Here is a 144,179-nt window from a genome sequence, read left to right as displayed (position 1 = left end):
GCATTTTCAAAGAAACAAAAGAAGACATGAAAATATAAAATTATATAAAATATAAAATCAGAACAAAAATCTGATTCATATTTAAAATAAATAAAATGTAAGCACGTTCAACCACTTCTAGCTACAGTCTTCCTAACACGTTAAGAAAATAATTGACAATCTGACTTTTTCTCCATGGGTTTAGATTTTTGCAAGGTTTGTTTTCCTCAGGCTGGCTCAGCTCTTGACTCTACTCAAGGGGACATTCCCATTTCCTATCCAGAAAGGAAGTCATAAGAGCCTTCAGCAATGTTTTAATTTATTTCCATGAGATCCCAACACCTACTAATAGAGAGGCTCAAACAAAGAATGCACAGTACATTGCTCTGAAGGATAAGCAGTGCTGGCACAGAGAGATCCAAACTAGTATTGTATATTTAAGTAATTATAGAGAACAAGATCAGTGTTCAGATCATGGGATGATCTTGAAATCTTGTTGGTTTTATCCACTATTAGAAAAGCCTTTGATTGTCTTTGGAAGGAAAAAACATCAGTGATTCTGAAAAACTCCTTTTGTTATTGTAAGTCTAAAGCAGCAATTTTTTCACTAGTGGATGGAGACAGCCTAGTGTCCTGAGGCTGTCCATGGTATGTAGAGACTCTTCCAGTGTTGGTAATTCCATTTCCGTGATGGTCAATAGGCCTGTGAACAGACACAAATCACAGCTCATATTTCCTAGAAAACTTTTTATTTACCTGGCCATTCTTGGAGCCAAGTCATCGATACTAATAGCAGACAGCTCACCACAGATCACGTTCACCTACTGTCTCCTGTAGTTGTCAATCACACACATCCACACTTGCACACACTCGTTTGTGCTGGGCTGAAGCTGGGAGACCAGTACCAGCTGCATACAGTGATGGATTTTACAGTTTTTAGGTATGTGTTTGGAAAGCCCCTCTGATGCTCCCTTATCTCACCAGGTGCCCATACAGCCCTGCCTCAGGCCTCGTGGGAACCCAAAAAGACTGCTGGTCTCCTGAGTCTAGCAGTTCTTGGGAGACTTTCCCATGCTGCTCCTCAGTATGTACTTTTCCTGTTTCTCCTGCTGTTTTCTGCTGAATGTTTCCCAACCATCGTTATTGGCACCTGCAAAACCCATTCAAATAAACTCACACAGAGACATCCTTTATGGCATTAGGACTTTTCATTTCTATTAAAGGACCAGTACATGCCTACAGAAGCCTGAAAATCTGCTGCTTTCAACTGAGTTATGTCCTTTGGAAAATATAAATTGGATGATTCCTTCAAAATGTGTCTGTAGTGGTGGTGGTGAATAATTGCTATTAACTTTCCTTAGCCTTTCTATTTTTCCTCATTTGGCATTGATAAAGATACAAGTAGGGCTTTTAAAGATTAAAAATAATCAAACCATGACAGCATTTGCCCAAGAAACATCTTTGTTGAGTGCCAGAGTGGGGAAAGCTGTCTTCCCTTTACTGGGCATCTTACAACCAGACACTTCCACCTTAGCATTTTCTTTCTTGTGGGTAGACATACTTCCTCTCTTCTGGAGCTCTAGGGTGCTCAAGAAGGCAGGATACTTCCAGGGATGTGGAGAGCTCCATAGTTAAACCAGAGAGTCTTGGCAAAGAGGATCCAGCAGCAGCCAGAGCAGCTTCACTGAAAGTAAAAAAGAAGGCTGACACAGAGACCAACTGGCAGTGTTCTTCCAACACCCTTCCTTTTTCTCCCATCAGAAGCCCCTGCTAGTCTTCCAGGCCTAGCACAGCACATTCTCAGGACAGGTAGAAAACAGAGGCTGACAGGTGTCACCTGGGGGTGGACAAGCTGGCTAGAGACTCAGTTACCAGGCTGATGACATTCAGGAACAAAAATAATGCTAACCTATTGGTTGTAATCCACTAGCAAAGCAGACACAACAAAACAGTTAAGTGAAAACTGCTGTTTTTAAAAGCCCACAACAGTCAAATTGAGAGGCAAAAATGATGGTTTAACTTGAAAAAATGAATAATGGTATAATTTCAGTATGTCCAAAGAACTGATGCAGCTGGTGTATGTGCTTGTGAGCAGGAGATAGCCAGGCAGCCAGCGATGCAGATGCCCAAAACTGAAGTGTTCAATGGTACATTCTAAACTAGCCTGAGAAAATTATTCATTTGCATTATTTCCATTGAAATAATTCATGTGCAATAAAGAATCCAAAACACAATAAATCAAAATGCTACACTTCTAACATTCTTTTAAAATTATTTTTTAAAAAAGCTTATGAATTCCAGTAGTAACTTTGTTCAAGTCTAAAAGAACTTTCCACAAAGGAAAATCATTATTCAAAGGTGGAGGTGGAGTTACACTTGCCATTTAAAAAAAAAAAAATTGTGATATAAGAATTGTGTGTCTGACACAAGTGTTCTTTATTCACTTAATGCTCTGTTTCATGAGGATGGCAGCCCTATATGTTCAGTACAGTATAATACTCTATCAATCTCATTTGTGGATTGCATTTCATCCCTATGAGCCATGTGAGAATAATAGAAATTTTAATTGTATCCCCTGAGAATCAGTGCTAAGAGACCCTGGTAATAAATGGACGTCATTATGCTGCCTGTTCACAATCTCCTTAGAAGAAAGGATGGATTCTTTTCACCTTGTCTTTGAAGATGGGGGCCTACTGATAGGCTTTATCAGATACACTGCACTTTTGTAACTGGACGTGGAACAAGCACTTTGCTTACAGCCCATCTCCAGTTTGGTGACTGCCAAAACAGCTTTATCTGCCAGGACCAAAACACCTGAGTGGTGCAGTGGAGTGGACAATGCAGAGGACTCTAGGGAAATCGGTGCCCTTACCCCAGACTTCACTGCAAATCTGGGCAAAAGCAAAAAAATAAACCCACAAATCTGATTGCTCCCCTTTCCTAGGGCACAGTAAGCAATAAATGTTTGGCAACCAAACCCATCCCCCAGCAGCAACTCCTTGCCATTTCACTGCATAGCTGTCTCTTTTGCACAACTGCCCCTAAAGATTCTAGTGTCACAATGTGCCCTCAAAGCCATGTCAAGGTGGGCAGGGGTAATGGGAATACTGCTGGCCCCTCAAAGCCAGCACCTGCCTCTGGAGCAAGTGTGCCACTTATGCTGTTGAGAAACCATGTATGCCACACATATATCAGTTGACACAACTGCTGCTCTTCTCTTAACTAGCTCTGTCCCATTTCTTGTACAGCTCTCAATTTCTGATCAGTTCTTGATTTCTCCAGGCTAACTCAGTTTATTACTGGACATATTAAATGCTGTAACAAAGTCTAGATATATTTCTTCTATTTAATAAACCTTGGAAACCAAATATCTTTAAAAAAATGTAGGTTGGTATATTTCTTCTTGCCTTGACACATCTCTACTGTATTTTAGTTCCATTTTGCATTCATTTCCACAACTTTAATTGTTGCTGATATATCTTTCTATGTTTAGTTTTAAATGTCTGGGAAGTCTATCTTCAGGACAGTCTGTCTTCAAGACCTTCGGTGCCTTGTCTTCCCTTTTAACTCAGGTGTTCCCTTTGCTTGTAACCAGCCAGAATTGGAAACCTTTTGCTCCCAGTTTGACAGAGTTAAGATCTTTACTACAGATTTTGCAGTTCTGTATGATCTTGCATGTTTGCTGGTTTGTGTGGTGATGCCTAAAAGAAAATTCAGGGAGAAAAAGCTCAGAGGCAAATTAGTTTTGGAGGTGAGACAATGAAAGTGTTTTAATTTTGTGCCTAGGCATAAGATTACAAGACCCGCGCAACCCCTCTGTACAGATGTTACAATTTATAATATTGTCTGTCCAATCCCACATGTTTCCACCCTGTGGCTTTTGCCCTGATCCACCCTCGATCACATCCCCTGGGAATTGAGGCTAGAGGGTCTTTGGGGCCCTCTCTTCATCAGTCATCATCTTCTTCAGAGCACAAAGGGTACACGGTCACCCAGAATTTGACTGTACTCTGCTGTTTAGGCCAAAGTACAAGCGTTCTCTAAAAAAAATAGGCCTACCTTGACAAGAGACTAAACATTTTCTAATGGAATTCAGGGGTAGAATTGATATGGGGAGCATGGAATGGGGTAATAGGGTTGGGGAATGTGGGTAGTTACTATGCTAAGGGTAAGGGAACAAAGGTTGCTGCTTCTAAATCTACTTCTACCATATAACTACTTGTAAAGCTTATAAAAATTAGGAAAATAAAAAAACTAGATGGACCTTAAGGCATCAGTGGCAAGGCTCTGGTAGCAGGGTGGCTTCTCTGACAAGCTACTAGAAGCATCCTCCATGTCCAACAGAGCTAATGCCAACCAGCTCCAAGATGGATCCACCACTGGCCAAGGCTGAGCCAATCAGAAATTGTAGCAACACTTCTGTGATAACATATTTAAAATAAAAAAAATTTGTGCAGAAGTACTTGCAATCAGAGAAGAGAGAAGTGAGAGGAACACCCCTACAGACACCAAGGTCAGTACAGAAGGGGGAGAGGAAATGCTCCAGGCACCAGAGCTGAGATTCCCCTGCAGCCTGTGGTGAAGAACATGGATAGGCAGGCTGTCCCCCTGCAGCCCATGGAGGTTCATGGTGGAGCAGATACCCACCTTCAGCCCATGGAAGAGCCCCAAGCAGGAGCAGGTGGATGCTCAAAAGATGGTTGTGATCCCACAGGAAGCCTGCTTTGTGCAGGATCTCTGGCTCTGTGGAGAGAGGAGCCCATGCTAGAGAAGATTTGCTGTCATGACCTGTTACCCTGTGGGGGCCCATGCTGGGGCACACTGTTCCTGAAGGATTCCTGTGGACCCCTGAGCTGGATAGGACTCATGGTGGGCAAGTTCATGGAGGACTGACGCCTGTGGGAGAGACCCCACCCTAGAGCAGGGGAAGGGCTCCTCTCCCTGAAGAGGAAGCAGCGGCAGGACCACCATGTGAGGAACTGACCATAACCCCCCTTCCCCATCTCCCTGCACTGCTGGTGGGGAGAAGGTATAAAATCAGCAATAAAATTAAGCCTGAGAAGGAGGGAGGAGTGGGGGGAAGGTGGCTTCGGGATTTGTTTTACTTGTCACTATCCTGCTCTGATTGTTAATAAGTTCAACTGATTTCCCCAAGTTGGGTCTGTTTTGCCCGTGACAGTAATTGTGAGTGATCTCTCCCTGTTCTTCTCTCAGGAGGCTTTTGTTATATTTTCTTTCTCCTGCCCAGGGCTTCTGAGGCCATTCTGCCCAAAGCAAGCAGGCCTGACCCTGAATCTGTAGTCACTACATATGTTGAGTAGTCTGCTTTTCTTCTATCAGCTGGTTAGGTGTGAGGACTACCTACTCTTGGGTAAGAAGACATGGGAGTTGATTCAGGACTAGCAATTATTGCTCCTTAGCTAAAGACTGTCTTGGCAGACCATACTTGGGATGGAAAGAAAGTGATGGATGACTGGCTAAGGGACAGGGATTTTCCCATGTGATTGAAGACCAGTTCCAGGCCCTGACAGTAAATTCTTTGAGGGCAGAAGGACCGGGCATGGCAAATGCCTTGTTTTGAGTGCAGGTCAAAACAAGGCACAGCAGGAGCAGCACAGCTGGAGCAGAAAATATGGCCTCCACTGGTTTTACTTGATGAAACAAAAATCCTGAGGAAACATAAGGCAAAGAAAAGGGAAGACACTGTTCCAGCTGGTTTCTTCAAAAAAAAATTGTAATTAGTTTATGTATTTCATTTCAATGTTTTTGTTGGAATGACATAAAAGAGGTTTGTTATGAGACATGAGGCACAGATAATGGAGTCTCCTTGGTTTTGGGGGCATCATGTGTCTGTGTTGGTGAGAATAAGCCAGGGGTATCAGTGTAGCTACTGGCTTATCTCTGAGTAAGACGTGTGGTTATCTTCACTCCACATGGCTGCTCGGGTAGTAATGGTTAATGATTTCCCCATGATGAGCATTTTCATGGTCTTTCAAATCCTCCTGCAGTTTACAGTCTAAAAGCCCATTTTCCTTGTAAAAAGAAAACTACAGAGGCAGGGAGGAGCTGTATGTAATGTTTGGCATTGTGGCAAAATTAATTTGACCTTGTTGCATTACACAAGAGAAGTGAGAAAAGGTGGATAATAGGCCAGGATTAGAAGAAAATTTTATTTCCTTTTAACTCCCCAAGACTGATCAATTTTTTTTGACAACATTCTTCCAGCAAAAGGGATCCTCCTTATTTTGTGTTGACAATAATCATAATCCCCTCCAGACACTAGGAAACACTTCTGACTTCACGCAGCACCAGGATGAGTCAGGCCCAGCATCAATCTGTGAGAAATGCTAAAGCACTAGCTGGATGAGTTCTGAGCTGTAAGAAGGCAGGAAGCACAGGAGGCTTTTAAACATTGTTCAGCAGTATGTTCAGTACTGTGAGTCACAGAGGTTGTGCTCGTCAGGAACTGATCATATGCCTTCCTTGGCATAAGGTTGATTTCTCTTTGGTCCTCCAATGGATCACCACTCTGAGTCTCGCACAGGGGGTAAAGAAGTAATCTCTGTAGATTAAAGATGTTGACATAAGACCTGTAATTTCTTAGCAGGTCTTCTTCTGCTGGAGGGTCTGTCCAATTGTTAGAAGGACTGCACCTACCATGATCTTCTATTTAACATTCCCTCCTGCTCAGTTCTGGAAGGTTGGTGCTGTCCTAACAGAGAGAACTTCAGGTTACTGCTCAGGTGGTAGCCCATGGTAGGCAAGCCAGATGGACAGGGGTCAATGCAGACGTATTTTGCCCAGAGTTTTGGTGCCACATCATTGGACCTCAAACAGATACCTGTCTCATGCCAGAGGGGAGGGTTGACTTCTCCCAACAAAAGCACTAGTTGGATTGAGCAGTTATCAGTAACCCTGTAAGTACAGGCATGTGATTTAGGTACCCATCTGTCACATGAGAAGGGGAAGATTTCCTTGACCCTTAGCGTGGGGAGATTTCCTTGACTCTTAGTGTTTGATTTGTCTGTTAGTGTCTCAGGAAAGCCTTGTGCCCAACCAGTTGGTCAGTGTCATGTTATGGGAACCCCTCACTGAACAGTCCTGCCCGATCAGAGGGTGATTTGACTGACTGACTCAGGGAAATGCAGCAGCATTAGAGAGACCCCTCAGCATGACTTCTCAGTGGGTCTTCCACTTTGTTAGAGTTACCCATTGCCAGTGACTGCCAGAACCCATGAAGGACTCACATAACAGTTTACAGAATAACACTCTTTATTAATATAAAATTGTGACAGGTTAAGGTTTGAGGGTTGCCAGTGATAGTATCTGACTGCAAAAACATATTCAAAGCAATACACAGACAAGCTTTAATCCCCAGTAAAGGTATTCAGTGTGCACAGAGTATGGTTCTTACCCAATAGGTGTCCCTATGGGGAAGAAGTTCAGCCCATCGACTGATCCCAGCAGTTACAATGGAGTCTTCCCTAACTTTCCCCACATTCTCAACTTACTTTTATGCTATTTCTTTATATTTAGATGGAGCTTGAGTGACTTGAGTTATAAATACCTTTGTTACTGATTGGCGTAAAATTCTCTTGCTTCATTTTTAAAGATAAAGTCAAAAAAATACAGGGCACGTGCCCAGTGTGGGGTGGTCATACCTTGAAGGCAGGTAACTTTGGGATAGAGGTGTGTGCTAATATTATAATTAAGCTTTAATGAAGTTGATCTGAGGAGACAGATTTCACCACAGTTGTTGGCTCAGCAGCAGGACAACTTCTCCCATTTCCCTTGGGTGACTGCTATGCAGTTCATCATACTGAGTATGATAAGTACCACTGAGTCCCCCACCCTGCAAGGATTTCTAGAGCCTGGCCACAGTGTTTCCACTGTGCTCCACCCCCTGTTCCATTCCCCTTTGCAGGTGTTTACTGTTGTAAGGGAAGTCACTGCAGAGCTGCCAACTGCATTTCATCCACGGAGTAGCAGCTGCATTTTATCCTATAATTTCTGTACCATTATAATTTATGTTAGGATGTGAATATAACGTCTGAGTTTCCTCTAATTTTACCCCAGACATCTTTCCATACCATCCATATATGCTGAATGCCTGGTACTATTTTGACTTGATAGGAGTTTTGGCCTGCTTTGTTGTTTGGGTTTTTTTTCATATTCATGTGTTTCTGCATCTTCGTTTTGTCCAGTTTTAACAGATAAAGTTTAGCATTGTGGGCAGACCATGAAGTCCAACAAACTGACAAATCCTCTGCTGCCACACGAGATACCCCACACCTACAGGAAAGAGCAAATATGGTGAATTAGAAGTCCAAAGGGAGTTCAGTGGTGCAGCACTAGAAGAAGCTAGCCCAATTTCTTTCAGTTCATCATCCTTCCATACCCCAGTAAGTACAAAACAGCAAACTATAACAGAGAACAGCAAGCCCTGCGTAAATGGAAAGAAGTGTAAAACTTAGCTGAGTTCATATCTGGGAAAATTATTATCTTTCTGAAAATGGTTCAGAGTCTCAGGAGTGTCAATTTTTTAAAGCTTGTTCCCAAAAGAACTTCATATAATAATGTAGCTCAATTTTAAGCAACTTAAAATTCTAAGGATGTAATAGACATATTGAGTTAATCAATTCCAACCACCTAGCCAGCCCCTCTGGCTGATAATAATCAAAACATATTTAGTTCATGGTATAGATTCTCACCTTCAAATGCCCACTGGCCTCTGTGAAATAACTGCACAAGATGTTTGGATAGATACAGCATATACAGCAAAGAGCTCACTAAACAAGTAGACCCACAGTTGCTGTCCTCCTCACAAGCTAATTTTACAGTGCTTATTTGCCATCCATTTTACATGATAAATAAATACAGCTCATGTTACATAACACTGGTTTTGTACACAACTACCAACTGTAATACAGTATAGATCTTCATATTCATAAACTTTAGGAATTATAACCAAAAGTCATTTAAGGTACATTTGCCAAAACCTTTTCTAGACCTAACACTGATAAGGAACCTCATCAGTACTCTCCTAGATGCAGACATAATACTTTTCTCTCCACCCCCTTTAAGAAATACATTGCTGTTTACTGCCTATCTTTTATGAGAAAACAAATTGCTCTTCCATCCATTGACATAACTTTTTTCCTAATTCCTTTATCAGAATCAACCACAAATTGCTATCAGAAAATTTGCCATTGTTGACTTTCTCAAACTAAAGAGATGCAGTTGAGATAACTGTTTCAACTAAATACTATTCTGTATTATCTGCTTTTCAGATAATGAGACCAAATAAGAGACTTTTTTTCACCAAAAATGCTAGTATATAGTGACAAAAACATCACTGCTTTTACCTATAGATAGCTTTCATATATAAACAGTTTCAATGTCTTTCATTGTGGCCTTCTGTTAACATCACAAACCTACACTGCTGCACTAAGAATTGACTTTCATGCCCCACACAACACCACCAGGAACAAACTAATAGGGAGTATTAGTGATGCTGAAGATAAAGGCTTACTGAAACAACACAAGCATGGTTTCAGACCTTTTGAAAATAATTGCTTTTGGCAACTCGAGGTCTGTGGGCTGGCAAAATGTCATTTTAGTACCACTATGCCAACAGCAGAGCTTGTGTGCCTAAACTGAGATTTCAAAAAACACTGAACAGAAAGTCACTTTGAGTGAGAGAATGAAGATAAATGGCATTGACTCAAAACTATGAAAACCACTCTGTTGAAAAGTTCTTCAAAACCAAACACTTTCTTGTAAAAAAGCCCAATTTAAGCTGACATTTTCTAATGAAATAGTTCAATTGTATATACTTCAAAACCTGAGCTGATCAGGACAAAATGTGATGTTCGCAAGTATACTGATTTCACTGAACAGTCATAAATCAGGTCCTGAAAAATTACTTACTCAATTCAGCGGGTGCATCTCCTCCTATTCATTTACTGAGGTCTAGTCATACATTTACCCCAGAGAACTGAAAGTAAAGCTGTGTTTATGCAGCAGGTACTCAGACATGATGCTGCTGAGATGCCTGATTAGTTTTCAGTTCTCACTGAAAAGGTGTAAGATGCTCACACACAATCCTTCCCTTTATCTTTTTCTGAGAAGCTAGAGGTTGTTAAGTTGATCCTGTAGGAATTCTGCATTTAGGTGCTCAGTAGAACATCAGCAAAAATGTGTTAGGATTTTATAGTTTAGACTTTATGTGAATCTTTCCACAAAGCAGGTCTTTTAGCAGGGATTGTACAATCCTTCAGTTATCAATTCTTGCTTGTCTTTTGGTATGGGCCAAGCCACTGTTTAACTGGAAGATGACAAAAAGTGGAGTGCTTGAGTTCCACCTGACATCAAGCATTTGTTTCAAGTGACAACACTTGAGGCCTTTGACTTGAAAGCAGCTTACAGTTTGTCAGAGAAAGCAGAAACTCGTGTTCAGGTATCTCACCTGGGGAAGCAGGCCAGTGCCCAAGCTTCCTACAGGTAAAATAATTTCTAACTGCTTCCTCTGTTTTGGTATCAAAAATTTTATTTCCCTGACTTTACAAGGCCCTCCTCTCCCATTCACAAGGAGATGCCTCTGAGGCATGGAGGATGGTGCTAGATCTCTCTGTTCATACAAAAAGCAAGCAAGAAAGAAGGGTCGCAGAGACACAGCAGCCCCACCTCTGTCTGGTATGCTGTGGCTGCAGTGCTGTAACTTCGTCTACCTGAAAACTACACTGGGTTAAAAATCCATGCTTTATTCCTCAAACAAAGTTCCTGACTCTTCAACATGCAGGAAAAGAAAAAAACAAACAAAAAACCCCAAACAAAGCAAACAACAAAAACCAAAAAACACCCAAACAAAACAGGAAAAAAAAGCCCCAAACCAAAAACTAATCCAATGCCAAAAACCCCCCAAACCAATACACTTGGACCAATGGAAAAGGCATTTGCCTCTCTCAGAATACTGAGTTATAAGGATATGAGATTATTTGACTAGTCTAAGAAAAAATAAACACTTGGCTGATTTGTTCTGTGAGTATTAAAGCAGAAGAACAAGGAAACCATATCCTGATTTTTCAGCACCAGGATTAAGAACACTTGACATAAAGCTGAACAGCTGATGATGCTGAAGATGTTGTACTACTGGTGAGTGAAGAAACTTACAATTAAAAATTCCTGTCCTGGATGTTAGTAACAAATAACCGGAATTTTTCCCCATCCATACACATGCTGCATGTATGGAGTTTTCTAGAAATATGCCCTGAATGTGCAACCATGTAGAAAAGAGCCAAATTGGATGCAGAAAAGTATTTTCAATTTCCCTACAAGTAGTTTCTTTAATAAAGGCATATGCATAAAACTTCAACATTTGAAACCAAAATAAATTTATTTCAACGTGATCACCTAAGGCATACTCATCTGTTATCCTTTAATCCAAGTTCAAAGGTAGAAAACTAAATGAAGTTTCTTATATGATCTTTCTCCTTGGTCACTGGTGTATCCAAAAAGTTTACCAGGATAAGCTGAAAAATGTACTTCAAATTCTAATCGCCTATGCACTGCTGGATGTTAGGAAGCCCAAATTCCTTATCTGACCTGTGGGATATGGCTGTTTCTTCTGAAGTGGATTATTCAGGTTTCTGTGACCTGGATAATACACCTTTGGCCCTGCAGATTTACACAACTCCCACTTCAGAAACCCAGGTGTCTTTGCCAAAACAACCAGAGGTCACACAGAGAACTAAAGGCAGATCTTCTGGGTCCCAGACCTGCAGTCTAACCCAGTGAGTTAGCATCCATTAGCTGTCAAAAAAAATTATCAAATTCCACCTTTATAGGGCTCAAATTACTGCATTGTCTGTACTTACCCTTCTTACACTTTATATTTACAAAAAAAGAGGAGCCCATCACCCACATGGCAGCCAACAGACTGCAGATTTTGGGGGATTTTGGCCACAGCTACAGAAAAATCCCAGCTTCATCGTATAAAACTGAGGTTGTGAAGCATATCCTAACCAGCAAGATCATGTTGTATTTGGGAATAGATGGCTACTCAGGCTTGATAGCGTTGTTATTCCTCAGCAATTCTGAATTCTATTCCCATCCAGTTAATTTTATGTTCATCTCTGTGCCACTGAAATGCAGTTTTATGGCTTACTGCATACAAAGCTGCATGTGCTATTAGTTCTTAAACTAATCCTTCAGCAAAGAGAATGTTTTTGAAATGGGAAGTCTAATGAGAAAAATATTGTGAAACTAGAGGACATACAAAGAGTGTGCTGTAACTGATACAAATTCTGACCTGTTTTTTTTTATCAGTTTAGCTTAGCTGTATTTTACTCAGACTAACATGTCTGCCATCCTTCCTCAAGCCTGCTTACTCAGCTGGATGTCTACAGGGTCCAAGTTTCCCTCCAACTGCCCTTCCACACTAGTATAATTGCAGCTCATATGGGTAATTGGTGTGCCTACAGGAGTGTCTGCATGCATTTGTTCATCTGTACTACCTGGCTGCCTCTTAAAATGTATTTGTAGACTCAAAGTGCTGTTTCATTCAGTTTATATAATGATAAAACACATCAAGAAACACTTCCAGGAGCTTTAGGCACTAAAAATACTGGAGCGTACATATTAAAATTACTTTCATGAGCAAGTGGGAATAGATCTCTGTTTCCACACAACAGAAAGATGGCATGCACTCTCACAAGTCAGTTGTATCTAATTACTAAGTATCAAAATATTAAACTAAATAAATGTCATAGCAGAGATAACCAGATTTGAAATTATTATATGGGGAAAAGAGGCCCATTGAAATTTCAGACATGAGAAACTGAAGTCATTGCAGAAGGTAAGAACAGCTTTTCCTGGAATACACACAGAAAAAAGAATTTTAAAGGCTGGTTTTATGCTATTGTGGAAGGTTCAGTATGGAAGTGATTTTTATTACTGTTATTTGAAGAATCTGGTCCTTGGGTTGGAACAGAAGATGCATGGTCTGTGGCCACAAACCATCATTACTTAGTTTTTGTGCCCTTACTCATGAAGTGACACAGTTCAGGTATTTTAATCATTTCCTTGCAGGCATAATCACAGTTTTTTTCTTTGGTTCACTAGTCTTGCAGTGAATCTTCCCAGGTGTTTAGGATCTTCCCCTTAGTTCTTCTAAAGCTGAGATTACTGCTCACACCATACTGAGCAGCTTTTATTTCTCTCTAATACTTTTTTCTGTGGTCACTATTTCACTTCTTTTTGCATGTTTAAAGCCAGTATCTCATTTGAAATACACAAAATGCTTGAAACTTCTCTGCATCAAAATCTGACATAAATTCACATGTACACAAACAGAAGACCTGCTGGTTCGTGAATTACCTGGATTTACTTAGCTCTCTCAAAAACTGTTCCAAGGATGAATTATCTAATACATTGTATAAAAAATTTTAAAAAAAGGCAAAGATTAAAAAACCCAAACAACTCTGCTTTTATAATTTGAAAAATGGCAATTTATAAAACTTTTAGTTTATACCTATATCAGAGGTTCCTACTCTGGTTGGAGTTACAGACAACTGTGATTAGGTAAACTGTAACAGTAACCAATACTATAACTAGTGTTGTTACACCAACACTGTTTGGTATACTAATCCCAGTGGAGAAAGTTTCCAATGCTTCCACCAACATTCAGCTCTTCTCTTAAAAGCAAACAACGGAGCTCAGATAATAAGTACATCATTAACTATTCAGTAATTTTTCCCAGTTCAGTTTTTCAAAACAATCATTTGGGATTATAGCCTATTCTCCTGTAACAATAACAAATATTCAGCAATGACAGTAATTTATAACAGAATTAGGAAAATGTAAAAACAGACTGGAAAAATATTAGCCAACTATTTATACAACTTTAAACCAATATAAATGAAATCCAGAGGAGAAAAAGAAACTTTTATTTTTTTTATTTAAAAATAAGATTTCCAAAAAAATATGAAAGAATTCTCAATAGGAATGAAAAAATAATCTATAACTTAAATCAATTTTAAAAACCCCACAGAAATATTACATGAATGAAATAAACAAAGATCAATAAAAAACAATACACTGCTTATCAGCTGGATATACTATTACACTTTCAGATTTAATGAAAAGAATACCAGAGTAAGCTTCCCTGTTTTGATATTATTCAACCATTCATCTCATACATTACCCATTCAGATATAACCAGTGCTAGATCTTGTAATTTTCAACAACTCCAGTATGAACATTATTCAGCATTATTTGAAAACAGTCAAGATCAAACTAACAACAAATTAGTAAAACTCAAGCACATGCCCATGTGAGAGCTACAAAATTCAGAATGCTAGTTTACAAAAATCAGTATTATTTTGCTATTTGTTAAGTAGATAGAGTGATAATTTTCTGTCTATAGGCTACACTGTGATCTACAGATATCAGTCTTGGGAATGTGCATAGAAATACTTACCCAGAAATGCACATAAATTATAAGTTTCCTATTTTCTAACTTGAAAAGCACATGTTCTACTGTAAATATAAGCTATTCTTACAGTTATACAGGTGATACTTAGATGGCCCTTGCTGCAACAACTGGCTTTAATTGCTCCACACCATAGTCTGGACAAGACACAAGATGCAACTGCACAATTTCAGCAAAACTAAGTTCCTAGGCCTAATGCAGCCCACAGATACAATTATTTCAATGCCTCTTGAAATTTAAAAGCTCAATGGCTGAGAAAGTGGTACAAAAATCTTTTGAAGAACACTTTCTGAAGTATCCAGTTATGCAGCATGTCACCTAAGTATGGACACTGTATTTAGGGGTACCTACTCTTCCCAAAAGCAATTCCTAGCATCATTCACCATCACACAGACACTTTTGAGGTCCTAAGACTTTGCCTAATTTAGAATTAGATTCAAATCATTAGCAGGGTAAAATCACCTCCCTCAGCCTGTTGGCCACACTTCTTTTGATGCAGCCCAGGATAAAGCTGGCTACAAGTGCACGTTATCAGGTCATTTTGAGCTTCTCATCAACCAAACATGATAATATGAATCTTGAATTATCCTGAATTCTTCTGAATGTGAATGACAATGTGGTTTGTCATTATGTGCTGGTTTTGGCCAGGGTAGAGTTAATGGTCTTCAGAGTAGCTAATAGGGGGCTATGTTTTGGATTTGTGCTGAAAACAGTGTTGATAACACAGGGATGTTTTCCTTACTGCTAAGCAGCACTTAGCATCAAGGCCTCTTCTGCTCCTTACACAACCTCACCACTGAGGAGGCTGGGGGGACACAAGGAGTTGGGAGGGGACATGGCTGGGACAGCTGACCCCAACTGACCCCAGGGATATTCCATACCACACGGTGTCATGCTCAGCATACAGAGTTGGGGCAAGGAGGAAGGCGTTTGCCTTCCCAAGTCACTGTCATGAGTGCTGGAGCCCTGCTTTCCTGGGGATGGCTGAACACCTGCCTGCCCATGGAAAGTGGTGAATTAATTCCTTGTTTTGCTTTGCTTGTATGCACAGCTTTTGCTTTATCCATCAAACCTTCTGACTGTCCTTACCTCAATCCATGAGTTTTCTCACTTTTCCAATTCTCTCCCTCATCCTATTTGGGGGGAAGTGAGTGAGCAGCTAAACAGTGCTTAGCTGCTGGGTTGGATTAAGCCATGACACAGACATCCCACTTAGTGTTTTATAAACCATGTGTTCATACAATAATGAATCAAAATAAATTAACAGGAATATCTGAAGAACAGCTGAGAACATATTTTAAAGCAGTTATGTAAATTAATAAAGACTGAGGCATAGAAGATTCGATTTATTCTTAAAATTCCAAGTATATGAATTCAAGACACAACTGGACCAGCTTTAAAAAGCTGGTTTTTGGCACAAGAGCCATGCACCTCCTGCTGCTAAATGTACCTGTGGCAGCACTAGAACTCTGCATGTATTGGCTTAGGTTAGGAGATACTGACTCAGGCAATAAAAAGATAAAAACAACTTGAATTTTACACAAAATAATGCTGAAGGTTACCAAAAGCTCAAGCTGTGCTTTATTACAGAAAAAAAAAGGTGCAGTACTTCTTCAAAACCAATTAAAAGGTGTGACAACTTCCTTCTGCATATTTTAGTGTAAACAATCCATAAAAATTTTCAGATGTCTTAGCAACTGATGATTTGCTCTCAACCCAAACCCAAATGGAACCAGGGATTTGGAATATAATTTTTTTTTTTTTATTAAATCAAACCAATACTCCATATCTCAACACCTTCCTAGGCTACTTTATCTCACTGTCAATTCTGGCCAAGATGATATGAACATAACTGCAGGTAGGACTGTGCTGCTGTGTGCTCAGTGAAAAGAGAGAAAAAGAGCCATCAGAATTGGAAGTAAGCAGAGAAATGAAAAAAAAGCCATTTTAGATAGTAACTTTAAGGTAGAAAATGAATAACAACAGGAGTGATTTTGTCTGGGTAAATGAGACTCAAATACAACCAAGAAAGCTCTGATCTCTTACAGAAATCGTAACTGTAAATTGCTCAAAAGTAGAATTTCTTTCCAGGACAAAGAAATGCTTATTGAAAACATTCTCATTTGCACTGTCTTGAACCTTCCTACCACATATACATGTTATGGAAACACTGAGTGTCAAATAGCAAATACTTTGGACAAAGGGTCTGGAACTGAATGAGAAGTGACTATCACCTGATTTGTTGTGAGACTCTACCAACAGGTTCAGCCTCTGAGCCACTGACAGAAGTTATTTTTAAACCTAACTCCTTCCCTGTGAAACACAAAAATGCATCATGTCATTAATGCCAAGCATCAACTACTGAGCAGGAAAATTAAGCCAAACTTGAGGCTTAAGTCATCTGCTTAAAATAAAGTGCAAAATTTCTGGAGATCTGGGACCTTTAATTTCAAAGGCCCTTCAAGGATTCACACTAGTTAGCACAGCAGAAAATCTAAGCACAAGATCTAAGGGCCATCAAGGAATAATCTCAAGTAAGTATCTACCTCTTACCTGACGACTAACCTGATGCAGTTGTAAGGCAGTAAGCTGAGGTCTACCAGGACTTCAAGAAGCACACCAGCACACCATGTGCCCACTACTCATTCAGCCTAGGTAAGAGCTAACAGACAGCTACACAATGGCTATCAGGCATGACTAACAGTGATTTATACTGGGGGCAATAAAGAAAAATCTTTTCAGAGGGAAATGGTCTGACTGAGAAGGGACAGGCCCTGAGAAACGTGTACACTGGGCTTGCACTATGTATATACAAACTTGTTTAAGATGATTTTTATCAGCAGTGGTGAGCAGGTAAAACGCTCAGTCGGATCACTTAATTAGATTCAAATCTTTCTCTAGAGACTTTAATGCCAGATATGAGATTTTCCAGTTAAACTAAAGCTAGCAGTTTCCTGAAGTGCAAAAACCAGAACAGTACCCTTGTCTTCTGACAGTTAACTTTCAATCAGTTACAAGACTATGAATAAAAGTGAATTTTTATACACAATGCTAAAAAAAATAATTTTTGTGCTTGTACTTTAGAAGTACAAGAGAGAATGAGAAGTACTAGGTGGCACTAATTAAGATCTGCATTGTTTTATGCAGCTCTTATTCAGAAAGGGCACTTAGATTTTATTTTAGGAATAGTTTAGAAGTGCTAATCCAGTATTATTGATGGGAATATATGTAGAATAAGCACCAATCTTTGTCCAGAAAGATCAAGACCACACCCTACAAATAAAACAAAAAAAACATTAAAAAAATAAGGAATGCAGTGATATTTCCAGTTGGGATATTGAGAAAATTGCCAACAGTCAACTCTATTTGTGTTGCTCCAATGAAGCTACGTTGGCCTCCTACCAGTGAACTGCAGTGAAATTGAGTGCATACTGAACACAAAAGTGGAAATAGCCAAGTTAAGTAATCCATATAATTGATAGCATCCTCAAATGTATGACAGAAACTCCTGCTCTTTGCAATGACTTCAACTGGTAAACTTTGATATCAAATCAAAACAACACTTTTGGCCCATCTCCATTTTCTCTGTGCTTTTATGAATCTTCTGGTCATGTCTGCCCCCTCTAGATGCATAACAAGGAGTAAGCTGCCTAGTTTAAACTCCATCCTAAAAATTGGTTCTTAGTTCCTTCTCCTCAAGATTGAAAACGACTGTGTATCTGAATTACCCTAGTAGCTGTGAGATGGAACCTCTACTTCAAAGCAGTACATCTGAGGACAGGTTCATAGACATTCTTTAATGCATTATCTTTTATTATAGACATGGGGATTTTTCAAATGGAATCTCCAATCCCTGATATTACGAGAAGATAGGTAGGTAGCATTTTTTGGTCCTACCAGGAGCTACCCCACACAGCAAATAAACTAGCTGCTCTCAAATGTTTCCAGGGGCTTTTTAATTCGTTCTTTAACTTCTCTTTGTGCCTCTCAGGAAATCAAACATTGCCAAGTCAGAAGCTAATATCCATTGTGCTCAATGAAGCATGTGTCGTTCTGATATTATATTAGGATGAAATTCAGTAACACTGTCCATAAGTTTTTTAAAATGCCTAACAATGACAAACATTAATCAATACGACGAATGCAGTTTCTACTAAAACAAAAAATCATAAAGGAGACCTGGAGGGAAAGAAGTGGGATTTCAAAGGAAAGGTTCAATGGATTCAAGAATTTCAAATTAAATCATAAAAGTCCACCTGATCTTCTTCTGATGGAACAACTCTTTCTGAGAATCAGTTTCAGAAACATTACTCTGATAAACTAATAACCTGATATGGTCATTAAGTTAATGTAAAAAAAAAAAATTAAATTTATTCATTTTACCCTCTTAGAGGACTCTCATTCAAAGAATACAGTTCAGTACCTCCTAAAATATGAAGATCCTCCGAATTCTCTCTTCTGTTCTCTAAATACCGAGAAAAGGGGCAGAAAAGACCTAGCAGCCTTAATCGTATTACATATTGATTCCTAATGTTGTGATGGATGGGAGGCTAAGAAAAAGCAGATTTAAAAAAAAAAAAAAAAAAAAGAAAAAAAAAGAAAAATCCAATACAGGAACATTTGAGGCGTCGCGAATCTGCGAAAACAACACTTTCGTTCCAGAATTTCGTTTGGAGAATCGGGCAAGGTTTTCACGGCCAGGGCTCTCTGCTCGGCTCCCGGGGAGCGGTCCCTCGCCCCTCTCGGGCCGCGCATCGCCGCTGTCGCGACGGGCAACTGGCGACAGGGGGCGCGTGCCCACGCCGCGTGCTCGTGCCCGGCCCCCGGGACACGGGATGCTCCCGGATCCTCCATCCCCCCGGAGCCCGCGGAACTGCAGCGCCCCGCTGTTCGGCTGCGCACCGGGCGCACGAACCAAGCGCTCTGTTCGCCACCGAGGCTCCCGCCGTCGGGCGCGCTCTGTGCGGCAGGTTTGGTGCTCCAGGCACTGTTTCGGTAATACGGTAACGCCGGGAAACAATTATATGTCCCCACGGTAAATGTAAAAAAAAAAATAGTTAAATTCGTGATCCTCTTTCAGAATAAGGTTCAGAACAGTAAAATCTGCTAACTACGATAACTGATTAGCATGAAAAATCTTCTAAAAAGCTTCTGTGTTTCACTCATTTAAATACTGGCATGGGAAATGAAACTGCTATTATTCCCCCTGTATATACCAGAGACTATAATAGTGGTATTCCTTAAAAAAAGAGAAGGGGGGAGGGGAGAGAATACAGCCATTACTTTATTATGTGTATCCACATTCTTTTTGATTTCCAGCACTGTCCCAGTCTTTTGTTTAAATATTGCTGCCAATACCACCTTAAAGAAAGTCTAGGCTCACTAAAACTGGGATGAAAAAAATGGTTGAACATTAGGCTTGAAATTTAAAACAATAAAACAATCCATCTATTTTTAAAAAGAGAGGAAAAGTAAAGTTGGATCAAATGTTAGAAGTTTACAAAAGTTTAAAATTCAAGTGATTTTTAAGATGCACCCTTTGGAACTGCCAGTGAGTGGATCATCAAAATCTGTTAATTCAATAAAGGGACCTCTAACATTGGCAGAAACTGCATTACAAATGAGTCTTTTAAAATTTGTTACAAACACCACTCATGACAAGTCTTGCCCTTCATTTTTTGATGAACTGTTCATAAATAAAGTATTACTTCCTACACAACCTACATATATTAAATCCTGATTTTGTATATTTTATTGTGTCCAGTTGCATGGCTGCCATTTAAGGTGGATCCTAGTCCTGTTAGACTATGCAACAAACATCATAAGCAGCATAACTAAAACCACTGAATTTCTAGAAGAAATTCACAGTACTTTCCACAATCATCTCATGTTGATATTTGTACAGATACAGACGGCTAAAATAAGTACATAATTTTTCCAGATACAGAAAGGCCGAACCAGTACTTTGGCAATTGTTGTCATTTTACCAGATATGAAGGATGCTTTCTTTGGTTAACTACTTCCATACTTAAAGGAACAACAAGTTATCTACATCAACGCAATACCCTATTAAATGAGTTAGTATATTTCACTGAACACGTTAGTAACAAATCTATATTTATGTGTAAATATTTTAAATATTTGTATTTCCAATATACAAACACTCAGACTTCCAGCTAATCATTACTAAAGAAAATATAAAATTTATAACTTTATTGACAATATACTCTTTTTTTATGGTACATTATGCTAACTAACTACATCTGCATTTTTAAAAAGTAAGCATTCCAGTATTTGCACCATGCAACTTCTTTGTTGAATTATTGCAAATAAAGCCTTGGGATATAGGGAAAACACACTTCCTATCTGGACAGTTTACCCTGGAATATTTAATCCCACTTGTTGACATAGAGACATGAATAATTTTCACTAAAATCATATCTAGGCCAAAAGATAACTGTAAGATGTAAGACTTCTCTATATAAACATACACATTTATGTGTATTTATAAAAACCTCTCTGAGAAAGGTTTAGGAAGTAGTCTGCCTCAGTTTTAAATGCTGCCTTTTATAGTACGGTGCTGCAGGATTACTATTGCATATCATAAATAACTGGCAGTATCAGTTCAACACATGCAGAAAAAAAAAGACATTATCTAGACAGACCTGCTGATAAAAACACTAAAAAAAATTCAAGGCAAAATAAGACACTTGGAGAGAAATCTAACCATGAATGTAAACTTCAGTGCTTCCTACAAAAAAAAAAAAAAAAGGTAAAAAAAAGAAAAAGAGCCAGTATCAAACAAATAGAGGAAGAGTGCATTTCAGTCATTTGCTTTTGGTATTAATCTCAAAACCAAAAGAAATTTCTTTGGAAAGCTAATCTGAAATTAAATATGCATAAAGTTAAACAATCAATTTGCATTAATCTCAGAACAGAATCAACACCACAACTAAAATAATGCCTGGGGCACATTGTGATGCCTACAACTGGATTTTAATTGACTTTAAGACTGTCATAGTCCTATTATCATAAAACCTGTAACGCACTTCCAGCATGGAGGACCCATCTGTGCCCACCATCCATCTGTTTAGACATGATTGGCAAAGTGGTAGGGAACTCGCAGTGGTTGCCTCTGCCTGAAAGGAATAAACCACAGGATCTTCCAGTGAGTGCCAAAAACTTCTGAGAAGGTCTGCTGCCATGGCTTTCGGGTCCTCGACCTACAGAAGACAGCATTATTAGTGAAAGACAGCATGCCCACGGTGCACTTCAGTCAGCTAGAACAATGTAGGTTGGCTGGGGATCCATTTCTGGACTCTGATGAATTGTGTCTCAGCGTCACAAATACAACTTTTCTTTCATTACGGCATGCAGCTGAGACTTAACTTTGGAGAACAGAAACTATCTGGGTCATCAATGAAACAAAAGCAACGTTTGAAGCAGAGGAGACCTCAGAATCAATGAAATGTATGCCAAAACACAGCAGAAAGTATATTTTGATCTGTACTTTTGAAAGAAAATATAGTTCCACTGGGTTTGCGTAGGGAGGTTACTTTGTGTACAACCAATACTAAAAGATTAGTGAGCTGCTGCTAAAGATAGGAAGTACAAGGCACACTACCATGCAGAATCACGTTAACAAAGTGCCTTCAGTTCCTTTACTCTCTCACCCAGTTTCAAATAACAGCAACTCCTTTAGCATTTCATCAATGTAAAAATTTTACAGAACTTACATGTCTTCACAACAGTTTGACATTTTTTCTATACTTGTAGTATCCTGTTGAAGAAAAGAAAACACAATGAAGAAGTATTTATTTACATTTCTAACTGTTAAAATGTCGATACAAAAGCAACTAAATAAAGCTGGGGATCAATTATTAGTGTACACTGCTTTGACATTAGTTCAGTAGATTGCATATTACTTAAATGGCATATTAATTTTAAATGAATCTGAGATTACTCAGTTTGTTACGTGATTTTTACACACATGACGTGAAATTATATTGTGTAGTTTGATTACAATACCAAAGAATGTCAACAAAAACTTATAGCACTACTACAGCTAAAATTAATTCAGATACTACAATTAATTCATGGGACATTTAGAAGCAATGTGTATAAGGTACAGTCGTGCCATACCTTTCACAAGCACCCATTCCAGACTTGAAGTAGTCCACTCAGATAACCAAAGGAAAATTTAGTAAAATACAACTATTAACACAGATGGAGTATTTTGAAAAGCAGGAACTAGTAAGAGGTTTTAAAATCATTATCTTCATGAGTATTATAATGCAAACAGTACCACTGGAAATATACCATGACTTTCATAGTTGCTACAGTTAAATAACAAATATACAAATTATTCCCTTAATATGTAGCAGAGGCTAAATAACGTGCAGAGTGAAGGTAACCCTACAGCTAAGAGCAACTTAAATTCATATTTGTCTTTATTTAACATGATTTATTATGTCACCAAGTTTTATAATTAACAAATCAATTTCAGCTTAGATCATCCCCAAATAAAACTTTTAAAACTACCAAATTTTTTTCCCTCACTTTTCACTCTATATTTCACAAAAAAAATTATTTTGGAAATGAGTATTATTTAGGGTTTCAATACATATTCATAGTTCTTTATGTCCCAAAATCGCTCAAGAAGTCCAAAATACAATAATTGAAATATTTCTTGTGGTTTCAACTCCTGTTCATTGGTAGTTTGATATTTTCCTTTACTATTCTTTGATTCGGGCATGGACATAATGCACCTGTCAGATTATACTAGCATTTGAATAGCACCAAGAGCTAGTCTCAATTGTCCCAATCACATAGAGACACAAGGACTGTGGTTTAATTAGGCTGCAACTTCACTGTCACCTGGAAACACAACCTAGCAATAGAAACCATACTGTGTTCCTTGATTGTTCCTGCCATCAGTGGATGCAATTCAGTGCAGTCCCTGCTGGGATTCTGCCCCTCTTTGAAGTTTTAAGGGGGAAGGATGAATGAGAGTGGGAAATAACGTACAGGAAGCTGCTTCCCTGCTCACCAGAGTTGGGTGACCTCAACTCCCCTTGCCAAATTCTGTCCTTCTAAATTCACTTCCCAGCTCAGATGAGTTTCGGAACACGAACCCTTACAACACGCCAAATGGCAAAAATCTTAATTTTGCCCACAGCCTACCTAGCTGAATTCCAGACACATTATGGCAAAGGAGAGAAGTCCCCACTTCTCACTCCAACCCACCAGGATGCAGAAGATCTTCTCTGTTTGCGGAGAAGGTATGCCCACAGCAAACTACATAAATCATTCTCACCCCATCATTAGATGGGTTTTAACTCCCACTTAACAGTGAGGGAGGAAAGACTGGAGCCAGCAGACAGTAAACACTGTCTATTGTTTTGATTTCCACAGATAAACTGCTGCTCCTCTCACCTTATGGGCCTGTCCAGCATATCTCCCCTCACCTGCCACAAGCAGCAGGAAAGCATCACAAGATACAATGCATTCTCCTTGTTAGGGCAGGACCTGGCTGCACAGCACAGAGATATTCTGCTTTCCTGGGCTGCCTTTTTGTCCAGCTTTTGTCAGAACAAACACCACCTTTGATGACCACAGAAATTCACACACAGCCTTCCGAATAAAAAGGACTAAGTAAACACAGAGATTACTTCCATGGCACTTCAGCAAGGTAGTAACAGCATTTTCGTGAGATTCTATAGCTCCTTCTGTAACTGCAAAAATATCTCAGCTCTAGGAATTATTCTCTCGTCAACTCAAAGCTGTCTACCCAATAGTACAAAATAATATTGGTATGTTTGAAAGCAACAATGAAAAATATTTTTTTTTTATAAAACAGTAGCATCCTAGTCCAGACTCTAAATTGATTTGTAGCTATGAAAGATTTACGCTATCATTTCACAAAAGGAGTCCTAAACCAGTTTTGTGTGCAGAAGTAATATGACCAAATACCTTAAATAGGGCTTTTTGATACGTTTCTGCATATTGCTTATTCATCAATACACTTATACTCTTCCCCAAAATACTGTGTTTGAGATTTTTGGAGGAATTTCCTGGTTGGGAACTGAAAGGTGTATTTTGTTTTAATTGTTGTCATGGCATGTTATCAAGACCTGAAAGATTCTCATTAGGTAACTGCAGAAAATGACTGTAAGAAAAGACTGTCAAGATTTCACACCTTTAAAAGATATTAAGGATTTCCCTTCCCTTCCTCCCTCCCCATCTTCCTTTCTTTACTTCTCTTCCTTCCTTTCCACCTCCCTCCCTCCCTTCCTTCCCTTCCCTTCCCTCATTCCCTGCCTCATTCCTTCCCCCCCTTCCTTAAAATGCCAACACATACTTCAGTTTACTTTTGCTTTACTGGGCAGTGAGTCCTTTGCTTCTGAGATACTTTTTCCAAATTAAAAAAACTTTACAGCCACATTTTAAAAGCTGCAGACTAGGGCTGGAGGGAATAGGAAGAAACATCGCTCTGAAGCTTAGCCACTCCACAAATGCTGGTGACTGAACTTAAGACACAAAATGCCCCTCATAGCTTCCCTCCCCCAACACTGCTGCCAAACAGGCTCATTTGAAATGTACTTTCATTTGAGAGTGAACCAAATTACCTTTTCACATGAAAGTGAAACTTCACAGCACCCCAGGAAAGTCAGTAGCCCCTCTGGAGATAGGAGATGAAGGAAAAGGAGAGGACCACAGTTGAGTTTTGACCTGTTATTTAAGGCTTTCTTCTCAGACATGAATTTTTCTTCTTTTGGCAACAGAGATCAGAATAACCACTATTCTTCTGAATGACAAGGTGTTCTGCTCATTAATACATTTCACAAATGGCTTTCAACCAGAATATCATCTCTCTTAATTATGCACTCGATGTATACCAAGGTTTTGCTACAACATCAGAATTACTGTGTCCAGCCTAAGAGGCTTTAGCTGTCTGCATCTACTATCAGCTTGGATTACTATTAATACAAATAGAACTCTGCTAAGACTTTTTTTTTCCAGACTCACAGCTAATGCTAATGTTAAAACCTTTTGGAGAATTGGCACTCATCCAAAAGTTGAAAATAACTTAATATGAGCAAACATGGCATATCTACTGAGTCCTAGTAATCTCTAACTCTAAAAATCCCTTTAAATTTTTAGATAAAATTAAGATGAAATTGACAAACACACAACTAATTAATTTCACATGATGGATCATCAGGACCCCCAAAGTCATAATCCAGATTAGAAACAACTATTGTTTCTGCACTTGGTTCTTCAGAAATACATACTCTCTGATAAGCATCTTAAAGCATCTAGAGAAAAAATATTATACCTTAGTGAGAAAGGCAAAAGAAATTAGAGGAAATAAACATAGGAATAATTAACAATATATCAGTTTAGAATATCAGGAAAAGTGCAAAGTGTTCCTTCTGAGGGGAGGAGGAATGGGGTTTTTTTCACTTTGAGGACACACTACAAGTAAGAGCAGCTGGTTTACTCTAAGTAAGCTACTGCCATGGCCAAGACTGCTATAAAAGGAAGCAGAGGAATGGAGAGACATATGTAAGAGCACCGAGTTCTGCAGACCAACTTCAGATTCGCTTGCAAATGAATGCACCCACGTCAGCTCCTAAGAGAAATGTATCTTTCACATCTATGTTTCTAATCAGCATAACTAACTGCCTGAAAAAAAAATTTAAAAGATCACATGCACTGTGTAACAAACTGTGCTACAGGATGGGTTTCATCATGAACTAATTTATCATGAAAAAAAGCACACACAAAGAATATTTTTCTCTTACTGATTCATGTTTTCCAAAGGGGAAGTTGTAATTCGTAACTTACAGGACTAACTCCAAAGCATGCAGCCACAATCCCTGGTTCAGTTTTTCTTCTGTGTTTGCTTGAAGTGACATGAAATCAATACAGCTCTACTAAATACTTGCAGCAGAAGAATGTAAGCATTATATTATGCTTTTAGTATTTTCAAAGGCTCAGTACAGAGATGAATCAGCAGAAAAGTATGATGAAGAAAAAAAAAAACACAAAACCTTCAAGCCTTCCTGGACTTGCAGCCACTGCTTTTATCTGAAAGTTCAAGACTTACCCTCTACATGAACAATACATTTTTTCATTCCTTCTACCTAACATCCTTTCACTTTATGTATGCAAATAACAAGTGAGCAGTTGAAGAATATAAAATACTGAACATAGAAAAAATATTTCATCTTTCAGAAATTTTCTTTTTTGGAATTTAATACATTTTTGGCTTGCATTTGGTCACTTCTTAGCATTTCTTTCTTAATCTAGTCTTCTCATCATAAAAGGTAATATGATTAATTTTATCAATTACAATTATGTTCAGCCTGAAAATCACTAGTTCTGTTTTAACTTTAAATCTGTGCTACATGAAAAATGAAGTTACACTATGCAATATCTAGGGAATGGTCATGCTCTCTTCTATGCTCTGATTAATTCAGATAAATAAATTTCCAACGTATGTATCAGAAAATGATTCAGTGAAAAGAAAACCTCTGGTAAAAAATAAGGGACATATCTACAAAGGAGGCAATACAAACAGATCTCTTAACTTCAGCCTAGTTCAAATCCATGGTGTGTTTGGTACAACATGACAAGATATGTGACAAAACATTATTTTTCTTGATACTTACAAATGTAAGTACAAAATGTACTTACAAAACCAGCAGGGGAAAAAAACACTTAAGAAGGCTAGTTGTTGATCTTCACACGGAAGTAATTTTAATGGTCTGATGTCTAAATCTGACAGGCAATATTTAAACAAAATGTATTCAGCCTCCAGAACACTCAAACATAATTTTTATAGTTACTTATTTTCAACTGGTTAAAGGTACTTCCTTTACTATTAGAAAAATAATTGAGCTGTAAAAGAAATTCCTCCTTGAGTGATGAACAGGGGATACTTTTGATATTCTATGATATTTTATACTCCTTGAACAGTATAAAATCTCTTTTAATAAAATTTTCTAACTTACACTTTTTCTTTATAATATTGTAAACAATTAACTTCAATAAAAGTATTCACATTTACCTAAGACCATGTAGTGACCTAAATGAAACAGATGAGATCTTTTGCCACTTAGACTGTCTTCACTTGACTTTAACATTTTAAATAGCTTATAAAAGAGTTTTTATAAAATAAACTAATAGTTTATTTTTATGGTAAATATGTGTTTAAGACTGTCAGGATACATTCATAAAAATGTTAAACAAATTGCTAGTCTATTTGAGAAAAATAAGGTAAAGATATAAAAGAATTTATACAGTTAACAGAATTGTATTCAAAGACCAGGACATTACTAATTCCTGACTATTTAATTTATAGTACCTTATGCAGTCTTCTAATAGGAGATCTACCTATAGGTGGATTAAAGGTAGAGACCGGAAAAGGGGAAGGTTTAAGAACAATGGGGAAGAGGAAGACAGACAATGTTAACATGAACTTATTTTCTGTTGCATCTCTAATTTCCAATTACCATTTGGGTTTATAGTTTATATACCCTTTGCTCTCCCTCTACAGTTGCTTTATATCTTACACTTTATTATAGACAGGTAAAGAATGTGCTTGCCTGGAAATCCTAATTTCCCCAACCAATCCTAATTTTTAATATGCTAAACTTAATTATGAGGATTAATAGTTCCTTGATTACACTTCTGCCATGTTTGAAAAAACAGGAAAAGCCCTCAGTAGTCACTAATCAAAATAGTATTTAATAGATTATCTGATTAAAGATATGATTACAAATATTTTAATCATGAAATACTTATTTTTAAAGATAAAAAGCATTTCAGCACAACTAGATCACTTGTGCACTCTGCATATTAAATCAGCAATGGATCAGTGCTATAAAACATGCAAAGAATTAAAAAGCCTTTGATTTTATTAATAGAATAACTGCAGCTACATTGCCTCTATTTTGCAATTCAACCTTTGGAAAAAGGTTGAAAAAATAAGTAGTAAAATATATTTGCTACTTTAAGGTGAAAAGGAGAAACACTGCAACAATAAAAAATAAAAAACAACATTTTAAAATGCTTCTAAGGGGAAAAAATTATGTGGTAGGCATCATATTGTGCACCAGACAGGCTGCTGAACAGCATTTTCCCTTCCATCCTCCCCAAAGCAAATAAAGAGAAATTTCTCTTTTCCACATCCACACAGTACTGATGCAACAGGATATTGGCATATCACTGTACACCATTCAAACAGTTAATTAACAGGAAACCCCGGTAGCATTAATTTAATTAATAAAGTCACTGTCCACTTAGTTTATGATAACACATCCACTACCTTGCACAAAGACCACATGGTATCTATTGAATTTTTAAAAGCCCATCATTAAATAGTTCTGCCCCAAAGAAAAAAGTTCATTACTAAATAATTTCAATGAAAAGTTTTTCTTTGCAATACTAGCATAAACCACATTAAATCATATTTAGTGGACCATAGTGTAAAAATGAAGAAAATTTCTTCCACAGAAATAGTTTGTCAGAACATATGGAAAAATGAAAACACTGTTTAGTGTTTAAAATAAAAACAATCAGAGGTAATCCTCTAAAATTAGGGTTCAGATTAGTCTCTGCAAAGGATGCTGTTTAACTGAAACATCTGGTAGTGTTACGTTGAGAGACAGGCCTTTTTTAACTTTGGAAATGAGATTAGTAGATCAGTTATTTGTAAGTGTCCAAGTAATTTCTAATTATTTTATCTGGGTCACAGATAATCCGCTTTTACAGGGCTCCCACAATGACATCAGAGGATCACTGTTGAACTGATTATCCTGTTACCTTCCACCATACATGGGAAGACCGGATTTTCCTTTTGTACAGAGAAGGAGAAAGAAGTGGCTGATTGCTTCAGACAGGTGGCAGCCAACAAAATAAAGAACACCACAGATCTTGAGAGGAAGAAAACCTCACATATGCAAAAGGTACCAGCTTTAAAAAACTAGATATGAACAACTATGAAAATAATCAGAGAGGCCATTGTTTAAAAACCAGCATGCCATATTATTATATTGTTACAGTAATACACTGTAGATCAAACATAAACAATATCAGAATCTTATAGTATAAATAGAAAAACTGGTTTTAATCATCATTTAACTGTTGAAGTGATGTGAAAGACATAGAGAAGTACTTTCTTAAGGCAACAATGGAATACGAGTGAAAGAAATGCAAATGCTAGGGGCTAATCTGCTGATCTATACACATGAGCATCCTGATAGTTCCACCTTCTCTAAAAATCCTGAAAAAAAAGCCCTTTTTAAAAGAGTTCTTTACCTCCAACAATTATACATCAGAAACAATCTGAGGTTGATAATAGAAACTTTTTTCCTAGGTGAATTTTCTATGCCTTTTCCTATAAATAAATAGGTTAGTCATGCTTTTTTAAAGGAAAACAGACATCTGTTTCATCTAAAAATGAGAGAGGAATTATTAAAAGACATGTTGAAAATGTGTCTGGAGAAAGCAAGCAAGTTTCTGGGTACTATTTGATTTAGCTTCCCGATAAATTTTATTATTACATATACCTTCATAAAAAAATTGGAATTAAAAATGAGTAACACAGATACATCCTTCTCAATACTTTCTTGTAGCTTAAGTACAAAATACTGTTTTCTAGATAAGCTTTGCACTTACCATTGCAATACAATGTCATTAACTGGTGTAGGCAGTAGTTGCACAAGACAGAGAGTTTGGATTTTTTTTGTGGAAAATTTTAAAACTTTCTGAAATAGACAAAATTATAATTTACCTACAAATTGTACTTTTAATACTTATGACCAACCACCAACAAAAAAGCACCTCTCTACCTTCATGGAGTTTTAAAGTGTCTATACTAGAGCTATCTCTGTAGTGATTGAGGCAAAAGATGAATAATTGCTTGCGGAGTACAAGCAGCTAGAAGAGGCCTGAAGTAAAGGGTAACAATAATTTTTACAGCTGTTACTCTCAGTAAGAGACCATCTAGTTTTTCTAGGGTGCAACTGCCAAAATTCTTCGTCATATGTTTTTGAGTTTTTGTTTGTTTTACTTAAGTTTTATGCTAAGTTTGCTTCTACATCATTTCAAACAAAATCATTACAAAATATCATGCTGCCTGAGAATGTAAAAATACAGGCTCATTTCCAGTTAAGGAATATAAAATTCAACAAGTAATGACAGGAAATAGAGGACTGGTAAAGCAACTAACAAGCACAGAAGGCAAGCAGGCCTTTAACATATATGCATGATCATTTTGGAAATTACATCAGATAGTGTTTTCTTCACAGGTAAAACAGATTCTTCTATCCAGTTCTCTAGAAACTTGAAACTTATAAGTAAGAAGACTAATTGTTATACAGAGATTTTAAGAAAAGTATCATCTTAGGATACTAGACTTCCTAAAGCAGAATTTTAAATTTCTCCCTATTTCAGAGGCTTATGAATTAGAGGAACTTATATACTTCTATTTTCAAAGTATCCAAATGTCAGACAGATACTGGAAGAAGTGTTAAAATTCAGGATGATGACAAAATCAGAGGCACAGAGAGCTTGGGGAAAGCAACTGGAGAAGGAGGATGAAAAGAACCATGTGCCGCTTCTGCTAGAAGTGTGTTTCACATATGCTAGTTTCTAGGGAGAAAGCACTAATCCCGTATACAGAGGCCACCTCAGCTGCTCCCCTCTTCATCGGAACAATTCATGTCAAAAGTTCCTCTAAGGACAGTTTTTGCCAACCAGCTGTTCTTCTCTCATTGTAGGAAGTCACCTCCTTTGCTCTTTGGCTTCCTGGACCTCCAAATGAGTTATGAATAGCCTTAAGCTAATGATACCCTAACAGTGATACCACAATAAGAGAGGTGGTAAAAGTATGCTGAGAAATTACTGTCTGGTAGGTTACTTGGCCTATTCATCCCCTTCTCAAGCAGCACAGCTTTAAGAACATTCTCTCTGTAAGAGTCAATTTTAGTACACAAGTTACAAAGTTTTCACTTTTACCAGAGAGTGTTTTTTCCAAGCACCCGAATATCTGCTGAACACACATGAAACAGGATAAGAGCAGAATACATGTGTATTTTTCTTAAAGAACGTTTGAATAATTAATCTACTGTTATAACCAATGACAGCTATGCAATGATAGGCACAGAAGATCAGGCAACTGCACAATCACCTCAATTTTGCAAAGTGCCAGCACACACAGCTGAATAACTTCACCTGCACTTGGTAATATGCTGCTTTGCTTTTTTGTTTTAGCTACTGTCCTACTCCAGAAAAACGTGCTGCAGGATTATGCATTTTCATTATGCATTCAGCTGGACATTTCTTGACTTCAGAAAAAATGTATCCAAGAGGTGAAAATGCCTATTAAAGGAACTATGCAAACCTTCTGCTACTTCTTACACCTTGTCAATCTACCACTTAGCATGATTCTAGTAAGGAGTAACTCTGTTTCCAAAAATGCTGTACACAAAAGTCACATAATGCAAATTTACTCTACACATTAAACTGTATGTATCTTCTTGAAGTGGCAAAAGGATAAACTTCTGTAAATACAAAGATCAAGGATTTGGGATTTTTTTAAATATGCATGTCCTATACTCCTGGAAGAAGTCAGCCTTTATATTACTAAGATGAAACAAAAACTATTGGCTTGATTTCTTGAAAATTATATAATGATGGTCATGCAAGTTTATCTTACGGAGAATTTTTGTTACAAACGGGTTAAAGTTTGATAAATCTTAGGGGTTTTTTCCCAAAAATACGATTTTTGCAGCATTTGAAATACAAGTAAATAGTAATATTAAAATCCAACAAACCTGAACTTGCTGGACTTATTTAGCAACCATTTGTATTCACCAAATTTTAGATCACAGAGCTGCAACGTTGATTGTTGCTCCTATTAAAAAATACCTTTTATCCAGGAGCTGTGGAATTAATCTTGGTTTATGCTGAACTGCAAACACAGGCATAGAGGATGAACCAGGAAAATGTGTATTACTTGTTCTCCTGTACAAGCACAAGTAAAAGTTGCTTAGCATTTTTCAAAAGGCCCATGCTCTTGTCCAGCTCTCTTGCACACGCCTCTGGGCAGCTTCAGCAACTAATGAAATTAATGCTCTCAAGAGCAGCAATGGAGTAATGAATACTTTAACAAACATTAATACTTTAACTGTGCATATACATGCCTTCAAGCATTTTGAGTCTCTTTCAAATTAACCTCAACTGCACTATTACACTTCAATTACTGTGTTCTGTTAAATTTTGATCTGCACCTTATACTAAGTTTAATTTCATAATTAATTTAGTATTTTAAATAGACCTCATTTCAGACACAGGAATTTATACAGGAAGGTTACATGCTGAACAGTAACTTCAGCACAGTACACAGTAGAAACATCACTGCTTCTTAGTGACCATGGTTCACTGCTTCTACAGGACTTGTATGTCTTCCACACAGCGAGCTCAGCACTGTGGGTGGGTATATACCCAGACTCTTTGTTTCCCTATTTTATGCATCACAGGCATGTCTTTCGGGAGCCTGCAAAGAAACTACTCACTCACCTGCTGCCCTCTCCTCTGCCTTTTCCACTGGCTAGCCAAAGCTGTTACTGCTTATGGAGGAAGCAAGTCCCCATACTACAATGCTGGCAATCAAAAGCCATTTGTACAGAAAGATTTTCTGACACTACTTGCAGACTAAGCATAACCTCAACAAACAGACTTGCTTTGTTCGTTTGAAGTCTGGCTAGTTCTTGCCAAGCAGATTTCCTCAAAGTGACTGTATTGTTTATTCCTGCCAATTCTAGAATCATGAGGAAAGGAATGAAAAGGGAAAAGACGACTGCGTTGCTGGTATGGAAACACTTTAAGTAGGGGATGGACTACACAACCTACATTCTTCAATGAATCAAGGCAACGCCATCCACATGGTGTGAATGAATTAGTATTTGGAGATCCCAGTACTGGATTTCTACTTCCCCAGCAATCCCAACAAGCCTAAAAACTTGTCCATATGAGGCAAGCACAATAGTCCTTCTGCTACTGGGGGCAGGTAGAGTGCAGTGAGAGGTCTTAATGCAGTTCTGTACTTTCCAGCATCTGTCTCTCATAGACCATCCATATCCACAATTACTGCAGTATGTTTGTTTCACATTGGCAAAGACAACAAAAGAGACTATCCAGGCATACTGCAGCTCAGCAATCCTAACAATTATGATTTGTGCACAAAAAAAAAAGGGAGCTGGACTTGAAAATGCTGTTAGCCCACACCTGTTCCAGTGTAGCTGTCAGCTCTGTAAGTGAATAGGATGTACCTCACAGTATATGAGACCACTAACATAGAAAGAAAGGGCAGTTTATAAGCATGCAGTGGTGGCAATAGCCTGATGGTGTTAAGGCTCAGGACGGTGAGGTAACAACTGGGTTCTTATTGGTATTCATGCCTGTTGCAGAGGCAGTACAGTTGGTATCCTGTGTCAGAACAGAAACGTTCCAGGTTTCAGGTATATCTATAGAAACAGCTTCAGTCTAAGATGTTTTTATTTCATGCATAGTAATAGTACCTGAAAGGATGCCGATGGTCACTGCAAAAATTAAGTCTAGCTTCTGGCAGCCCACAGAGCAGAATGACAGACTTAGGGTTTGTTCCTTGTTTTCTTCTGTATCATTTTTGTGATTTAGTGTAGTAGTGATCACATGCGCTTTTTGTTTCTCCTCATATATATCCATTTAACAGAAATCAAAAAGACATCCATATTTCAGTATCAGAACAATCAGGCTTCCTGAGCTTCCATCTCTCCCATTACCGGGAGTGACAGTGAGCAGAATTCAGAGGTCTGTACCACTTCAGCTAGATAACCAACAAGGCATAGCAGTAATTCAGAAGCACATCCCAACTCTAGAGGATGCAGACACAAAGGTGGTATGTCTGCATTTAAACAAGGAGGATAGAACCTGTCAGCAAGACCCTGGAACAGAAATCAGGCACAGAGTAAAGGTGCAGAAATGTAAATCTGTTGACCTGGGGGTTGAGAGAAGGTGCAGAAATCGATCTGGTAGAGCAGCTGGAGAATGGCAAAAATAATACACAGCATAGCTACAGTCACAGAAAGAGCAAAAGCCAGTAAACTTATGCAAAGGTAATACGATAAAACAAAAAAAGCAATATTATTGTCTTACCTAACAGAAGGAAAAACTAAACTAATTTTTGTCCTTTATTCTATACAAATGAATTACACAATACAGTTGGAAGGTTTTCCATTTTGTACAAAGGTTAATACTGTGCAAACCTTCATAATTTCAAATGAAATCTCAGGCAGATCTCCATCAGTTGTAGTCAGAAAGATGCTGTCATCTTGTACTTTACTGTCTTCAAAAAAAAAGTTCAGCAGGCAAGACCATACACCTTTTCAGACAGGTATGGATCCAACTAATGTCCTCTTTCTGTTCAACACTGCTGTATTTTAAACATTTATATGGCTTCACAAGACAACTTTAAAACATTTGCTGGAAGTTATTAACTTCTAATGTACAGAACAGGATGTTACACCAAAAAAAGCCAATTTCTTGTACATATTTATTACATTACCAAATTCATCTATCTGGAAAATTTTTCCATGCAAAAGATTTTTTTTTTGGTACCTTTAAATATAGAGTATGCATTTGGACCGTAAATCACACATGGTTATATTCCCAAGTTAAACAATTAAAGAGATATGAGCATAAGCATATTTATTAAAATACTTAACAAGAATTCTGTATTCTCAGAATGTATGACTTATTAGTGGGCCTCACTGTCACATAATTCGGACCAGATACATGAGAGTTTAAAATAAAACCAAAAATCAAAACCCGCAAATACATACCTTGTACACTGTAAAATTCCATGACAATGTATGGGTTTACTTTACTAATACAAATCAGGAAATTTACTTGATAGACTTATTAGACACTTGTTTGTTAGAAAGCTTCTTAAGACTTCTTGGTGTCAAGAGTCTTGACAGACCACATATCAAACAGGTACCTCACAGTGCAAGTGTTTTTCTATTCTTCCCTTAGATGCAATCTGTTTTTCTGTTTTTATTAACTGTACTGAAAATAAAATTAATATATACTTCTAAAATTAGATACTTACAGTGAAAATACCAATTAGCTGAGTGTAAAAGAGTCGACTTATTCCACCTAATATTATTAGACCCATGAAGACAGATATTCTTAGGAGAGCAAGTTCATGTCTAAATACAAAAATATCCTAGAACAAGACACAAAGAAGAGAGAGTTTAGCAGTTACAAATTAATTAAAGTCTTTGAACCAAGTGGAAATACAAGATAAGAGAAGTGTGTTCTCAAAGACTTACAGCTGAAGGTAAATACTGGATTTTGAGCTACACTGCAAATCATTGATATATTTATGTATTAAAAGTAGAAAACAATAATTTTTTGTTTATACATGTAAGCAGTTGGGTTTAATTTTGCCAGATTGTTAAAAAGAAACTTCTTCAAGTATTTAAGGTTTTGCGAATAGATCAAACTCAAGTGGGCTATTCCTGAATCTTCCATTTCAAACTGTGCCAGATTGCTACACACAAGCTACATAACCCAGGAAAACCATTCTGTTAAACAGACTCCTATGCCTCAGCTACCAGCCACAGCACATTTCATTTTTACATCACCTCTTTTGTAATTAAAAAAACAGCATTCTGAGCTTTACTCTTGAAGATGGTAGCTACAAAATCCAAGTATCTGTACTGAATTGTTCTCACTGCAATGCTGCCTATTATCCAACATAAACTTATCTTCACCTTTTAAATTTTGGCCTTGAGTGCATTACTGTACTTCTGGATAAGAGTGCACAATAAAGATGCTTGAGGGTACAGGAAAACAGGGATATATTTGATCAGCTGCACTGGAAAGGATAAAACACCTTATTTTTATTACAGGAAAACATTTGCACGTGGCAGTTACATTAGGTGTACCGTGAGCTCACACCCTATCTTACCCTTGGATAACGGGTTCATACACCCATTCTCTTATTTGTAAGTTACAATTACATTTTCAAGGCTGTCTTTTGAATATACACATCTGTTTTTCCACTCAGAAAAAGCGCGATCACAGCAGGAAACTATTAAAACCTTTCAAGTAAACTTTAAATTACAAGCAGAACATAAAAGTAAACTGAATGGAAAAAAAAAACAAAACAACCCACAACACTGCTTTTGAACTTTCCTTACTTATGTTCAACCAGTAGGAATTGAGGAGGAGCAATTCTTAGACACTGGGTTTTTTAAAATGGAAAATTGTTAAAGCAAATTATGTTTAGCAAAAAAAAATCTGATTTTTCATTTAAATTATTTCCATTAAGGTTCAAAATATAAACCCAGGGAAAACAGTTATACTGCCTACTAAAGCTGTGAAGAAAGTAAAAATTTGATGAACACATAGAAATCACTAGTTAACCAGCTAAAACAAAAGGCAATCCCCGACAGTCTCTTCTGAACTACTGCAACAGTGCCTCCCCTCTCCCCCTCCCTTGTTAATATTGGCTTTTCTTGCTGTTGTAGAAAATATAGTCTTCACTTTCATATTTTTAGCCCTTCTTACTCAGTTAATGAGCTAATTTAAACTTAAATCAACTTAAAATAAAAGCAGTCATACTAGTCTGATTTCTCTTTCCCTTAGCCCATAAAAGCTTTAAAGAAAAGCAAGGTAATACACAGCTTCTACTAGTAGTTCATACCTTCATAGCTAAGCTGTTTTATCATAGCAGATATGTTTTGAAATATTCAAGCTCAACTTCACAAAAAACATTGAAATGTAAGAGAAGAGTGCCAAGAGCAGTTACATTCTGGATCTGGCATCACACTCCCACATTAGCACCCCCTGCAACTCTGATTTCAAAGAGTTCCTTCTCTTGAGCATCACCTCCAGGTACATCACCCAACACATGACAACAGAAAATCCTAGTGTAAAGAAGAGAGGTTGCATTCTCATCTGACCCTTCTAACGCACGTTAAACCTAGAGGCACAGAAAAGGAAAGACCTTTCATGCTGAGGATCACAAAATTATAGATTCACAGAATGGCCTGTGTTGGAAGGGATCTTAAAGATCAGCTAGTCCCAACACCCCTGCTGTGAGCAGAACACCTTTCACTAGAGCAGGTTGCTCAGAACTCCATCAAATCTGGCTTTAAACAGTGCCAGGGATGGGCATCCACAAATTCCCTTGGCAAGCTGCTCCAGTGCATCCTTATCCTCTGAGTAAAGAATTTCCCCCTAATACCCAATCTCAATCTACTCTCAGTTTGAACCTATTCCCTCTTGTCGTGCCACTCCACCTCTTGTACACAGTCCCTCTCCATCTTTCTTGTAGGTTCCATTCAGGTAATGGAAGGCTCCAAGTACATCACCCCAAAGCCTTTTCCAGGCTGAACAAACCCAGTTCACAGAATCACAGGATTGCTATGATTGGAAGAGACCTCTGGAGTTGCACAGGAACACATCTAGAGACAGGTTTTGAACACTCTGGAGAGGAAAACTCCACAACCATCCTCTTGACACCTGCCCCTGAGATATTTACCCCTTTCAGTCTTCTCTAAACAGGCCCAGTTCCCACAGTCTCTTCTCATAAGAGAGAGGATGTCATGGGAGACAGTGTCAAAAGGTAGACAAGTCAAGGTAGACAATATCCACTGCTCTTGCCTCGTCATCCATCCTGCCATGCCATCACAGAAATCAAGCATGATTTCTCCTTGGTGTATCCCTGCTGACTACTCCCGATAACCTTTTCTTTTACATGCTTGGTGATGACCTCCAGAATGATCTGTTCCATCACCTTTCCAGGGACCGAGGTTAGCCTGACTGGCTGCTAGTTTCCCAAATTATTCTTCTTGCCTTTTTGAAGATGGGAGTAACACTGGCTTTTCTTCAGTCATCATGTACCTCTCCTTTCTCCATGACTTTTCAAAGATGATGCAGAGTGACTTAGAAACAACATCTGCCAGCTCCCTCAGCACCCATGGGTGCATCCCATCAGGGCCCATGGATTTATGGGTGTTAAGTCTCCCTAGCTGATCTCTAACCCAACCTTTTACAACCAAAGGGGAGTATTCCTTTCTCTAGCCTTTCTCTCTTACAACCAAGGTCTGGGATTCCTAAGGGATGGCCTCAGCAGTAAAGACTGAAGCAAAGAAGGCATTCAGTAATTCCACCTTCTCTGGGTCTTCCATCACCAGGACATCCATCTGATTCAGCAGCGGCTCCATACTTTCCTTAATCTTCTTAATCTTCTTTTTGCTGTTGACATACTTGTACAAGCCCTTCTTTCTGTCCTTGATATCCCTTGACAGACTCAATTCCAAGGGGCCTTGGCTTTCCTCGTCACAACCCTGCATAAACTGCTGATATTCCATATAGTCCTCCCATATGGTTTTTTTTTCCACATCCCATAAATTTCTTTCTTCTGTTTTGAGATTTGCTAGAAGCTCTCTGCTCATCCATGCAGGTCTCCTGCCATCTTGCTTTATTTCTTGATCATAGGTATACATTGGTCTTGAGTTTGGAGGAAGTGATGCTGAATATTGACCAGCTTTTTTGAATCCCTTTTTTTTTAGAGCCCTATCCTGTGGGATTCCTCTAAGCAGGTCTTTGAAGAGGTTGAAGATAGCTCTCTGGAAGCTCAGGGTTCTAGTCCTGCCTACTGCTTTGCTTCCTTCACGCAGGACCCTGAGTTCCACCATCTGCCTCCAAGGCTGCCTCCAACCTTCCCATCTTCAACCAGTCCCTCCTGGTTTGTTAGTGCAACGTTCAGCAACACACCTCTTTTCATTGGCTCTTCCACCACTTTCATCAAGAAGTTATCTTCAATGATCTGTGGGAACTTCCTGGACTGTGTGTGCTGAGCCGTGTTGTCTCTCCAGCAAATACCAGGGTGGTTGAAGTCCCCCAGGAGACCAAAGGCTTGTGACCATGAAGCTATCTCCAGCTGCCCATAGAAAGTCTCATCAACTTCCTCCTCCTGAGCAGGTGGCCTGCAGTAAACACCAACAACAGTGTCACCAATATTAGCCTGTCCCTTAATTCTTACCCATAAGCTCTCAACTCATTTGTCTCTCCCTGGGCAGAGCTCAGTACATTCCAGTTGCTCTCTCACATGAAGAGCAACTCTACCACTTCACCTCACTGACCTGTCATTTTCTTTTGATGCAGCCCAGCACACATGTGACTTTCTGGGCTACAAGTGCACATTACCAGCTCATGTACAGCCTCTCATCCAACAGCACCCGCAAGACCTTCTCAATAAAGCTGCTCTCAGTCTATTCATCCCCCAGCCTGGCACCCCAAAACAGGTGCAGCACCTTGCACTTGGTCTTATTAAACCTCGTGATATTCCTACAGGCCCACTTCTTGCCCACATCCCTCTGGATGGCATCCCATCCATCAGGTGTGTCAACAGCACCACTCAGCTTGGTGTCATCTGCAAATCAGCTGAGAGTGCACTCAACCCTTTCATCTATGTCATCAGTGAAGATATTAACACTGTTCCACTACAGCCCCCGGAGGGACAGCACTTGTCACCGATGCCCATCAGGACTCTTGAGTCACTGAACCATTACCCTCTGGATGCGACTGTCCAATCAATTTCTTACCCATCTAACGGTCCACTCATCAAATCCATCTCTCTCCGATTCAGAGCAAAGGATATTGTGGGAGACTGTGGCAAAGGCTTTACAGAAGCTCAAATAAATGACATCTGTAGCCCTTCTCTTGTCCACTGATGTAGTCACTCCATCACAGAAGGCCACTAGGGTCAGGCAGGGCTTGCCTTTAGTGAAGCCATGCTGGCTGTCCCAAATCATTCCCTGTCCTCCATGTGCCTTAGATGAAAGATCTCTAATTCCCTTCTTTCCCTTCTCCCTTTCTTCCCTCTTTTCTCCTCGATGAAAGCATCTACTGCAAAAGACGGGGGGTTGCTGAACTCCTAGAGAGAAGAGGTGACATGACCAATGTTTTTTCCAACCATTATACAACCCTAGCAAATCAAAGTCCCTGAGGCAATGATGACCTGAAAGTCAATGTCTGGCCCTCACTTAGTTCCTTCTTAGAACTGACAAAAACATTTTTTTCCATCTAAGAAAACCAATCAAACTATAACTGATCAATCTGCAAGACTAGTCAATAATTTACTAATCCCCCTTTCAATGTATTTTGAACAGGTCCTCTTGTTCAAACACCATTTAGGATTCATCAGTCTCAGTGCAGTGTGAGTACCGAGTGTGATTTTGGAGTCTGAGGTGTAGGCTATCTGCACTAACAGGAAGAACTACTCAGACTGAGCCACGAAGCATATGCACAGATTAGCTAACATCACCAATGCACAAACTATCAGCTCTCGTGGCAAAACAGTAGCTTTTTTCTACGTTGGGCCAGGTTGACATATGTGGCTTTGGCACAGATATTAAATGCCCAGTTTTAAAAACATGAGAGCTGCCCTTCAGGAAGCCCCTTTCTCCTCTCCTTTATGCCAACTCCACAGCCTAACTGCTCTGTCAAAACTTCAGTTCCCATGGGTTGCTGCCACTGCCTTTCTACTTAGCATTTGCTACGTCACTCAGACCTCCACTCCTCTTAGGCTGCTGCCTGTTCTCCAGGTTTTTAAGTTCCATTTAGCTGCTACTTCTATCCATCCAGTCAAACTGCAAAGATTCTTAGCTACCCATAAAAATGGATCAAAATGTGTATGATAGAAACTTGTCACAAAATACATGTGGGTCTATAAGATTATGTTGAGGAATGGACTACAAACCATGAGGTCTGGCATCTTTATCTTAACAGGTAATACCAAAACACCTACAGAAACCAAGTGTTTGTGACAGACTAACACAAGCCTTCCTCAACCCCATAGTAGAACACATGCCAAGTCTTCATTTGTGAGCGTCAACCATTATGGATGATCCCTATGACAAACGCTACCACTGACTAGAACAACAGCTACTACAGCCTTATGCTATCATACAGGAGAGAGGTCAAAAACAATGATGGGTCCAGCACAAGATCATACTCAACTATATGATCACTGCTTCCAAATTCAGCTTTCTTCTTTATCCTGCTAACAATTGCAGCAACAACAAAAAAGCACAAAAGTGTGTAACAGGTCCCTGCCATTTGCAGTATTGCATTGTTATTTTCAAGCATTTATAGTATTCCTTTAGAAAAAGCACACTGTACTGAGGACAGAGCTTTCAGCAGGAAACACAAGACTATTGTATCTGTTCCAGAAGGGACAAAGTGAAAAAACACCTTCATAATTTTTCAGTTACAATGGAAGATTCATTTATTCAATCTCTCTTCTTTAATGAAAAATGTATCACACAAAAATTAATATACCAACAAATATATTAAGATACCTCTTGAGGAACAATACTTCATGCAATACTTCATGCTTGTCTATTCTCAGTTACAAATGCCTGGCATGTCTGGTGATGAAGTCAGTCTATCAACTTAGCTATCATAAAAAGAGCACAGAATATAGAACAAAGCCAGGTTGTCAGATTCCAGAAAGCAAACTAAAAAATACAGACTGCAGGTTTTGTAGGAAGAAAGAGGAAGGAGAGGTCCAAGGGGGAAAATTCACTTATGTCAATTAAAAAGAAAAGAAAATTAATTCACAGAACATGAGCTGCATCCTAATAAGCCCTTTTTATTATTAATAATGACCGATATTTATGTAAAGTACTTTTTGATTCTACACTATTTCAGGTCTACTAGATGAGTAATTTTCCAGTCTGATTCATGACAGATTTGGTTTAAAGTAAAAATGGGAATAGCGCTCTGATTCCAAAAATTATTGTCTACATAGAGTTCAATATTACTGAATTATTTCAGTAATTCTGAAAGAGTTTCAGACTAGAACAGAAGGTCATAAAATCTTCACATAAAAATTATAGTACTAATATATTAAGTTTTAACAAAATGTTATCCTCTCAGTCTTTCCTATCTTTTCTCTACAGATTATGTATTTACTTTCTAGACTTAATTCAATATTGTTATACTGTCCTTATATTCATATACTGTAGGAGAGCACGGTTGGGTTGGTTGTGCAGAACAATGAGAAAGAAAATGTTGATGTTTTCCTTTTTTTAAAAACCTCTCAAATCCTGTATGCTCTTTCATGATTCTAAGACAAAAAGTTTTCTGTTAGATTCTCTTGACAACATACGTGGACTTTGGATGATACATATTTCCACATTTTAATTAATATTAGTTAATGCATAATATTGAAATAAATATTACTGCAAGAAATCTTTTCACAAAGTCTAATGAATAATTCCTAGCACTTATTATTTGGAATTGGGAAAGCTGAGTCCCAGACACAGTAGGCTGATATTGCCAGAATGCATCCTCCATGTTCTTTCCTTTGCCCTCTACCAATAACACTCAGAACAGTGTGATTAGGTGATTAAAGATTAGGTGACAATATTTTCAGAATATATGGTGGATAACTGAAGAAATGGGAAAAAAATAAAAGAGCAAAAGGGTTTAGTTTTTTGTATGTCAAGGGTTTTTACTATGACAATCATTCTAGCAACATTTCTAGCAAATAGAATGCATCAGCAGAATTTCTTTCACTTAAAAGACTAAAAGCCTTCTATAAACCAGGTAAAATATACTGCCAAAGCATTTACTTTTGCTTCTATTTGACCAGCTGTGTCTAGAATCTGTGCCAGCGCAGCCATTGAGAAAGCAACTATTTAGTTATGAGAAGACTAGTTATTTATTTTTATCTGGCTATTGATTGAGTACTTCCTAAAAGATAAGGTCAGGCTTCCTGACTTCGATATTTTATAATGATGATACAAAATTAAAAATGTTCCAATGTCAGCCTCTGAAAACCACCAAGGCCTGCAGAGGAACTAATATGCTATTTTATTTGAATTATATATTTTCCTTCAGCTATGATCCCACATAGACAATTTAACTACCATCTCCTTCATTTCTAGCAGTAATTGCACTCCTCCTGCTGGACAAATAGAGGCAACAATCCATCTTTCTGGCAGTGTATCAATTACAAGAGCAAAGAATATTATGAAACAATTTTCTGCAGTAAGAGGTGAAGCTAAAAGATTGAATCTCTACAGAAATGGCTTCCTCCATTACCTTTAAACCTATCACCCTTTCCTCAGTATACTTAATTAAAAATGTTTTTCTTTCTTGACCCTTTAAAAATAATACACAAGATTTAATTCAGAGGAAGTACTAATATGGTGATCACATTTTCATAATGCATTAATCGGTACTGTAATAAAATTATTATTTCACAAGAGCACTAAAAGCAATTTTAATTCTCCAGCTTCTGTGTTATGTACTATTTTATATCCAAAGAATAAAAAATAAGATGAGGGCACACTGCCAAAAAACTCTCAAGTATTTTTAATGAGCAAGAATAAGCTTATTCCAGATGGCTGTTTAGAAAAAAAATTATTCAGTTCTTTGAATCTGCACTAAACACTAGCCCCTGTCAATTCAGAAAACGTAAGCTCTTCGTTACAGCCAAAATTTCAACAAAGAACAGCACTTCTGTGAAACACTCTCTGGAATGCTGTGCTACTTCAGCTTTAATTGATACATACAGATGAAAAGAATCTTGCAGGATGCTTGCCTAAAAACTTAACTAATAGTATGCCAATTTTATCACTGGTCCCATTCATTCAATGTCAAAATGACACAGTTCTGACAAATTATTTTGTAGCATGAAGTTATATGGTACCACATCCTCAGCAATACTTTAAAAAATCAGCTCCTTAGGGCTCTGAAGTCATCTTCCAGGCAGATATATTGACTAGGCACAACAACAAACTATCCTTAATTTTCTGTACTTCAGTGTATACCCCGCCCTCCAATCCTGCAGTTGAAAAACTGAGAAAGCTAAATACTATTCAGTGTAACACTGTACTTCACAAAGGTCTGAACAGATCAGATCTGGTTTGTCTACTGTTCTTCTATGTTGTGTAAATATATTTATCTCTCTGGGGCACAGAATAGTGCATACTATAACACAGACCAAGTTTTTAAAAGGAAGAGTGTAATTTGAAGTGTCATATGCAAATTGATAAAGCCAAAAACCCCACAGCTAAAAGTAAGCAAAAATAAACAGAACAGAGTGAGTACTCAATTTCTTTCATGACTCTGTAAACTTAGGCAGCCAAACACGGGAACCTGATCCACTCTTCAGGCAAGCATATTGAAATGGACTAAAATAATTGCTGCATATGTACTCTACCTCCTAACCTGTCACCTGTCAAAGGGTACATATTAAAAGTAGGCTTCTCTCCAAGAGAGAGTACAAGTATCAGTGAGAAGAAGTTTTATACATACTCATTTTTTGAACTGTCATCATTAAGAACTACTTATTATTACCTCTTTAGGGGTTGTAAAACGTCTGAAGTAAACATGATTTCCCTTTCCCTCTCTTGCACAGACCATCTCCAAGCAAATAATTAGGTTACCTTTCATACTACTTTCAAAAAGCACAGCTAACAGACAGACCTTGGGTTCATCATCTAAACACTGTGTAATTGCTAAAGTAAGTCAGCGCATTCAGGGAACTCTCACAATAAAAAGAAAATACTCTATCACGATATCACACTATTAGAAGCGTACAGGTCTGTCTCGGCATCTATGGAAAGATGCTCCAAGCAGACAGCGAGTTTTTCTCTGCTCCATATTTCTAGCGTCACTTAAGTGATTCAAATGGAAACACTGATATAGATTAAAAAAAAATTAACTTCCTTTATAAGTCCAAGAAGTACAGTCTTCCTACATTTTCAACTCTCCTTTGAAACATCATCTTCACACACACTTTCATGGGAACATCACATCCACTTCAGACTGATACAGGGGCAAATAAGAAGCTTGGAAGGCTACGTCCCATTCTTTTTCAGGAGCAGAATTTTTCATGAAGTTTAATATTATTTTATATCATTTAGGATACAAAATCATATAATACACTTTAGTTGTTCAACAAAATGGAAAATGGGACTTGCCTTACCCACAAGGAAAGGCCAGTCTCCAGCAGCCTTGAAAGATGAGTGTGACATCACCAGCGAGAGTATGCTGGGGTGTCACATCCACATGGAGTTAAAAAATCTGCTGCACCTCAGTACTTGGAAAAAATCTCAACAAAATTTAGAGCACACTACCAATATCTGAGATGATCTTAGTCTCTTCACTCACAACATCTGGAATGTTACTTGTTTTCTAGGTCTTTTTCTTTAGTGTATGTTAGACATTGGATTATTATATTGGGTCAGAATAATGCATGTCAGGGTGGGGGAGGAGGGACAAGTCGAATCTCATGGAGGTGAGGTCATGTCCTGTCCCACACGACAGCCCCTCAAGACTCACCAGGCAACCCCGGAGCAGCAGTCAGTCAAGGGCAGGCTGGGAGCACGGCCTATACCACACCCTGGAGGCCTCTATCCCAGCCTCAGACTAGATGACACAGTGGGAGCAATGCCTCTTACCCCGCCCCAGAGCCCCAGTGGGCCAGAAATCCCACCTAGGAGGGGCAACCACAGGGGGCTAGAGCAGATAAAACCAAAGACATGTGCTCTCCACATGTTCAAACCCACCATTTCTAGCCTCCTGTAGTGGACCTACACTGGATCTAGGAATGCCCTATATCTCTCCTTTTATCTCTCTTTCTTTTCCTCCTCTTCTAATTTCCTTTCTTAATATTTGGGATAGCTGGATACTGGATGGGTTGGCTTTCACTATGTTGTATGTGTTAGCATATGCTAAGTCAATGCTTCATGGAATGCTTGCTTTTGGTTGAATGCTACCCTTTAAACTTTTGCCAAGTACTCTTATTTTTTTCTTAAGTCTACCAGTAAAAGTATCCCCTGAGAAAATGTGTGCAGCTTTTCTCTTTTGCGCTCTCTCTTAAGGTGTTGAAAGAACTGAGGGTTCTTCTAATAATCCAGAGATATTGTTGGAGCCTTGTATATTTTTTTAAAACTCCCTTGGTGAGCTCGTAGCTCTGATGCTGGGGTCTTACAGTGTACTTATATTTGTTACAGTTCCATACAAATAAAAAGTCCATTTCAGATTGTAGGTAGAAGTTTTTATGCTTCTTTATAAGGAAGATCTTGTAACATTTTCTTCAAAGGAAAGAGTACTAGCTTTGCTGTTCTGGCACTTTCAAGCACTGAGCAACTTTCAAGCAAACCTCTTAAGTATTCTGAAAATTACAGGTAATAAACATAAATGAGCACCAGAGACAGAGACTTTACAACTTGAGTTTCAAAATGGAAGAAATTCCATAATTTTTTACTCTATTCCAATCTTAAGTCCATTTTCTCTGTTTGTGTGTTCAACTGCCATTTACTGATGACAAGATATGAAAATATATCTGTTTATATATAGTTCAAGTAAAACAAATCAAACTTAATTCTCTCTTAACCCACATAACTTTTTCAAAGCAACACAAAATATTGCTTCAAAACCAATGTATATTTTTTTTCCTTGCAGAATGATCGTATGTTTTTCTCATTTTTTGCTGGCAATATCAGCATTTTTAAATAGGGTATTAGGATAGATATATACTCCGCATAAATTTACTCTGGAGACAGTAAAAGAAAATTTTAATACCTTGTTTCTTCTCAGTACTCCTTATCACTTCTAAAGAAACCTAACTTGTTCTGTCCTCCTTTCCTAGATTTCTGAGAAAACTAACATTGTGTTTTTAACACACAGAAATCATATACATTTCAGAAAAATGTTTTATTACTTACCATAAATCAGTCTGCTTACTTGATAACATATATCTAGTTGAACTCTCTTCATTCTCAACAACTGAGCCAGCAGAAATGTGTAGTAACTAGATACCAAAACAAATGCACTGCAATACTAGCTATTTATTCTCATTGTAGAGAAAGCAGATTCTTACCCAGTTTTCTTTTTTCAGAGGCAAAAAGTAGTAGTAATGGCAGAAATCAAGTATCAGCGTATAGGAACTAAGGATCTGAGTGTAGAAACACAGCTGTAAAAACAGCCAATGATTGTCTTCACCAACACAGTTATTAATCCTGCAGAGAAAGAAAGTGTGTATATATAAAGAAGAAATACAAATACTCTCACACTGAAGTTATGATACTGTGAATAAGAGACTTTATGATTACTTTTGGAGCAAACGTTACGAACTACTGGATCCATTGCAGTGCCACTTAAAGTGTAAGTTGCACTACTGAGATCACTGTTTAGAACAGGAAACACATTTATCTTTCATACAGCAGAGATACTCCTGCAATTTTAAGGAACACTGAAGTCATAAAACTGTTTTTTTAAAGTCTGCAAAATTTCACAGTAATACATATATTATCTTCTGCTACTCAACACATTTCACTGGTTGTGAACTATGTAGAGTCCCAAATCTGGAAATGCAAACAAGTGGTTTGAAATAAATGTGATCACAGGTTACCCTGATGAGACTTAGGAATGAGCCAAAGGAACAGAAGACAAAACAGGCATCCCTATTCAGAAACTCCTTCTGCATATTCCAACATGAAGAAGTAAAGGAATCACAAGGATTCTAGCTATATTAAGTATAAGATTAGAAACCTTTGACACCTAGATATAGTCTGCATCACAGAAGTTACATGGACGCAATTTTATACAAGAATTAGCATGGACATCATTACCAAGCTAAGCCAGAATGACAGAAGCACTATACTGGCACTATTTTCTGAAATAGTGATTGACAAAAAAGGTAGTTTGAAACATGGTTAAATTAACACAGGGGGATCCTGATGTCAATGCTGTCCTCTGCAGTTTGTCATTGCTGCCTTACTGGAAATTGTACCTCAGAATTACTTCCAGAAATGTTTCTTTTCACTTTCAATTTTACTGGTAGACATAATAAAGCTCAGAGCTCTTATTTCCCTGCTCTAAATGCTTAAACAATTAAGCAATACAGGGAAAGAAATATGACAAATGAGGAGCAGTCAAGACCACAAACTTCAAAATTAATCACTAAAACAACAGCAGATTATTAGAACAAATGTCCTGGTTTTACCATGGACAGTGGTGATCCATCCTCCTCACGCAATGTCCACAACGACTGCAATGGTGTGAACGCTTTGGTCTCATCATGTTGCATTTGTTACAAAGCTCCCAATATTCTCGTTCTAGGTGAAAATGTAAGACATATTGGAGAGATTTAAACTCAATACTGTGTGCTCATAATAAATCGGTATGCTTCTCACTTTAAAAAAAATTCTTACTATTATCTGAGAAGGATAAGCATCACACAAAAAACTTTTTCCCACTGTGACCTTAATTAAACTGGAAGATATTACTGCTACTCTGTGTCAGTCTGCCTCTCCAAAGTCCTCTCTTTTCCAGTATATTTCAACGGAGCAATTATTACAGCACAAAAGCTGTGACTCACACAAGGAGGACTGGAACACAATTATTTTCTTACACTTCTACTGTGAAAAAAACCTATCTGCTAGACAGAACTATGATACAATAGCCCTTCAAAACCTCCTGAGGAAATACTGCTACTGTCTGCTAGCTAAAATACAGTCCACAACAAACGCTTCAGGAGCATCTTCAATCCCAAAGCATTTTAATACATGCATCTCACCACATGCAGTTTTACACATAAGGCAAACAAAAAACAGGTAGAGGATAGGCTTGTATTTACAAATATACACTATTATTAAAGACCCAATGTGAGATTCTTTAAAAGCTAATCTGTGGAGATACTGAGTAGCTGAAAGTACTAGGACCTACTGTTGCTCAGCTTATATTTATCTCAAATTGCACCATCCAAATTAGAGGAATTCTTTGAAAATTAAAATTTAAATCGTATGTTCAGAAATTTCATCTTCACATGGGAAACAAGTCATATCAACACTGTAATAGTTCCAGTCACAAAAACATATATTTTCTGTCTTTAGGGAAAATAGGTGGATGGTTGAGAAATTTAAATACTTTGACTGGTTATTTCTGCCTAAATAATTTTTTTTTGATGTACAGAAATTCCTTAAACCCAGGGGTAAAAGAAAAAAAAAAAAGAAAAAAGCTTATTTTTACAGTGGGGCATTCTGAAATTCTATACTATAAAACACTGTTCCTATATAAACAAAATAAAGTTAAATATAGCACTTCTGTGCCACCTGCAAGCAGCACTAATCTGGTCTTTCTTGCTGCAAAATAACATTTGAATACTGGAAGTAAAGAAGCCCAATATCTGAGATCATTAAACTAGTAATAATGACAGATGGAAACTGATTTACAATCTGTTCCCATAAATACCGTGTCACAAAGGTGTCACTCACTAATAGGGTAGCTACCAGCAGAGTTCAGAAACACCCCAACTCATTTTTAATACAATTTATACTGTGCAAAAATGTATCCTCCTGTCAACCTAGAGAATACCGGAGAATCAAAGTGCTACTTTCAAAAGTACAAAATCCCTGGTATAACACCCACAAAATCAAAATATCAAAGTCACAGTCTAGCCTCAACGTTCCATCTTCAGAAGTATCTATAAAGTACCAGTGCTGTATGGAATGAATGGAGCATGCAAAGGTTGGAGAGCTATTCAAAGGGATACCTTATATCAGAAAGAAACATTTTTGCACAAAATACACAATACGTTTGAAAGAACACAAAAAGAATTCTTCCCGTGGAAAAATTTCCTAGCAGAAAGTCCTACATAACTCAACTTCTGGTGCAATACAAGTTTGGAAAAAAAAAGCTTTGAGTCTACATAAAGTGCTAGAAATTTACAAGTTTAAAATAGTGACATACTAACTTTAATCAGCAGAGACAGCTCATGGTTTCCATCAAATTTCACAAAGTCAAATTGATTCCTAATTATTTTGAGGAGATTAAAATAACTTTTATTCAATTATATAGAAATAACTTAATGTACCTGTAATTGGTATCTTTGGATTTTCAGGTAGCTTTCCGGGATCCGCTACTGAAGCTCTAAGTAATGAACCTATACAAAACAATGAGCAGAAGTAATAACCTAAAAAAAATAAATAAGCATTTGTTAGTCTTTTTCAGGTGTACAAAGTATCTACTATACACTACATCAAAAATATAGATGCTTCAGCACTGAGTGGGAAATTACTCAGCCTTCTCATTCAATTCCAGACATATTTTTGGTACTATACAGTCTACAACATTAAGTACTCCCCAGTCTTAAAAAGGGAGAGGAAAAGGTAGCAGTAAACAGATCTGATGGCACCAGCAGGATGCCACTATGATCATACTACCTTTTTTAAAAAGTTCCTCCATTGTCTATCAAACAAGCACCAATCACTCTACACCGCAAAGCCTCCACGTGGAAGGATATTCCCAATAGTGCATCCTCATTTTTAAGTTGGTTCCAGACATAATACAAGCCTTTTCCCCAGCAATACTTAAGAGCATTACTCATATGAGCTGACCCATCCGGGGATGTATGACAACACTAACAAAACTCAGTTTGTTACCATTCAGCAGCAGCACTACCACCCCAAATTCTGACAAGCACTAAGAGACGTGGACCTGAAATCCTGTCAACAACTTCTAGGTACGGGACGTGAAAGCTGTATTAATGCTTTTCACCACACAAAGACGTTCTACTATAACACCTCCGAAATGAAATGTCTCAGCTTCTTAGAAAACAAAAATGAGAATCCCTCCCAGCCATCCCAGTACACTTATCCTTTATCTTACTGTCTTTATCTTTCACCTTATTTTTTATTTTCTGACATTTCTCATATATGTTAAATAGTGCCCAGAGATAGTATTTTGACTAGTACAAAAAACAGCTAAGTTAAAATTACTTACACAAAACTGCCACAACTGAAATATTTCCCTCTTCATAGTGAGGAAAAAGGATGACCTTTGGAATGAAGACTGTATTGTACAGCCAGACAAAGATAATTAGGCCCATGCAGCACCAACCCTGAGGGTCAACCACAAAGTGAATTCGTTGCCCCATTGAACACAAACAGGTGTCACGACCCAGGAAGAAAAGATACTCCTAAAGAGATAAAGAAAAAAATTTTTTTTTTTTTAAGGAGTAAATTAAGTAGTATAATGCAACCTACAGGATTCCATATACATTCCAATAAGGAAAAAAAAACATGTCAGGTATTGATTAAAGGAATTAAATAAAAACTTACAGACATTTCACAAACATGTTTCAAGTACCAGGTAGCAAAACATTTTATGATTTCACTAACTAGTTATATCTCACTAAAAAGTAACATTTATCATAAAGATGCAAGTAAAACAACTACCTGGGAAAGCTACTAAGTAATAGGTAAAGCAAGCAACTGCCAGTCAGGTGGCAGCAGCATAGGATATAAATATTAAAGAAAAGTCTTCCATCAAAATTAAATGGTTGCAAAGCAAACAAGAAATACAGGCAATGGTTTATGTCATACAAAGATTCATCCCACCTATTTATTATAGCCTCACACCTATATTTCAGACTTGTTTTTTAAAAACTTTTAAGGTAAAATAGTCAAAAACTTCACTAGGAATTTGTTTTTTCCTTGCTTAAAAAAAATATCTCTCATGACATTTATAGCAAACCCAGAGAGAAAGGAATCACTACCCTAATGTCTTTCACAAAGAGCCTTCAAAGGAAGGATTACTAGTGTTACTTTTTTGTCAGGCTACCTTCATAGTCCTATCTTAATATTGCAACAGACACATAAATCCCAATCTACTCTCCTAGTCATTAGTTACCCTGATTTCTGCATTTCAGGAACTTGTCCATTTCAGATGGATTTCTTTCCATTCCTTTCAGCTTCTACTTGTTGCATTGAAATTTTGTTTATCAGTCAGATATCTCTGTTTCCAGGGGTTTTGCTCACTTGTTTCATGTTTGACTGCCCTCAATTCTATTCACAATTTCCCTGCTTAATATTATTTATAAGTTTCATTAATGTGTTTTTTCTTTTTCTAGATCTCTGATCAAAATCAGACCTAAACAAGCTGTCATTTTCCCACAATTCTCCTTTGTACTATATATTAAAACCCTTTGTTTGCTATCCTCTAGTGCAACAGTGTTCCCATTCAGGTATAGCAGAGTGATGTGTTTCTCTTTATCCTAAAAATCCACCAAATTTCCTAAAACTTGCTTTTAAAACCATGTTGTATACTAAATACAGCTATTGTAGTATTAAAATTGTTTCCAAGTTCATGACAATCAGGCTGTTACATACACGGTATTAATACACTACACACATATGTACAGTCTCTAAACATAAAATGATGGAGTGCTATATTCCTGAATCTGCCAGTTCTTGAAGTGTCTTTGTTGTAAGCTGGCTTTGGTAACCAACAGGTTTAGAACAAAAAACCATTTTATATTCTTCTAAGCGTGTACTGATGGAGGATCTGTCTCCACAAGCAGACAAGCTGTGGGAGAAGGTGAGCAGACTGTACAACATCAGGGATGCTGAAAAGGAGATGGACTGAAAAGGAGATAGACCACATCCCCTCCAAGTTCCTGCAGCTACAGGAACCCCCACTGCACCAAGGAGAAGCAGACAGAGCCTCAGCTTGTCAGGCTGAACGTGGAGACACAGAGCGTGGCGAAGTCTGGGAGCCTGTGAGCTTGAGTGCCAGCAGGAGGGTTCCTGCTCCGCCTGATCCACAGAGCAGGTTGTGAGCCCTGGCAGCAGACATAGACAGGAAGCTCTGTCCAAGGAAGCCTCTGTGTCTGAGTCCTGTGGCAGTATGGGAAGAATGGGATAAGGAACAGTGGTGGGAAACTCCTGCTTCAGAGACAAACACACCTCTGCCAGCCCAACCTGTCACCTGGCAAGGTCTGCTGCTTGCCAGGGGCCTGGGTCCTGGATACCATGGAGAGGCTATTACGGAGGCTGGTAGCAGTCTGGCTCTCAGGCTGTTACCCCCAGCTGCCCTTCATAGGGGCACCATGGATATAGCCAGGGGAGACCAGAAGTGTACCAGACATGGACTAAAAGGCTCACAGGGTGTTGGCCACTGCCTGGTAGCCAAGTGGTGTCTCGTTCATCCTGCTGGTGAAGGGGGAGAACTTGAGGAGGAGCACGCAGATCCTGCAGACGAATGAGTGGTTGTGCAGAGTGTGTCAAAAGCTAGTCAGCTTTTATATCCATAGGATCTTCTATGAGGATCAAGAACTGAGGGGAAAGAGGTGCAGGATCCATCTGAAATTATGTGGGGTAAAACCACCTTTGCCAAGAAGCTGGTCAATCTGCTAAAGGAAGGCTTAAACTAGGAATGATGAGAGAGAAAGCTAGTGACCTCTGAATAAGCAAGGAAGTGGTGGTCAGGGTTTGCAAGCAAAGGATGCAGGATATTGTGTACAACAGAGATCTTACAATCAACCAAACAGAGGTGAAGTGGAGCTACATCAAGTGTGTGTACACACCTGATACAGGAACACCACTTGGGTGCACTAGGATGGGGTTAGGAAAGCCAAAGTCCACCTGGAATTGAATCTGGTGAGGGACAGGAAGGTCACAGAGGAAGTCATGTACAGGTACATGAGCAGCATCAGGCAGGCTAGGGGAAACACAGGCCTGCTGAAAGTGGCAAACTGATACAAAAAGATCAAAGTGCCTTCTTCGCACCTTGCTCTTAACGGGTGAGGTCTGCTTCCGGGAATCCCAGGTGCCTGAGACCACTGGGAAAGACTTACTCTTGGGTAAGGGAGGATCAGATAAAGAAATCCTTAGGAAGAGGGACTGAACGCTTTCACGGGTCCTGATGAGATGCCATCCTGAGCGCTGAGAGAGCTGGCTCTGTCATTGTGAGGTCACTCTCAATTATGTTTGAAAGTTTTAAGCTGACAGGTGAGGTTCCAGAGGACTGAAGAACAAGTGTCAACCCTGTTTTTAAGGACAAGGAGGAGGATCCAGGCAACTACAGGCCTGTTAGTCTCACCCTTTTCCCTGGGAAGTGAAGGAAACAATCCTGGAAACTACTTTCAAATACATGAAGGACAAGAAGGTGATTGGGAGTAGTCACTGTGGATTTACAATGGGAAAATGATGCAGATTGACAGAAACACTAGAAGCACTGTTGACCACTGAGGAACCCATCTATTTTCCATCTTACGAGAGCAGCAGAGATTCTATGACTTCACAGTGCTTCCTCAGAATGGGAGATAACAGCTCAACAAACAAACCAGAGAGATATAATTACCGAAATACTTGCTTCCAAGTGACCTACTAAGTATAATGTGTGAGCAATAGCAGTGAGAGAAATTCCGGAAAAAACAGTAAGAGTGCCTGTAACAGAAATATACCCCAACTTTTTATCACTCGGTGACTAACTTTTGCCTGCATGACATTATTCTTTTATAATTAAAAAAACCTCAACAAACACCACCCACCCTCAAACCCATACTTTTGATGGGAACTTCCACAATTAAGTTGGAACTATGCAAATAAAGTCTCCATTCTCAAGAAAGCAATTTTTCATCATCGCCTTCTGTATCTTTTCTGAGACAGAAAACAGTGTAATACTCAACCAACCATCAACACTTGTTTGATAAGCAGCATATAATAGGCTACCTTTTATTCTGTTTTGCACACTTCACCTGATTGAGTAGAGCTTCCTCTGAACTGACATGCTGCTTCTAACTAGCGTGCCTCAAATCTAGGTTCTAGGTCCTTTCACAATTATAATATAGATTTAAAAGGATATGTGTGTTCAGACAAAGGTCTATATAAAACTGCACTACTGACAATGTATTTCAGTTACATACAATAACATACATTTACTTCCTGTGTGCCTATTATAATGTTACATTAAGTTTTATGTTTGTCATTATACTTTTGTCAGCAATATTGAATAAACAATGTTACTATATTGACTTAGTCCAGCAAAGTGAAATTTTTCTCCTCTCTCTTGGTTTACGTACCATGTATAAATATAAAAGGTGGGGGGAATGAAGAAAACCTAATAAGCACAATCTGATGGCTAGGTAGGAAGTACTAGATTAAAATTTAACTCACAGACAAAGTGAATTTATATCCTTTTGTTTTTTAAACATACTTCAAATTAATTATATTTATTTTTTTCAAATATAATGTCAAGAGTAAAGATGACTGATCTCAACTAATTTTGATCTTTAGGATGCATAATTTCTGATCAGAAAAACTACAATATGTAGCGGAAAAAGTCTATGAGCAGGTTTAGAACAAATCAATTGAAAGAAACAATTCAGTGAATTATATCCGTATACAATCAGTATTCATACAAGCAATGCCTAAAGTTTTTCCAATTAAACAATTTATGAGAAAATACACAATACTAATGTTAGAGGTTTAGTGGTTTTCTTGCCTCATACCCTAATTTATAGCCATTTTTTCTAAATATCCCAAACAAACATCTCAAACACAAAGCATTTGAAGGCAAACAGAAGTTGTGCCTCTGGAAAGTTTTGGATTTACCAACCATGACTGAATCTTTCCTACATGATCAAGAATTGTTCTTGCCTTTCCAAAAAAATACTTTTATTACAGGATGCCTGGACAACATTCTTTTCCTAACCCTTTTCTTTCCACCCAATTCAATTAACTGTAACATAAACTCAGTTTTTTGTTCACTACAATCACCTGCCATACGACTGCTCATGTGACATCCACTGAATAATGAGACCACAGAATGCAGGCAGAAACTCAATTCCAAGAAATAAGAAAGCTTTGCTCTAACCAGAAATGTTACCATGATATATAAGTAGCTTTAACAGACTCATTTAAATGCAAACTTAAAAAAAAAAGTATACAATTTTGCATCACGATTGTCCCAAATCATACTTAGAAAATTGTGTTTCATAAATAAACTTAACAGGAGCAGTACTCAATTTCTCACCCTAAGAAGCATGACAGCCAGCTCCTTGCAGATTCATGGGTGCTGCACTGATCCATAACTAGAAACCATGTCTCACTTCAGCTTTCTCAGTAAGAAAAGTAAGACTTCTGAAATCTGACTTGCAGAACTTTTTTCACAAATCCTTAAATAAGTCCAGAACGACACAATCAGTAATTTATTGTATGCTCACTGTGAAACACAGTTTTAAGACCCCATGCAAACTGAACAATACTATGCTCTATAAAACACACTTCTAGAGTGGAAAAAAACACCACTTTCTAAAAAGGCTGTACCCTAAGCAAGTCAGAGAGAAAAAGGAACAGAGAGTAGAAACACAAGAGACACACCTGTCATAATACTTGTGTTAGCCAAGGCAAGGCCATATCAATCAAGAGCCTCCCTTAATTTGTGGATCCAGCTGCAGTTTTAGACGACTTTCTCGAAATCTTAAGAATTACTGCCAAAAATTACTGATATAAAACTAAAAATACACTTCAACAGGGGAAAAAAAAGTGAACTTGAACTAATCAACAAAATTACTTTCAACTAGATTTTAAAGAAGTCATGCTATTATCAAGTGTGAGAATGGAATTACTATTACGTCTTTTGCAGCTCTTGCGTTTAAAAAAAACTGCGTAACCAGCTAACACAAGCCAGAGAACATTTTTGCCCTGACAAAACCCCATGCACCTGGCCTTGCCCATGGTTATGCAATGGATGGTTCTTAGTACACACGTCAGCACTACACAGTTAGGTGGCTGTTCACAGGTTGGTTAAGGTAGGCAAGACATTCCCACCCAGTTATTTTTCATTGATGGGATCTACCAAAGTGTACCTGTAAACAAACACTGCATTCACAAAAGATGTTACACGGGCTTGGACACCGACGTGGCTTGCCATTCACGTATACCCACTGTATTCTCATGATCACAAGTCCCATGAAAACCACGTTTGCCTACCGCCGACCAAACACCCACTTGTGGACAGGTAATGCGTGTTACTTGAGCACAGCACTGTTTGGATCACCAGTGTAACGGGAACGAAGACCCGACTAACTACTGGAGCTGGGAAATGAAAGTGTGAAACCAAGGCAGGCGGGGGCCGCTGCCCTTCCTTGTGCCCTGCTGAAGCACACGGCCAGCCGCTCCCACGCGCCTCGGCCATGGCACAAATGCCCTCCTCGACACTCACAGCACAGCCAGCACGCCGGAGCTGCCTGAAAGCGGCAGCAGCACTTCCCTATTTCATACCTGGGGAGAGACTCAAGCCTGCCAAAGGTTTCTCTCCCCAGCTCTCTGCACACCCAGCAGCACTCCTGGAGCTGAGGTCCAAAGGATGGCGACACGGGACGCTCCAAGGTGCCCAGGAAGCAACCCAGCACCGGGCGGCCGCGCCCCGAGGGGCAGCCGCCGCTCTCCATCCCCCTCGGACCTCACCCTCCCAACCCCCCCCCCCAGGGCTGCCCCTCCCGGCCGGGCCGGGGCCGGCGCCTCCCGCCCACCGCCGCCCCCCGCCGGCCCCGCTGCAGGGCACGAGGCGGAACCAACCGTAGGCTTCCGCCGCTCCAGCCGCGCGTGCGCGCCCGGACACACCCGGCGGGGCGGGACCCGCGCCCGGCAGGGACGGGGCGGTGGAGCCTTGTCGGCCGGGCACGGCCGCCCTTCACGGCTCGAGAGCAGGGGCGTCCCTCCGCGCACTGCGAGAGGCACCAAGGGTGGGGTGCCGTACCTCGCCTCCTGCGCGGGCGGGACGGTGTCCCCTGCCCGCTGGAAAACCCCTGTGCCCGGTGCCCTGGGGCCGACCAGCCGCCTTTCCCCAGGGTTGGAGCTCGCTGTCGCAGGCCAATTCACGAGCACAGACTTTAGTCAGAATGAGCCCTTCTCTCTATTCCACCTCTGCAGTGTCCCTTTGCAGGCCCTGCCAAAACACTACCACTGCAGGCAAGGCCTGTGCCTTGGGCTCCAGGCTGCTGCCGGGAGAATCCCTGAGAGCTGCAACAGCGAGGCTTCGTAGTATGAAGCTGTAGGAACTTAATAGTATAAATTTATACTAACTTTCTAAAGAGATACTTATTCTAACTTGTATACTGCATAATCATGGTTAAGACTGTAACTGGAGAGCCCCAGCTCACCGCAAGGAGAACAGCCCCCACCTTGCAGATAAGGACCTTTTGTTTCTCAGAATTTTAAAGCCATCCATGAAAAAGAAGGGTGCCCCTGGACTACTAAGATAATAGGATCCTCTGAAAAAATCCCCTCCTATTATCTATGACATCATAGCAAGACCAACTCCAGGGACACCTAAATCAAGAAAGAATCAGATGGACAATGGCACCTTAGATTTATAGTTGTTTTTCAACATAGTAGCATTAGTGTGTGATGTAATGAATAGTCAAATCATGTAGTTTCTGAGTGCATGAAAGGTATAAGGACCATTCGTAAAACACATTCAGTGTGCCCTGATTGGAATAGGACACTTCATGTCCATGAATTATATATATTAATATATACATAGATTCATATATTTTGCTTCCTAGCCTTTCTCCTCCATCAGCACAGACCAGTTGCAACATTTTCATGGCATTTAAGTCCCCTGCTGCACTGTGCCCCTTGCTCACACAAGATCCTTACATGGCCATAGAAGGCAATCTTTGTTTTAAAAAGATAATTCAGACCCATGAGGGATTAGCTGTGGCTAAGAGCAACAGACAGCTTGTGATGGACAGAATTTTCAGCGTTCCCAGCTGGGAATCATGCCTTGAGCACCCATTGCTGATGCACATATATGATCTTTTGGCTACCTAAAGGTATCCCCATCTGTCTGAGTGGCATAGTTCCCATTGTAAATTGATGGGCTCTTGCCCTGGAGCATTCTTCCTTCACAATGGTAGATGAAATGATGCAGAGTAATATGGTGAACACCACCAATGCAGAAAATTCTTCTGTTCTACTGATCATATTCTTTCTAAAACTTAATCACAATATGATTATTCTGAAAAGGCAGAACCCAAAAAATCAGGTTAGTGTTTAGGTACTTTTCAAGCTTTTGCCAAGACTTTTGGACCTTGTCCTGATTTCAGTGTCCACAGTCTTCTGTTATACAGGGCAATTGTTAACACTTCAACGTAAGGTTTCTCTGACCTGAAAATAGACATTCGTAGCAGAAACTGGACACTGTCTGGAAGGAGAAGGAAGTGTGTTCCATCTAAACCAGAGGAGAGCACTTTCTCCAGAACAACCTGCATATATGTCCTTCGGAGCAGGTAACACTGATAATAATAGACATATTAATTGGACTATTAAAAAAACAAAGCAAAAAGAATAACTGGAAAAGTTGTTGTAATGAAAAACAGCCTCTAGCTCTGTTCCCTGACAAATTTCATGTATCAATTTATGTCTATATGTAAAAGGCATAATAAGCTGTGAAAAATTTTCACTGATTTGAAGAATAAATGTTGGTGGCAAAAAAACCAAAAACCAAAACAAAACAATCAAGCAGTCTAAAGGAAACAATGGACTTGGGAAATAAAATGGAAATATAAGCAAAGAAGGATAGTACAGTCAGTGAAGGTTTCATGTAGAATAAAAAGAAACAGTCAGTAATGTCAACTTTTATTTGAATACCAGGTGTTTGCATTTTTGTAGTAGTATGCTGATAATGGCCAGTCATTAGACCTGTAGTCTTGTCAGACTGATTGTATTTTTCTCTTTTCTACTCATGGTTGCGCAGAGGAAACACAGGTTGTGGAACAAGGGCAGTGGTCTATTCTGGCTCAGTCATCAGCACAGCAGTCCCCATTTATTAATGCTTCTTTTGAGGAAGCACAATGCAGGAAGAAAAGCAAGCAGTTGTGTGCTGGACTTCCCAATGGAAAAATATGGACTATAGATATTACCTGATACTTTTGCCAGAATATCAAATCCAGACAGATAGATAATGAGTCTTTGTAGTGAATTCCTATCTGAGTGAGGAAATACTAACTTTACATAGTATGAACTTTACATAAAATCTAATATGGATGTATTACCCAAGATTATTAAAAGTCTGAAAAATCATTCACATTCTTCAGTGCTGAATATTGCACAATAGCATAGAATTCCTCTTGGAGTTTCTGATGTCTGTGTTGTGTTGTTGCTGCTGTTTATAAATTACCACAGGAGCCACCAGCTGTCATCATACAATTTTTATTGGCACTCTGTAAATATTAAATCAGCATGCTAAAATCAAGCCATGTGCAGTAACAGCTGATGCTCTGTTATAGAGAGCACATGCAAGAGAGAGGTGTGCACTGTGACTCCCATGATTCTTACGGCTTATAAGCCCCTTGCTTCTTGACATTGTTTGTCAGGATTCATTTTGAGCCCAGTTGGGCCCCTTGTTGCATGTGCATTGTCTGTACACAAATATCTCCTGAGCTGAGAGATCAGTCTTCTCAGCAGTACTCAGCTGCCTGGGTCCTTCTAAATTGTGCGGTTTGTTACTACCACTTCTTTTCTGCAGCACCATGGTGTTGGTCATCTCCTTGCAAACCTTGATAAAATACATAGGAGACACTTGTTAACTCTTGAATGGGAGCAAAATCCTTCATGTCGTGAAGGCAGAACTCTGTGTCAATGACAAAGCATGCAGAAACAAAACCTGTCCTGGCCCAGAAGTTTTGTCAGTTGCAGTGTGACATATTGAGAATGAGGTGGTAGATGTTAAACGAAAATGTGTCTCAGGCTCCATTTTGTCTCTCTAGCCTACTGTCCAGAAAAATCAAAGGCAAGGTATGTTTTCCAATCTATCTGCCTCAGTAGTAGACATGGTGAGATCTACTGATCCCGCAGCCCAGATAGATTACATGGGACAAGGTAGACCAGGCAGTAGGCTAACTTACGCAGTTAATAGTGGTTTGAGGAGCTCTGTTCAGATGAAGGTGTTCTAATATTACCTCTTCTAATGCCTCTTTATCTCCAGGAGTTGCTGTCTGAAGGGCAGGGCAACAAACGGCTTGAATGCTTCCATATCTATTGTAGTGTAAGCTTGAACAAGCTTCAGCAGATATCCCTTGTTCAGAAGGAAGCTTAGGTACATGTCTGCTCTGTTTGAACTCCCTGACTGCTGGCTGCAGCCACGAGCAGAACATCAGACTAAATGACTGGTAATAGCAATATACGTTAAACCAGGAAACTGAAAATGCATCAGAATGGCCCTGACTTTATTATTATTATTATTATTCGGGTTTTTGATAATAATTTTAGCTCCCGGTACATTTTTTGCTTTTCAACTTGAAGTGCATTTTGGTGGTGCCATGGAGGCCAAGGTGCTGTAAACAGATGATTTTATTCTCAGTGTGGACCATTAACATTTTATCAATATTCTTTCAACAGGGCCAACTACAGAGTCTTTTAATCTGCATTCTTTCTCACCTGAGGTGAGGAAGTGTGCACAGCTGTCAGGAAAGCTAAAGTTGGTGGCTACATGCCAGATATTCCCAGATTTAGGTTTAGCACAACATCAAATAATATTTAGAGTTCACTATCAGTGTTTCCTGTTTCTACTGGCAAACTGTCTGGTGGAGGATCCGATCTAACCCCAACTCCACACCTCTTCACATGCACCATCCTGCACGGCACGCACTCCCTGGTGCATCCCAGACGTGATGTGATTATGCAGCTGTGTAGGCTGGCAGAGAGCTTCTATCTGAATAGGGAATCTTGTTGTTTTGCTATTGCAGCAAGGAGCTGGTACATTTAGGACAAAGCACTGCAAGAGATTTCACTACCTGTCAGTAAAAGCTAGTCTGCTGAGAGCCATGACCTTAGCTGTGAATATTTCAGAGGCAGTGAACAAAGTACCAAACAAGCATGAAGTACCAAGTGCAGTTTCAGAGACTTTTCCCTGGAATATATGGTTGTGCAGAATTCAGTAAGAGTTTGATGTAACTCTGGTGTTTGATGTATTTGTAGGCATTAAAGCTGCTTGCATTAAATCCACATTTAAGAGAATAGCCTGTACTGAAAATTTATTTTGCTTAAGCAGTAGGAAAAAACCAGCACTTCTTTTCAATTATTTTCTAGATAAAGCATGCCCCTTTGGAAAAGAGACAATAGGTCAAATAAAAGGTCAGAAGTGTAGAAAGTTGACTTGGAATTGATTTGAATTTTCAGAGAGCTGTGCAACTATGGCTTAGTCTTGTTCTGTAAGGTAGGTTTGCACAGGTAGTGCTCTGAAATAGATTACAAAAACAACAGTTGCATTGTAAGCATAGTTACATTGCAAAATTGGAAAAGCTTTCATTACAGAAAGCATGCAACCTCTGAGCAGACACAGCTAAAGTCATGCAGGTTTGTTGCTATAATGGTGTTACTACAGGAAGCGTCCATGTAGGGATATGGATCACACCCTGCACCTTTCTGATCCACAGTATCCTACTCAGAGAGGCCATTGCTGTGCTGAGAGAGCAAAATCCTGTTACCCCCTGGGTACAACATATTCCTAATATGGAATTTTTGAAGGCTGAGAAATCTGATCTAATTAACACATTGATTGATTTTGCAGAACACTGTGCTAATTACATGCAACCAGTCATTGCTGGGTTAATTAAACATGCATCCAAAAAACCTACAGCACTAATCTAATTAGCAATTACTACAGCTGTCATTACCTCTTTTCACCTACTTTTAAGCTGTGCAAATTCACACTAAGAATCTCGTCCTGCAAACACCTTACATGAATAGCTTTCTTTGGCTGCAGTAAGGCTTCAGCACACAGAAGGAGCTTAAAAAATAAGGGTGAATACTTTACAGTCCACAGTATAGTTTCAGTTCTGCCATCCTCATGTGTAAAGCTCTCAGTTTATCAGTCAGTTGTGTCAAAACTATAAGACTGGAAGATTTTTCTTTATAATTGTCTTGTGATCTTATTGGGAGTGTATGTAGGTCCTACCTTCAGGCGGTTCTCTGCAAGTATCAAGCCTTGCAAAAAAACATACAAATCAAAAACATACTTGCATTTCAGGAAAAAAAAATGCAGACAAACATTCTTCAAATATTCTTATATATCTACACAGCTTTAAAACATGGGTCAAACATTCTGAGTAAAACATCTCAGAATATTTAGCTTTTTCAGATTAAAAAAAGGGATGGTAAAAAAGACAAAAAAAGTTAAGAACTTTAATGCTTTGTATGCTTTTCTTACCTTGTCTTGATTAAAAATGAACACTAATAATCACACACAATACAGGGATCACAGAATCACAGAGTATGACGAGTTGAAGGGAATCCACAAGGCTCATTGAGTCCAACCCTTAGGCCTGCATAGGACCATCCCCAAGACTCACACCTTGTGCCTCAGAGTGTTGTCCAAACGCTTCTTGAACTCTGTCAGGTTTGGTGCTGTGACCACTTCCCACTTTGTTCCAGTACCCAGCCACCCTCTGGGGGAAGAACCTTTTCCTAATATCCAACCTAAACCTTCCCTGACACCACTTCAGGCCATTCTTTTGGGTTCTGTCACTGGTCACAGAGATCAGTACTTTCCCTTCCTCTTCCCCTCACAAGGAAGTTGTGACTGCAGTGAGGTCTGCCTTCAGTCTCCTCTGGGCTGAACAGAACAAGTGACCTCATCCAGCTTCCTCTCAAGGCCCTTCACTGTCTTCATTGCCCTCCTTTGGATGCTGTCTAATAGCTTAATATCTTTCTTGTATTGTGGTGACCAAAACTGCAGATCTTGTCAGCTAGTTACTTGGAATGACATCTTATATCATGACATAACATATAAACAGCTGTATATAGGTTGCACATCAGTCCTTTGTGTAAAAGGATAGAGAGAAGACTTTCTTCAGTTTTAGTATGCAATTTTTATTATTTAAAAACAGGTTTATGTGTAGTGAAAGGTGACTACATACAGTTCATTCTCTGCAAGTGACCTGCAGAAGCAAACAGCTTCAGATCCAGTATCAGAATATCATTCAGGTGCAATTTTTAATAAATATTCAACATAGGACTCGCACTCCAAATCGATGCTGCACATATTTTTTGACAGAATATTAAGGCATTTCTGATCCCATGGCATTTCAAATACAGGGAATCATTTACCCAACCCTTGAATTGACCAGCTAAATCAATAGTGATTTCCAATACCCAAAAAAAGAGTTGTGACAGTTCGGAGAGTTTGGCAATAGCAATGGAACAGATTCTCAGAGGACTGAAAGAACTGGCTTAGAAATAGACTGAACTCTAGTTGCTGGAAGCTGATCTCTGCCTGGTGTGCCAGATCTGCAAGAGAAATCCAGGGAGAAGCAGCTGGAGTGAGCAGGAAAGCCAGCAGTTCAGCTAGCAGCCGCTGGTGCTGTGTTGCTTAGCAGTAGACTCAGACCCTTCCTAGCAAAGTTCTCTCAGTTGTCCCTGTAAAGCTATTCAGGTATTGCCATGATGATAAAGTCCTTGTGCAGATCTTCTGTCACACAAGTGCCTTTTCTGCTTTAGTTTTAGTGTTGAGAACTTGAACAATATCTTGGATTCACTGACAATGTTAAAACTTATTAGATTGGAAAATATGCATTGTCTTTCCACAAATTTAAATAATGATAATAACATTTAAATTTAAATGTGAATTTAAATAATAATAACAACAAAAAAATCCATCTATGATGTTTTCTTTGAGATTATAGCATTTCTTATATTGTACAGTGTAACACTTTAAGTAAAAAAAATGTACAGAGCAAATGCAGGCATATAGGAAGAGAACAAATGGTTTCTATGGCAAAACATCCTTTGCAACTACTATCAATTGGTGTAAATTTTGAGGACTATTAGTTTACAATGGGAACTGAACTCCAGGTGGGAGCAATCAGAATCACGTTAACTAATCACAGTTTTCTATGTGCCTTGTGTCCATTTATATTTAATGCTTTCCAGCCATTATCTTCATGTAAAAGTAAACCTGTTTTTGCAGGGAGGAGACTACTTCCCTGCAAAATATACTGGCAGTCTCTGCAAGCAAAGGCAATGTAAACCAGTCAGTACATTTAGTTTTTGCACAGTTAAATAATGTTAATTCTTCAGCCATTGTTTACTAGCATCCCGGAAACAGTGATGGGAAGGGTGGAAAAATATTTAAGGTTTTTCCTTGTCAAAGTGAGACCTTTACACATAAGCCTAGTAATCTCATCTCCATTTCTTTAACAGCTGCAAGGAAACATCTGTTACATTTTAGCTAAAGTTATTGTTGGAACAGAGAAGTTCATCTAGAAAATCTGTATTTTTAATATTTTTATATACTAGAGTGATGACAGCTTTACTTTTTTGGGGGTTTTTCATTGGCAAATTCTTATGATTGTGTTGAGGTACTTTGCACTGGTTAATTGTGCTCATGTACATTTGCATGTAAGTTTGACAGTTGAGATCCAATCACAGCATCTTTAATCTTCCGAGTCTCACATTTACACTCTTCTACAATCATGATTTCTTTGACCACTGGGACAGAACCAGTGCAGTTGAGATTCAGGCGCTTCATGGAGAACTTGCTGGGCAAGCAATGAGAACAAAAGGTATAAAGATGATCTTCTGGACCAGGAACATGAAAGGAACTACATTTTCCAAAACACAGATTATTCTGTACTGTCACCTTCTCACAGCTGTTATGAGTAACACCCTGAAACAGAAAGCAATTTCAGGTTTCTGGTAAGAAATGGCCCACAGACTTTGCTAGAAGATATGAACAGAAAACCCCAACAACAACAAAACAACCCTCAAGAGAACAACACTGCATTTTTTTTGTTCTCAGAAAAAATGGTACAGGTTTCTAGGCCACATCTATATTTAAATATGTCTGTGTGAAATAAATTTAGTTCTGGATATGAAAAAACGTAGTCCTTGACAGACTGTGACTACAAATACACTGAGAATAGATGTTGACTTACAAGGAATGCAGGACTTCTGTCTATGCTATTTACTTGTCTTGATATTACTGTATGACAGAAGGGCTCCATCCGTGCATGGGAAAATTTACCAGTTCTCCAGCATTCTTAGCACAGAATCAGATTTAAGCATCAGTCTTCTAATTATTACAGCAGAAAAGAATCCTTGCTTAGCTTTAAGAAAACAACCAGCTTCTCCTTATAACAGTTGTCCTGGGACTCTGTAAATATGCACGTGTGACTGTGTGTATATACACATACATACATATAAATATATATATATATGTATCATAATTCAGATATACAAACTGTTGAGGTGTATATTAATTGAATGGATAATTACTCCCCAATGCCCTACTTGCTTAGGCTATGTCAGAACATCTTTGCATAAAAAGAATAAATAGCTCTATGAAAATCAAGTGTGCAGCTTTCCAGTGCTGCAATTTAGTAGTTTGCCTTATCAAACTGAAGTTTTTTCAACAGTGTTTTTCAGCGCTCATCATGAAGCCGTGTGACTTAGCCACTGAAATAACCCATGTATCTTTAGTTGCTGATTACAAAAGGCATGTTTGTTGATTTCAGACACCTGTTCTTACCTGGGCAAAAGGCAGGGTTCTGCAGTTTTCTTGATGCATTTCATTGGTCTTGATTGGCAGGACAACCTCTTCAGATGCTGAATTTTTCTTTAAGATGAAGTGGTCCCAAAATTTCTTGGCGTCTTTTCTGTAGGGAGACTCAGACTCCCTCTTGCTGGAATAATGGGGTGGAGAGAAGTTTTCCACAGGAGAGATCTCTCTGGGTGCTGCCCAGGTTCTCAGGCCTTGGTCTGCATAAAGTTCTGCATTGGGAAGGATGAATCGTGACATTTTTTTCTCCTCTTTCTTCTCACTTTCAGATGCTGTCTGTGGAATTGCTACAAAAAAGCTTGGTACTCCCAGCTTGTCCTCAACAGCTACTGGGTTCTCACCTACCAGCTCATGAAAACTCTGACTTCTAAGATTTTTGTCCGGATAGAAAAAGTGCTGAAATGGCTTTCTGCTTTTCCTTTGCTGTGAATTTCCCTGTGGCTCTGTGGATCCAAGACATGAGAGCACTAACAGCTGAAGGAGAAGCACTGACATGATCCTGGAAAGTGCAACCCTGTTGACCTGCTGCTATTGCAGTGAATGTAGTGTGCTAGCTTTATACAAGAGCCTGGTGTCAGCTTATGGCTGCTGTCTGTGTGCAGAGGAGGGGAGGGCTCAGGGGAGACCCTGGTGTGTCTAATTGCATTCATTTACTGTAGATTACAATTATGATAGGGGAGTTTGTGCTAATGAAACTCTGCTCTTAATGTGGATTATGTGTATTAGAAGTTCCTATCTAAAATCTAGTAACCCAGGATGTTGTGGGGGACAGAAGGAGTCAGCAGGAGGAAATGTTTGGATAAGCTGTCTAGTTTAGGCCTAGGAATTAAGGAAACATTTGAGTTTGTGTATTAGAATGTTCAATGTCTTCATTGTTTATTTTGCCTTTCATTCCATAGAGCCAGAGACTGTCAAAATAGGGAGTGTTATTTCATTACAGTAGGAAAAGGTAAGCGATTAAAGTTTTCTAAAAAAGGAAGCTGGATTTTGAGATTTCAAATCAGACCAGATTTTCAAAAATTAAGTCTGACTTTGGTCTTTCAGGTTTGGGATATGACCACTGCCAGCTGACCAAACTGGTGCTCAGACACTCAGAAGAATCTGGCAGGGAGCACTAGCCCTTCCTTCACCTTCCTCACAGTAGGTTTGCAGCTGCTGGAATGCAGACATGTCACTAGCACAAAGTAAAAGGTCTCAGGGTGAAGAAACTCTGCTTCCAAGATTCTGAAAGATTAACTGACAGTGCCACATCCTGTACATGCACCAAAGCCACTACAGGCATCCTATGAAGCTGGTAAACAAAATGAGCATTTAAACAAAGCATGTTAGAACAGACATATTTTATGATTCTAGCCATCAATGTCTCAATAGAAATACCTAAAGACTACTAGATCGTAAAATGGAGGCATCTTTTGCAAAATTACCATGCTATGCAATATGCAAAAAAAAATAAAAGTCTGCTAGATCATCATATAGAGAATAGTTTTGTGAGAAGGAAAACTTCTTTTCAGTAAACACTGCAAACATTGATCCTAATATGAAAATATGAAAAAGGAATTCTGCTTCAGATAATTTGCCATTTACGTACTCTAATCTCTCTACACATGCCTGTTTCTACTAGAGTCTAGGAATAGATTCTTAAGTTTGTATTATTCTTGAATATGTAGGTAGCGTGTACTAGATGTATGAAGTTATTTGACTTTTAATTTCCAGGGAATTAATTTATTGCCTGATAATTGAAGTAAAGTGATTGCCTAGTAATGCCCTTGTCAGGCACTGACTTAAGACTTCAGCACAAAGTTAGTGGAGGTCTAGAGCTTTTCCATACTGCAAAATTCACTTGAGTTAAAATTTGTTCTCATCTCGTGATCCATCCTGAGAGAGAAGTGCATGTAGCTCCATCAAGAATGGGTTTCACACACCAGCACTAGAATGTATTTGCGCCTTCACCTCAGTGGGATGATTTCATTAAAGGAAGCACAGCCATCAAACACAAGCTTTATTGCTCTGTACTTTCTGCCAAAAGCAATTTAAACTGCCACTGGTTTGGTGCCTTCCTTAAGTCTCAAGTTTGCCCTGGGAGGGCAGATTCTCCCACAATTATCGGAGTGAAATAATAGAAATTACTGATATCTGCAATAAGATCAGCTGTGAGGCGCGCACACTAGAAGCCCTTGCATCATATTTACACAAGTGTGTGCAGCATTAGGGTGGAGCAACAATGAGTCAAGAGGATTAATTTGATGGTAGATAAGTAAGTAGAATTCTCACATCATATCTGTATTGGCCAACAATTTGAACTAAAGCAGTTGACTCTTGTAAATAAAATACCCTTTTTCTGATGCATGTTGGTAACAGTCATTCAAAATTATTCAGAAAAGATAGGAACATTAAATTTTGAGTTTTTCTTCTTTTTTCCTCTTTATTTTAGTTGCTGAAGAGGCACAAGACTGGGCTGATACTCAGACCTATGTATTATGTTGTATTATATTGACACAGATTATTTGAGACATTTGCCAGTGCCTTTCAAAATTAGGCAACATATAAATTTGAAGCAACGTATATATTTGCAGAACATCTAAGGATGTCTCTGTCAATGTAGATAAAAATTAAGTAACTGGAATAATTGGGCTGCCTAGACTATGTAAACTAAACTGGACTGGGTTATTGATGCAGTGCAAATGATAACAAGGAATATATAAAAATCTTAGCATTGACATATATGTATAGATGTTGATGTTATATTTGCAGTACAATGGCACTGAAGAAAAACTGTCCAAGATAAGAATCCATTTCCATTATATACTCTTCTGTCATGTAACATTACAGCAAGAAGAAAGGCCTGCCTTTGAGGGCTTCAGATGTAAAGGCAAAAAATATTATTTACAGAAGTGTAGGGAAGAAGACTGAAGCAAATCAGTGTCAGCAAGTAACTTCACAAGCTGGTCCACAACCCAAAGGCTGATAAAAGATCCCTCTTCACTTCTAGGTCAAGCCAGTTCTAGTTCATGGGTTTTCTTGGATGATTTTACCTAAGATCTGCTGCCAGAGCAGCATGCCAGCTCTGGTTCTGCCAGGCAAGTCTAACACTGTTCCTTCATGCCTACAATAGTATGCTATGGCTGCTTTCCAGGAGACAAAGTTGGTAAAAAAGGGGATCTGGCACATCTGGGCACACTTTGTTCTATATTTAAATACTGCCTAAATGTGTTTCAGGGTTATCTGCCTGTGTTACTGTGCACAGGTAGTAGATCTCTTCTTAGCTTCTCAGCTCTGGCAGGAACCTGCCTGCTTTATGGGAAGGCATCCCAGCTCAGACAGTGAGCTCAGAGGGTAATTCTGAAATTAAAAATAGTAAGCATTTGCAAGTCTCTTTGTGGTGACATCAACTACATAGACCAATAATTGACTACAGGGATTGGACTGGGCACATAATCATTATGTTCCAAATACAACTAATCTCAGATTTCTACAAAAAACAATGCCATCTCTTTTCTAAAAACTTGTTTTCCTGCCTAATTACCCTTTCATACAAGCATAGCATATGTTTTCGCTGTATTTTGGTTGTTAAATCTTGTGGCTAAATGCAGCAGTGTCTTTCAAGCAGGCTTTGATTTGCCTTCATAGTAGCAATTTATGCAGGACACTGTTTTCACTAGAAATAGTCACTGTGAATGTTTGCCCATCCTTTTAAAACTGTCAGGTCTATAGATGACAAGTGCTATGCAAATGCAAACTGGTATTATTCATTTGTTTCAGAGCCAGAGTTTATTCAGTCATTATGGACATAAACTGAGTAATTAGCTATGCTGCCAGTTGATGCCTAAAAATAATTCTTGAGTAGTGCTTGAATTACTTGCCTTCTGTTGAGCTAAATAGTCTCATCATACCATGGTTGATGATTAAATTCTTAAAATGGATTTTATAGATTACAGTCCAATTCAATATCTTATCATTTGACAAAACACATCCTATATAGGCAAACTTTGTATCCAGATATATCTTTTACAGTTTCCATATGAAGACCTCAGAACTAAAGAATTAGCACTATGCAGTCTATTTTCCAATTATTGTATTTATCAAAGAAGGCCATCTGTGGTCTTTGTTTTACAGAGTTTCAGGGAAACAGATCACATACAGGCCTCGTGGGAAATTTGTAATTACGAAACTGAAAGGCTTTTTACAAGGTATGAAATGAAAGAACAGACAATAGGTCTGTTTAGTTTTGTACCTTCAACCTTAGATACTCTACATCATGAATTCCCCCTTTGCTATTGTTTCAAGTCCTCTGTTGCACTTCTTTCTTCACTCATTTAAATCTTCCTGTTCACATTTCTCTGTTCTTTTCTGTGTGCTGTGGCAACAGAACTGAGAACAGTATTGTTTCGTACTGCAGGCAAAATGCAGGTGCTCACACTTGAAAATGTTCATTCATGTCTTGAGCAGGGCTAGGATGAGTGTCCTTTCATGTGTATTGGCCCATGCTCTTGTGTCTGTAGCTACACACAGATGATGCAATTGAAGGTTCTCTCTCTATTATAATTGTCAGACTGGTAAGTTTTAAACAGGTGTCCACCATCTGAAGCATCCCCTGAATGGTACTGGCACATATATACTGCCTAACTGAGAGTGTATCCAATTTCAGGATCATTGAATCATAGAGTCATAGAATCGACCGGGTTGGAAAAGACCTCCAAGATCATCAAGTCCAACCCTTGATCCAACACCACTATGGTTACTAGACCATGGCACTAAGTGCCGCATCCAGTCTCCTCTTAAAAATCTCCAGGGACAGTGAATCCACCACCTCCCTGGACAGCCCATTCCAATGTCTGATTACTTTCTCTGTAAAAAATTTTTTCCTAATATCCAACCTAAACCTCCCCTGGCACAGCTTAAGACCATGCCCTCTTGTCCTACTACTGGTTACCTGGGAGAAGAGCCCAACCCCCACCTGGCTACAACCTCCTTTCAGGGAGTTGTAGAGAGTGATGAGGTCTCCCCTGAGCCTCCTCTTCTCCAGGCTAAACAACCCCATTTCCCTCAGCCTCTCCTCATAGGACTTGTGCTTGAGTGCCTTCACCAGCCTCGTTGCTCTTCTCTGGACCTGCTCCAGCATCTCAATATCCTTCTTGAAATGAGGGGCCCAGAACTGGACACAGCACTCGAGGTGTGGCCTCATCAGTGCTGAGTACAGGGGAAGAATCACTTCCCTGGACCTGTTGGCCACACTGTTCCTGATCCAGACCAGGATGCCATTGGCCTTCTTGGCCACCTGGGCACACTGCTGGCTCATGTTCAGCTTCCTTTCAATCCAAACTCTCAGGTCCCTTTCTGCCTGGCTACTCTTCAGCCATTCTGTGCCCAGCCTGTAGGGCTGCAGGGGGTTGTTGTGGCCAAAGTGCAGGACTCGGCACTTGGCCTTTTTGAACCTCATCCCATTGGAATCAGCCCAACTCTTCAGTCTGTCCAGGTCCCTTTGAAGAGCCCTCCTGCCTTCCAGCAGATCAACACTTCACCCCAGCTTGGTGTCATCTGCAAATTTGCTGATGGTGGACTCAATCCCCTCATCCAGATCATCAATAAAGATATTAAACAGGACTGGGCCCAACACTGATCCCTGGGGAACACCACTAGTGACCGGCTGCCAACTGGATGCAACCCCGTTAACCACCACTCTCTGGGCCCGGCCCTCCAGCCAGTTCCTAACCCAGCACAGAGTGCCCCTGTCCAAGACATGGGCTGCCAGCTTTTCCAGGAGTATGCCATGGGAGACGGTGTCAAAGGCTTTGCTGAAGTCCAGATAGACACATCCACAGCCTTCCCCTCATCCACCACGCGGCTTACCTGATCATAAAAGGAGATCAGGTTTGTCAGGCAGGACCTACCCCTCCTAAACCCATGCTGGCTGGGTCTGATCCCTTGTCCATCCTGTAGGTTGTTGTCCTGTAGGTGTTGTGTGATTGAACTTAGGATGATCTGCTCCATAACCTTGCCAGGCCCTGAGGTCAGACCAATGGGCCTGTAGTTTCCCAGGTCCTCCTTGCAACCCTTTTTGCAGATTGGCATGGCATTCACCAACTTCAAATCATCTGGACCTCCCCAGGGAGCCAGGACTGTTGGTAGATGATGGAGAGCGGCTTGGCGAGCTCTTCCGCCAGCTCCCTCATCACCCTAAGATGGATCCCATCTGGTCCCATAGACTTGTGAGGATCCAAGTGGCTCAGCAGGTTGCTAACTGTTTCCTCCTGGATTACAGGGCGGCTACTTGGCTTCCTGTCTCTGTCTACCAGCTCCAGAGGCCAGCTGTCCTGAGGACAACCTGTCTTACTGTTGAAAACTGAGGCAAAGAAGGTGTGAAGTACCTCAGCCTTTTTCTCATCTTTGGTGACTATGTTCCCCCCATGTCCAACAAAGAATGGAGGTTTTTCTTGCCCCTCCTTTTGCTATTGATGTATTTGTAGAAGCACTTCTTGTTATCCCTAACAGAAGTTGCTAGATTGAGTTCAAATTGTGCCTTTGTCTCTCTCATTTTCTTTCTACATGACCTAACTATATTCCTAGACTCTTTATGAGTTCTTCAGAACCAGCCTGAGGAGCTCTGTTGGGTATGTGCTTCATTGCTTCAGGTTGCTAAGCTGTGGGACAGGGGAGAAGGAGTCTGGGCAAAGACACATCTTTTTAGATTGTTGTGAACAATTTGAGAGAGAGAGATGATTCACTGAAGAGTTTGACAACACAAACAAAATGTTCGTGACATAATCCAAGGAAGAAGATGTAGATAAGATTTAATTAAAGTAAAAATGTATTTATACATATTTGAAAATGTCATCTGTACGAATAAAATTATATTCTTTTACTCACTGTGCTTATAACCAGTACTTCAGATACCAGATTCCCATTCACAGAATCACAGAATCATTAGGATTGGAAGGGACCTCTGGAGATCACCCAGCTGCCAAGGCAGGGTCACCTAGAGCAGGTTACACAGGAACACGTCCAGGTTAGTTTTGAATACTCCAGAGAGGGAAACCATGACCTCCCTGTTCCAGTGCTCTGCCACCTACAAAGCAGAGAAATTCTTCCTCACATTGAGGGGGAACTTATGTTCTAGTTTATAGCCGCTGCTTCTTGTCTGTTGCTGGGCGCCGTTGAAAAGAGTCTGGCACCATCCTCTTGACACCTAGCTTTCAGATCTTTGTGTGTATTGTTGAAATCCCCTCTAAGTCTTCTCTTCTCTAGACTAGACAGGCCCAGCTCCCTCAGTTTCTCCTCATAAGAGAAGTTAACTCATGGTAAAAATGTGATTATAATATTAATTCAAGAACAGGCCCAAGCAGAAGAAGAAACAGATTTCAGAAACTGCATAAACAGCAGGTATATTATGCTTAACTCTCAGTGCATTTCTACTATGCTAAACACTATAGATTTATCACTAGAGTAAAAGGTTTTGAGATGATGAAATGAAGTACATATTCACTAAAGTATATTTTGGTTTTTTATTAGAATACATAACAAAGTTAAACATAACAATATATATAGCATTCTGAATACAAGAATTACAGTAGCACCAGTCTTGTGATGTAAATAATGTAGAATCACAGTATTCACTGAATCTTACGCATAATTCTCTCCAAGTTATTTTTATAATTTGAGTGAATAAAGACTTGAAAACATTCAGTGACTTTCCATGTGTATAAAAAAACTTTTCTGATATTTTTCAGACTAAAAACTTGATACTGTAAAGTTAATAGCAACACAAATATTTTAGAATATTTTGGTTTGGAAGAAGTGTTCCTGTGACCGGTTGCCTAGCCATTTTTTCATAACCATTGTCTTTGAGTCAACTACTTTTCTACCAAATTTGTTTGAAATTGGTCAACATATTTAAAAGATATTTGACAGGGAGTGAAGGTGGTTAAAAGTGACAAGCACACAAAGAACTCACATTGCCTGTCACTCTATAGAAATCTAGGCTAACTACTGGGTTCTTTTCACTGAGCTGTTGCATCTTGGTTCTATTGCTCATAAAAGGTATATGGATAGTTCTGGTGAAATAAATCCTTTGTTTATCCAGAAAGTGTGACATCCATAGGCAAACACCAGAATTTGCATGCTCCTTATTCTTACTTTCAGCCTTTTGAAATTCCCCTGCTGATGCTGGTCCTCTAAATACTGATTTTTACCTGAGTTTACTCAGTCTAATTCAAAAGTATTGAAGACTGGAAAAATCCCCAAAGCTCCTCAGGATTTTAGGCTCATCCTTTACTAAACTTCTTAGACGCAATAATTTCCTATGTCAACAGGAAAAAAACCTTATTTTTGCTTTCCCTGATTGGAGTGCTGTATTCATTGAACTCCAGTATTCTAATAATAAAAATAAAAGTTGTAAAAATCTCTGAAAAAATACTTCTTTTTTAAGGACAGAAAATTTAAAATTTATTAATAAACATTTGGAACAATTGATTATGTTGAAAAACAATACAGCAGCCTTTCAGAGCAGAAATAAACTTGCACTGCAACATAAGAATTTTTGTTTCATTAGTGTATTGTATTAGGTATAATTAGAACAGTAGCACATACAGTTTGCACACCTAACATTCTGTTGTGTAGTGAAATCTTCATACTCTGCAATCATTTTATGGCAGCTCAAATGAAATACAGAAAAGGGAAAATTTCCCCTCTTCTCACAAAGACAAACCTGAGGTCACTGTTGTCTCAGATGGCATGAGTCATTTATTAGTTACTGATCAAGTAACAAGCACCTTTTTCAAATTCCCTCTCCATTGATATAATTCATTTATTAAATAATTCAGAGAGGTATTTGAATAATCTCCATAGGCTTTATAAAGATAGCACCAATAAACTCTACAGCTTTTATTAAAAGAGGGTCATAAAGAAATAAAAGTTTATGCTTGTGTCTCTCTTAGTCAGTTTTCCCTGGAATTCCAAAACACACCACTGAGAGATCCCAAGAGTGCTTTTTTAGATGCTAATTTTTTTCTGTAACGAAAACTATCAGAAATAAAATCAGGTCTGGATAAGTACTCAGGAGTACCTGGTTTGGAGACAATTAGCCTGTATATGTTGATTTAGAAAACTCCTTAAACAAAAGAGTTAATGTCTAGAAAAAGTGTCTAGAAGCTTGTCATAAATATTATCATTATTAAAAAAAAAGGAAAAAATAGAGAGAAATCCTGGAAATATTTTTGTCTGTATCTGTTGATAGCAACAATAAGGGTGAGGAAGCTCTGTCCGCAGTTCTTTTTTTCTCTGATTTTGTAATGCACTCATGTTTATAGGCAGCAGCCCTTTCAGAAAGGTTCTTTCCTATATACAAAGACTGTCCAGCTACTCACATGCTTATTGATTTAACTTGTCACAGGCAAGGAGGGAGGATGAGTAACCAATGCACACCAGAGGCAAGGAGGAGGGATATATAACCCCTGAAACAGTGTCCCTCAGCCCAGAGAGGAGACGTGATTCCGTTGCATCTGTCCCTTGCAGGACTGAGAAATTGCTGTGAGGAACCTTAGAAGGAGGTTTTGCACCTTTGGGGCAAAATTTATCCAGAGGCTTGCTGAATAGATGATTAAGGGGAGGATCAACTGGTGGCAGCTGGCAGACAGATGGGGGGGATGAGAGTTCATAGGTACAGGGCAAATTTACCCCACTCAGTACCAGACCAACTGTCACTCACTGGGCAAAGAGAGGGTTTGAGGGGAGGTTTAATTTTATATTTTTTGGGAAACTTGTGCCTGGTTTTTTTTTAAATGTTAAGGCCTGCAGTAAGAAGGTCCTAAAGCAAGCTTTTGACAGGTCAAATATAAATTTATTATAATGTTATACTGCAACTGCATATATCTAAAATAATAACTTGTGGCCAGCTGTTTTTTTCCTATTAACTGCTGATTTTAAACTCTTTCTCAGAAATAAATCTGGATTTTTAAATATTATTTTAAAAACCTCAAATCCCTAATAAGGACTTAGATTAATACTTTTCAAAAGCTGTAGCTGCTTTAGTACAAAATATGTCTCATGATTACATTGGTTTATACACACATATAAATCCTATTGATGTTCATGTATCACTGAATATCCCAAGATAATATTCTAGGATTAAGCTTCAATATTTTTTTAATTAATCATCTTTTGATATAACATTAGATGTAGAGATGTCCCATTATTTAATTACACTAAAAATTACACCAGTATCCTGCAATTCAAAAAAACAATTAAAAATTTTGGTTAGGAATATGAAACAATATGCAACTCTGTATGAACAGATCCATAGGGATCCAAAGCTGGCCTTGGGAGGTAGAAAAAAAAAAAGCTTTGCTCCTGTTGTACTCTGTCACTAAATCCAGCCATTGGTACTTTTGTAAGACACTGCACTAGGTCATCAACCAAAGAAGCCCTGTGTACTTACATGATGTCACTCCCCTCATCACCCAAGAGGACCTGGTTCTAGCCAAAAGTCTGCCCCCATTTTTACCCCCAGCAGTCTTCCTCTTTTTGTGACTGCAGTGTAAAACTGCAGTATTTATTGCAAAGAAATTAAAGCAACAGCCAATTCACAATCCCTCCTTAAGAGCAAAGCAAATCAACTGATTTGCTACTTTTTTTTTTTTAAAAAGTACTTTTACACAGAAGTGCAATGAAAGCTTTGAGGCCAAGCTCTTTGGTGTAAAAATATGTACGAGTAAGTGATACATCAATGTCTTTGGGGAGAACTCAAAACTTAACCTAGACTTAAACTTTGCAACGGACCTCTGTACTTTGGTTAGAGGCCAGTGCATCTGCATCTCTGGCAGCATATAAAACCTTGCTGATAATCAGGACAGTTTTCTAACTGCACCCCCATGTCTGCAGATGACACACTGAAACAGTATGAATATCCATTTATGCTTTCACAGGCATCCTGCATTCCTTACAACTTTCTTGAACATATATAGCTGTTCGGTCTGACATTCTTGCAGTCAGTTGCTTGCCATTTTCCTCGCTTCTGCACAAATACACAATTTCTTCCTCTCACTGGAAAGCGATTGGAGCCTCTTCTCCAGTTTATGTAGGTTACAGGTTCTCCTCCATTCCACTCCCAATGTCCAGCATTGACTTGGTCATTCAAGCCTGTGTGAAATCAGTAAGACCAAATCAGTGATGTTTATTGTCTCTGGAGCCCGATGCCAAGAGAAGTATGTTGTTCTATATCTTTATCGAAAAATGCATACAATTTAGTGCTGAGAAAAACCCATCTGATGGAACAGAAATAAAACACAATTTAGTATTTAATTAGGCCACTTGAATCACAATTAGTGCCATCTGAATAAGAAAAATATACTTTTCCACATTAGTGCCTATCTAAAATGTTTTTCCTCTTTCCATCTATCACATGTCTATGCCTTCACAAGTTTCTGTTCTGATACTTGAGATAGCAAGGAGAATATTATATTCTAGTCTGGGCAGCCTCAGATGCCTTCAGATTTCTTCTGAATGTAAAATCCTGCAGATGTTTTTAGACCTTGTTTACACTGTTTAGATTAACAGTTGTAAAATTAGGTTGTGTTAATTAGTACAACATAAAACATATCTTTTCACTTAGCCTCTGAGTTACTAAGAGGGTAAGGTGGGTGGCATATTTTTATGTAAGACTTGTCTTCTTAAGAGTGACCAAGATCAGAAAATTGACATAACAATCTTGTAGTCTTTATTCTTGTCAGCAGAATTTATTTCTCTCGGGTTAACAGAATCATGAGACCATTAAACATGATCCCAAACTAACAGTATTTTTTAAAGTTAATTTAGTATAGCTAGTAAATTCATCTCAGAAAATTACTTAGAGCTGACAATTGCAGATCAGAATTGAAAAATAAGAACCAAATTGAGGACAGTAAAGCAAAAACAAGACTTATCTGAATTCTTTCCATTTCTCACTTTAGCTGATCATCTAATTAATTCATGAGAATTCTGACACAAGATGGCATCATTAATTTAGCAGGAACATACATAATTGTTTAAAGTTAAAACTAACAAATAAAAAAAGCTAAATTAAAGATAAATAAAATAACAGTCAAAAGAACGGTGAGATAGACAAAAGTGTAGGAGCTGTTTTCATCAGCTTATGTTAAAATGGGAAAGGTTTCAAGCAAAAACTATCCAGCAATGGGCAACATGAAACTCTTCTTTTTGATAAAGACTTTTAAAATTAGTGAGGTAAATTATGCTTTTGGCTTATGCTTTGCTCTGAAGTAATAAAAGCAGCAGAAAGTTGAGTACAATGCAATGTTTGAAAACTGGGCTGGAACTGCTGTGGAAGTTCCTGCTTTTCAAGCTGCACAGGAATTTAATGCTCAGAGAGGACAGGCAGTGGATGTACTTGCCTATCCAAAAGGGCATCCTCCCACCGAAGTCCCACAGCCACTGCATGTGTTGTTCATTAGCCACACTTGCTAGACTCCCCAGGTATCTAGGCTCAAGAAGAGAGGACAGAGTAATTAGCATTCCACGGAGTGACAGACAGGTCAACTTACCAACAAGGGGCACTGATTCTAGTATAAAGCATATAAATAACTTGTCACAGGAAAAAAAAACCATGACTTACTGAAATGAAAGAATAATTACATGAAGATAAAGTCTTAAAATTGTGGATTACTTGAAGAGGAACCAAAGTCCTAATCTCATTTTTCTAACAGAAAAATTAAATCAGCTGAGCAACTGAAAAAAATATATACAGAAAATACGTGCCTCGTATTCACAAACTGTGTTTTAAACCATAAGCACAATTATTGATACCACATTTTCCGTAAAATAATAAACTTCCTTCACAAAAATCCAAGCCACTGAAAGAAAAGCCAGCTTCACTCATTTGGTAGTAGAGCAGACTGTATCTTTTTAAAATCAGGTTCTGAAAAGACTGAAGCTTTGAGTAACACATTTAAGTGGTGGTGTGGTTCTGAGAAATAATCTTAGAATGCCCTGAGTTGGAAGGGACCCACAAGGATCATTGCAGTCTAACTCCTGGCCCTGCACAGGACAGCTCCAAGAATCTCACCATGTGCCTGAGAGCATTGTCCAAACACTTCTTGAACTCTGTCAGGCTTAGTACTGTGACCACTTTCATGGGGAGCCTGTTCCAGCACCCAATCACCCTCTGGGGGAAAGAACCTTCCCCTAATATCTATTCTAAATCTTTCCTGTCACAGTTACACATGCACCCTCTAAAATCATTCAGACTGTCACATCATGCCCCGCATTTCTCTCTTCTCCACCTATCCCACTGTCTTTCTTCTTTTGTATTTTCATCCTTTTCAATTTTGCCTTTCAGCTGAGGCATTCTGTTTTTCCATTATTTTGTGAACCTGCACTCAGTAAATGCAGGTTTACCGTGGGTTTCCCAAGTTGCTCTTCACAAGAAGTTTCATATCTGAAAAGTCTCTGAGTAGCAGTGCATTCTTCAGAGGGTTGTCTACAATGACTACACATTTAGTTCACAATGGAGAGCAGCTGTGGTGTGTATAAAGCAGACTATTTCTGAATTAAGTCAATGCATAAGTTCTGCTCTGCATTTGTACCTAAAGAATGCCATATACAAAGGAGTATTTGCAAACCCTAACCACTGAGTGGCCTTGCCACTGACAAGTCTTCCCACTGGTACCAAACATGCAAGCACCTGCAGGCTGCTCTTAAGCCATTTAGAGACCAATCTAAATCCTGAAGTATTATGACAAATGGCATTCAAATTTGTCAGACACTGTCAGCCATCAGTGGCTTCATTTTCCTATTTATTCGTCTTTCTGTCTGCACTGATATCATGTCACCTTTTTACACGTCATGCCTGCTGTTGCCATCCCTCTGATCCTGAGCCTCTGATGCTGTCATATGTGTCCAATATTTCTGACTGCCACTCAATGTAACAATGATGCCAACCCTTTCAGCCTCTCATAACATCCTGGGTGATGCTTGATAGGGCCAAAGCAAACAACACTGCTCATCAAAACATGTTTTAATGTTTTTTTTCTACGAAAACCCTTTCGTAGAAGCAGAAAAAGCCAACGGCTTTAGGAGGTTTTGCTATTTTCAGTACTTTTGCCAGAAAACAGAGACAAAAGATCTCTATTGCTCCAAATGAAGTAAAGACTGTCTTAAGAGCTGGAACAACAACCAGGCCTCAAGAATTACAGGACAGACGTGAGTCCACTATGGAGACCATGAACAGATCTTGGGGTGCCAGCCCACCATCAAGCCTGCTGCCCAGTTAGAGACCCATGCCTGGAGCTCCATTCCTGTTACTGCCCTCTACCTCTTCTGAGAGTACTGATCCCATGGATTCCATATGATGTCACACAAGACAGGAAAGCAGCAAAAATTTACATCAGGAGGAGTTCAGAGTAGTAGTCCACAAATATTCTGCACAGTCCCTACTGCACAAATGGGCCATTCCTTAATCTGGGCCCAGAGGGGAACAGTACAAAACAAATTCATTGTAATGCTGATGGAGGATGCTCCTGCTGCAAAGGCCTCCTCCATTATCACTGCAAGTCAACCAAAACAGGAGGAGGTGAAGTCGCTCTCTGCTCTACTTTGCATGGTGGATCTGCCAAGGCCTGCAGGACAGCTGGGTGTCCTCACCCTCACCTGCCCTCACCTGTGGAATCACGGCTGCCCTAGACAAGTAATATAGGTCCAGTCAGGGGCCCTCTAACTTCAGGGACCACCAGAAAACAAAGTATAAAGGATGTCTCAAACAAACCAAGTTGATACAGATGATACAAAACTGGGAGGTGCTTTTGGCTCCCTCGAAGGCAGGAAGGCCTTGCAGAGAGACCTCAACAAATCAGAGGGCTGGGCAATCACCAGCTGAATGAAGTACAACAAGGGGAAGTGCCGGATTCTGCGCCTGGGATGTTTGGACAGACTGGGGAATGAGATGCTGGAAAGCAGTGCCACGGAAAGGGACCTGGGGATCCTGGTCAAAGGCAAGTTGAATCTGAGTCAGCAGTGCCCTGGCAGCCGGGAGGGCCAACCGTGTCGTGGGGGGCATCAGGCAAAGCATCACCAGCCAGGTGAGGGAGGGGATTGTCCCGCTCTGCTCTGCACTGGGGCAGCCTCACCTTGAATGTTGTGTCCAGTTTGGGGCACTGCAATATAAGAAAGATATTAAGCTCTTAGAGAGCATCCAAAGGAGGACAGTGAAGACAGTGAAAGGCCTTGAAGGGAAGCCATATGAGCAGCAGCTGAGGTCAGTTGGTCTTTTCAGCCTGGAGAAGAGGAGACTGAGGGGAGACCTCACTGCAGTCTACAACTTCCTTGTGAGGGGAAGAGGAGGGGCAGGCACTGATCTCTTCTCTGTGTTGACCAGAACCCAAGGGAATGGCCTGAAGTTGTGTCAGGGGAGGTTCAGGTTGGGTATTAGGAAAAGGTTCTTCCCCTACAGGGTGTTTGAGCACTGGAACAGACTCCCCAGGGCAGTGGTCACAGCACTAAGTCTCACAGAGTTCAAAAAGCTTTTGGACAACACTCTAAGGCACATGGTGTGAGTCTTGGGGATGGTCCTGTGCAGGGCTAAGGATTGGACTCGATGATGCTTGTGGGTCCCTTCCAACTCAGCATACTCTGTAATTCTGTGTACACTTTCCTCACATAGAGGTGTGGCGGGATGGCTCAGAAACATTGCTCATGTCTTTTCAAAGGGGTTAGCAACTGCCTGGTAGGGTTCGAGATTGTGCACCCGGTTATTGTACAGGTTCCCAAAACTGCACCCAGTGAAGCTCTCAGCAGGACTTCAACTGTGTCTCTCATCACAGTGAAATTTTGTGCATGGCATTTGTGCCTGTATGTCCCAAGGGTGACATACTTCCACCCTTCTGGGCCCATCTACCAGGCACTGAATCTCCAGTGAGCTGACATAAGCTCTTGGAAAGTTTTGTGCTCCAACTTCTTCTGCAGACAAGAAGTCCAGGACAGCAGTTTCAGTTAATTCAGGGTGTTTTCCCAGGCTAACTGCTTCAGCAGGAGGATACCATTTCCCCTCACAGTGACTGTGGTGGCACTGACCAAATTTGGGGCTAAGGAGAGGTTTGGGCAGCAGTTTCTGTGGTATCACTACTAGCTGACCAAGAACAAAAATAAAGCAATTTATCTGGCTTCTGTTTAAGGACACTCAAAACCCAGGAACTAAGTAAGTTACTTCAGGTAAGCATACTTACTCCTGTTGTTTCATTGTCTTAGAAAATGTGAAAACAAAAAGTACCATTCTGTGTCAGTAACTGCTGTGTCATTTATGACATACAGGGGTGGTCTGAGAAATAAGTTTCAGACTTTTACTTCAATCCACATACCAGAGAGAGACTTCAGCACTGTGAAAGGAAAGCTCTGCAATAATTATAACATTATCTAATCTTTTCTCTATAGGAGTGCTTTCTAAATACAGCCTGAGAAACACACATTATTGAAGACAGAACAACTGTTCTAATTGTTACACCTAGTTAGGGGGTTATAGGTATTGTAGGGAAATGAGATCAGTCCTGAAGGAACATACCACTTCCGATAATATTAATTACTGAACCTCTAGGCAGAGCGTCAGACACCGGAAATGACAAGATAACATTATTTATGGAGTTGTGTAAATCTAACACTTCCTAATGTAAATTACTCAAGATAAGGAGCCATGCTATACTTCTGCGTTAAAAAGCTCACTTGAAATTGTTCCTATGGGCTTTAAAATTTTTGCCATCAAATCAAGAGCATCCTTTATCTTAGAGCAGTTGCCCAAATTAAGGAAATATTTTGAGTAGCTATTGACTTTGAAGTAGAAGTGGGAAACACTTAGCACAGAGACTTTACTGATTTTCCATTAAATTATCCAATACGTTTTAAAGAATCTTGTACCATGTTGGTAAATTTAACCTCAGAAGAAGCACATTTGACTAGGTACGAAGGTCTCTATAGGACAAGAGAATATTTAATTTTAACTGTTGTAGTAAATCCATGTCCTATACTGATGTCGAAGGGGGTGGGGGGTGACTGAGAGGCTGTGCTCATCCCAGTCTTTTGTCTGGTCACCTATGCTGATGCCTTGAAATAGGTGTCTAGTGTTGCTTACAACACCTTGTAGTATTCAGAACATTCAGATAAGAGTGGCAGACACGATGCAGAGCTTGCAGGAGCCCTGCACTTCCAGAATGGCAGTTGAAAGTCAGACAAGATACAATAGACTCCAAGTACCTGAATTCCCATGCTGGAGTCACTTGCAATACTGTAAGTTAAACCTGTCACTTACAGAACCAGCATAGTTTTAGGAGAGGAGGGCAGCAGGCTCCATCCTGCTTTGCAGTAGGCAATACTGAGACATCCTGAAGGATCTAAACTATTATGTTAGATGTGGTTCTGCCTATGATTAGCAAGGATTGAAGCCATATGCAGCTAGTACACTAACACCAAACAAAATAACCGCCCCTGACTTACATAGCTAGCAGTAAAGAACCTGAAATCTGACCATATTTGAGCTCTATTTAAATGTTCAAGAAGATAAAGGTATAATATGACTAACAAAGCAAAAGACACAACTGTGGGTTCTGTCTATCCAGTCCTGTTCCATCCCCTCAGTGACAGCAGTGAAACCATCTCACATGTGAGTGCGCCCTGCTGTACTGACCCTTGGGGAGGACGTGTTCCTATGGGATAAACAAGAACTGTGACATAAATCACCAAAATTGCTTCTAAATCAGGCTGCTGTGGGATCACTCAGCCGTAATATCCCCCAGATGCTTCTCTTCATAGTGCCAAGAGCCTCTTCATGCATACAAACAAAGCTAGAGCAACTTGCATCATGACACGCATTTATGTGTTCTGCTTCTAACCTGCACATGGAAACTGAAGAAAGGGTTGGTATACCTGCAACAAATGGATGCAATGTGTGTCAATAAAAGCCCAAATAGATCTGCATAAGCCCCTGCATATATAGTTATGTCCAGACAACAACTGCTTACACAATAAATTGATAGCATTGCTTTCATGGAATATAATCACAGGAATATCAGGTTGGAAGGAACTTCAAGGATCATCTGGTCCAACCCCTTTGGCGAAAGCACAGTCCAGCCAAGATGGGTCAGCACCCTGTCCAGTTGAACCTTAAAAGTGTCTGATGTCGGGGAATCCACCACCTCCCTGGGGAGACTATTCTAATGGAATGTGAAAAAAGTCTTCTCTTGTGTCTAATTGGAATCTCACCAGAAGTAACTTGTTCCCACTGCTGCTTATCTTTTCTATGTGACTCCTTGTAAAAAGGGAGTCTCCATCTTCCTCGTAGACTCCCTTTAAATGTTGGAACATGGTGATAAGGGCTCCCCTAAGCCTTCTTTCCTCACATGGCAGGCTTTCCAGTCTTTTGATCATCTTTGTGGCCCTTCTCTGGACCCTCTGCAGCCTGCCCACTTCTTTTTTGTATAGCTTGTTGCCCAGTCCCTCATCTCAGGATAGCAATGTTTCCTCAAGGAGGCTAGGAGGTTGGTTACTTGGAGACTGTTAGTGAATCAACTTTAACAGTGCTTGTGATTTTCCCCTGTTCTGTGTAATAGAAAAAGTCTAGCAAGACAAATGAATAGAAGTTTAAAGTAATGTCATTTTTGTAGTAATAAAAAATTATTCTTTTTCAGTGAAGTTGGCTGATTTACTGAAAGTCAATTCTAATATTTTCATTTAATGTTTGCTTGATCTATTAAAATTGAGATTGACCTCCATGTTGGTTTTACTTCCTTGTTTGAAATATCAACTATTTAAATGTCAACAGAGTAAGTATTTATAACAGAAATACCACAATCAGTGGCAGTGGTGATTGCCAGGAGGAGCTGGGAAAAAGCACAGGACAAAATTTACTAAGTTATCTTCTTGTATGATTTTAACTGTGTTCCTGAGATTGTACTTTTGTAAATCAGTTCCAGATGAAGGGCAGGAGGACTCCATTTACCAGGATAAAGCTTTCTCAGTCTGTGCTAGTATGATATTAATTGAATCATCACTGCCCTAGGATTCATTTCCTTGTGCACTCAGTGATATGCCTTGACATTTTGTGCAGGTGTTTAACACAGTCATTTACTTACTGTTGCTTACATTTATTTACTGCTCTTCAGTTTAACATCTACATTGTACACTATAGCCTTCATCAAGAGGTTACCACCTACAAAAAATATGGGTCTCCAGAAGCACACTCTTTTTGGAGATGGGAAACACCTCCCAGTAAAGTGACATATATTCCCAAGGTATCAATTGAACATTGAAGCCTTCAGAAAAAAATATAAAATATTCACTATTTACAGCTTTTTTTGGATAAGTACCATAATAAATGCAGACAATAGAAAACAATTTCAGGATCTGAAATTTAAGTAAACCAAGTAGTAATGTGAAATTTGGGGTGAGCTCACAAGAGCAGGTAACATTTACATTTTAGCAAAGAATATCTTCCAATAGCTGGGAGGTATTAGAACCAACACTTTTATTTTGTATGTTACCAAGACAACATGATCTGGCATAACTGAGTGGAATGAATCAAGGTTTGTTATGCATGCTTGGCCGTGATTCATGTTTCCTGCATGTCCTTCCACTGCTTATGGAATATATTCTGTTTCTTTCATTTCCAAGTCTTCCCTGTTCGAATTTTCCCTTTGCAGAGTAATGGAGAGGTCTTTTTAAGCCCTTGCTATTATTCAGATTGGTCTTTGACCTGATGCTCACAGTTCAGTACAAAGTAGAGAGAATGCATGATCCTAGGGCAAGCTTCATTTTACCATGGCTAGCATTTCTTCCAGTGCTAACTTAATGCTCTTAAAACCAAAATCACAAAGCAGATGCCCAAAGAGCAAGACTGTCAGGGTTTTTATTTGACTCTTACTTTGAGACAACTATTACTGTTGTTGTTGCTGCTGCTGTTGTCGTTATGCCTTTATTTATCCTTAAGAAGTCAGAAACGTACTGTTAAATTGAAAGTTAAAGTTTTCAAGTAGTTACAGAATCTGCAGAGCCTCATCTTCAGAAAAATACAGTGAGGCACACAGGAGCTGGCAACCTCTTACTGTTGCTATATCAAGTGAAGGTAGAGCCAAGGAAGTGGTGGATCAGAGAGGATGAAACTCTGAGTCATTGCTGTATTTCTCTTCTCTCAGAGTAACTCTCCCATTAGGAAATATCCTTACTGCAAGTGGACAACTTTGGAAATTTGTGCTGTGAATACGGTAGCATCACCACCTGAAACTTCATGAGGCTAACAATATATCTATCCTCCACTGGGTCTGAATCCCAAAAATTGTTCTATTTTTTGGGAAACTGTGCAGAACAGCTGAATTGGGACATATCCGATTAAATTTGGCCTCAAGAGCAGCATTCAGCTCAGGGCAACAGCAATGCACAGCAAACACATTTGCATAGTGGTTGCTTACTGTTCTCTGCAAGCCCGAGCAGCAGTGTTCCAGGTGACCTTGTGATTCACTACCAGGAAGTAGCAGCTGCCCTCATGATAACTCCATCCAGAAGGACATTTCTTCATGCTTACCTCCTAAAATAAAAGAAGAAAAGGCAAAACAGACTTATGCTCACAGTGATCTGTGAGCAGATGTCTGTGCACAGATAGTCTGTACACTAATGCCCAGAATTAAACTGAGCATGAACTTCAGCGTGTATCAATAAAGCCACAGCATTGCTTAAAAGATTTAAATAAATAAGTGCTTGCCAGAGGAGGCTACAATTTATAATTAGTAGTTTTAATGGTGACAACAGGTTTCAGTTCAAAAATCCTCTAAAGAGGTTGTATTAGTTTGGACACCACTGACTGTGTCCTGCAGTCTGCATAGGGAATGCAGTGCAACAAAATTCAGCATAACATCTTACGTGATGGAGGGAATGTATGTTTACAGAATACCTAAGTAAGCTAATTTTACTAACTTCTACTCATTCTCTCACAGAGTTCATTCCCGAACTGTCTTATGCCCACGTACTCACAAGCACCAAGGCACCAGTGCTCACATGGTTTGTCCAGGAGCACCTGTGGATGACAGAGAGGAAAGACAACCCCAGCAGTCAAGTCCTCATCATATTTCTGGGAAAATTTTATTTCTGGTGAAAGCAAACCTACTCTGGACAACACTTCTATTCCCTGTACAAGTTACAAGAAAGTAGTCACGGCTACATTTTTACCTTGCTTTGGGAATTCCAGAATTTCCATGTTATCCCATCACACTGAAATAACTTTTGAGTGCTTTCTTCATAATGCAAGAGACCCTTTAAATCTGGTGTACAGGCCTTTGGAAAAGAGTAAAAGTCCTGGAGAGAGAAAATGTCATTATAACATTAGAAGGAAAATAATTACACAAAACAAACAAGATTAATTAAGCCTTATATTAAAATTTTATGCCATGAAAACTTTTCAAAGGCTGAGTTGTTATCTGTGTATTGGTTAGGCTCAGCTTTGGAGTAGGAAGGGTTAGGCTGCAGATCTCAGAGGTGTTAAATCAACTTGGAAAACAGCATGACTGAAAACAGATGGTGAAAATGCCTATGAAACAAAATGTTTCATACCTTATGTCTTGAACTTGGTTCAGATGCAAGTTCTGCCTTATCAGCCTGTGGGATTTCTATCTTCCTAGAGGAGATGACATTTACCTGTGGTTTTGCCTTCTTGTTGGTTTTAGCTGATGAGGTGTCATCTTCTATTTTGAGTGATACCATCCCATGATACTTTGTTTTACAGTATCACACATGCAAGAACAACAAGAGAGGGAAAAGAGAGGGTTAGTACATACAAGCAACTCTTAAATAAACTAAATAAATAATAACAAAAATTAATTATAATACAAATTGTTGTAAATCAAGGGAAAATTATACCAAAGGAAAAGAAAGATACATAGGAAAAATAACATACTGGTTATAACAAATTATTAAGAGTGATAAAGCCTGGAAAGAACAGAATCAGAAAGAAATCACAGAAATGGCTGACCAATACTCATAATGCTCTTACTTTGAAAACCACATCTGTTCCATTTCTAAATACAGATGAAGGATGAACCTGAAAAAAAGCAGAACAGCAGAATGAGATGAGCATATTCATGCATTATAGAAACAAATAGACTTTATGCAAAATTTACTACAAGATCTAGGTTATAAATCATGAAGAGCATGTCTAGGTTTTAGTTCTTTCTCTTTCAGAATAGAAATGGATAACCTCTGAAAACAGCCATTAAAAAACACAAATTACAAGTGCCTTTATGAACAGATTCCATTAACTTTTAAGATTACAGTAGCAGAAAGTTATTAAATCACCTAGCTAAACCAATATAACTTAAGCAGGAAAATCAGTGGGCAAGATTTAAATAACTGTTTCCTGTTTAAGCTAACAGTATTTTCAGCTTTAGAGCTTCAGTACCAGATGCAGAAGTTCTATACATTTGCCTGGCTCCACTGACTTCTTTCTTCTAACTTCTAATTTATACAAAATGAGAGGCTTCATAATTGCTGAAGTTGTTTGATGCCTGTTTCCTGCCCCAAATCATGTTTTTCCTCCTCTCTTGCACACATGGATTTTTGGTTTTGGTTTTTGTTTTGTTTTGGTTTTTTTTTTTAATTTGCAGTATTTTTAAATAGCTCTCCGGTCTGATTCAGAGCAAACTCTGGTAATTTATAGTTATTGTATGGTCAGGTAGAATCACTACAAAAATATGACAGTTTAATGAAGATATCACATCACAATAAATTCACAAATCAGTCAATCACTGAACCACAGAAATGTCTTACTATTCTGCCATTTCCAGTCACTCTCAGCCTGGTCCTTGACGGATTCGCCAAGCTGTGCTCCCGCCGCGGGTCCCCTCCATGCTCTCTCATCCCTTTGGAAGGAGGCAGTGGGATCCCTTCCAGGGAAAAATTGCCAGGCCTGGAAGGTGATGAGGAGCCTTTGGAAACTGGAAACAGTGTTCCTCTCCCCCAGAAGCCATGTTTGCTTTGGCTAGAAGAATGGGAATAGCTGCACTGACCTGAAAGCATAAAAATGGCAGATGGTCAGTTCTAACTGCATGAGCAGATAACTGATCATATTGATATGGGCACCTAAACAGTTTGTCATTAAAAGTTGGGTGATTCTTTCACTTGAAGTAGTTGATTTGCTGTTTGTTTAGTCATCCTCATTTCTGGGGTTAGCTATGACTATGATTGCAATGCTACCTATGTATGTATGTTTTCACACGTGATGCATCTCTCTCCCCACAGGTCAGAATTTCAACCAAGCATCTGCTGAAAATACCTGTTTTCCTGCATATATTGGGGTTTGCAGTGCTGTTTTTTTGGTAACGGAGAGACAGGTATCTTTAACTCCTATTGGTGATAATTCCATCATGCCCAGACAATTTCCTCCTCAGAAATACAGGACACTATTGTTTCCACAAATTCGATGTGTCAATTTACATTATGATTTACATTAGTAATGTTAAGGAGAAAACAAATCTGAAATTTTGAAAGGATTTTTTATAACATGAAGCCTAATTCATTGCAACATAGGTATTTAAAATAGTTTCACTAAACAGCAGAAGAAAAAACACTCTTCGGCTTTCAGAGGACTCAGATGCTTTGCTAGTTATTTCTATTTTTCTACAGCTTTTCTATTTTTCTGTTTCTACAGTTGCTTCTGTTTTGGTATGTTTTAGGCACACAACATCTGACCACTGAAAAACACAATAATAATGCAGTCTTAAAAGCCTATACTCTGTAACGATCACTGCTGTGTGCTGTAAAGTTGTGGATTGTGTTCGTTAAGTATGGAACATATATTACTAAGAGTTGGTTCATTTGTTAGATTTCTTTTTTGAAAGGAAAATAAATCTTTTGTAGAGGTGTATAACTGCTAAACAATAACTGGGAAAAAACACATTCTAATGGACCTAAAAACATTTTTTCCCAGTTTAATACATGAGAACTGAACTCATGTTGTTATGAAAAGTGTTTTCTTTCCTGGCACTTTTCTTATTTTGTGCTCATCACTTTCTCCATGCTGTGTTTCCTCAGAGGATGCATATGATTGTGTGAGAGAATAAAGGGTTTGCAACTGCTGAGCCTGTTTTCTCTAAAAAGAAATTAAGCGGTTTGATCTAAAGGTGAGTGTTAGGAACAACTTGTGGTTGAAAATAGGTAGCTACTCAGACAAGATTGTCCCACCATCTTAATGATGAGGATCAAAAGAGAATACCTCCTTTTGAGTCCAAAATTTTCACTACAGCTCTTGTCCTTGTGCCAAGAACAGCATTCACAGGGGAGTTTAGAACTACTTCAAAGACTTCATCATCTTCCTCTAATCCGTCACAGGTAATTGCTATATTCCACATCTTGGTTGACATTCCTAATAGAAATAAACATTTTAATTACTCTTTAAGTGCTATTTCAATCAATCAGGATGTCAAAGAAATATATTAATTAACATGTCTGCAGCTAAAATGAGTGGCTTGTGTATGCTATTGTGCTCCTACCAACTGACAGGACTCCTGCTGTTCTTCCAAATAACATTAAGTTTGAATTTGTTCCTGGGCAATGATGGTTCTGTTCAAGTGCACACAATGTAACAAAAAGCTGCTGTAGATGTGCAAATGGCAGTGGAGTACATAGATTTAGGACTTCTATTGCAATTTTCAAGAGAAAATCATAGGGTTTTTGTCTAAAAAGCCTAATTTTAGAGATGGAACAGTTATTCAAAAGACCTGCAAATGGATCAAAGACTGTGTTAGATTGAAGTGCAACCTTTTACGCGGATTTTATACTTGTTCACAAGATTTTTGCCTGGTTCTTTGCCCTTCCTGAGTAACTTCTAGCTTCCATTATGTGAATGAGAAAAGATCTTGGAACCCTTGAATAACTTCAGTTGTACTCAGTTTTGTTCAAATTTGACCTGTGTCCTGGGCTTTACTTATTATGACTGCAGTTTTTAAAGCATCTCACAGCTCAACTCAGGATGAGTCCTCCCCAGCCTAGTTGTAGGGAGATTAGGAGTCATCATTTCAGCACTTTTTGTGTTTTAACTGATGTAAAAAAGGACCCTATACCATTTCACCCTAAGTATTAAGGATACTAATTCACAAAGGAAGCCCTTCCAGAAAATGAGTCCAAGTGTCTTTAATACTATTTGGTTCCTCTAGTTAAAGATACGTAACAGATTTCACTCTCCAAAGCAAGAGTTTACATTTTCAGTGAATTAATTTTAGAATTATTCTGTGCACTGGTTCATACCTGGATCAAATTGAACAAGCTTAGAGGGAGTCACTGTAAAGTCTTTTCCCAGCGTAGCAGATATTTCATTGACCTGAGAAGAAATCAAGCAGTAAATGCCAAGCTGTGACCTGTTTCACCAAACCACAACATTCTGCTGTGTGCTTGAAGCTCTTGTGCACCTCTTCAAGGAGTCTCAAATAGACAGGCCAACCCATACATGTGCTTAGGCTGGAAAAAAAGATAAAGACCTAAAGAATATATCTTGTGGTGTACAACTGGCATTCTGTCCTTGCTCATGGCTTAAAATACACATCATCAAAAAAATTTGCTGATTTTATAATTTTGCCTCATTCCCTCTCACATTGCTACTTGACAGCAGGAGGTGACACTGCTGTTCTCTGTGCCTGGGGACCCTGCCATTACCTGGCTCCTGGACAGGCACATCCTGTCATCTCAGAAGAGCAGCAACAACCTGGCCACATTTTCTTATTTAGCCCTTTGTGATGTCTTGGAAGAAGTGTTTGCAAGCAGAGTTGTCTGTCAGCCCCAAAGACTCTTTGGGATAGAAGAGAACCCCTATATATGTAAATATAGGGACTCCAGCAACTCCCTGAATTTTCATAGGGGATCACCAGAGGACAACAGTTTCCACACTTGAGTTCTTGATACTGGGATCAATTTCACTGGTCTGTTTAGTCTAGTGACAATCAGTGTAGAATCACCAGATTCCATGAAGGATAGGACAGGATAGCCCCAATGGAGTCAATAGCAAAATACACACTGACTTCAGTAGAAGAAAAAATCAAAATTGTGTTTCCAATCAGGGCTACAATCCTGAGAAACTGTGAGGAGAAGAAGTAGTATTTCTCTAGCAAGGGGAGATGGTAAAATCCTGGAAATTCCATTTTATGAGGAAAGATAAAATTTGTGAAGGTAAGTTGCACAAAACCTGTTTTACAAAATTATAACGTGCAGGTTTCAGTCTAATTTTTTTGACAGTAGAGAGAGGCTGTCACTGAAGATATAGGGTTTTTTTAGGCTTTTTCCTAGGTTAAGGGTAGTAGGGGGAGAAATGGGAAAGGCTACCATGGCTGTGTAGTTGAAACCTCTATAGCTGCTGGGCTTCTTCAGCCTGAGTAGGGAAAACAAATGCCCCAAGGCCCCACATTGCTCAAAGCCTGGATTTTTAAGTGGCAAATCCTGGAAACCAAGCTTCTGAGCACAGTGCCAGAGAAAACTGCTTGCTTTGTTTTTCCATCAAAACTGAAATACTGCTCCAAAATATTCCAGGTTTGGTTAATCAGCATTTCTACTTGAAACTCAGGAAGTCTTGTCAGAAATATTTCAGCCATCTGTGGTAGGAAGGACAATGTCCCAGTAAGTCTGGATTGAATCACATGGCCTACCTTTTAAGTCTGAGGAAGAAATTAGCAGGCTTACTTATTGCTAAATTTACATTCAGGACATTGGTTTTTTACTTTACCTTCACAGTTATAAAGGCAGACTCTACTGAGTGTCCTGCCCTGGTGATTTTCAGAGACACCACTCCTACGCTCTCACACACTTCATATTCAGTCTGTTGCATTTCAATCCGAGACCACTTTAGCTCCAATCTGTGGGAGAGGAAGGAATGCAGGTGTGAAGCAAAGCCACCCACCAGCCACCCCCAGCCCGTGATTGTGTGAAGAGCCATTTCTCTCCCACTGTTGATTTAGCCAATACACATACTGAGTCTTTGTCTCCAGATCAACATGTGTGATTCAGCTAATTAGGAATAGGCTGTAGTAAATCTTCCAGACCAACCCTCATCCACCCTAAACCAGGCCTGAACCTTGTTTCACAACCAAAGGGGTTCTGAAGCAAATTTGAAAAGAGCAGTTTATCCATAACACCAAATAGGCCAAGACAAGCTATCACTTTTTGTCCTGCTTCCCTTTAGCCTTCTGGTTGTATTATACTTTCACTTCCCATTTTTTTGCCGCAATATCCTCCTTTCTGCCCACCTTCCTTCATCTATCCTCTACCTCTCCTCCTGTAGCATATAGAGCATGCTCTAAGACTTCACTGCCTCTGTGCCAGCACCCTCCCCACTCCCCTTGCTTTACTACTCTGTGTACTTTGCTCTTCAACCCTTCACCCTGGCTGAGTCCAAGTGTTCCATACACTGAATTTTAGAATTGTTTATAGTGAGGGTGTGACTGAACCTCAGAAGATCACATGCTACACAGAGTAGTGAATAAAAATCTCACCTTTGTAAAAGCTGTGATAAAAATTATTGAGAGTCAGAGGGGAATGAAAGAGAGTGCAAAGAAGGAAAATTAGCTGACCTACTTACAAAATAATTTGAACTTTTCTAAAACAATCTTCTAGACCTCTCATGGTTGACTAGCTCTAACACCAGTGGAAGTTTCTTCCTGTCCTCCTTTATCCTCTGATGCTAATCTTGGGGGCAACCCGTTTAGAAGCTGTTTTGATTTATTTTTGCTAAAAAGGATGGATGTGCCAGGTGTAGCCCATCAGCATTCAGATAATAGCTGGGACATCAACAACAAATGAAACTTGCATTTTGAACTAGTGATCTTTAGGTAATAAATAGTTTAAATAAAAAAGTATCTCACAAGCTTTTAAATCTAGTATTAAAATATTATTTTTTCACTTAAAGCCAAATTCCCCTTTGATCTGCTAATGGATAACTTCACTGAAACTCCTATTTTCCATTAAAAAGAGCTTTTTTTTGCTCTCTTCCTAAAGTTGTGCTACACATTGGCATTCATAAACAAGAAATCACACTTTACCATGAGAAGTGGCATCATATAATGGTGGTTTTAGTATTGGTTCATCTGTGAGCCAGCGCAGAGCAGCTGGGCAGTGCTCAGGCTGTCCATGTTCAGATGTGTTTGTGTATGGGGACATCTTTTGGCACAGCCCATAACTGCCGAAGAGCTCCCTCCAGCTCTGCTTGAGCTCTGCTTGATCCCTGTCCTCTCTCAAGCCTGCAGGGAAGTGCTCTGCCCCTGGAGCCAGCTCTCTGCTCTTTTTCTTTCTCTATGCGTCAGGTTGGTGAGTAGCCAGTTTAGCCCAAGAAAATAGCATTAGTTATTTTTTTTACAATTTTTATTACTTCTTATGAAACAAGTTGATATAACATTTAGTCCTATTTTCAGAAATTAAGAGAAACATTGCCTATGCTGAAGGGCTACTCCCACTTAAAGCTTTTATCATCAACCACTGTTCAGATGATATTCTAATTTTTCTACGTGAGGTTTACCATATGTCACAAGGAAATTTGGATAATATGCCTAATATAAGCAGTGGATGCTGTGTGCTCTTCACCTCCTTTCAGTGCTCTTCTGCGGAAGTATGTCTCATAGCTTTATCGCTTGAGAGCATCCCTTTCATTGTAATCTCAAGCTTGTGAAAAATGCACTGCCACCAGCACAGGGCAAGAGTGACCTGCAGCTGCAGAGCCATGTTCATGACGCAGTAATCCCATCCCTCAGCACCCAGCATCTCAGATCTCCAAATGCCCAACTGCCACTTAGAGTAGAGTAAACTCCATTTTGCTTTCCTAGGAGGCCCCAAAGGCCCTTGAGAACTATGACCCACTCTAACCTGGAACTAATCCCTTGTATTTCACCTCCTTGAGGGAAGGAAACCTCCTCTACTCCCACAAAGGCAATGGCAGTTTGAGGAGTAGCTATCTGTGTTCATGTCTGTGGGGCTCCAAGCCCAGCACCAGTTTGTGTGCCCCGGGGCGTGGTGAGCACATATCACCGAGGGTCGCAGCTACCTTTGGGGCCCTGCAGAGTTTCCTCTGGCATCCATGACTTGAAACTCCAAGTTGTCTGAATTCACTTCCTGTGATGTGTTGATGACATAAAGTATGATTTTGTTGTTTAAATCCTTTTGGCTAAACCCTTCCTGAATGAGTCCTCCTGGGAAAGATGAGTAATATGCAGATGAATCAAAAGTCTCTTAATAACAGCTTATATAAACTCTTTTCAACCTTTTTGTTGAATATCTGAACTTACAGAAAAGTGGTTTTATACCTAAACAGCAATATCCCAGTCCATTATAAGCCCAGTTGTTTTTTGTGTGACATCTTTATCAAAAGGCCAAGTTTGATACTAATTTTTATTTTTCTTGATACAAACAAAAAATAGTTTCCCAACAGAAGACAGTAACAATCATCTCATAATGAACATGAGACTCAGGTATCATAGTAAAAGTTTTTTTACTGCATTCAAACTTTACCCAAAGTTTGCTAAGAAATTTTGATTCCTTCTGTCAAGCAAACATTAAGAGGGTAGGTTTTGGGGTCTGGTCTGCTAGTCCCAAAATATAGAGAATGTAGAAGAAATCACCTGTTGTTGTATTTTCCAGGTAGCCATAATGAGGACCTTGCAAAATCTTAAAAATTATTTTGTCATCTTCTGTATTGGGGTCAGATGCCTTCAGGGACCTGGCAGTAATATAGATCCCATAATTGCCGTTATTCAGCAGTTCCACATCAGAAAAGCAATGGAGATGAATAATTTTTGGTGCCATTTTGTCCAAATGATCCACCTAAATCAAAGTTAAACATTCATTTTACAGCATCAGGACATTCTCTGTCCTACTTTTGCTAAAAGCACAGTAGCTTGCTCAGGGTGGCAATAGCCACTTTGGCTCACAGTCTGCTGCAGACATCTGATTTCCAGTTAAGTTCTATTTCACATGAGAAGTTTCCAGGCCCGGATTGCCCATCACTTGCCACCAGCAGCAGGTTACAGAACACACTTGGGAGGGTAACACAAATTCCCTGTGCCTCTGCCCTGATGTCCCACACTCCCCATAGTCCTTCTCATTTTTCATGTGATTTTCTACATAGCAAAAGGTAACTTCAGCAAAGGTTTGTCACCTCTGTTTTACAGTAACAGGCATGGAAACATAAGGATTATGATAATCACAGCAATAGACACAGCTAATGTCTCCTCAAATCTGTTCCACCTTTCACAACTTCTGATGAATCTGCTAGCATTCCACAATGATTGTTGCTGTTCCCATATCTCACCCTCTGCTGAAATTGCACTCCTCACTCATCATGTAACTTGAAACTTTGTCATCAGGAAATGTTGGCAGCCTACTCATTAATATCAGTGTTTTGAAACATCTAGAATTTTGACATACAATGCAACTAGGCCTACTTCATGTACTGCAACATGCCAGCTACATACCAGGAATCATAGCAAATACATCTGAGCATATGACAAAGCGTAAAGAACTGACAGAGGAGGAAATGGGAACTAAACAGAAAGATTCTAGTAAAGAAAGGAAGAATCAGAGCAGGCATCTTACAAAAAACCAGAAGACAGGCTCTCTGGTTATGGAAGCAAAGTGGCTGTAATTCAAGATTCCTGTGACATGAAGATCAACAGTTACCCTTGCATCCCTCATGTGCAAGTCACGGGGTCAGGCATCAAGTGGGAAAGCAGAGCAGGAGGAAGTTCAATATTTCCCATAGCTGGTCTCAACTATATAGTTGAGATTTCTATGTAAAATATTTTAGTGTTTAAGTATTATATGTATAAGTATCTACTTGCTTATGTTTACGCATTGTGTCAAGTATTTCATTCTCCAGGTTAATTATTCATGGAACACAGGAAGCAAACATTGTAGCTGAAAAATACCTCAGTTAAATCATAGGTTGCAGCAAGTATCAGTTCTCATCAAAATTACTACATTTTTGAGCTTTTCATGCTATTTATCCCTTCAAAGTAGGCCTGTAGTCACACTTGCCTGAATGGTGAATGCCACTGGCTCAGTCTGCACTCTCCCATTCACGATGAAGCCTTGATTGGTCCTATCTGTGGCAACAAATGTAAATCTGTCCATCTGGGAATCCCCACCTTGGTGCTTGTATGCAACATCCCTGTTGTCCACATCTCGCTGTGTGAAATTGTACTGCAGTAGCACAGCCCCACGGTAATAGAGGTGACCATATTGGGGGAGCTGAGCCAAGAGGAAGGTAAGGTTTTCTTTGGCAGTGTCTGGGTCTGAAAGCTGTAGGACATCAGGAGAGATAAGTGCCATAGCACCTTCCATTGTTCTTAACCCCATGTTCCTAGATAGTGTGGGCAAAGCTTGGTCAAGTGCCTCCAAGGAGATTATGAATGTCCCATTCTTAGTCCTCAGTCCATTGCTGATGGTGAATCTGGCAAAGAGAGGCAAGATAGTCTTCAGCATCTGTTCTTGATTCACTTTGTACTGAAATGAAATGATAATGCAGACCTTTACTACAGGACTTGCTTGTGTTGATACTGCAAAAGTGGTAGAGCTGGGCTGAGCTCAAACCCAGACAGTGGATGGAGTAGATGTAAAACTTTAAAAAGTAAAAGTAGATGGCCAGGTATTTGACAAGAGTTATAATGCACCTCAGTACTTGCCAGAGGAATGTCTTTGAGGATAAACAGTCATAACAGAGCTGATCTAATCTTCTAGCTCAGATACAGATGGAACAGAACTAAAATGATGGGCTGGCTGGGGGACTTATTGTAGCCTCTGGCATAAATACACATTTTACACATCCTTAAATATATCTTCACTTGGTTACCTGGCAGTAGCACCTGCCAATGAAAGTGTTGGCTTTGTCTACAACATATAAAAAGAGGTAAGTAAAGTGCAAGATCTGCCTGGACAAGGGTCCATTTTTGGTTTGTTTAGGTTTTTGGTTTTTTTTCTGGTCACTGTTACAAATCTTTTCTACCCAAGAGCCCAAAATTATTTGAAAAACCAAACTGGAGAAAGATTCATCCTCATCCCACTTTACGGGTTTGTTTAGGCACTAACCGCATCTGTAAATTTCTGTATATTCAGAGGAACTATTTATATTTCTTTACAAAACTCAAGTAAGGTTTCACTAAAATACTAAGGTATTGGGCAGAACTGTACAAGTTGCTAGGGTAGTTTTAAAAATGTAGATACCCATACCACATATTTATCAAAGGGTCATATCTGCAAAATTCTGGTTCTGTGCTGGGAATTTCTATTAATATCAACATAGTTTCTTGTTTCTGTCAAGAAGTAATGTTTCTTTAGATATACTAAAGATTTGGTTATGCTCTACAGTTGGATTTCCTTTCAAAAAGAAGAGAAAAGGTAAAGGTGCCAAAGGCTGGAGAGAAAATCTGTTGGAAGCTGTGCTGGTTAATTTTCTTCATAGTCACTACTGTAGGGCTGTGGTTTTGATTTGTGCTGGAAATAGTGTTGATAACATAAGGATGTTTTGTTTTTGTTACTGATGAGAAGCACTTACACAGCCTCAAGGTCTTTACTCACTGCCCTACCACTGAGTAAGCTGGGGGTGCACAAGCAGTTGGGAGGGGACACAGCCAGGACAGCTGACCTCAACTGACCCAAAGGATATCCCCAGACCATATGGTGTCTTGCTTAGTGTAAAGAGCTGAGGGAAGAAGAAGGAATGGGGAGACGTTTGGAGTGGTGGCATTTGTCTTCCCAAGTCATTGTTATGCATGATGGAACTCTTGCTTTCCTGGGGATGGCTGAACACCTGCCTGCTCATGGGAAGTGAATGAATTCCTTGGTTTGTTTTGCTTCGGTGTGCAGCTTTCACTTTACTTATTAAATAGTCTTTATCTCAACCCAGGAGTTTTCTCACTTTCATTCTTCCAATTCTCTCCTCCATCCTACCAGGCGGGGAGTGAGCAAGCAGCTGCACGGGGCTTCTTTGCCGGCTGGGATTAAACCACAACAGAAGCCTACCAGCTGGGTATGGGCTTTTGCCATACAACTGACAGCATGGTCTGCAGAAATTTATTATCAAATTTAGTGGTGGATAAAAATAAGGAGAAAACCAATCTTTTAGCCTTCAAAATTCATCCTAGATTTCATTGTCAAGACCATTAATTAAGTATTTTTTCTGAAAGGAATTACATGGAACATTGTCATGCCTATAGAAAAAACTTTTGAGGGTATATGAAACTAAAAATGGCTTTGCAAATATCTCACGATCCTACCTGTTCCATCAACAAACAGTATGCATGAGTTACCTGTCTTTCTACATAAATGTCAGTGATTATGCTGCACAGTACATGCAAAACGATTTTGGAAAGTGGTTTTCACACAGGTTTGTGTTCTGCCTGATCCAAAACAGAGACTGCTTTGCAAAGAAATTTGCTTGTGGTAGAGTGGGACAGTTGTTTCAGACTGTATGAGGGCCAGCCTGGCTGGCTCCTTTCCACCTAGGACTCTTCTACCATACATAAGGGAAATGGAGACTGGCTAACGTTTAGGTAGATTATCTGTTTCCTCTTGTTCTCTTGACTGCAGACCTTGAAGATGTATTTAAAAAAATTACAGGGTAAACACCTGGTCTATTGTTTCGTGCCTCAAATGTGAGTGACTTTCAGTAGGTCAAGGTGCAGCTTACTGTGTGACACAGACTGTCCATCTAAAACTCCTCACTGCCTTCACCAACGCTGGATGATTAGGGCTTGATCAACTTGTCAACTGGCAGTGTGCCATGAAACAGATGGGAATGACTATAGGCAGACCAGGGACTATATAGCAGTTAGAAATATGTTTACTGAGGATGGTATTCCCAGCTGGGAACCTAGAGACATCTGTCTGCACTGACCTAATGCTATTGTGCCAATGGGAGAGGGGTTGTGCTATTAGTAAGCTATCTGAAATCAAACACAAAACTAGAATAATGATGATAAATACTATGCTAAGGTGAAAAAAATGGGTAAAACACCTTTAGTCAATACCTTAAACCTTCTCTCAAAAAATATGAAAGATTGAAGCAGAAGTCAGTTTCCTCTCATTCTTTTGATGGCTGTAAAATCATTTGGATGATGTCTCAAAAATATTTAAGTGAAAGATTTAGATAAGTTCACATAACTGAAGATTCATCCAGTCTTCTACAGAATACCAGGTAGGAACAAACCTCCTGGTTATATACATCAGACTGAAATTTACAATGCAAATTTCATTCACCATTCAGTTTCACAGGTGATGAAACTGCCTGTGCCCAAGATGACCTTTTTGTGCACTTTGGGAGATATTGGTTGTTTATTTCTGGTTCATGTCTGCTTCATTATTTCCTCAGGAATGGAGAGCAGCCAGTATTCTCCTCATTCTGATGAAATTTAGGGGACAACTCCCAGGCCCAGTTTGGAGGACATGTTGCATGGTTTGATTTCACCCCTACCAACATTTCATGCTTTCTGCAGTTTGATGGCAATGGAGTTGGCTAGAGGACCTACCATCTGTCATGGTATTTAAAAGATAAAAATGGAATCATAAATAGTGCCAACTCATTACAAAATCGAGCCAGCATGTCAAAATGGAGAACATTAGCATGTGCTTTTAGTATCCTGCTGCCAGCATCTGATGTCAGATTGCTAATCACTTGAAGTCGTCTGTCCAAACAAGCACTGCCAAATCTTTCTTCCAGGCCAGCAGCACCAAACAATACAGGTAAATTTATGTCTGAAGTAAGCACTTTAGTGGGAAGTAAAAATCTGGTCAGTTAATTCCTCTTCCTGCCATAATTACCCATATAATTAATGTAACCATTCCATGTTGAAATAATAATAACAATAATAATAATAACAATAATAATAATATTCTGCCAGAATATTTCCATGTCTACACAAAACCAAATGTCTTTCCAAATGTTCAAGAAACGTAATTATTGTGATTAAAATAGTTATCAAATATCAATAGTTATCAAATGTCAATATTTATTAAAACATCATAACCTTACTTTTATAAGGCTGACTTTCTAGTTTGGTTCTTAGTGATTGGCCTAAACATTGGGTTTATCCACATTCCTAGAATTTTTTGATCTGCTTCCATTAGTGTGATATGGAAGTCATACCAACACAAGCCACACAAGCCACTACTACACTGCCCAAACTAGGGTCGGCATGACTGCGACCTTACTTGCCTAAGCTGATTCTGGTTTTGGTCAAAGTGTTTCACAATCAAGAAACATAAAACCTGGGAAAAATTGTTCACTACTTCTGCTGTGAGTACAAGTGGATCAGACAAATCTCCTAACTAGAACTTCTACCGCATTGAATTTAGTGGAAGGGATAGTCTTAATTGTTTGATTTGAGGAAAGTTTCAAATTTACTTTTGCTTTAACTACAGATAATGTCACCTGAGCTGTCCCAGTGTCATAGGGAGGTTTATTTGATGTGTCCAGGCCCCGCTTGCTTGACTTCCCTGCAAAAAAGCTCTCTAACTGGATGATGCAGCATGTTTTTGAATCTTCATCATGTATCACAGAAAAAGACATTCAGATCAGGAATCTATCAATTAAAGAGTGTGTAAAAAAAGGGTCTTTTCTGAATTGCAGCTCTTAGGAGCTAAATCTTTCATTTTGCTTAGTTACAAATGAAAAACAATAAACTCCTAATTTCAAATTTCACAGTAAGTCCATTTTCTGTCAAAAGCTATTTTCAGAGAAAATTACCAATGCAAGAAGCATTCTTCCTTTAGAAATATTATCCTTATTTCTGAGCTCTTTTTTACCCTGAAATTGATCTCTTTTACAAAGCTGTCTGCAAGACTTTGAACAGCAATACATCTACTCTTTATGTGATGATAACTCATTACATCATTCCACTTTATAAGCAAGGGAGGTTAATTTAAGAATAAGGAAATACTTTAGGAATGCATCTAGAATAAACTGTTCTCAGGGAAAGGTTTCAGAACCAGATGAAAATAAACTTGAATATCATTAGGTTGCTCAACTGGGCCTATAGGTAAACCTAATGGGTTTACCCCAAGAATTCAAATGTCTACATGAATTTCTGAGCTATTGTGGTGTCAAAATAGATTAGGAGGACTGGTTTTCATTATGTTCAAGAACTACTTATGAATTCAAAAAGCCCAGAACTTAATGAATATGATAAATAAAAATAGACAAGGAAGCTGTTATTTAATACCTGAATGGATCAGTTTTACAGCATCCAGCTGTGGCAAGAAACCAAAGGAAAATTCCACAAAGTACATTCTTAGTCTTTCTCTCCCACTTAAATCTTAACAGCTGTGTAGTCTGAATGCTGTAATAATGTTGAAGCTAGTATAATTGAGTAAATATGGCTCTGGCTATGTTTTCAGCATTAATGACAAAATGCATTTTTTACCAAAGCAGTCACAACTGCTTATTTTATAAGCAGTATATTTGCTATATAAATATTGACAATTCACATAGATATTCCAGCTCTTTTTAATAATTTGGTTTGGGTTTTTTGTTTGTTTGTTTTGTGCAAAATTTTTAAATATCCCCAAAAATTCAAGGGGAAGAGTTTGGGGGATAGGGTCATATACCTTACCTGAATGTATCTTCAAGAACAGCTGCCTTTGTGCTGTGAACATAGCAGACAATCTGTCGTGCTACATCCATTTGACTGAAATTTGTAATGGGGATGCCAGGATAGCTGACATATTCTATTTGTCCATACTGGGGTGGGGAGGTTATCACATAAAGGAGCTCTTCTGGCTTGTCAGTCCCGTCCAGTGCAAGGAGGACATCGGTTGTAATGTAGCCACGATCTCCTTTTGGCACTCTGAGGAGTTTCATAAAAACTGCAATGTCTCCTGCAGGATGGACAAAGCAACACTAAAATTGTCATAATGAACTTGTTGATATCTTGTGCATTATTTAGCCACAGGTAAGCCATCACCAGTAGAAAAATCACAGGACTGTAGGATTATAGAGAAATTCAGCCTGAAAGGGACTTAAAGATGTCTTTAGTCCAACCTTCTGCTCAAAGCAGGGTCAGCTGTGAGACCAGCCATAACCACATTGCTTGGGGCTTTATCCCATTGAAAACTGCCAAGGCAAACTGCACAACCTCTTTTGACCATTCTTCCAGTCTTAGCAGTGTCAGGTTAACCTTTAGGTTTCTAATAGGGATGCAATAAAAGAAGAGAGACCATAAGACTATAGACTAAAGAGAGAGAAGAAGACAGAGCTCTGTCTATCTGTCTGGGAGACAGAACTGTTTCTGAACAGTCTTTTGCCTACCCTTTTACATTCTTGTCATTTTTCTTTGCTTTGATTTACTCAGACATAAAGCTATTTTCTAAAGGGTATTTTCAGCTCAATTTCAAAAGTAGCTGGGAGTCCTTGGAGGCAAGGTGCAACACGTTGCCATCAGCAGTGCCTTTTCAAATCCCAGGACCACTTCTTCACCAGCAGGAACATCAAGGCTCTGGCCAGCAGTGAAATCCAAGCAGTTAGACTTACAGAATCTGCAGAGAGACTTGCCAGGGGCCTATATAGTGCTCAGGAAAGGATCAGAATGTGTACTCAAATATCTTTGTTTCAGAAACAGGCACTGTAAAACTCTGGTAGATTTTTACCCTTTTCCGTGTCCTTGACATTTATGTAGAAGTCCACAGCTGGGGATCTGTTGTAGCCATCCCAGAGGTAAAATGTGAAGCTGTCTTGGTTCTTGGACCCTACAGCTCCTGTATGGACATATCTCACAAGGTTCATATCCAGCTCTTCCTGAGTACATGTCATTCCAGTTCGGAGAGTCACCCAGCCTTGTCCTACCTGGAAAGAATAAACATCCTTCATTAAATAGATAGTTTACCAGGCATCCTCCCCAGTTAATTGTGTTTCTTTGTAGTTATGTAGACTGTTAGTGGCAGCTACTTGGCTTCACTTCTAAGCTATAGACTCTTTCCTCATAGTATGTTTTGAAGGGTAGCAAATAGCTGGAGTTGTTTCCAAGCAGCTATAAGGCTGGAGAAAATACAGTGATCATTAATAAAACAGAGTAATACAGAGTTTAGGCACTTTTACTATAGGAAATAAATTTCTGCACACTTCTCATTAATACACCAACAAGATGAAAATGAAATGGTCCCTGACTCAGCTTATGTTTTCTATTTCTTAATTTCACAAAGCTGCTCTTAGTTCTAGAAATCATCCCTGAAAGGATGTCAGAAATGAACCTGTGAGGAACTTCAGGGAAGCGCAGAAATTTAGAATCCCAGAGGTCCTCAGCTGCAAAAAAAATTAACTATCCTATAAAATTTCCTGCTTTTCTGGAAAAAGTGTCATACTAAGTTGGACTGATCCACGTAGTTGACATTTAGTCTGCAGGAACAGCATTACTAGCTTTGGAGCAAAGGTTATCAAGGACAGAGAGCTCAGATATATGCGTGTACCCTACATGTTCAAACTGACAGACTCCAGTTAGTAGCTGCCTCTTGCCTCAGTATGTGGGACCCCTTTAATTCACAAGTCTTGTGTGATCCACAGATCCATGTAGGGATCCAGCATCATAATACTTTCCAAGTATTTCAGGGGTTTTAGAAGTGGATTTTTTTTCTTTTATATATGCATGCAATTTAAAAGAGGCATTTTTTTCAATCTCGGTTCCTCTGGCTTCTCTTCAGTCAGTAGATGATCCTCTCTCCTTCCATTTCTAATCTTATTTTTTGCCTTTCCTCTTGCTATACCCTTTCCATCTTCTTTTTCCCTTTCTTCCTCTCATACTCTTCTTCTAACTCATGAGTTATTACTCACTCTTCCGCATACAACTCCCTCTGTGCTTTCTGAACACTGAAGTAATGGTTTATTTTGATTTGGTTTTTATCAAGGACTTTCCCCCCTGCCCTCTCCCAGCTTTGATGCTTGATTTTCCACTTAGTGGGCTGATTATCCCAGCATCTCTCTCCACTGTCACCTCAGATGATCTGCCATGCTTTTCACTCTCCTCCTGTTGAAGATCTGGGCTTTTAGTGTCAAAGCCCCTGGGACAGCATCATTCTTTGATTTAAATGCTCCTTCAACAATCAAACTGGCCACAGCTGTCTACATCAAAATATGACAGACATTTGGGAGAAAAGGAAGATGAACTTCATTCTAGCCTAAAAAGAAAGAGTTCTTTTGCATGCCTGCTTTTTGTTGAAGTACAAAGACTAACCTTGAGCTGAAGCTGACCATTTTCTGGAAGTCTTTCAAATAAGTAGTAAATTCTCTCCCTGGGGGTATCTTTATCTTCCGCTGACAGAACAGCACTAGAAATTATTCGAGTTTCACCTATATTCACCTCTATATCATTCTTCCTGCAAAAATTAAAAGTCATGTATTGATGCAATAAAAGGAACCTTTTCAACATGTAATTTCTCTGCCAGGAATATGGATTACCCAGATGCTGACAGAAATGACAACTGTGGAAAGAATAGAAGGGGGTTGTGCCTATTTCAGCTCAAAAGAGAAAAAAAAAGCAGTGTAGGCAAGCTTCTCCTTACAATGGTGAAAAACAACAAAGCAGACACCTACAACAAACTGGGATTTACTACGTCTGTCTTATTCCCCTACTGTTTACTGTCATACAATTTGTAAGAAGAGGACAATGTAAACAAATAGGCTGCTTTATACATTACTGCTACTACAGACCACAGCAATATTGGCTCTACTGTTCACTAGGGAAAAGACTGTCGTTCAAATAAGTAGTATTTCACTGTTCACCTTTACTTATAAGAGACACAACAAAGGTCTAACTGGCTTCTTCTGTATGCTCCTTCTAGCACCCACATCTCATCTTGAGAAGAAGTGCTCAAGGGAATGTGTGAAAGCTTTAAATTCCCCAAGGGCACTCCCTGCTTTAGGATGCAAGCCAAGAGGTGACAAATTGAGCATCTGGCAATCACTGTGAATAAGAGGCACTGTTTGCCAGCCAAAAACATCCCATCCCAAGTTCTTCAGTCTGTAACTAATGGAGATGAGAACTGAAAATCCCTGAGGTGGAAAGGGCTCCCAGATCAAAAGGTGAGAAAAAGTTTACAGGTATTGTCAAATGGTCACCTAGAAAACACTGTGGTAGCTTAAGGAAGTTTGCGCCCCACAGTAAAGATGTGGTGACCGAATGTGGCAGCTAAACCACTTCAGTGCCAAACTGAATGTTTCCTTAAAGCACTTACTGCTTAACTACTGGCAGCATACCTCATCTCAGTGGAAGAGTAACAGGCAAGAGGCAGTAACTTCATAAAGAAATAGCTATTTTGCGAGTAGATGGCTCACTCTGTGCTACTGTTCACCATAGAAATGGCAAATGGTGAGACCTAACATCGCCAGACAAGGCAGCAACAGTTTCTGGATCTAGCTGGGCAAAGCTAAAAACACTCGACTTCTTGCACTTCATCATCTTCTTTCAGAGAGAAAGGGTGGAAAATGACATCAGTCTATAGCACGTGAGGAACAAATAGACAATTATCAGTAATTATCAGTACATGATATATGAATACATAAACTATACTCTTTATTCTAATAAAAAAATGGATGTTCTCTTGTTAGCATTATGTGGTCACTGATAATCTTTCAACTAAAAAACTAACATTTGTTATTGCAGGAAGCTCTACATGGTAAACAAAACATAAAAAATTCTTTTCAATGGGAAATAGAAGTCTGATCTGAAAATAGGCCAAATATTATGAAGGATCAGAAATTTCCACTTTAGCGTCAGCCTGCTTAACAGGCTGCAAGTTGTTTCTGAAATGCAAACATCAGAGGTTCAGACCTATACCCCTGACACCTTTGGGCTCTAAGCTTCCCATCTGCCTGTCTGGGGCTGGAAAACAGTCACAAGGATGGAGGCCCTGATGCTCTGTGACAAGTTATCAGTTAAAAAAATGGGGATCCCGAGAGATGAGCTCCTTTTTAAAATGTCCAGGAGGTTTGGCTCTCTTGAAGCCAGCTGCCCATCTACAAATGATCTGCCAGGCAATTTCTGATCACGTCTAATTCATTTATGACCCTTAGTTTTGAAGCATAAGGGAAGTTGGATTATGGTTGAGCTTTAGAATATATAGAAGAAGAGAATCATTAATCTGAAAGCCTTTCCCATGCATCAACTTTGTGGATTCTCTCATGCCAAAATCCAGAGTTGCTTTCAGAGAGGCATTTTAGGCAGGTGTTTGTCTCAGGGAAAGGGAATACAGTACCATGGTGGTCAAGGTTCAGCAGAAGTGCATGAAGATCAGGGGTGTCTGGCAAATATTTTGAAGCAACTTGTGAAAGATGCAACAAGCATGTTCCCCCACGACCACTCCTTTTTTTTTTTTCACTCCATTTAATATTGATCAACATTAAGGCATGCTATACTTTCATTAATTTCTTTTTTTTTTAAACAGGCTGATAAAGACATAGATTGGCATCAGCCTGTGACTAGTTATGGCTTCTTCTCGCAATCAGTCACCAAGGACATGGTTTAATGGTGGACATGGTGGGGTGCTAGTTAACAGTTGAACTTGGTGATCTTAAAGGTCTATTCTGACCTTAAGAATTCTATGATTTGCTGTTTTGATGGCTTTTCCATAATTTTGTCTGAACACATTCCTCTGTCAGAGACAGGAACATGTGACTTACTTGCTCAGCAATGGTTTCTCATCATTAACTGGAATGACCTTTACTGTAATGGTTCTGAGGACTTTATGTTTTCCATCTGATAGCTGGATTTTAAAGCTGTCAGTGAGGTTTTCAGAGTTGTCATGCATGTACATCAGCTTCATTCCTATATGGGTTGGGAAGGGGGAGAAAAAGAAGAGAGAAAGAGAGGGAGAGACACACAGAGAGAGAGAGAGAGAAAGAACAACTAAATCTGACTCCTGCAAAATATGTCACATCATTTCACTCTGCTTCCATCACTCTTCTTCTATCCCCCTCCCCTATGCCCTGGTCAAAGTAAACTTGCTTTCAGCTACCAGAATTTTGGTAAGCCACTGCTGTTAATTAATCTAACAACATACTATTGAGTCAAAGTCACCAGTCTGACCTAAGTAAGGAGTAACTCTCTTCCAAAAGGGGTCTCAGTCAATCTGAAAAAGGCACATTCTTCTCTTCTCCACATTCCAAATAACTTTGACCATAGAGAGAGTGAGATTGTCAGGTAACACTTTTCTGTGCTCTAAATAATCCTCAGAAAGCTTTAAGGAAGCATTGGGAAGGACAGCTGAACTTGTGTCTATGACCATGTACAATCAGAAGTTCTGAGCTGGAGGTGGCTTGTTCACCATTGTGGACAGCAAAAGGGAGAGAACAGCTAAGGAAGAGAGTCAAAACCAGGACTTGGGAAGGCTGAGGAATTTGGGGTGGACTCTTGATATTTCTCAATGTTCATATTAGACAGGCAGAGACAAAAAAATCTTTCCTCCTTTTTTTGAGGGCTGAACTGAAACTTGAGTGGCAGTATTGAGTTCATGTCTTTCTTTATATTGATACATTCCACATTTCACTAAATAGCCACAGTCTATTTAGTGAAGAATCTATTATATTCTTGGCAGTGTTAAATAGACTTTTTGATTACATGTACTAGAAAGAGATTTGCGGCTTCAAAGCAGGTTGACTGATCATGATAAGCTATAGAGCCCCAGTTCACACCTTTATTGTTAGACATATGGAGGTATATCACAACCTTTCAATATCTAAAGGAGGCTTATAGGAAACATAAAGAGAGATTTTTTACCAATGCCTGTAGTGACAAAATGGGCACGAGTTTTAAACTGAAAGGAGGTAGGATTAGGTTGGACATAAGAAAAAAAGGATTAAAAATAAGGGTGGTGAGACACTGGAACAGTTTGTCTAGATTAGTTGTGGAGGCCATGTCCCTGGAAGTGTTCAAGGTCATGTTGAACAGGGCTTTGGGCAACTTGGTTTAGTGGAAGATGGCAGGGTATGTGGACTAGGTGCTCCTTAAAGGTCCCTTCCAACCCAAACTGTTCAATGATTCTACGATTCTGTGATCACTTAGAGAAATACTTAACCCCATGATCAGTTAATGTGTCTCTGTTTGCTGTCTCTGTTTTAGGTGCTGTCAAACATTTAGAAATCTGCTTGATGATACGTTACATTATTCCTTTTTTTTTCCAAGGCATATTACTATCCTTTATGACACATAGGTCTCTCAGGATGACTTTATTGATAGATCCTAGAAACAACAGATAACAATAGCATTAAATATTTCAACTTCCATTACCAAACACTGTCTTGAAAATACATAAGGCAAGTGAACAAATAAGTGATGAAGGTTTCTTTGTGTGCCACTTGCCTCATTAAAGGAATTAAAGACCAATGTCAGAAGAATGCTGCACCTACCATTCTTCAGTAGCTCCATGGAAAAGTCATGAACAAGCAACCCATGGCTGTGGTGATTGTGGTTAATTAACTGTTTATAGTGTAAAATATCATTGCCGTGAATTCCATTAATAAGGAATCCGTACCAGGGCCTCTGCACAACCCTAAATACCAAATGGTCTTGAGGTACATCCAGGTCAACTGCATTGAGAACAGACAGATCCAGCTCTTTCATCTCCCCTTCTTGAACCTGAACGTGAAAGAAAAAATATCCAGTCCTTTTACATAAAAGGAAATAATAGAATTTCATCATGATTTCCTAAGTAGGGGCAAGTGTATCTCTTTGTTTCCTGCACCCCTTTCCCCGTAGCTTTTTAACCTGGCTACTGATTTCAACCAGTTTAAGAAACATAGAGAAGTAAATGGCTACAGTGATGAAAAGAGAAGTTGAGATAAGGAGTTCATATCTGCCCCAATTAAATGAAAAGATGTTAGATAAGTCAGTGTAAAATCAAGCACTCAGAAATGCACAAAGGAGAAAGCCTTTAAATACATAAATGTATCTAAAAATACAGATGCATGTAAATTTATACATATACATGCACTTTTTACTTTACAGTAAGATTAGCTAACACTGCCCTAGCATGGTGCTCACCGAGTTATTTATATGAAAAACAGTCTTCAGAGAGGAACAAAAAAATACTCTGTAGAAAAATTGTAAAAGCTCTTGAGAAACCATAAGAAGCATAAAGATATTTCTGTTTTCTAGATGACTTATTTGTTTAAAGATTTGAACCTTTTCTTTTACTTAACTGCAGGTTTTCAAAAAGAGCTATGAACTGCTTCTATCCCACTGAAGCTCTGTCAAGCAGGTTTACATAGGATTGAACTGGGCTGTTTCCTGAACTAGGCTGACTACACAAAGAAGGGGAAAGTTGCAGAGGAACAGGAGTTAGGACAATGCTCTTATTGATATTAAAGAGTCTTTTCTGTTTAAAATAATTCTATGACGGGCATTTTGCTTATTTCCTTACAGTAATATTCCTGGCTATGAATTCTGGGACTTCGTCATTGGTTGGGGTGATCAGCACAAAAAATGGAGTCTCTGCTGAGCGATGCAACCCATCAGTGACATAAAGTACAAACTTGTCCTCTGTTGGCTCCATTCGCATGTGCCTGGCTTGTACATAGTTTATATTCATGGTTTTCAGGTGCTTAAGCTGAAATGAAGCTAGAGATTTTAAAAAGAAAATGAGTTAGTACAATCTTCTCCTGCCCTCTAGGCATATATATCATAAAAAAACTTTGAAACTGTCCTTTTTCAAAGAATAAATAGCTTGGATAAGTTCTCAGTCGTTTTTTGGCTCTAAGAGTTAGTTACACTGCAGGACACATGCCCCTCCCCAAAACAAAAATACATCATTCTGCTTCTGGTGGGACTGTACATCTTCATACTTCTCAGTTTCATCTGCAAAACCGAGCCCACATAAAAACAACTCAAAATAACAGGTAGGAAAAGGTCTAAGGTCCATGATTCCTTGACAGTGCTAGGTTAATGGTTGGACCTGATGGTCTTTTCGAAGCTAAATGATTCTATGATTGTATGACTCTCATTACACTGCTATTTGACCGACAGATGAGGAAAATGGGGAATCAAAAGGCTCAGTGATTACAGGTTTCCAGCCCAAGAAACCGGTAAAAGCTGGTAGCATTACAAAGCATGGCACAATCCGTTCTGCTGATAGTGAAACGTTTTTTGAAAGCGGACAAGGGAAGAGACCCAAGTCAACCACCGTCTCTCACCTTTGTAACTTTGCCTTGGAAACTCATGTGAGACCTGGTTTACTACACTTAAATGATAAATGTATTGGTGAAGGAACATGTGGGAGATTTTCATGGGGGAGTGAAGTGAGAGGCAGGGAGAGCAGATTAATGTGTTATATTGCCACTTCTAATAGACTGCAGCTGGAATGCATAAAACAAGGCTTGGGTTGTTTACTTCAAGAGCCAATTTTTCACATTTGCAGGGCTGCAGTCTCCCTTTGAACTCCACCCACGCAGTCCCACTGCTCTTCATTTGCCAGCACCTGCTTCCCTAAATAAGCCCATATTAATGCCCACACCTGCAGCTGCACCACCAGAGCCCACAGCACAGCCCTCCACGAGCCCTCTGTATTCCATCTGCTTGATTACCACAAATTGTTAAGACTTACCTATACTTATTCCGATGTTGCTCTTCTCAAACCCAGGAGAAGGCAGTATATTTTCAATGTAACCAAACTGGGGAGGAGAAACCAACACAAACTCTAAGTCATCTGCAGTGGTGTCAGGGTCAGTGGCAAACAAGTGGTTGGTTGTAAGGGCTGCCGAGGAGCCCTCCTCCACCACAAAACTTGCACCTGCACACAAACAATATGATACTCATTATTGCTAATTTAGCTCATTTTACTGTTGTTTTTGTTAACAAGAGTGGAAATAATAACTAAGGGGGGAAATACAACAAATGCTTAGTTACTGGAGGGTTTTGGTTTAGAGTCTTTTTCTCTGCTTTCGCCGACAACTCTGCTCTTGCTATCACAGAAGTAGAGAAGAAGGGAATCATGAAATCATTTTACTGTTAAGTTATTAGGTATGGTTTATATACTGCTCAAAATCAGCAGTTACCTCTGTTTGTCAGAGCATTAATTACATGAGACCTGTTAAGAATTGCTCATAATGAACAATTTTTCATGCATCACTGCTTAATTTCCCTGCTGGGACAATGCTTCATTTCCAGAACACTACTTGGGTGAGAGCCTGCAAGTTACAAAACTACTTATAGATATGCTTAAATATTCTCTGAGATACATAATATATACCTTACAAATATATGCTCATGAATATATACCTTACAATATATGCTTACAAACAAATGACATTGAAAAACACAAACATAAGGCAAACATACCTTTAATATGTATACCACAGACCTCATAATAAGCCCAGGAAATCAATGGAGATTTCACACAATGGGCTGTTGTTGGACTAAATGTATATTATCAACTCTATTTCCATTTTAACTGTTTTTTTTCTATTCTGAAGAGTCCTAGTGAAAGTGTAGCTTCACGTCTATTAATATACAGCCTATCTTTGTCTTTATTCACTAAAGGAATTAAATATAGGTAATATAGGTAATAATGATTCTCTCCCTTCATATAAGGCCCAAATTTCTGTTATATACTTTACATGCAAAGGTAGATAGATATTTATGTTTATGCTTTTGCACTGTATAAGCCTGACAATTGCTGGACCCTGAATTCAGTTCACGGACAAGATATTGATCACTTTTACCTAGGCATAGCTTATATATGCAGTAATGGGCATGTAGAGATGGAGGGGAGCAGATCCAAGCGCTCTCATCTCTAACCACATGATTTAAATATACAGCTGAAGAGCAACGAGCAGTTATTCTCACACTGGCAGTTGAACTGGGTGGTTGCACTGCACTAGCAAAAGAAAAAAAAAAAGACGGAAAAAATTCTGATCCAAAACTTTTATATGCTGATGTCAACTGACTCTTTCTAATGCTAAAAAGCAAAGAACAAAAAACTACCCTGAATCTTTAGTCATTACAGTACTGCGTAGCCCACTTTATAATGCCATAGTAAGAGGAAGCTTTTCACCAGTTGCAATAGATGGAGGCTGGCTGTCCACTGGAAGTACAGTGATGTTAAGGTCATACACAGGAAATGGATCATGAGGTGAATCTGGAGGAGGAAGAGGTCCATCATAACAGCAGTCTTTCACATCTGGGCCAGCTTCACCATCAGAGACAATGAAGGTTAAGATCTCAATGGAAGGAGTCAGGCCAATCTCCCCACCTGAAAAAAAATACTGAGGTTTAGAAGAAATGTTTTACTGAAAGTCCATGAAGAATAATCCTTATCCTGAAAGGACAGTCTTCAGTATTCAAAGTCAGAAAAAAAAGAAAGCAAGAGCAAAATTACAGGAATTCTTAATTCTACCTGGTGGGGGTGCTGTTTGTTTAGGGATTTGGTTTGTTGTTTGTAATTAATTTTAACCAGCTCACTTCTATTCTAAAGTAAGACAGTGTAGAAAAGAGAATAAGTATTCTTATTACAAATAGTTATAAATTTATTATTGCAATGTTATGATATGACATTGTTGTAAAATGGCTAATAGTTCTCATGATTATGTTCTTTGGGCTCTAAGGCACGTGCAAAATATACATTGTGCAGAAAAAGAGCCTTTTCTGCATTCCTTCTTGAAGAATGTAGGAAAATCTTTCTTTTATATACATGCTCTCTCTATGACAAATGGTAATACCCATACTCTTCCAGAAGAAAACTTTTTTGTATGCCAAGTAGTGCATGTATTCCTATGTGCCTCTAATCCCTGCAAAATGGACTACAACAAGGGCTGTGATTTGTTACTGAACTGTGTATTATGTCTGTGTGTAATGACTTTCAAAATGTGGGCTGATACACAACTGGGAACTGCCCCCCCTTGCAAGAAGCATCTGTGACTCAGAGTATTCTGGCTCCAGCACTTCTGGCAGCCTGTGTCTTGCATTGCTGCAAGATATTACTAATAAGCTGCCTGCAAAGGAAAGGCAGTGACTCCCACACTCTCTTGTGATATCTACTGGCAGCGCATTTAATGTGTAGAAGTTTGGGAATGAAAAACACAAGCGCTACACTCTTGAAGGTAAAACTTCATTGCCCCTGCAAAATACTGTCATTGAAATACAGTTCCTGGTATCTTTATGACACAGGAGAAAAATTTGTTGTGGGTGGCCATAATCAATACTTCCTTCTCAAATACCAGCTGTTCATTTCAGAGAGTGCCAAGCTTGAAAATATCACATCTATCTTCCCTGCTAACACAAAATTACAGAATAATTCAACAGAAAATGAGCACCTTTGGAAAAAAAATAAAGCTGTTAATCAGAGATGTAGAAAAGAGAACCCCTTTAATGCTAATGAAAGTATAAAATTAATAGGAAAATAAGTTAGCTAGCCCTTGATTTCTGTGAGTAATTTAAAAAAAAGTATTAACAATAAAACCACAAAATAACACCTTTTTAGCATTGTGTTTCTCATGAAGATCAGAACTTCATTTATCTTATGATGCAGAAAGACTATGAACTGTCCAAAAGTAGATATCCTTCTAGATTGGAGAGGCAAGTAAGAAGTACCAAAAGGGTTTTTTACTGTCATGAAACACATAAAAATACTCTAGTTTGTACCTAACTTAATAATAATTTTTTTCAAAAAGCCCAAGACATTTTGTTAGCAACAATGAAAGAGATGCTCCAGGATTATGGTGCTTTCATGTACTTGTTCTAATATAATTTTCAGTTGAAATGTGGATTTCGAGAACGTATTAAAACATTTGGTAGTTGTCTATCATCATCCCTCTTCTGAAGTCAGTTTACTTTTTTCCCTAGCCACAACATGTGCTTCTTCAGCAGTTCCTGCTGAACTTGTGCAAAGGAATGGATTCAGGTTAAGATTTTTTTGCTAAAGCCTCTCTGACCACCTTCCACTGTAGTTCTGTCCTTAACTCACTAGTGTGCTTGTATGTGATTAAACCAGCGATGACATCAGCTTGGGAGAAATGATCCACAGGAATACCAGCTTTCCTCACTACCCCGTGGTAGGGCTGGCGAGGCAGCATAAACATCAGTTTCATGTCATCACTGTCTGCATCTGTAGCAGAAAGGTACTCTGAGGAGATGACCACTTCTTCACCCTCCAGGCAGTGGAGCACAGGAACAAGGCCTCTTCGCATAACAGGTAGCTCATCATTCACAGGCAGCACCTAATCAGAAGAACAATTTAAGAATTTTTTATTTTTCACTTCAGTGGAAGCCGGTTGTTTCAATATAACCACTTTGCCACCTAAACTAACAGTATGGTGTCAGTGTCAGAGTACACTGAGCTTTCTCTATAAACATAAAGAAACCAGCGGAATTAAAAATAAAAAGACAAAAGTAAACCAAACTAGGTAATTATAGTTTAAGTACAAAGTGAGTAATTCCAGATAGAATAACCCAAGCTAGAGTAAGCACAAATGCCTTTTAGCTAGTGTAAGTCAAAGTTCCTCTCAAATTTGCCACATGAATCTGAAAGCTAGGGTTGAAATGGAAGTGTAACACATCCATTATCTTCCAGTTTCCAAGGGAATGCAAAGACTTTCAGAAGTCAAGATTTAAACCCTTTGCCTCTACAGAGGCAATTGCTTTCAGAAACACGCAATGCACTGACCTTGACCTGCAGGATGAACTCAACAAAGTGGATGCCGTCTGTGGCTGCAAAGAGAACATCATCAGTGAGAGTCTCAGAGCCATCATGACGATATCTGTGAAAAAAAATTAAAGAGCTACACAGATTTCTCACAGAAAAAAAGAGAAGCTAGGCTTTCTGGTCATGCTCTACAATATGTATCCCTAACAGTATAAAAAACTGCTACCTGTGTCCCTAAGACTGCTGATTCTGGATCAGAGTATCTCCAGAGGGCTTTTATGGACTCCTACAAGAAGAAAAGCCCCAAGGTAAACCATACATCAGTTGGGAAAAAGGTTTCCTGTGGCTTTGTCATCTTATGTCCTGGCTGCTTGTGAGGTGTTTACCAAACATTTATATTCTCACTGTGGTGAGTGACCCCTTTGACTAACAAATGGAAATAGAGCCAGAGAACTCTGCGTGCATGCAGAAAATCATGTCTTGCTCTTGCTGCAAATAAAGAAGCAAAATTTTAATCTCCAGGTTAATCAGTGTTAACACAAGTTTTCTTGTAAACTAAGCAAGTTTAATAAACACGCAACTTCCTTAAAAGAAAAAAGCTTGCAACTATTGCCTTCTTCACAGGAACAGCATGGCTGAATATAGAATTTGCCTCCTTATCTGCATAGGCCAGTGTTTTATAGAGAAACCTCTCTACATTAGGCATGGGTGCTAACTCCCGTTTCCTGGCCACACAACAGCTCATTTCCATGGTGACATTGTGGTCCCAGGGAATCTTGACCTGGAACAGCTCTGCCAGAGCTGTGCTATGGTGAACATTGCCAGCTGTAGCCTCTGCACCTTGTACCACTTCACCGCAGGCTTTTGCTCATCCGACTGAGACTCAGCCACACAAAAGACAGCCACCACTCTTCTAACCTGACTGCCAGGGTATGCAGGTCCTCACAGGAAAGCCTGTTGCCTTCATTCATGGGAATGCCATCCAGCTCCACCACCCCATGCTGAGGCTGCCTCTGCAGAAGCAGGAGGAGATGCTCCTGTTTCGTGTCCGCATCAGAGATGAGAATGTGTCCCTCTGTAACATGGGCCAGGCCACCCTCTTCCACTCTTAAATGGCTTGTCAAAACCTGCAGGGAGGAGAAATGCTGAGCTCTCTTTTCTATTGCACCTCCAAACTTACACTGAACAGGGCAATTCCCATTTGCTCTGATATAAGGATGTGTGCCACCTTAAAAAACAAAATGCCAAATTCTCTTTTCTACTGTGTTAGAAAAACCTAGGAGGTTACCCGTAGTGGGTCATTACATGTGTATCCCAGTTCTCATCCCATTCATGAAGGCTCCTGCCCTCCATAGGCAAGAAGCAACACAAAGTAGAGGGATGCAGTTTTGCTAACCAGGATGTGACGTACGTGTTTTTGACCAGATACAGAGATGCCAAAGGTAGTCCACAGTTTATTTAGCACAAAATATCACACTACACACTCATCAGACTTCACCTCCCACTTCCATCCCAATGTAAGCCATGTGCAAGACACTGAAAACCTGATCCCATGGAAGATTTATTTTTTATCTCATTCAAATCAGGATATCTCTCTACATTTCTGTTTTGACATGAAGCAATTCCCAAGTCCTTCACCCAGTCCCTTTCACCACCACCTTACCTCTGGAGCTTGATTGTCCACAGGAAGAATTGTAATATTGAAGCAGATTCCATACAAAGTGCCTCCATGCTGATTGCTGATGGAAAAAATAAACTGGACTTGCTGAGGTTCAGGACCGATGTCCTGCAGCGGTGGCATATAGGCAACTTTCATATAGTTCACAGCATGCTGCAAAAAGAGAAGAGGGGTGCATGTAAGGGCAGATAATGGCAATATCCATAATTCATGACATTAAGGACCTTTCTCATCCCCTGATTAGATGTTATTCCAACAGTCAAAATTAAGTCCTGAAACTTTGCACTATTTTGCTACCAGCAGTACCTTGATTAAATGCACCTTTAGCTACAAATTAGGTGACTACATGTTCAAATACTTGACCTATAGCAAAAGATATAGACACGGTTTATAAGTGATAGCAGAGTTGATAACCTTACCCTCTTGATGAAGCCCTTTAAAAGCACTGGTCCCAGGACCTTTTCTAACTGTGACTTTAAAAAAACAATTCATAAAAGCTAACATCTCCCCCAGCAGCTGAATTTGCCCTCACCTGTGTGAATAGCAACTGCATGTCCTGTGTCCCTCGGTGAGGGCAGGCCAGTGAAAGAGGCTAAAATAGTTATCAAAATCTTGCATCCAGACACGCATATTAGGCACACAGTTAAGGGTTTGTAGGCTCAGAGCTCTCATTATGGTACTGCAGTGATCACTATTATGCAACTTTAACCACACAGCAGGATATAAAACAGGGCACTTTAGTAATACTTGTTTGTCAAACTACGGAAGCATGAAAACTGAACAACAAAATCCTGAAAAGCACCTGTTCCAGCCAGCCATACTGTGCCACATCTGTTGGCAGAGACACTGAGAAGCAGCAGGAAACTGTTCAAGGTCTCATTTCCAAATTTTGTGGTTTTTTCCTTTCTCTTACATCAGATGAAGCCAAATTCAGCTTACCCTAAGCAACTACAACCCCTGTTGGTTTTAGGAGAGTTGTGTTTACATATTGCAAGACTGAAGCATGATAGAAATTTGTTTTGAAGGCTGGTATTGAAATAACAAAGTTTTGAGCTTCTTAAGCAGAGCTCGTGATAATAGTGCTCATTTTCCACCTCTTGTTTTCCTGTCAAAAAAAAGCTGAACACTTGAAACTTTTTTACGTTGTTTAGAACTGGTTATGATACTAGATAACATAACAAACCTGAGTAAATGACCGCAGTGCAAGAGCAGCAGGATCCTTGACCAATTTGGGGATAGTGTCCACCATAAACAGCTTCCCAGCATCTGAGTAGCTACACAAAAATATGTATGTCACATACTGGGTAGCAATACCAAAGAACAGAAAAAAACAGTCACTTAGCTCAATCTTGAATTTCAAATTACTTTCCCACTCCCAACTGCATTGAAAGGAAAACCATTTTTCTTTTTTCTATCCTTGTTATTCGTTCAAACATTATCAGAGAAAACTGACCACAGGAAGTATTTTTCAGGATGGTCATGTAAAATTATCTCATACTTTATAAGCAAGTTCTGGGATTGCTACAAGTGTGTCTCTACACATCCCAGATACCATTTACACTACCTGAAAGTCTAGTTCATCACATTCTTATTGCTTGCACACCTTCATTTATCTTTAAGCAGAAAAATAAATCATTTTTGGTTTTCTTACATCTTATAAACTCTGAAATGAACCAGATTCCAGTAACGTGGCTTTCCAACAGCAGTGACCAGCAAACTGGATAACTGTATGGCTATTTGACTGACTAGGGGAAGAGCCTAAATGTCCTTCTCCTCCAGCTACGTACTGATCCTCTGTTGCTTGAGGTCAAAATTGAAAGCATTGATCTTCAGCTTAAACCATACAATGTCTGGATTTAAAACTGTTCATTTAGCAAATTGTTGCCAATGCTGCAATGAAATTACAGTATCACTGACATAAACTGCTACTACACCTATTCATCCCATACCCCTAGTTGCCCCCAGAACCTGTTCTGCCTCCATTCTGCTCCACAGCTTCCTAGTCCAGGACCAGGAGTCCTTCACAATGCCAGGGTAATAACATATATTCTTGAAAAAGCTGTAGCACCTCATCTTCTCAGTCTGGGGCAGGCACAGGTCAGCCTCATTCTAACAGTTAGAAGAGGTGCTGTGACTTGTACTTGAGGCTGTACAGGATCCCACAACAGTGTAAAATGCATATCCAACAAAGAAAATATTGCAGATGCTTTCCTGCTTCTTATTTCTTGCTAAACTATGCATTGGGGTTTTTTATTACACTATGTATTACTCTGTTGTTTTAGGCTCTAGCTTACCCTTAATCATCAACAAGAGAGCTGCAACCAGCTATTGTCGCCTGCCCTTTTAGCAAAAAATGAGGTACCTGAGGCACTAGCATGTTATTGCCACTGAGGCTGCTCCTCTTACATGGGTCATTGCCCTGGCCCACCTGAAAGGTATATCAGGTTGCACCTACCCATGGGTGCAAGAGAAAAATGGGGAAGTGGTTATGGTGTATGTGAGCTCCCTGTCTTGCTCTTCCACATCTATGAAGTGGAGATGTTTCTTAGTTAGGTGAGCAATCTCAGTCTCCTTAACAACCAGGTGACGGGTCACGTCTGGGGCTTCTCTGGGTAGCTGATCATCCACAGGAATAACATGCACCATCATCACCTGAAATTGGGAAGACAGTAAAATCACTAGCCATTCCTCTCAATAAGAGAGTGTCCAAGTAGCTGTTTACAAACATGTACACAGAAGTAAGTGGATCACTGGAATATGAGATATAGGATGTGGCTGTCATACCATATCATGAACACATGAGTAATGAAGTATACAAGACTTAAATGCAAAGCTTATGAAACTTAGTGGTTTCCCTCTAAATTAAATGCAAAGTTGAATTCAGTATGTTGGACTCTTGGGTAAAATAAATAGTCTATTCTTATTTGACTTCAAGAGGTGTGTTTAATTTGTTTCTACTGTCTCCAAATACAATTTGCTTTCAACATTTCACTTTGCAGTGTAGGAAAAAGTCTTTGCAATGGACTTGTCTCTCTGTCGCCAGGCAAAGAATTACTCAAGGAAAGCAAGAACAAGAAATAGCTCTGGAGAATGGTGTTTGTGGTGATGACCATGGTGATGGCAAACTGAAAATATCTATACCAGTTCGATTTGAAAGCCCGTCAGAACATGTAAGATCATCAGCCATTGGAAGGAAAAATGCAGGAGAGTGCCAAAGATGCTTCAGTTTCATACCTGTGGCTCTGAGAGATTGGGAGGATCATGGCTGTCACATAGCACAAACTCAAGGGAATCTTCAAATACTTCTCCTCCCAAATGATGATAATAAATTATTCCATTAAATAGATCCCTCTGAAGAAAACTGTTGACAGAATACCCTGTAGAATTGAAGAATATATCTTCTATTGAACAGTGCATGATTTTAGAAGTACATTAAAATTATCCATTAGCTGTGCAAGTAACTGGTGAAGCACAATGTCCTCTCTTTAAACATAACTAGGGCAAGTACTTTGAAATATTCTCTCATTGTCTTCCACATTCCTTGAAGATCATCAGCTTCTTTTCTATATCACTTAGAGATCACTCAACAAATGAAGCAACACAGCCAACAGGCCTAAAGCCTTGTTCAGAAGTCAGAAGAGAATTTGCAGGACTAGCAGCCTCTACAGCCTAGCACAGGAATTTCTGAGTTCAGTTACATGGAGGGAGAGCTTTCTCCTCGTTTAGCATCATTATCGTCATCTATCAGCTCTGAATTTGTCATGGATCCTTGCAGGCAAACTAACTCCTGACTAGCCCAGCTTCTCTGTAGGAGAAAAGTACTGTAGGAAAATAGAGTGGAAGAATTGTGGCACAGGTGTACGTGTACACAGGTACAGTTATCCTCATGCAGAGGCTAACATTAATTAATGATGGTGATTTTAAACTATAATGAAAGAAGTACAAGTTTGCCATGATTTGTCCTGAGCCAAAGTAAGTTGTCTGATTGTAACTTGTAATGTATATAAAAAAGGAGGGGACAAAGAAGAGCATGCTGTTGTGGATGTGTTTCATTACCTATCATGTTTGGTCCTGGTTTCTTCATGATTTCTCCAGCCTGTGATGGCTTGGTAATATTGAATAGTATGTAATCATCACTGGAATCCATGTCAGAAGCATGAAGCATGGAGCCCTGAATCAGGATGGTCTGTCCCTCATGAACTTCAATAACCATATTGCTGATCAGAAATGGAGGGCTGTCATCTTTAGGGAGGATATTGATTGGAAGTTTGTGGCGAATACTGTGGGGGCCATCAAAAATTCTAAATACCACGAAGTCCTTAGTAGAATCACTGTCATCATGATGGTAGTGAACAACTCCAGCCTGGATGTCAGAGACTGTGAACAGGAATCCTTTCCCTCCTGTCAAAACAGTGGAAGAAAATGCATCCAAAATGTGTGGTTCAGCCCAGAAGATAATTCTTCTACCAATATGAATGTTATTAGGGGAGAGAGAAAAACACTGCCTTTCCAACTAGAAGAATCAAATATAACTTCACCTATCAGAAGCAAGTTTGTAGAAACTAGACTAGTTACTAAAAATGCAGAATTTGCTACTGTGGTAGCAGAAAAAGTCCTCCAAATGTCCATTGCACTAAAGATAACTTGGATGGAGACATCAAGGATTTTTAAGTGTGACTGTTTCCACTTCAATTTCAACCTCTACTTTCTTATCAGAACATTTTACATGTATTTTAAGCATCAAACAGAATATGCTTTATAATTAAACTCAGCATTTCATTGCAAGTAAAAAGTTTGTGGGTTTTTTGGTATATTTTATACCTTTATATTTTTGTATATTTTGTATATTTTATACTTCTGCTTCACTAGATGTGTTATGCATACAGACAAGTATTCAGGCAAGTTAAAGCTTTCAAGAACTGCAATCTGGTGCTGAAAGGTATGATCTCACCGGGGCCCCAAGAAAAAAACCCAAGCATTCCTTTAAGGCTTGAACATCATTTGGTGCTTGCTAGACAAAAAAAAAAAAAAAAGACAATTGCCAAAAATTGTGTTGATGGTTTCCTCTGCACATACCTATGCAGAGGTATAAAAGAGAACAAGGCGTAGTCACTGGAGAAGAAATATCCACCCCTGACTGGTGTGTGGGAGTCTGAGAAACCGTCAGACTGAGCATGCAAGGGTGGGACTGCCACCAGGAGATGGGCCCTGCAGGCACAGCTGGTCTACTGCTCTACTGCCTGCAGCCACCCTCCGGCCCCTGGCTGGCTGCACAGTCCCCCTGTAACACCACCTCTGGGGCTGAGCCTGCTCAGCACTGCTGACACCACACAGTTCATGTCTGTAGTTTTACAGGAGGATGATCTTCCAGACAATGAACTCTTTGGCAGTCGTTTCCTGAGATAAAATGTACTTCTGAGTAGTTTCTATGTCCACTAAATTCCAAATATCAACTTCCCCTTTTCTTAAACACTTGACTTATGTCTCTAGATTATGCATTTTACATGAATATGTTTAACTATCAAAAAAACCCAGCACTGACAGTGGCAGCATGTTCCCACCTTGGAAGAGCAGAGTCCCTTTTGTTACGTAACAATTTTCCCAAGCACTGTGCCCTCTCATGGGCTGCAGAGCAAAACTAGCAGTACTGATAAGGCAGAAGGCTAATGAATTAGAAGTCTAATTTAATTGTCATTGTTTGAAATAAACCTTAAAGCTGCCAGTAAGTAACAACTGGTTCCAAATGTTGTCTGTATTCACCAATAAATCAAAATCACTTGGCATTCTTTAGCATCTTGCAAGCAAAAATCTTAGAAATGAAAATGCAGTGACTGCATTTCACCTGTCATGCTTCTCAAAAGCATAGCTGATTTCTTTAAAATTTCAGCTTTGGAATGTAAATATATACTAGGAAAGTAAAGGTTTAAATGCCAAATTTTTTAATATTCCTTTTTTAATCCCCATGCCCAGCATGGTTGTAGCAGGGGAAGGTGGTCAGCAGAGGGAGCAGAGCTGTTGCATTATCATAGAGGATAAGTTCCCAGTCTCTGGAGTTGAAATTACATACCTCTCACTGAGAGCCGCCCATGCTGTAAGCCATCAACAGTGACCAAGTGAACATTTTGGATGTCATCATTGTCTACAATTTGGAAGTGTTGCCATGTGATGGGTCGGGATTGCCCCTCTAGGAGGTTGAGGCCTGCAAAGAGCAGAGCATTACATCACCAAAGCACCTGTGACATTCAAGGCTGTCAGCATCTAGCCCTTCTGCAGGTGTTTACAGCCAGGGAAAAAAAACAGAATGTTTAATTCCATGTACACACCTACCTGCAACAGGCATTCCAGGTTCGGGTTGGAAATTAGGAAAAATTTCTTCATTGAAAGAGTAGTTAAACATTGGAACAGGCTCTCCAGGGAAGTGGTGGAGTCACCATCCCTGGAAGTGTTCAAAAAACAAGTAGACATGGCACATGGCTATATGGTTTAGTGGGCATGGTGGTATTTGGATGAAGGCTGGACTTGATAATCTTGGAGGTCTTTTCCAGCCTTAATGATTCCATGATGCTATGATTTTAAAGCCAGCTAAAAGCCCGATAACAGCTTCTGACATACTTGCCTTAGTTAACTGTCTTTAAGGCATCTTTTTCAGAGAAATAATCTATTCTGGTGCTGCACAATGCACATAATGCAGGTGGTTTGGTGTGCGAACTGCACATTGTGCCCTGGGTGGGGAGAAATGGGTGGAGCCCCAGGCAAGGGAACCATGAATGGGCACAGACCCTTTCTCTAACAAAGGGCACAGGGAGTGGCTGGTCACATAGAAACACTGCAGGATTCGATAAAAAGCGAGAACAAATATCACCACTGGGACAAGTACACAGACTATGAGGATATAAAAGCCTAGGGATTCCTTTGTTCAGGGTCCCTCCGTACAGACACACAGCTTGAGCTGGTTTTGTGTTATTGCACCAAGTTGAATTACATAAAGGAACCAGATATCTGGGACTCTGCTATGGAAAACCCAGGTTCGAGCCAGTAACTAGTCTAATAGTGTGAATGTGGTGTGTGTAGGGAGTCAAGAGGGGCACCCATCGGCTCACTGGAGCTGCCTGCTGTGAAGGGGCTGCGGTCACAGCAGTGAAAGTCACCATTTCAGGTGGGTTTCTCTGGAAGACACGAGGTGCCTTCCTCTCAGCTCCTTCCCTTTCTTTGGTGAGGAATCTGCACTTTCTCCAGTATTAACTTCAAGACTCATTTGGTGATACACCTTTGCCTTTTGATGATTAAATATCAATGTACCTTTCACTCTCTAACAGGAGACCCTCTCCCCTTCAAGGTGCAGGCATCATAAATCTGTTTGAATTAGGCTTAACCCTGTAAGGTTTCCAGGCTTTAAATGGCTGGTGGTAATGCCCTCTTTTCCCAGTTTATTTTTGCACACTTCCACTTTAAACACCAACAAGCCTTAGTCTTTCCCCCATGCTACCCTACTATTTCTATTCCATCGTATATTTGTCCTTACTATTTAAGTGGTTTTATGTACAGTTAATTCTTAAAGAAAATGCTGCATAAAGAAATCCTGATTTTCCCATATTTCTTTATTCTACATTCCAGTTAAAACCTTAGATCTTTTTCAAGTTGTTATAACATGTTCCCTCCAAAATGGATAAAGGGAAAGAACAGATTTATGCCCCTTCAGTTTAATGATCCTTAACCTCCAGATGTAAATCCGTGTTTTAGAGCTTTGTCAAATGTCTGTGACAAAATGCTATAAATTCTGTAGCAAAATAAACTGAACAAAAGAGATCTCACCTGTATTCCATGAAACCCGAGGGGCATTTGTATCTGTTGTTCTGATAGAAAGATGGACAGTGATTGGTAAACTCCTTTCAAAGTAGAAGTCATGAACCTCAAACTCCACCTGTTGTGAAAACAGATGAAATGTTTATTGAAAAAAAAAGGCCCTGAAAACCAAATGTACCTCAAAACACATATAGCACATTCTGTTCTGAGAGATCTTACAGGCTTCTGATAATATGTTAATAAACAAAACTTGGTTTAACTTCTAAAAAAAGCCATTGAAGTTCTTCACTAGAAGACTATCTGACTTCTGTGCTCTTCACAGTGAATTCTGTGAAAGTTAGTTTGCAGTGTGTGGAAATGAATGGGAAAGATAAGCATTTTCATTGTTGTTTGCAGTACAATTAACTCAGTGATTAATATAACGCTTTTTTTTTTTTAATTAGTAATAAGGAAAGTACACTGCTGATGCTTTTGAGAAAGCGCGCAGGATCACTCTTGAGGAGAAAAGACAATGCAGAAAGAATCGAGCCTTGCTGAATATACCATCCAAGGAGTCTTTCTGCTGTGTCTTTTGCAACCGGACATGCCTGTCTCATATTGGCCTTTTTAGCCACCAACGCGCTTGCAAAAAACGTGGGTAGAGCCTTTCCCAAATCTTCGTTCGCGAAGCCTAGCCATGATGATGAATAATGAAAGTGGGTGGGGGCATTTCCTGCTCTTGTAAGACATGTAGCACCAAAAGCAAATATGAAAGAAAATATATGGAGTGCCATAGAAAATATATAATTAAAAAAAAAAAGTCAAACTCTTGAGTTGTCAAACTCTGGGACTGTCAAATTCTTGAACCTGCACTCAAACTAGGCTCAAAGCAGGACAGAGACAAGGCACTTAAGGAGCAGATGGTTTAGAAGGATGTCTGATCCTCACACTAAGGAAACAGAAAGATAGGAGGTTCCTACGACAGCCAAGGTTAAAAAAGAGACAACCCTTGTCAGCATCAGGTGCCAGTTACTGTTACCATTCCTCTGCTTTCCAGTCATCTGTCCTCAGCTTACCTTGCTCTGATTTTTCTGTTTCTTGTTTCATTACTTTAGTACCAACTATTTTGTTTAGATCAAGTAATTCCTTAACTATCTTACCAGACAGTTATTTTATAACTTACTCCAGGCGCTGCAGGCAGCAGCTTGATCTCATAATTTGCATCATGTTCTCTATGTTAGTGACGTGCTTTTATTACTCCCAGCAGGAACTGCTGGGAGTCCCTTTTTGTTATCCCTATGCCACCATTGCCACAGCAGGTAGGCTGGAAGATCAAATGTCACTCCTGACCTTTAGCTGGTCCATCTTTCATGACTTCAAATATGTCAGCTCTACAGAGGTCACAGGGATGAGTACTGTCATGTAGGCATAAAAGCTGTGTGAAAAAGGCACCACTGATTTTTCCAAAGGCTCTTGGGTAGATCTACAAGTACTGTTATTTCACTATTCCCCTTATAAAAAAGTAAAATAAAATAAAATAAAATAAACATCCTGTTTAGATATTCTCAGTCAGAGTGGCTAAAAATATTTCAGTGCAAAGAAATTCTTACGTAGTCAGTAATAAATACCTATTTTTTTTAGATAGTAAAGTAATGAGTCATTGGGAAAGGTGGTAAAAGATATTTCCTCTGCTCCTGCACTGTATATAGTTGTAGAAACTTTTTTTTTTCTGAAAAATATCCATTACATACGAATGCATTTATTTGCAGCTCACTGAATCTTTCAGAGATTAAAACAGCAAATGCTCACACATTCCACTGTTACCTCATAATTCCTCCTTTCTGTGTGGCTGTTATTTGGAGGCTGATAAGCAATGAGCATGTCACTGAGATCTTTCCAGGTGAAGGAGCCAACAGGTTTTGTGTGGTCAGACAGGTGAGTGATGAAGCCCTGAGGAGGTGGCTTGGTAATGTTGAATACAAGCAGGGACTTTGGAGTTTCATTGTCTTCAGCATCAATGGTTGTGGTTGAAATGGGGGTTAAAATAAATTGGTCTACTTCCAGGATGAACTTTGCCATTGGGGCAGCTTTGGGTATTTGGTTGGGAACAGCACCTTTAATGTGAACAGGAAGCCACGCATACTCAGTCTATAACAGGAAAAAAATGAGACAACTGAAAAGGCAAAGTCTAGCAAACAAAGTAAATTCATTTTCTGCTAGCTTCACAGAGTGAATTGGGGTACACATTAATGCAATAATTATTTTGAAAAAAAAAAGAATTGAAACCTTTTAATTGCAAAATGCCTAAAGTAAATATTGAGATGTCATAAATATGACTTCCAGGTTTACTAGTCTTACTTGTGTCCTTAATTTGGGGCTGAAACAACTTACTTAATTTGATGGGAGTTTAATGAATAACTTTATCTGACAGAAGCATACACAAGCCATTAATTATTATTAACTGAATATGTTCACACAACTCTTAGCTTGTTAATTACTGTATATGTTGAAGTCATTGCAGATCATACTGTATAAAAAATGTGGAATTATGCCAGAATTAATTTATCTTTCAGGATAAACTACTTATGTCTGACAGTAATCAACCAGAGATGTTTCTCTGTAGCCATAAGGGCCAAAGCATAGAGGCATGGACGTCATGCCTTTCATTTTCTCAGCTAGCAGCATTCTAAGAGCTGAAAGTTTAAGGCTCCCTATCTCTCTTCAAATGTGAAAATGACAAATGAATTTATTTTTTTTTTTAAATGGGAAGACAATCAGACATTGTAATCTTGCATGAAAATCTACCTTGTGCAGAGTTTTGCTTCTGCTGTCTGTGAGATCCAACCTCACAGGAATATAATCAGTGTCAGGTGAGGGAGGGTCAAGGTGTCGATACCGAATCCCCATCCTCAGAAATTCTTCACAGCTCATTTTTTTGTTGTGAATGACTCCTAGTCCCAGCATGCAGCTCCCGTTTCTGCACTGCTGGCCCAGGCTGTGCTCTGTAACCCAACAGAAGCAATAATGAAACAGTTACTGGAGCGAAAAACAACTTGGGGAACCTGTCTATACAACTAAACTAACTGATATAAAGTCAGTGGGATGAGAATTAGGGCTCCTTTCCTGACTTAACTTTTCCTACAGGATTTTGTTTTCAACTGATATCTTCCAGCCTCATCCTCTCTTGGTCTCTTGGTTAGTTGCTGCCTCAAACAACTCCTTGTACTGTTTCTATTGAGTCTTGGCTCTCACAAGGTGGTCACATTGGTCCACGTATCTAGGAGCCAGAAAAAGACTCCAATCAGGGAATTATTGACCCAGATCTGTGATCTGCATTGTGCCCCACAAAAATTTCACATCCCTTTCATGTCCATGATAGCTCAAGCTGTTCATTAAACTTCACATGACCCACTCTTACCCAGCATGTCTGAAACAACCCACTACTGCAGACTTAATCTGCTGGGTCTCTTTGAACATGCTAATGCAAACAACTGAAGCACATCGTACTAGTGCCAGGGAATAAGCTCTGTGGCTGATCTCCATGGATCTGCTCTTGCTGCACTTTCCCGGTGGTGAGCTGGCCATGTGCAGGCAGGTGGGTTTCTGAAGAGATTATGGAAATGGTGCAATCCAGATTTATCTTCCTGTCGTAATCAAAAGTGAGGATGTTCTTGTCAATCACCCTGGACAGACCATAGTACTCAGGGACCTCCAGGGCACGGGAGCGCATTTTTATGATGTTACAGTCTGGCTCAAGTAACTGCACGTGAAGGGTGAATGTTTCTACAAATGTTTCCACTTCTGTAAATCTGCAAGTGACAGAAGAAAATTAGTTATGCTTCATCCCATCTTCTGTTGCTTTGTGAACTGGGCACTGTCCTTATCTTCTAAACTGAATTACTTGAACCCCTTTCTCTCTTGTGTCCTCAAATCCCAGACTGCCATGGTCCAGACCCTGCTGGATGACTCCCCATTCTTGTAAGCAGGGTTTCTATGGGAAGAGGTTACTCTCTGTATATATACAAGTGTATGTCCCTATCAGCAGAACAGCAGAGAATATACAGTACTCTGAAAGTACTGTTGTCACTCTCAATAGCATAATGAAAAATCACTGAGTTTCTGTCATAAGCAAGCAATACATAATGCACATTACAGGAGTGTATCTGCAATACATGGTGAGAAATGTTTCTGTAAACAGATGGTCACTTGTTGACTAATGATGCAGCTACTGGATCGAAGTAGTTAAAACATATACAGCAGAACATGCTTCTACTGTGAAAAAATGGACTGTCTGCTCTTCCTGAGGTCAGCTGGGCTCCTGGTAACAGTGAAGTGTGATCTCCTGCCACTGCTTACCTGTACAGCCTAAGCATGACCATGTCTTCATCTAAAATCGGACAGCCATTGTGGGTATATTTGACTTCATTAGGAAGGAAGTGACAGTCAAAAACCTGTGAAGGAGAAAGAATAGACTAGTACAACACTGTCAAGGATATTAACTTTGCGGCATCTGTTCCACTTCTCTCTGAGTGTCAGTAATGCATCAGACTGAGGGAATTCTTAATACGTATTTCATTTCTATGAATAGGTATTCACCTGTTCTGTAATCTTCCAGTGAGAGTCAGAGCAATCACTTTAATGTAGGGCTGCTAGCACTCCACAATTAGAAGGGGAATGGCCACAGGTGATTGTTTCTTGCTGTCGAGTCCCTCCCCTGTGCAACAAATAATTTGAGCTCATACTTCTTGACCACTGCAGCCTGTGGAGTTAAGGATGCAGGTGTATCCAGTGGTACATACAACTGCAGTGGTGCTGAAAAATCAGCAGATCCTACATTGTAATGTGAGATTTATTAGCTTCTAAAGTTGCTTATGGAGGTTGCTTGATTATATAGTGTCTTAATTTATGGTCACTACCACTAGACTACAAAAGTATGACCCAGAGAAACTTCTCTGTTAGAAACTGCCAATTGAGATCTGTTCCATGTTTTTGTGATACTGACTTTGTACCAGTAGCTCTTTACTAGATCAGATGTCATCTCTGTGCCGTACCAACCCCATCCCAAAGTCACTGCAATCCCACAGTACAAAAGCAAGCAGATTTCTACATTGTCTCCACCAGATAAATCAAAATAGACTAATTCTTATGACATATCTGATACAGGCAAAATCTGTGAGGCTGCCTGGCCACAGTTTAACCATCTAAGCCAGACACTTGTTTCAGGCAGATTGATTTATTTAATGGTTGGTCGATTTGTGAAAGCAAGGCAATTTGGAAAAGTGCCTGACACAAAAAGAAAATAGATTGCTTTGTAGAGTTCCGACACACCTATTCTTTACAAAAGGGATTTGGATTCTGGGGCATACAATTTTTGTGTCCTCACATACTGAAAATTCCAAGTCTGGTAAATTAAATTCCCATCCTGTGGTGTTTCTTTATAGAAACATCAGATGAAAGCTCCTAGGATTTATAAGACTATGTCTGTGTTATCTCTTTGATAACAGGGAAACCCTACACAGTCCATGGAGGATGGAGGATACTCATGTTTCATATCTCATACAGAGAGACAAGGCATATTCTTGTCAGCAGGAAGCCAAAAGCTAATCACTCCATTTCTTGTCTCACTGTGAATCTAAATGTAGCTTTGGTTGCATTTTTATGGGCAGTATTCACAAATAGTTATATGGACTTCCATGGATTAAAGCGAGATCTGTTCAACATTCACCAATAGACCTAATGAGGCCATAACTAATAACTATTAATATGCATATATGGCTGAATGACATGCCACTTTTTTTTTTAAGAGGTAATTTCTTACTGACAGTCATTTCTTAAAATATGACAAAAGAATCATGAAAATGAAGTGCCTTGCTTGAATTACCTTCATTTCCCCAAACACTTTGGAGGATGGTGGAATGGCTGGGGGATTTTAGTGAGATTCTAAAATGCTGACTGGAAGTGCAGCTCATGGAGAAAATCTTTGAATGCTCTTATTTTCAGTGTAAAAATAAAGTAATACTCTAATTCCTAAATTAGTTGTCATAATGGAAAACTGATTTGAATTTATCAGCTTTTATTATTACTGGAAGAGTCCACTTCTACTGAAGTTATTCTCAGATGCTCAATCTATGTGATAATTGTTCTATATTCCTGGCAATTTTTAAATGCCTGCTTTTAATTTTCATCAAGACATGCACTGTACAAAGCCATTTTTTTTTAAGTAATGGATTTGATTTTCAGACACATACAGATGGATTAACCTCTTGAAATAATCTGTAATACACAGTGTTACCAAAAGTATGGTTGGTTTCATTTGTTAAGACTGCTTAGAAAGGAAGAACAAAAACAGTTTGTAAAAAACAAAATTACTCTCATATGATGAACGTTTTGACTATGTTGTGACTGTTCTGTTGTGTATTATTTTCAAATGCCACAGAAATACGTGCTTTGCTGTTTTCCAAACAAAAACAACAAATATGTATTTTTCTTCCTTAATGTCTTTTCTTTCATAGTACAAACTAACATAAAGGAACACGACAGTTAAGCAATTAATTAGATAGTCTTAAGTGATATTCTACAAAAATGGAAAATAAAATTAAGAAGTAGTTACGTGGTGTGTTACCTTCAGGGAAAAAAAGAAAGTGTATTATACACAAAACCCACTCATATTACAGCTTCAGAAACTTAATATTGTATCCTGAAGGTGAGACTGATGAGCCCTCGAAGTCAGTAGGGTTTTGGTGGCAGAAGGATGTTGCGGAGGAGTGCATCAAAGGCTTTACAGAAGTCCAGATAAATGACATCTGTAGCCCTTCCCTTGTCCACTGCTGTAGTCACTCCACCACAGGAGGTCACTGGGTTGGTCAGGCAGGACTTACCCTTGGTGAAGCCGTGCCGGCTGTCCCGAATCACCTCCCTGTCCTCCACGTCTTCCAGGAGGATGTGTTCCATGATCTTCCCAGGCACAGAGAGGAGGCTGATGGCTGACAGGTCAGTAGACCCCAGGGAGGATCTACCCTTTTAAAAGATGTAAAATGTTTCCCTTCTTCCAGTCTGGAAACTGGGACTTGCCCTGACTGCCATAACTTTTCAAATATCATGGAGAGAGACTACATCAGGTTCCATCACATCAAAGAATTAATTTCTCTATTTTTAAGACATCATTAGTTCCACATCTTAATTTATAACAAGGGGATGGAAAATGAAGGACCTTTCCATAAAGATCTGCTACCAGTGACTGACAGTCAGTTTATATGTGTATTAAGACACAATCTGCTTTGCAAAAAGAAACATCTGTTTTATGTTTCCTGATACGTTTTCCCTTTATATGAACAGGCAACTCTAATTGCCTATAAATTTGCTGGGTAAGACGAAGGAGATCTAAATCTTTTCCTAATTACTGTTTAGTTTTGTTTTTTTCCACTTCAACTGCCTTTCAATTAGAATTGATAATTAAATTGTCATACATTCCTAGAACATTACTCACTGTACTGGCAGTAAACCAGATCATAACAGAGACATTTTCTAGCTGCAGAATCTCCTGTAGAAAGAGCGTGAGTGACACCAGGAAATCCACACTCTAGCACCTTCGTTTGGGAACAGTGAAAGCTCAGGCAGCAGGAGCAGCCACACCTCTGCAGCCTGGTACCCTAGGGCCACTTGCCCAGCAGAGCCCTTCCCTCTAGATGACTTGTGCCTGCAGCCTCCAAGAGCCACACTCGACTGCCTGGGCACACATCAGAGCCATGAAAGGACAGGTACTCAGCAGAGGTGGACCTGGGAGTGGGGAAGTCAAGGACCCTAGGTATTTTGGAAAACAAGGTATGAGGAATACACATCTCCTGGGACCTCTTGAGAAGTACTTCTAACTATGTGCTTGAAACATGTTGGGTTACACAGGACAAAGGCTGTTTCAAAATACCTGAGTCCTATTGCACGTAGAAGCTGAGGTGGAAACTGAAAGCAAAGTCACTTCCTCAGTCACATTGCCTACAGAAGAGGTTTGCCAGAGGTTTTTTCTCCTCTTTTTCTTCCTCTTCTTTAGACTGGATATTAGGGAAAATTTCTTCACTGAAGGGGTGGTCAGGTATTGGAACCAGCTGCCCACGGAAGTGATGGAATCACCATCCCTGGAAGTGTTCAAAACTTGTGTAGATGTGGTGCTTAGGGACATGGTTTAGTAGTGGCAGTGCTGAGTTAATGATTGGACTCAATGATCTTCAAAGTCTTTTCCAACCTTAATGAGTCTATGTTTATATGAATCAAGAGCCAACGTATACTGGGGAAGTAGAGGTGGGGTACTATGGTCAGAGTCCCTGTTCTGGCAGAGAACAAGCCCTGGGGAAGTTTCAGCAGATGCACTACATTTCTTGGGGCAAGTCTCCAGAGAAGATCACGCACTGCCCTGCTCATTGCAACACCTCCTGTTTTCCCTGCCTCTGCTCCTTAGCAGTGCTGATTCAGCTGAAGTACTTGTCAGTGGTCTGCAAAAGTAAAAGTGATGACCAAGAAAGAAGTTCTGAAAAATCTATTGAAACTGATACTCCTGCACCTACCTTCACAGAAACTGCCAAAAACTTGGAAAGGATGTTTAAAACTATATACATATACAAATACACAAAAGTGTATGCTGTATGGTACAATAAACAATTTTTTTCAAAAAGACAAAATCTGTTTGCCTATGGTTTATTACAACCATTCATCTTCTATCTATACCATTACCTCTTCACGTCAATTACTTTATAATCCTTCCTGCTATGACTCAGGTGGGGCAATTTGTAAAGCAGATGAGTAGCAGAATGGTGATATGTGAAATACATTTCATTATTCCTACAGGCTTGACATTTGAACAGAAAACAAGGGGGTTTTAATGTATTTGCCATCTGCTAGCAATTTGGATGTTGCAGAGCAGAGCAAACAACAGTGTACACAATGTGCTTATTGTATGTGATTATTTTTTTCTTAATTGCTCCCTAAGTAGTGGCTTCGTGACTAAAATGCAAAATGCTCTAGTGGGGTATGCATTACCCAAGGGGCACTCATTACCCTCATGACTGAAAAGCAAGCAGCTGAGAGGCTTGAGAATATCTCCTAACTGAAAGTTTTGAAATACTCATTCGTTGCTTGCGAAAGGAGACTCTGACCAAACTCACTTCCGTTCACTCATGTTACTGAGCTCAGCTTTTGGATTTCCGTGTTGCAGTTCTCTGCCAGCTGTCTGCTTAAGCAAAAAGCTGAATCTCACAGACCACTCAGTTTCATGCCTTTTAGTCACTATCCAAAAGAAAAAAAAAACCAGTAAGGCAGCTCTTTCTAGTTTCTACCATACCTGTACACACATGAACACTCAAAGCAGCACAATGGAGCCCAAATACCTGTGGAGTTAGTTTTCCAACTCTCTGTGTTATTGGCTCATTAATCACAACTTCAACTTTGCAGACATCCTTCTCTCTGGGGATGGAAAACTTGAGGTCATCTTCTGACAGGAAGACAGACTGTCCCTTCATCACTGTCACCCCATGGTTCACACTGATAAAGGAGGAACACACCACTCTTAGCATGACAGGCAGCAGCAGAAATAACCAGCTTTTCTCAAAGGACTTCATATTATAAGGTGATGCCAGCCTTTTCCACCAGTGAAAGATATTTCTTAACAAAAGGAGTCTTCTTTCTCCACGAGTAGACTTTTGCGATATAATGAAGCACCAAAATATTACTTGCAGGTAAAAACGTATGACATGTTTTCTATTAAGAGTCACTCCTTGACTGAAATTTGGGTAGGACCCTTTCAAAATATCCTTGGGATTTTATAAAATTCATTGGTCAAGCCTGACAAAATGATGAATGTGTTCTCAGAGTCCTCTTAAGATTTGTTAATCCTGAAAAAAATAAAAGAAAGAAAATTGCTATAAGGAATCGAGCAACTATTGGAATTAAAAAAACCCTACAAACACACACACAAAAACCTTCCACCATTTCTTACAATTGCAGTACATTTAAAGCAGCAGCTTAATTTTACCCACATTAGGCCTGGCTGAGATGGAGCTCATTTCCCCATAGCTGCCCTCACAGTGCTGTGCTGTGCTTTGGTGGCTAGAAAGGTGTTGATAACACATCAGTGTTTTGGTGTCTGCTGGGCAGTGCTGGCACAGCATCAGTGCTGTAACATCCCTCCCCCCAGTGGAGGGAAAGATCCTGGGAGGAGACACAATCAGGCCAGCTGACCCCAACTAACCAAAAGTTAGTCATATGATGTCAGGTCAGATATAAAAGCTAATGAAAAGAGAAGGAATGGAAGGGCATTTGTTGTTCACAATGTCTGCCTGATGAGAAACCGCTCCACCTTCTGAAGCCCTGCTTCCCAGGAAGTGGCTGGACATCTCTCGCTGATGGGAAGTAGAGAATAAACCCTGTTATTTTCCTCTTCACTTGTGTGTGTGCAAACTTTCCCTTTTGCTTTAGTTTCCATCTTAATCTCTCTCCTCTGTCTGGCTGGGAAGGGGAGTTATAGAGCAGGTTGGTACCTGGCATCCAGCCAAGGTCAATCCACCACAGTCGTTTGGGTGCCATGACTTGGATCATGAGGATTTTGAGATAAGGATAGTAATTGGGAGAGGTAATGGGCAATACAAGTACTGAACATTGTTGGAGAATGAAATGATTATGGGGAATTTTTGTTGTAATAGTGGTGAAGGGTCAAGGGGTGAATTTTGTGTGAATTGTCCATTTTCATTTGGTGTTGTGATGATGTTATTTTTGGTTTTGTGTGGGGAATTTTGTTATGTTAATGCACTGACTTCTTATTTGCCACAACCTTACCACCAACAGTGATCTTTCCTGAAAGTGAATTAAAACCCAGATCCTCGTATCTCTTTGTTTTTTTCATTGTTGTTCACAGGTTTGACTCCACTGTTTCCAGCAGAATGACCTTCTGAACAGCCTATAATTGAATGCACACATCTACCCAGCTTTAAATTTCACTGGAAACCAACCAGCAGCTCAGAAATCATTTAAAATTTTTCATTTCCTAAAGTAAGACAAGACAGATCACTTCACCACACATTCAAGACTGACTAACATACAAATAAATTATATATATATAAGTGTGGGACACAAATCTTAACTCTGTTTTTCTAGCAATTTATCTTTCCGTTTTGGTTTAAATTATTGCAGCCATATCAGTCTGAAGAAAATCTGAGGGAAAATGTAGAATTCTAACCAGAGGAAAAGGAAATTCATGGTAGAAAATGTTTTAATGTGTTTCATTAACAAATCAAAATCTCAAATAATTTTAAAGAAGTTTATTTACACAGATAGGTTTTACTAAAATCTAGTTACAGAAATATACCCAAAATACTTGCTAAATTTTGTTTCTTTCTACAGGGATGGGTATCCATAGCACTTCCTGAGACATCACTCCACTTTCTAAAATTCACAGTTTTGAAACGCAGTCTGCAATTCTATAAAGAACAACTAGGAAAAAGGGGGAGAAAAACATATTACACTTGAGACTCCAAGTGTGAAAGTATGCTTTGCAGCAAGTGCACCCTTTTAACCTGAATATCTGACTGGCATTTATCACATAGTGCATGGATTTCTAGCATTTATCAAATATAATGCATTTCCTTAAAGTACCAGCTGCAAAGCAGGGAGAGAGGTTCTGAATCAAAACCTTCTGTATTGCTGTGTCCTTTTTTTACTTCCTGCACTGAACAAAGTGAAGATAGGGCTGAGGAAAGTGAAATAACCACTCTGACATATGTGTCACGAAGTTGCTCTGAGGAAGATCTTGCCACAAGGACTGCAAAGGATTTAAAATCTTTTGACACCAGCCTCTGATGAAGAGTCAATGCATGAGTAAGTCTGAGCTACTTTCAGAGAAGACCCATTTTCTTAAGCCATAGAGGGGCTCAGAAAAGAAGAAAATAATTAGGAATTTTAGATTCTGGCTAGACCTGGCAAAGTGCTAAGAGGCAGTGAATGACTCTGAGCCATAGACCTGGTGGCTTACAGCTCATGACAATGCCAGTAACTCTGTGCTCCATAATAGCAGGATGGGGCATTGATTTATGGTGCAAAAAGCCTTTATTCAGAGAGCACAGGGCACCTCAGGAGAAAAGATAAAATAAAAGCCTGGAGAGTTTTGACTTTCTCCACTCCCACCTGAATAGCTCCTGTAAAACCATGTTATAGTTCAGAGACAGCTTAATCATCATTTCACAAACAGCACTGGTCGGGAAGGGTATTGTTCTCTTTACGCACTACATATGTGCTTAAAACAAGGGAAGGTAGCTGCCTCTCTCCAACAGGCACTGGCAGAGTCATTCACACAGACACATCGGCACCTCAACTCTGCTACAGCCTAGGTTGCTCTGTTACTGGTGCCTGCCCCATAAAACCCAGGACAGAGTGCAAGTAAAAACCTCAGGCACAGGCAGTAGTTTCTTTTTTGCCTTTTCCTACCCTGCATCAAACAAAGAGCAAAAAGTCTTGAAGGGGAGCCAGGAGCATTTTGACCAATTTCATGTTTGTTGTGTGAGGCATTCTCTGAAACAAATTTGGTCATGTTGTCACTGTCTTGCTTTGACTGCTTTTACTTGCAGGCACAGCTCCATTATACACGGGTTTGTCCCATATGTTCCAGCCACTGGCCCCTACTTGTCTGCTGAGCGCTGTCTCTTTAGGTGGCCAAGTGAAGATCTTAAGAAGCATAACCTCACTTCATCAATCACTTATCTAATGCTAGCAAAATGAAATGGCAAGAGACCCTTTCAGCACAAAATGGCAATAAAAATGAGAAGGTTTTGGTGTGAATGCCATCATATTAGCATCTTCACCCCGTATGAAGAAAGTCATTGCTTCAGCAAAGTCGTGTGTGTGCTACATGGTACTTACTCTGATAGCAGTAACAGTGAGCTGCTCCCCAGCAGCTCTACAACTGCTGGTGATGCCATTGCCATATTTTGTGGCTGCTTTGGACTTCCTTACAATTTTCTTACTTCTCTGCCCCTAATATCACAGCTGAGCCTGATTCATCCCTGCTTTTCCTTGGCATGTCATCTGTGTACCCAGAATGGACGTACAACTGAGGCACTGTAAAATCCAAATGCACCACAATATTTCAGAGGTACTGAGTGGCTTAAAGAAATAATGGTGTTCATGAGCAACACATTAGGAGGATCAGTATTGTGAAACTAAGCTGTTTCCTCATCCACTTTCTGTCTATATGGCAAAACACCTAAAATAACTCCAGGTGCACTGTGTGAGTACAAAGCTACCAGCTTTGGTCCCAGAAGTAAACCAGTCATGTCAGTTCAGTGATATATCATATATTAGTTGTTATTCCTCAGATGGAGCACATGATTTACGAGGAGAGGCTGAGACAGTTGGATTTGTTCAGCCTGAAGAAGGGAGGTTTTTTGCTTGTTTTAGACCTCTAACAAGAGAGTGCAGAGAGCCTGGAGGTGCACAGTGAAGGGACAAGGTGCAATCCACAAAAACAGCAACACAGGAAATTCACATTAGATATTAGAAAAGAAAAAAAAAAGACAATGTGATTACAGACAGTGGAACAGGTTTCATGGAGTCCTCTCAGAGATATTTAAAAAACAACTAATCAGGGCCTGAGTTGCCTGATGTAACTTTGAAGCTGTACTTCCCATAAAAGCTGGCTGTTATTGGAGCAAGAGGTGGGAGCAGTTACAGTTTTTCACCCTAAATCGTGTGGTAACTCCAAGCAGAAATGACAGAGCCAACTGTTTGCCAGGACCTAAGTTAATTACCTGGTGAAGTTTTGCAAAACACTGCATTATACCCTGCCAACTTTCCCATAATTCCCATGGCATCCAATATAAAACCCTACCAGTATAAAAAACTGTGGTAACAAGTAAAGAGACCACCTTTCCCATAATTATAGGTAGGTTAGCCAAGCTGACACTGAGATTTGGAAGCCTGGAAAATACGTCCTGTAGATATGTCCAAGGCATTGTACAAGGGACACTGGGCAAGGGGAACTCTAAGGAGCTACTCTGCAGACGAGCCCAGGGTGGGAAGGTTGAGGCAGAAGGGGCCTCTGAAGAGGCAGTGAATATGATTCTGCAGAGTTAATGCAGTGACATACCAAACTTGGAACAATGTAGGGGATGGTTTCCGTGGACTTTAGATGTGGTTTGTTAAAAATTTCCTTCAAATGCCAGAAGAACTGATTTTCCCTCAGGGCTTCTGGTGCACATGTGAGAAATGATGCAATGGTTAATTACAAACATTAGCATTCTCACCAAATACAACTGGTAAGTCTGATTTTGAGGAGAGCTAATTTGATGTAAGTAAAAGACTAATCCAAATTACTTAGATAGCTATCTATCAATATCCCCCCCCAAAAAAAAAGAAGAAAAGAAACTCAGAAACGACACCACTAACTCTCAGCTGTAATGCGTAAAACCTGAATAAAGAATCTGCAATCACTAGTGAACTTGAGCCAAGTCTCTATGACACCCAAAGTCTTCACTGGGATTACGATGAGACTTTAAGGGTTTGTCTGTGTGTAACAAAATCTCTGGTTACCTGGGATATTTCACTGAACAGCTGGATCAAAAATTGCCCTCTTCTTTTTCAAAGTTGGAGGGGATAATGGAGAACAATTGTTGTGGGCTGAGAGTTGCACTGATTTGTTTTAATGAATATCAGAAAAAGTTTACAAGAAACAGAAAGAACATAGGATTTTTTTTTTTTAGAATGGGTTTAAAGAAAACAAGTGACAGCCTTCCAGGATTTCTAGGAAACAAGACAAATATTATTACAGCAATTAAAATTCATCCCAGGGCAACGAAAGAATCGTGGGTATTAAATCAACTCATACAGTCACATAATGGTTTTAGACAACATTTTTCAAAACATCAAATGCAATCCAGCTATAGTTTAACTTCACAACCAGCTACTAGAGATCTTTGAATACTTTTGCAGGACTTCACAATGGTAGCAACTAGAGAAGGAAATTACACACTTTATCAGTGAATGTTTAGTACCTTCCCAAATGTGGTTTGGGAAGATTCAGGAGCTTCTGACTCCCAGGTTCAGGGTTTTTTACCCAACTGCACAAAAGGCATCTGAATCAACCCAAGGACATGTTCTGTGAGTTGTTAAAGCATGAAATGTTATATGGACACCCTAGCTACAGTAACTGTAGCCCACACAGCCATTACTATGAGATAAACCAATCTGAGTCCATAATCTGAGATTATGAATGCCACATCATCTAAAAAATGAGAGAAGCAAAGTTAAAGTATTGATGACAACTGATTCACTCAGTCCCTCTTTATGCTCAAACAGGTACAGGCAAGTGGATTGCATTTTTAATGCATTGTTATTGTAGTAGCATGTGCTATTTTGCTGCCATCTGTAAATTCACAGATTGATGGAGATAGCGATAGTTTCTTTTCCCCGTGAATACATCAAGTCCTCTTGGACTGTAATGTTATCATAGACATATATGATCAAGACCACTTCTCATACACTAATATTATCAAGACTACTTCAAGGACTGCAGAAAAAAATGAAAATAAGAATTAACAGACAGGAGGTATTTTAATTTAAAATTCTGGAGCATATGTTCAAAATCTAAATGTTCCCAGATCCAAACCACCTCGTTGTCTAGGTTAAAATGATCTGCATGCAGTTCATGTAGCATGTAAAACAAACCCTAAGAAAGAATCATGAAGAAAATGCTGGCAGACACACAGCAATAACACCTGTGTAAGAAAAAAGAGCTGGGGCAACTTCTACAGATGTGCGTGCTGTTCTACTGTAAAAACAACTGGTAGTTTACAGAGCCAATGTCTCCCAGTGACACCCTGGACACGTCAATAGAGATGCGTTTTGTCTAAGGTAAAGTGCAGTGCCAAGTTAGCTGAGATGACAACTAGCAGAATTCTCTAACTAGCAAAAATATAACTGGCAAAATCCCCTTTCAACATCTGAAGAAACTGTGGATAATTATCTACAGAATTTATTGGAATGTCACTGAGTGACAGCAACTAAACTCTAGAACAGAGAGTTTGTTTTAGAGTTTGGTTCTAGATAAATACATAGAAACCAGCAGGAAATATAAAAATCATGCAAGCACATATATCTTAAGGAACACACATAAATATTCATCCATATCACTAGTGAACATCTGCCTCATTCAGATGAACCAAGTCAGTTGTCTGAATGTACATGACATTGTGAAAATGCAGACAGATCTCTACTGAAAATAAGTGTACAATTTGAAACAGGCATTTAAAAAACAAGTTATCCCAGCTAAATGAAATATATCCTATATAAAGACTTACTAATATCAAAAGTTTTCATTATATTTTTCAATACTTTTTTATCATATTTCTTCTAGTGTGTCTTATTAGTAAGACAATTCTAACCAAAGAAATCTTGCTTAGTGCTGCCAAGCTTTTATAAAAGATAAAGCCACAAAGTTTTATTAGATTTGACGGAAAAAACCCAACATAGTTGAGAAATCTATATCAACTTGAACATTAGGATAAAGTAAGTTGCTTGGAATCCTTGACTTTCAAGTTAACTTTCACTAAACAAGAACTAGTGTCTGCTTTCCTCAAAGGTAGAACTGAGTTTTCATCCGTCCCGAGTACAAAAATTACTGTCTGACTGCTTGTCTGCAACATTCAGCAGCAAACTGAACTCTGCAAGCCCTATTACAACCACAAACACAACAGCATTTGGTGTACAACAAACTTGAGTCAGATACTTACAGGTAGCAGTGTTTCTGCAGGAGGCTGAACATGAGAGCACACTAGAATAAGAGGAAAAATGTATGTCACTGACCCGGGAATCTCTGGTTTAAAAGGCTGGCAGAGAAAGAAATCCAGTGAGTGGGCGACAGAGAGAAAGCAGAGAGGGGGAGGGGAGAGATAGATGAAATTCCAGTCTTTCTGGTCAGCTTGGCTGTAGCTTTCTCCGTACTGAAAATCCGCAATAAACACTCCTTGCTTGTAAGACTGACTGCAGAGTCCCAAATCATAAATACTTTCGGGCTCCCTATGATAACAGCATTCAGAGATGCCTTGTAGTGTTTACACTCAACAATGCTTCTCTGGCAGCCAGCCCCAGATCTTCCTTTCCCCTTCTGCTAGTTAAGTCTGTTGGGACTAAAAACTGAGCTGCTGTTATTAAGGTCTGCTCACTTATTTCTCCCCACTTCTGTGTTTATTTCCTTCAACACACACACACACACACACACACACAGACACACAGATACACACACACCACCCCAGGAGTATTCAAATTTTAATCTTTTTTTCCCCATTCAGAACAGCAAGAAAGAGGAAGGGTATAGAAAAGAATCCTACCAATTATGTAATACCTCACAGAATTCAAGATATCTCTCCAGCTGCCTCTCATGAGATTCATATCAGATTTGCATATTTGACTGGCTGGTGGGATTCTAGGTAAAATTTGCTACCACACAGTGGGTCATTGGTGCATCCTGAGGGATAAACCTGACAGTCCAAATTTTCAGAGCACAGAGGTTGTATTGCAAAGTCACAATACAGGGAGAGGCTATCCCGTGTCCATCTCACCACAGGGACCAAAAGAGTTTTTAAGCATAGGGGACAAAAAGATCTTCAGCCCAGCCACAGGTCATTGTGGCAAGGGCAAGAGGGACAGCACGGGGAAGAGCTACTGACTCCCAGGTTACCTGTGCAAACAGGGTCCAAATCCAGCACAACTGTAACACTTAGCATGTTGTCTTCCCTTGCCCCTCTTTGAACAAGAAGGCTGACTTGACCCTCACAAGGAAATAAAATCACACTATAAAAATGCAAAACTGAAATCAATAGTAAGAAAGAAAAGAACCAGCAGATGTTCCTGTGGCATGACTTAAAGACAGATGAAGAAAACAGATGGCTGTTAAAAATGAAAATTAACTCAAAGCTATACCATGTGTAATATGATCCAATCTGGTGTATATTTGCTTATGAGAAAATACTAGGCAAAAAAATACTTCCTTGAGGTACATCACCAATATCAGAGTGGTATACTGGCCTGGATTTCATCCTGCACATTTTATCAAGTTTCAGAAAAACTTGGAATGAGTATTTATCTCCTCTGAGAGATGTGGGCTAACCTGTGTGTTTTGCTTGCTGGAACATAGCTTCTAATTCACTGTGATGAATGGCCTGTTTGTATTGTACAGTCATCTGGTTAGGATCATCA

At 39.4% G+C, this 144,179-nt stretch overlaps 3 protein-coding genes across 9 annotated transcripts; all 3 read right to left on the bottom strand.

Annotated features, from left to right (window-relative positions):
* Nucleotides 1-7,776: 7,776 nt before the first annotated feature.
* ZDHHC21 (zinc finger DHHC-type containing 21) lies at nucleotides 7,777-58,573 on the bottom strand. 6 transcript variants are annotated; one of them, XM_027670643.1, is made up of 9 exons: nucleotides 57,628-57,802; nucleotides 54,908-55,002; nucleotides 51,344-51,539; nucleotides 50,436-50,534; nucleotides 48,567-48,678; nucleotides 47,442-47,580; nucleotides 35,634-35,750; nucleotides 22,207-22,250; nucleotides 7,777-8,271 (listed from the first exon to the last, which is right to left on the bottom strand). In XM_027670643.1, the coding sequence occupies exons 3-9, from the start codon at nucleotides 51,495-51,497 to the stop codon at nucleotides 8,010-8,012; spliced, it is 927 nt and encodes a 308-aa protein (XP_027526444.1). In that variant the 5' UTR covers nucleotides 51,498-51,539; nucleotides 54,908-55,002; nucleotides 57,628-57,802; the 3' UTR covers nucleotides 7,777-8,009. The 6 variants fall into 6 exon arrangements, with proteins under 6 accessions (XP_027526444.1, XP_027526446.1, XP_027526445.1 ...); XM_027670645.1 differs by lacking the exons at nucleotides 54,908-55,002; nucleotides 57,628-57,802 and adding an exon at nucleotides 58,509-58,573; XM_027670644.1 differs by lacking the exons at nucleotides 54,908-55,002; nucleotides 57,628-57,802 and adding an exon at nucleotides 57,925-57,970.
* A 7,149-nt stretch (nucleotides 58,574-65,722) lies between these two features.
* CER1 (cerberus 1, DAN family BMP antagonist) lies at nucleotides 65,723-67,447 on the bottom strand. The gene is made up of 2 exons (XM_027670652.1): nucleotides 66,878-67,447; nucleotides 65,723-66,016 (listed from the first exon to the last, which is right to left on the bottom strand). The coding sequence occupies exons 1-2, from the start codon at nucleotides 67,400-67,402 to the stop codon at nucleotides 65,723-65,725; spliced, it is 819 nt and encodes a 272-aa protein (XP_027526453.1). The 5' UTR covers nucleotides 67,403-67,447.
* A 9,232-nt stretch (nucleotides 67,448-76,679) lies between these two features.
* Nucleotides 76,680-142,808, bottom strand: FREM1 (FRAS1 related extracellular matrix 1). 2 transcript variants are annotated; one of them, XM_027670651.1, is made up of 37 exons: nucleotides 142,715-142,808; nucleotides 135,329-135,832; nucleotides 130,311-130,405; nucleotides 129,462-129,763; nucleotides 128,760-128,956; nucleotides 127,779-128,102; nucleotides 125,985-126,093; nucleotides 124,240-124,371; nucleotides 122,229-122,573; nucleotides 121,407-121,549; nucleotides 120,628-120,824; nucleotides 119,356-119,446; nucleotides 118,158-118,325; nucleotides 117,413-117,621; nucleotides 116,516-116,609; nucleotides 115,817-116,069; nucleotides 113,909-114,106; nucleotides 112,460-112,645; nucleotides 111,281-111,477; nucleotides 110,268-110,496; nucleotides 108,543-108,687; nucleotides 106,099-106,240; nucleotides 104,522-104,717; nucleotides 103,489-103,753; nucleotides 97,919-98,333; nucleotides 96,505-96,706; nucleotides 95,931-96,075; nucleotides 93,624-93,753; nucleotides 92,159-92,231; nucleotides 91,128-91,277; nucleotides 89,684-89,922; nucleotides 88,911-88,958; nucleotides 88,472-88,630; nucleotides 88,091-88,216; nucleotides 87,337-87,452; nucleotides 79,288-79,373; nucleotides 76,680-78,037 (listed from the first exon to the last, which is right to left on the bottom strand). In XM_027670651.1, the coding sequence occupies exons 2-37, from the start codon at nucleotides 135,557-135,559 to the stop codon at nucleotides 77,838-77,840; spliced, it is 6,537 nt and encodes a 2,178-aa protein (XP_027526452.1). In that variant the 5' UTR covers nucleotides 135,560-135,832; nucleotides 142,715-142,808; the 3' UTR covers nucleotides 76,680-77,837. The 2 variants fall into 2 exon arrangements, 1 of the variants encoding a protein (XP_027526452.1); XR_003532124.1 differs by having other exon boundaries at nucleotides 77,933-78,037; nucleotides 79,288-79,378.
* Nucleotides 142,809-144,179: the final 1,371 nt, after the last annotated feature.

The sequence above is a fragment of the Neopelma chrysocephalum genome, unplaced genomic scaffold (genome assembly GCF_003984885.1).
Source record: "Neopelma chrysocephalum unplaced genomic scaffold, ASM398488v2 Primary Assembly neopelma1_96921, whole genome shotgun sequence".
Taxonomy (NCBI): domain Eukaryota; kingdom Metazoa; phylum Chordata; class Aves; order Passeriformes; family Pipridae; genus Neopelma; species Neopelma chrysocephalum.
This window is presented reverse-complemented; position numbering and strand designations above follow the sequence as displayed.

Coding starts and splice junctions, on each gene's coding strand:
- ZDHHC21 (XM_027670645.1), bottom strand. CDS start 51,497: ATGGGGCAACGAATTCACTTTGTGGTTGACCCTCAGGGTTGGTGCTGC. Junction 48,679..50,435: donor TCCAAAGATACCAATTACAG/GTACATTAAGTT, acceptor ATTTTCACCTAG/AACGAGAATATTGGGAGCTT. Junction 22,251..35,633: donor AGCTAATTGGTATTTTCACT/GTAAGTATCTAA, acceptor TTTCTTCAACAG/GATACTACAAGTATAGAAAA.
- CER1 (XM_027670652.1), bottom strand. CDS start 67,402: ATGTCAGTGCTTCTCCTTCAGCTGTTAGTGCTCTCATGTCTTGGATCC. Junction 66,017..66,877: donor GAACCCTGCCTTTTGCCCAG/GTAAGAACAGGT, acceptor TTTCTGTTTCAG/GGTGTTACTCATAACAGCTG.
- FREM1 (XM_027670651.1), bottom strand. CDS start 135,559: ATGAAGTCCTTTGAGAAAAGCTGGTTATTTCTGCTGCTGCCTGTCATG. Junction 120,825..121,406: donor CCAATCTCTCAGAGCCACAG/GTATGAAACTGA, acceptor TCCCAATTTCAG/GTGATGATGGTGCATGTTAT. Junction 116,610..117,412: donor CTGCATACCCTGGCAGTCAG/GTTAGAAGAGTG, acceptor TTTTTTTCACAG/ATATCGTCATGATGGCTCTG.